This window comes from Acanthopagrus latus, chromosome 22 (assembly GCF_904848185.1).
Source record: "Acanthopagrus latus isolate v.2019 chromosome 22, fAcaLat1.1, whole genome shotgun sequence".
Taxonomy (NCBI): domain Eukaryota; kingdom Metazoa; phylum Chordata; class Actinopteri; order Spariformes; family Sparidae; genus Acanthopagrus; species Acanthopagrus latus.
The window spans coordinates 5,504,870-5,626,306 of NC_051060.1; the positions used below are offsets into that span (position 1 = coordinate 5,504,870).

The 121,437-nt window shown below is 41.7% G+C and overlaps 5 protein-coding genes and 3 long non-coding RNA genes across 11 annotated transcripts; 5 read left to right on the forward strand and 3 right to left on the reverse strand.

Annotated features, from left to right (window-relative positions):
* Positions 1–418: 418 nt before the first annotated feature.
* cd109 (CD109 molecule) lies at positions 419–23,887 on the reverse strand. The gene is made up of 33 exons (XM_037086405.1): positions 23,543–23,887; positions 23,223–23,389; positions 23,096–23,124; positions 21,519–21,755; positions 20,836–20,961; positions 20,328–20,367; positions 19,657–19,738; positions 19,455–19,548; positions 18,631–18,772; positions 18,407–18,516; positions 17,272–17,550; positions 16,223–16,324; positions 16,046–16,108; positions 15,548–15,721; positions 14,752–14,904; positions 13,984–14,073; positions 13,131–13,200; positions 12,914–13,031; positions 12,405–12,522; positions 12,109–12,222; positions 10,924–11,142; positions 10,513–10,648; positions 8,599–8,775; positions 7,386–7,467; positions 7,080–7,308; positions 6,482–6,653; positions 5,718–5,908; positions 4,598–4,753; positions 4,155–4,220; positions 2,748–2,887; positions 1,188–1,344; positions 992–1,094; positions 419–837 (listed from the first exon to the last, which is right to left on the reverse strand). The coding sequence occupies exons 1-33, from the start codon at positions 23,611–23,613 to the stop codon at positions 644–646; spliced, it is 4,401 nt and encodes a 1,466-aa protein (XP_036942300.1). The 5' UTR covers positions 23,614–23,887; the 3' UTR covers positions 419–643.
* Positions 11,782–16,339, forward strand: LOC119012030. 2 transcript variants are annotated; one of them, XR_005072335.1, is made up of 6 exons: positions 11,782–11,974; positions 12,075–12,249; positions 12,413–12,487; positions 14,812–14,921; positions 15,621–15,740; positions 16,231–16,339. It is a non-coding gene; the product is annotated as an uncharacterized LOC119012030 (long non-coding RNA). The 2 variants fall into 2 exon arrangements; XR_005072334.1 differs by lacking the exons at positions 14,812–14,921; positions 15,621–15,740; positions 16,231–16,339 and having other exon boundaries at positions 12,413–12,667.
* A 252-nt stretch (positions 23,888–24,139) lies between the features above and the next one.
* On the forward strand, positions 24,140–28,181 carry naa20 (N-alpha-acetyltransferase 20, NatB catalytic subunit). Its single transcript, XM_037085977.1, has 6 exons — positions 24,140–24,276; positions 24,799–24,823; positions 25,086–25,176; positions 25,758–25,893; positions 26,400–26,545; positions 27,844–28,181. The coding sequence occupies exons 1-6, from the start codon at positions 24,224–24,226 to the stop codon at positions 27,927–27,929; spliced, it is 537 nt and encodes a 178-aa protein (XP_036941872.1). The 5' UTR covers positions 24,140–24,223; the 3' UTR covers positions 27,930–28,181.
* crnkl1 (crooked neck pre-mRNA splicing factor 1) lies at positions 28,061–35,212 on the reverse strand. The gene is made up of 14 exons (XM_037085974.1): positions 35,022–35,212; positions 33,949–34,101; positions 33,562–33,653; positions 33,190–33,348; positions 32,844–33,010; positions 32,025–32,203; positions 31,699–31,869; positions 31,418–31,609; positions 31,145–31,204; positions 30,940–31,020; positions 30,431–30,670; positions 30,049–30,150; positions 29,722–29,970; positions 28,061–28,684 (listed from the first exon to the last, which is right to left on the reverse strand). The coding sequence occupies exons 1-14, from the start codon at positions 35,067–35,069 to the stop codon at positions 28,289–28,291; spliced, it is 2,289 nt and encodes a 762-aa protein (XP_036941869.1). The 5' UTR covers positions 35,070–35,212; the 3' UTR covers positions 28,061–28,288.
* Positions 35,213–35,252: 40 nt separating this feature from the next.
* Positions 35,253–69,417, forward strand: cfap61 (cilia and flagella associated protein 61). The gene is made up of 25 exons (XM_037085973.1): positions 35,253–35,407; positions 35,546–35,694; positions 35,812–35,962; positions 36,218–36,294; positions 36,584–36,651; positions 36,745–36,865; positions 37,066–37,207; positions 37,909–38,073; positions 38,319–38,413; positions 39,374–39,413; positions 39,753–39,889; positions 40,055–40,181; positions 41,543–41,620; positions 43,237–43,443; positions 45,271–45,399; positions 50,662–50,789; positions 55,620–55,712; positions 57,393–57,561; positions 57,672–57,849; positions 61,447–61,742; positions 63,149–63,476; positions 65,446–65,525; positions 65,643–65,854; positions 68,799–68,886; positions 69,139–69,417. The coding sequence occupies exons 2-25, from the start codon at positions 35,552–35,554 to the stop codon at positions 69,289–69,291; spliced, it is 3,405 nt and encodes a 1,134-aa protein (XP_036941868.1). The 5' UTR covers positions 35,253–35,407; positions 35,546–35,551; the 3' UTR covers positions 69,292–69,417.
* A 1,536-nt stretch (positions 69,418–70,953) lies between these two features.
* On the forward strand, positions 70,954–76,638 carry insm1a (insulinoma-associated 1a). 2 transcript variants are annotated; one of them, XM_037085975.1, is made up of 2 exons: positions 70,954–71,180; positions 73,165–76,638. In XM_037085975.1, the coding sequence occupies exon 2, from the start codon at positions 73,830–73,832 to the stop codon at positions 75,192–75,194; it is 1,365 nt and encodes a 454-aa protein (XP_036941870.1). In that variant the 5' UTR covers positions 70,954–71,180; positions 73,165–73,829; the 3' UTR covers positions 75,195–76,638. The 2 variants fall into 2 exon arrangements, with proteins under 2 accessions (XP_036941870.1, XP_036941871.1); XM_037085976.1 differs by having other exon boundaries at positions 71,151–71,180; positions 73,789–76,638.
* Positions 76,639–96,542: 19,904 nt separating this feature from the next.
* LOC119012683 lies at positions 96,543–98,957 on the forward strand. Of its 2 annotated transcripts, none has more exons than XR_005072564.1 (3): positions 96,543–96,756; positions 97,357–97,793; positions 98,052–98,957. It is a non-coding gene; the product is annotated as an uncharacterized LOC119012683 (long non-coding RNA). The 2 variants fall into 2 exon arrangements; XR_005072565.1 differs by having other exon boundaries at positions 97,357–97,609.
* A 10,285-nt stretch (positions 98,958–109,242) lies between these two features.
* On the reverse strand, positions 109,243–110,378 carry LOC119012843. The gene is made up of 4 exons (XR_005072615.1): positions 110,178–110,378; positions 110,012–110,077; positions 109,717–109,879; positions 109,243–109,471 (listed from the first exon to the last, which is right to left on the reverse strand). It is a non-coding gene; the product is annotated as an uncharacterized LOC119012843 (long non-coding RNA).
* Between the last annotated feature and the right edge of the window lie 11,059 nt (positions 110,379–121,437).

Here is a 121,437-nt window from a genome sequence, read left to right on the forward strand (position 1 = left end):
GCGTTCTAGTGCATCTGCTCAGATAAAACACGGACGCTCACTGCAAACAGGTGTTTGAGTGGAAAGTCCTGAAGGCACTTTATAAAGAGACATATAAGACTTCTCTTGAGCACAGATCAACTGAATAAAGTGAGTGAAAATTAAGTACAAAGTTGTATTTTCCTGCACATTTCACGAACAAACACTATATGAAGTAAAATGTAATGACAAGCTGAAAAGTCAAGTGGGAAGTAAGGAAAGTTTCCCGCTGGCTATAAAAGCGCTTGTATATAAACATTTTATTCCTCTTAGATCCAACACGTGGGCTGAGGTCCTTCTTTATAGGTGTTGACTTTATCTATTAAAAACCATACACTCATTTATCACATCGTTTACTGAGTTCACTTTTTGCTGCAAATAGAGAAGAGCCACATACATCAACATCAATTAAAATTTAATTTTTCATTCTAATCAACACCAGGCAGGTGACAGGCACAATAATCAGTAAAACTAGGAGACATGTTTATTAAAACAACATAAAAAAAATTGTGCATTTTCAAAAAATCAATCACATCATACAACTCATGTAAACGACTCGCATCTTCCACAAAGCTTGAGAAATATATGCATCTACAGAGCTGACCTAGAAATAGCTTGACCTCATTTAGATGAGGAGGAGGAAGAGGAGGAGCAGAGCGGGAAGTGAACCGGTTAGCTGGAAGTTGTGGCTGCAGGGTGACGCAGCGCTGATGTGATAAACTGTGCTGTCGGAGCACTGACTGTAGTCATCGCCACAGAAGTAGCTGGCCGACATGTCGCTCCTCCAGTCTGATTTATACATCCTCACCGTCCTCCGTCCTGAAAGGTTGGAGGTCAAAGGTCCAACATGAGTTCACACACTTTAAACGTTTTGAATTCAGGATCATGTAGTAACAGAAATACACCTCTAGCTCCTCAAAAAGAGAGGTGAAAGAGTAAAAAGAGAAATGAAGGTGTTACGGTTCACCCTTACTTGGTTCATAATAATCATAGATGACAACACTCGCTTCCTGCATTTTGGCGACTTTGTACTCCATGACCAGAGGAATCTGTACACACATCTCGTCCGTTGTCACCTGAAACACAATTCAAGCTTCAGTCCTTCGCTTCAGAGACAAAGCATTCAGACAGATCGTGTCTATCTCTCAGCGTGTTTCAGTGAAGCTTACAGAGTCCAGGTACAGGACGACTTTCCCCGGCTGTGTCTCCACCTTCTTTAAGGCATCATCGGTCGGTAAGCCTTCTGGAGGCAGAGTGAAGCCGCTCAGCAGACCCACCTCCACGATGGCCATGCCCGTCGCATTCAGACCCGAACCCTCCGACAGACTGCAGAGGGTGACACGTGACAATGTGCAGATATTAGAAAGCTACAGTATGTTTGTACTGGGACAACAAACCATTTTACTTAATAGGTTCAATGTGTTTATTTTTGTCACCTGTGTGAAAGAACAGATTGTAAATCATCAGAAAATAAAGCAGAACAATGAAAAAATGGAAACTGTATTAAAACAAATGTTATTTGTTCAGAAATTTCTCATAATCATAATTAATTATTATTTAAGTTAATAAAGATGAGAGTAGCACATTATATTGCTACTTACAAACTTTATTTTTATTAAGAAAGAACTTTATTCATATGGTGACTTACATTTCTTTATTGTTTTATAAATATATTTCCAAAATATATTTATATCTATATAGGTTTTGTATTTTAATTTATTTTTCATTTAACCTTGGTTGCTCATAGGGGTGTCACAAATAACCAGTATCACCACTAATGGAGATTTGTTTAAATTGAATATTGATATCATGTTATTGATAAACATATGATACTATCATTTAAATAGTTTCTTAAATAATTCCCATTTCTTTCCATTCTTGGTTTCTCATAGTGGGTGGTGGTAATGAGCCCAAACGCAGGTTGTCACCAGAAGAAAAACGGAAGAAGAAGAAGCCTCAGTAAGTAATATCTCTCTCAACCTCCCTACACACTTGCTTTGAGTGTAATTGCTTGCTGAAGATAAAGATGAAAATTAAAATTTTTACAGATGTAGGAATATTTTTGTTATCCTGAAATCATTTTGCCACTATTGTAGCAGCCATTGTTGTAAATATATGGAAATTATATTTAATTGTTTTTTTTTTCTTTTTTATAGTTCCACTAATTCTCAAAATCTAAATACCCAATGTACATTTTTTTTATTCATTTTTTTAAAATCTAAAATTGTAAAAGTCGAAACAAACACCCCAGGAGACTTTTTTGTCAACATTAAACGCATTACACACCATCAGAAGTTAAAGCATCACTATGTAGAAATTTGCATTTTGTGTGATTTGGCGCCCTCTGTCCCCTCTCACTGAAGTGACACCATTCATACTTTTACAAGACACTGAACCATGAGCATGATTTAAAAGCTGTTATTTTCAGGTAAAAGTTTTACATATGTTGCTTTTAAAGCATTTTATTTAAGTCATTACACCACTACTGTCTTTAAATAGTTTATGTTTTATGTATGTAATCTTGTTATCAAATTCCCATCTGGTGTTCTTGTCGGTTTTCCTCTTGACTTACGCGCTTTACTGATTATGTTTTACTGTTTGGAAACGGCCGCAGCAGTTTGACACATCAAATACAAGCTGTTGATGTTCCGTTGCTGACACAGTTGCATCACGCCGACATCTTGCGAACAACCGGGTGAATGGCCGTCAGAGAGCTCGACCCAACTCACCTGCTGCAGATGTGCAGCTGTGCGGAGTCTGACTCCGCATCGTACAGGTCGACGTACAGATGAAACGCCTCGTGCTCTCCTGTGTGTCGCCTCCTCCTCATCATCGGCTCATCGCTCCTGATGTTGTAAAACACGTTCAGCTGAGGCAGGAGAAGATGAGAGGGAAAATCAGAGTCTACTATCATGTGCTGATTACAAGATTACTCCACTTGAAGAAATCCAGGACCGGTTTAAATTAATGCAACGTTACAAGAAAATCACCTGCTGGCCTCAGATCTGAGGGACCTCCTGCCCCCCCCTGTCTAACTCCATCTGCTCTCCACTACTTTGGATGTTCCTCCGTCTGCTTTTCTGCGTTTCCTATGTGGCTTATAATGTCACTTTATTTCCTTCCCTCCCCACCTCCAGTTTCCTTCGTGATCTCATTGGATGTTCCTCTTCCCTTGCCTGGGTCTTGTTTTACGCATCCGTTTTTATGGGCTGTGAGAAAATCCAGAATGTTTGAAGACGTCTGTAGTGTCGAGGGTGGCTCATGGTGATGCATCTCTGGACTATTTGAACTAAAGGACTTGTTCTTACTCAAGGGTTTTTTTTCGTCTCATATGACAGACATTTTAGGAAATGATGAAATTGTTTTAAAAATCTTAGTTATCTCAATGTTTGCTTAAGTTGCAATTTGTATCACATAGTTTTGATTTCATGTTTTTGTCGTATTATTGGATTTGATATAATCTCTAGACATTTGTCTTTATAAGGTCCCAAAGTGTATAATGCGGTTTATATCCAAGCATTGGTCTAAGTATATTTATAGACCATGGTTGTGAAGTAGAGCTGATTCAGAAACAGTGGGGGCAGTGCCTGCTCAGGCCTTTGACAGCTGACCAATCAGAGCAGTGGTGTTAAGACAGACAGTGGATAGAAGTGATGCGGCAGTGGACTGCATACAGTGGACATTTACATTTTATTAATTGTAATTTTGGGATAATTTTGGCATATTTCATACATTTTGGCAAAAGTTTTTATTATTATTTATTTTTATTTATTTATTTTATATCACGACTGATGTTGGCTGAAAAATGCAACCCAGTGAAAGGTGAAAACAATATTAATATAAGGTATTTTTATGGCAGTTTTTGACATGGAACAGGGATTTTCTTCTGTTATCAGTTGCATGAGGGTCAAAGCGTGGAAACATTTTCTAGTAGACAACCATAATAAAATTATGGACATTAAATTTACCGCAATATGGGGCCTTTAATTTAACTAAAAAATCTGCTCCCATCATCTTTGCTGTTGAAATGCAGTCACCAGTTCATCACACAGACCAGCAGAAAGAGTCCTCGCAGTACATATCATTTACTGCAGCTGACAACGGCTCCAGTGACAGTTTGAGCATTGCTGCTGTACCTGAAACAGAGCGAGTCCTCGGCCCTCTGCGGTAACCTTCAGGTTCAGCGTCTCCTCTGGTTCAATCTGGAACAATTGGACACAAATGTTAGCCCCCAGATTACTGTGTTCTACCTGAACATCAAGGTATCCCAGCGAGGTCAGTCATTTTCATGCTCTCGGAATTTTGAGGTACTAAGTCATAATTTCCAGGTTTCGCATTGTAATGACTGATAGGATCTCTCCATCAGACTGGTGGAAATGGGCTTCCATTGGCTTTGAATTTGTTCCAACTTGACCTTTTGAGAAAGTTCAGAACAAGCCAAAAAAGTCTGGAAAAAAATATCGTCATAGTTATTAAGTCATATGGCCATGACTCCCAGAGGGTGAACTGAGGTGCTGAATCTGCACACAGATAATCTATATGCTTTTGTTTCTTATACAGGTGTTTGGTGTCAGTGTACCTGCTGGCTCTGGTGAAGCAGGTAGTTGTCCTGGCGGATATGGAAGGCGGCGACGGTGGTTGATGGGTCAGTTTCCACTTTGACGGTGAGGTCGATGTCGTGAGACCCACCAAGAGCTGTGAACGTGGACAAGGCCTGCAGAGCCACGACTGTGTCCTGGAACAGGAAACGAGATTTAAATATACACCGCCTATCTGACCATAGCCGATGGACTCCTGCTTTGATATTCGCTTCTGATTTCCTGTTTACGGCTACAGTTGTTTTTCAGCGTGTTCACGTGTGCATGTCTGTGCATCTGTTTCTGTAGACAGATAAGAGTCATTTCTGCCGGACAAGCCCTGAGAAAGGCCTTACTGTATTTAGATCTGCTGGCTCAGTATTTAGATCTTTGTTGTTCGCTTGTAGCATCTGTCATGCATGTTTGTGCATGTGTGCATCCAAGCGTGCTAAGGGGTTAATCCCACTTTAGTCACCGCATGCCCAGACGGCCACAGCCTCCTTCTGATGTGACGCTAACCGCAGTTTCCAGTTTGAAGTGACGCAGACTGGAATTTCTCCTTTTACATGAATCCAGTTTAACCAGTAAACAAAAGCCTAAATCTGTTAAAGGTAAGTGACCATGTTTGATTTTTTTATTTTTTTTTTATTTTTGTGCATTGCAAACAAATCCCATGAAAAGACCAAAACCCACAGTGAGCTAGCCCAACTTTAAATACTTTCCGACTTCTCTGACTGTGGCTTCCAGCTCCAAGCTCATTGCTTCTGTCAAAGGACACAAACCTTTACAAAAATGTCTTACAGATGTATACTTTTATCTCTTCTCTGAGTAATATTATGAAACATGGTGACTGTAGTTTCTATCAAACGTTTCTCAAATGTTTGGAAATTGGGAATTTGTTTGGGACTTTTTTCAGCGGCAGATTAATCCACATTTGGTGCTGTAATGCATATTTGGACCAACAGATGATTTTTTTTTTATTGCTGAAATTTACCAGAATAAATCGAGGAGATAAACTCTGTGGCCTCTCGGGCTGATTACAGACCAAAACCTTTTCCTAACATAGACATCCAGCATCCAGATCATTTTCTTTTTCTCTTTTTTTGAATTTTAGTATCGCACCTGAGTGCTCCCGAATCCCCCCCTGGGGTTCCGCTGCTGGCTGAGCCACTTCATGAGGCTGAGCCCCTCTGCGATGAGGCCCAGTTTGTGTTGAGAGAGCAGCACGTAGGACGCCATCTCGATGTCCGCAGAGCGAGGCTGCCACGAGGACGACAGGCTGCCGTCTGGGGAAGACCACATCGGCACGCCGTCTTCTCACAGAGCAGAGCCGGAGGAGATATATACATGGTTAGAGGACTCTGAATTATTTGGTGTATTGTAAAACAAATGGGCTCATTGTACTGAGGCTTTTACACATTTAAAAGAGGAGGTCATGTCTTCAGTGAATCCATGGCATGTAAAAAGATCCAGAGTCTCTGGAAGAATTAACACCCAGAGACACAGCAGCAGAATAACAGCTCAGTTTATTTTGAAAGGTTCTGGGATTCTGGCTGTTTGAGTTTATGAACCAGCTTATCAATCTACCTCAACATTACTGGAGTCAGATGGAGACAGTGCATTCACCTAGCTCAGTGATCTAACGTCATCTTAAGTGGCTAGTTAGTTATAGCTGATGCGCAGAATCACATGAGTGGCTCGAGAAAGGCAGCCTGCTTTTGTTTATACCTCTTTGTGAAGTCAAGGACTTCTTGTTTTTGAAAAGTAAGAAGTTTGATGGTAAATCTGCCATATTAATATCACTACTATCATTATTAAATACATGTGCAATCCCACTGTATACACACACACACACACACACACACACACACACACACACACTGTACCTCTCATCTCGGCGCGTCCAATCAACTCATTGATTGCTGTCGGTGCGCTGGAACTGCCAGCCAGAACCAGAGCATAAGTGAGCAGGCTGTGGCTGTAGTTAGTGGAGACGCCGAGGGCCAGACGGGTCTCCAGGAACATCAGGGCAGCAGACACCTGGCTCCAGTACTGAGCCTGACAGACAGAGAACAGGGCAGTGGTGTGCAAGCGGTCACTTCAGCTCAAAGGCATTTATGAGATCAGATCATAAAGACGCGGCGTGGTGAGGCAACATCCTTGGACCTGAGAGTGTTTGTCTTGTTAGGATGTGTAGTGTTTGATCCCATCTGCGGTCACATGAGTTTGTCCAGCTTTCACTCTTCATGTTTTTACAGAGGGCTCATTAAAATTAAGACTTAATGGATCCCTGTGGGGGGAAAACAGAGATCCTTCAAAATAAGAGCCAAGATCAGGTCAGGTTGTTCTTGCATGTGGCTGGAGAGAGCAAAAGTATTCTGTTGAGAAAAGCTGTGGTCAGTTCTTACTCAAAAAAAAAAAAAAAATCTGTCCTGTGGCTGCAGTGCATTCTGAGCGAAGTTTGATTCTTTTATTGGCTCTCACCTTGATGTCGTCATCTTCAAGCAGGGCGATGAGGACGTAGGCTGTGAGCGACACAGGGCCGTCCAGGCCCCCTTGGAGCTCCGTGTGGATGACCCGACCGGGCTCTTCGAATCTCCCATCAGCCCCCTGCTGGGCCCCTAACCAGGCCGCTGCTCTGTGCAACACGTGGGCGTCGATGCTGATGAATGGCCGTGCCTGCAGGAAACACCTCAGCACGAAGGCGGAGAGCCTGCAGAGACGGAGTTTCTTTCATCAGTGATTCCGAGGACATCTCTCCGTGCTTTGACCTACTAGTTTGTGACGTACCAGGTGCTTCCAGATGAGTCGCTGTCTCCGAAGGCACTGAAGGAGCCGTCCACTCTCTGATAGGACAGCTCTCGCTCATAACCTGGTGGGAAAGACAAGCAGGGATTGTGCAGCAGTCAGGTCTTTGTCAGGCTTCTTCTGGGAATGTTTACATTGAAATGTTCTATTATAGAGTTATATTATATTAGAGAGAAGGCAAAACTCTGCAACTCACATTAAATCTAGATGGATAAATAACACTACACATAATAGCGTGTTTAGACCAAATGTGAAGAAAATATTCATGTCGCGCAAGTTTTCCCACAGGTTTACACATTTTTAATTGCTTCTACTTGTGCGAGTAAAGCAAATAAAAATCAGTGCGAAACCACGTCAGTACCATCCCCAAACAAAGTGATTTCTCTGTGATCTGACCGCAAGAAATGGATCAGAAAGACGCCGAAATAACAACATCATAATGCCGTCTCGTAAAAAAAGTCTGAATTGATGCCTCGTCAGGTCTGTCGGCCAGATGACAAGAAAACATCTTTTACAATGCTTGCTCCCTGAACGGAGCTGGGATCGATAAGAGCTGCGCTGTGCAGTGCTGAGACGCATTTCCAAAACTTACCAGGTGGCCTGACCGTCTTGGCAGGGCCACAATTAGTGATAATTATTATCATAGTGATTATTATGTTGCTTCAATCACGTGTCGTCATCTGCATCTTATCATTGACTTTGGATGTAATCTTGTTGCACAAAACATTTTCATCACGCTTGGTCTGAACACACCACAAGAGAGAAAATATTTGGATTTGGGGTGAACTGTACCTTTTGACACTCTGAAAGGGGGCATTTTGTATAATGAGTACATTTCCTTTTGATTCACTGAGTCAATTTAACTGACATACTTTCATTCAAGTAGAATTTTGAATGCAGAACAGTTCTGTCTAACAAAGTATTAATACAGTGGGATGCTTCTTCTGCTTGTGTAAAGTAGCTGGATTCTGCGGTAACTATCTTGTGGAGTTAATGCTAGCAAGCTAACTGATTAAATCAGTAGCCAATGATTGTAATCACAGCCAGAATAATCAACAAGTGGCAACAAAGATGCCTCATTTGTGAAATCGATCTCAAAAATGTTCCACAAATTCAGATGGTTGATGTCTATCTGTAAACTCCAATATGTGCAGTTTCAAGGGTTAATGGGACCTGATCCTTGTCCTTGCTCTACCTTTCATCATGTACGTTGTTGCTGTGTCTGTGATGTCCTGGTCAGCCTGTCCTGTAGCGCTCAGATACTGCAGAACGTAGATGTTCGGTGCAAAGTGGATCATGTTCTGCTCCCCGCAGCCGTACGGCATCTGGATCAGAGAGTCCAGGCCGCTGATGGAGGGGCCGAGGATGTCACCTTCATCGCCATGGAGACCAGACAAATCAGACACGATGAGTAACACCAGGGAGAAGAGTCATGTTTACTGATTGTTAGCCAAGCTAAACATGGAGGGAAATGTTGCACTGTCGCGGCAGATTACTGATACAAATATTTTGATTTGGATGAGCTGCTCTGGACGCAGAGTTAACCTCACTGGTTGACTGTAAACCTCAGCGGGTGGAGCGTCGCTGAGGCAGCGATGGAGGATGAGTAATGAGAGCACATCTGTCTGCAAAAGCAAAGCAGGGCGATTCTGAAGATTCACAAACAAAGATGTTCACAATTCAGTTTTAAGAAATGTGTGTCACTATTTTTGTATCGACTTTCAAGAACAAACTGAGGCCTTGTGCGCACTAATATGGATATTTTTCAAAGCAAATATTTTCCAAATAAAAAGAAATGCTGTCCACACAAACTTTCTTTTGTAAAACAACAAGACACACGAGATTGCAAAAACAGTTGCAAGCGTTGAAACTCGTGTGCGGGGCCAGTAGGTGGTGATAGAGTCTATATCGCCAATACGTAACAAAAACAGAGAACATTCAGAACTTTTACCCCCTTTGGCTGCAGTGACTTCAAAAAAGAAACAATAGCAACTAATTATTAATTTACTCACAGTTATTTGACACATAATTGTTTACCTTTGATTCAACACCTTCACACCACCATAGAAAGCAATGTGCAGCACGCATGAATTGAGGTGACACGTCATCATTTCCCAAAAAGGCTCCGTTTTACATGTACACATGAGTACACAGAGCTGGCATTTTTCTAACTAAAACACTGGTAACGTGTGTACAGAAGGCCAACATTCATAGAAAGGGCTTAGTTTTAATAAATACATGTGTACAGGGCCTAAGACAACTGAGAATGGGTCTGGTCAGTCGGGGAAAGACACTTTACTGTCATTCAGAGAGGGCAGAGGAACACATGTTTTCACTCGGGTATCACCTGCAAACTGTAGCAAAAGGCCAAGTTCAGCTCCCAGTTGAGTCTCGGTGAGAAATGTGAAGTCAACTTTCCACCGTCCACATAACAACCAGCTTGCTTCCGCACTGCTGACGCGACATTTAACCTTTAACTCCAGCACTGATTCTCACTGTTGTTATAAATATCTTTTGCGTGTTCAGCACCTGGCCACAGGAAACTATGATCTCAGCACGCTGCATCTTGCGTTTGCACGTGTGTTTCATGTTGAACGTCTGCACCTCGTTTCATGGAAACACTTTAACTTCCTGCCGCGGCCCGCTTTGAACACGTGTGTTCCGACGACCCTAAACCCCGAAGGAACCACCTCTGGTTATTTTTAACGCATGCTGTCGACGCTTGAAACATGCTGGAGTCCGTACGCGTGACAACGTGCCATTAAAAACACAGCACACACATCAGGACGGTAAACTAAATCTGCAACTGCTAACTACAGGCAGACCCGGCGGCAGAAACATCTTAGTGGGTGGGCATTACATTTTCACGGGTGGGCACAATGAACTGATACAAGAGCATTCACCAGTCAATTATTATTACATTAGTCTGGCTCAAGGGTTCAGTCTGGTCCAGACAGCTCAAAGGTGGGGGGTGGGTAAAGGTGACTCATTGGGTGGGCCCCCGGCCCCCTTAATGCCCTATGACTACAAGTGCTTTCATTTTATTTTCATTGTTGTTGTGATCTGCTTGTATCTGCTTTGAATCTGTGCTTTTGGTGTGTTTACATACCGACGGCCGTCACTGAAACCCTCTCGCTGCCCTCCACAACATCTGCCGGGAAGGTGAAAATCACGTCTCTGGAAAGCTGCGAGGCAGAAACCTCAAACAGCAGCGAGGTGGAGAACGACTGCTCGAGTCCTTCGGCCTGAGGAATCAACAGCCGGGAAATGTGGAAACACAACAGGCAAACAAACCGAGTGACTAATATTCGTGGGAAAGGCAGAGCAGTAAAACAAGATCAAGATTTCTTGGGTTTCCTGTCTGGAACACTTGTGTTTGTTTTGGAGCCGCAGCCAGTCAACAGATGCTCTGATTAAAACAAGCCGACAGCTTTGACTCTTACTGTCAATGACCTTTGTTTACCTCTTATCAAGGCCACCTTTACTATATGATCAGTAACATCAAAGGGCACATAAGCACCTTGACGAGCACACCCATGCGGACGAAGTCGGACCCCTCAGACGACATGGCTTTCACAGAGACGGGGATCTCTCCGAGGACCAGCGGCCTGATGGGAATGAGGACGGACGCCCCGCTCTGGCTCCTCACCGACACATGACGAACGTTGGGCGTGGGGAGCTCCTCATTGTCCGGGAAGACGAACTGGAAGGTGTCGCTGTGTGCAACAATCACCATGACCTGACAACAAAGACAGAGAGGATTCACACAGAGGGCTGACAATACCAGCAGCGCAGGAAGACACAAAACGGCATTCTGTTGAAACCGAATATTAAAGTAGAATAGAAATTCTGAGAACGACAGCTCTCTGAGGGTTCGCTGAGCTCTTTGTGTTGGCTTTAAAGAGAACCTGGGTCGGGTAATCCAACACCTGCTGTAGTCTGCTGTAGTCACAGTGACATATTACACTGTCAGACTCAACAGACTGATTTAAAGCAGATATATCATTCAGTCTGAGGCCAGCATCAACAGCATCACGTGACCTAACATCGCAGTTTATTAAGACTCCAGATTAACATCTTTGGCAGTGAGCAAAGTTTTTCATCAGCTCAAATGTGCATTTCATAATCAAAAGTGCAAATATATAATTTGCTAAACTGCTAGCCGAAACTACAGCGAAGGGAGCTGAAAATGTAACATTCAGGAGCTCCCATGAAATTAAGGAAAAAATGTTAAAAAAATGAAGGCTGCAACCAAACCATTTTTTTTTTTTTTTTTTGGTTGTGCTTCAATACATCACCATGGAGCTACAGAAGACAGTCTATGAACCGATAAAGTCATTGTGGATTGTTTTTCAGTTTTAAATGATGCTTACAAGCCGTTGCTTGTCCATATATCTTTGGACTAATTTGCCAAATCTTTGCAGGTTTGATGGTGTGGTGCATAGACGGACAACAACGGGTATAAGGACATTTTTAGTTGCTTGAAAAGTAGTTCCTTCAAATGAAAAAAAAAACAACCTAATTGACCCAAACTGAATAACAAAAGCGACTTGCATCATTCAAGAAAAATGGTAAGTTCACTTTTTTTTTTTAATTAATCATGATTCCATTAATATTTTGCATGCATTAAATCGTGTAAAATCAAGCTTTTCTTGGGACCCTCCACTCCAGTTGAGTCCAGCTGTGTGAGGAGGGTTACACTGACCTCCAGGTCCTGTGGCAGATAGTTGAACAGAATGACCTCCAGCAGCAGCTCCTCTCCTCGGATAACGTAGGCCGGAAGATTCAAAGAAAGGAAGAAATCCTGGAACACTGTGAGCTGCAGGAGGGTATCATGGAAACCTCAGTATGTACTGTCTCATCCGTTAAAAGGCAACACTCGCAGTCATATAGACATCAGCTTATAATCAATTTAAGTGAACAAAAGAAGAGACAAAATAGTGCCAGGGGAATTCTCCTAAAAATGTTTTATACAGGAAGTCATTCAAGTGATGTAAATACCTCTGCAGGACTCTCTACGATGCCCAGGCCCAGGTTCTCAGATAAGACGAAGGCGGTGGCCGTCCAGGTTGTGATGCTGTCAGGTACAGTCAGATGTATCTCTGCTGAGTCGGAATTACTGTGGAAGAAGGACACACAGACGTGATTTTTAATGTAAAACGATGATCAAAATACAATTCTCGCATGCGATTCCCTCGCTAAAGTGTATAATGCTCGTTTTAGAAATCACTGTGGGTGTTTTTGTGTCAATACGCTTGGAGGAAATAATGATTACTGCTGACACTATTCTAAGCAAAATCAAATTGTCTCTTTTTTGTTTCTTGAGTTTTAGAATAAAAATAGGTATCATCTGCACAGAGAAGCAGTTTGCAGTCACACACTTGGTGTAATTGAAATAAAAATATATGATTGTTTGTCTCGATTAGTCATAGCTCCATTCTCTTTAGGGGAAATACATTAACACAGCAACAAGACATTTATTGAGTAATTCAATGTTTATAAAGCCTCACCCAGTGTTAGTGTCCATCCATATCCAGGTCTCTGGAAAGTTCCAGCGCTCGCGTGGCTCCTGTTTTTGCTCCATGTATTGAATTTCTGTGTCAGCCAGGAGATGTATTCCCTCCCCTGCTGTTTAGAGATGGATGTCAATTATATTAGCATCACAAGGTCACAGTACACAAACACTATACAGTAAGCTTTTGATTAATGTTGCTTTTTAAAACTTACGAAATTCAGGATTCATATGATGGTCCATCATGTATAAAGTGGCATCAGTCAACGCTACAAGACCACATGTCTGCACAGAGACACAGAGTACATGAAAAATACTCAGTTTACACCAGATGTGGCAGGAGGGCTAAGAATTAGGGTTAATACACACCAGACACTAGTAACATTAAACGCAAAGAGCATTCTGAAGTTATTCCAGTAAGAAAAGGTGGCCCAGTGGGGAATGCTGGTGGGGAAAAGGGCAGCAAGGAGAATCAAATAATAGGCCTGATAGCTCCACAGCTAACTGAGCTGACTGGCTAACAGCAGCTAAAGTTGGCAGTATAGTTACTTTGGCAAAAATTAATGCTTTCTGACAATCAGGAAACTCTGTAAATGATGCAAAGAACGAGCTGGACATCAGTGGAAAAAACATTTTCTCCAAAAGTGTGATCATGATCAGAGTCGTAGTCAGAGCTGCAGTCAATCACCTTGTTAGGATCATGGAGTTGATGTGAACTGCACTCATAAAATACCAATTCTTGGTTTAAGTGCTTCAGCACCCATATAAACTTTGTAATTGACATCCCTGGACTCAGTTTATCAGATTACACGCAGCCTCCCCTGGAGCCACAAAAACAGCTTGATCTTTTTTTCACATATGCAGTAGTATAATGTATGGCAGAGAATGTTTACGTTACAATAAAAAAATAACTAGTAAAAAGTAAAGCAGGGAAGAAGTTTAAAATGCTTATCTCTAAGAAGACAGAGGCATAATCAACCATTAGAGATTGTTCCTTCTGATTGAACGGGAAGTTAACACAATACTCTAGTGACAGAACAGATGTGATGTGTCTCTGGGGAGGGCAACCTTAAAGATGGAGTCTGGATCTCCCATTCTCAACGTGTCAGAATAGGCGTTGGCTGTGGAAACCTCGTACCCCCCCATCTCCCTCAGCACCTGTGAAAGCAACACCGACATCCTCAGAGCCCACAATGACCAACAAAACAGGTCAGAATACAAAAAGAGCAGTTATTGTTTAGAACCTGCTTGACTGAGGGAGGGACAAAACAGTTCATGGCGCCTCAGTTAACAATGAGCAGATACTTGGGTCAGAGGCGGCAGATTGGGTTTCATAGAAGTGCCTTCAGGGGATGTTAATATACTGGGAAAAAATATGGGTGGACATGTTGCAGGAAAGCTACTGTTGGAAAACATTAAACCGGAGATGACCCTGGTGAGATACAGAGGCATGTGGTGTTTACGGATCACAGGATGGACGGTAATAAATGACAAAGCGAGTTACATGCGAACCAACTATCTGTACAAAACATGTGACTCAAGTTCTTTGACTGAGGAAAAATTATTAGCAACATCAAGAATTAAATAATACACTTGTTTGAGTCATTTTAGCTAGCAATAATAAAAAAATCGCTCACTCAGGATAAAAAATGACCACATAGGTCGACTTTGCAAGCAGCTTTACAAACAACATTTATATTCATTTTAATGTTAGGCAGTGACCCCTAGTGGTCGTAGTAATGATTACAGCAGCAAAGCAGAAAGTCAGGTGACATAGTGTAAAGTCTGCATTAGGAGGAGATTGGGGTGGATTTTTGGATCAAAGAAATATCTCACCGACTCCTTGGAGATGTCATTGTGTGATCCTGCAAACTTCGTCGCCTTGTCCACCACCAGGATCCCTACCAGAGAGGCAGGTTCCGCCACAGCGACCTCTAGAGTCACATTGTTACCTGGTCTCACCATAGCGTTGCTCCAGCTCAGAGAAACCTGCCAATCACAGGCTGGTAAGTCATAAACCTTCATTGCATACACTCCCATCAGAAACACTTTTGACACACACTTTAAAGCCCTTTACACTACCAGACAACATCAGATCAGGCAAACTAGTAATCAGTTTATTTTTCCCCAAAAGAACTGGTTTGCACATTATTTAGTTTTTGGCCTTGGAAGTGCAATGTGAAGAAGTTTAGGTGTAAAACATTAAAAAAATCAATAGAGAAGTATCGTCAGAAGATGGCGTTTGAGGTAATGAAATAGACGTCTATAATGTTAGCATGCTAACATGGTAGCCCCAAGCAAAGAAGTATGCTAAAGCTATAAAAGATGAGTTTTTGTTTATGTTCATGTCAGTAATTAATTAGGGGTTTCCATGGCCACTTTTGGCACTTTTGAGTCAAACCATGCTGCTCTGATTTGCTTTCCCATTACCAGTTTTACCACACTGAGCCAGGCTGATAGACCTTTTCTGAAGCAGGGCCAAACTTCCTCTGCCCGGCCTCCAAGCAGGCTGCAGTGATAAACTTAATTGCTACTGTAAATTTTGACTCTACTTTTCTATGCACTTGACTCTACCATTGTATCATCGTACTAACAATATTAGAATTTAGCAAAAACTGAAACAATGTATTACCTGGTTCTGTAACGTTTGTTTGATGGGTAACTGTATCACATCATTGACGATCTCTCCATTTGGATGCACACAGTAGACGATGATGCAGGCCAGAGGAGCCCAAGTGATGTCTGGGACCAGAGTTAGAACTCCAGAGCCTTTCCCAGCAGAAACCACCTGACCTCTGGACTTCACCTTCACATAGAAAACAGATGTGAGGGTTTCTTTTTCTTTATTCTTCTGTAATAGTTATACGTAAAGCTAATATAGCATTAAAGTTCTATACCGCTAAAAATGTAAGTTCATAAGTGCTGCACAAGACGTAAAATAGACCCATTACAAACAAATATCCAAACTCAAAGATAAAACATTTGCTAATATTGTAACAGGCAATGAAATACAAAACAAAAGAGATATACAAATCAAATCTAGATAATGTAAGTTAACTCTAAAAGAAAGCACTGGAAGATTAATATAAAATAAATCATTTACACATTTGAGTGACATTATGGAACTCACTATGTAGTGAATCTCAGTCATGGGAAAATTCCTTTCAATGTGCAGTGGGAGAGGTTCACCAACCTGAAGGCAGGAAAGATTGTGATAAGTCAGAGTAAACACACTACTGGAATAACTGTACTTCCTGTTTGACCGACAGTATTCTCACAACGAGTTCCTCATGTGTTTCCTACGTACCTCTACAGGTCTGGAGGGTTTCTGAATCTGCAGGTAGGAGTCACTGGGGGATGTGTAGCTTCTATAGAGCTGTAGAGTGCTATAGCTGTCCCGAAAAGAAGCCTGGAAACAAGCAACAAATAAACAAATGAATATGCAAAAGAGTCTTAAGTTTCCTGCTCTGGTGCTGAATAATCAAGCTGAAAATCTTTTTGGCATCTGCAGCTGACTAAAAAGTCCCAGTTTGTCTGTGGACATGACATTTATATTTAAAACATTTTTTCACTTTCCACCTAGATCTGGGTCAAGTTCCTCTCATGCTTCCGCTTCACCATAATGCTCTGACACAATAACAATATTCATTAGAGTTTCTTGATCGTAAATACCTGGTGCTACGTTCATAGTTTCTAACTTGAATGTTCCCTATTGAGTTTTCTTGTGAACAAACAAAAGTTCTATTCATATTTATTGTTATTCACCCAAACACGCTGTGTGCATCCTTGAAGTTAAAAAAAATATGAATGCATTTCCTTTCACAAAAGAGCCATTGTTTTCAAGTATGTGGATGCATGTGAGAAAATAATACAGGGACCACTTACTGGAAAAACATCTCCATTTGCGACGAGATGTCAACAACTCAATAGAGAAGAGTGCACAGAGTAGAGCATGTTTAGTCTGAATTTGATTGGACTTTATAGCTGATCACAGTCAACTGAAAAAGGTTTAACTGGCCCAAACTGGGACAAAAAAACTGACAACAGGGCCTTTTGTTCCCCTATGCAGATAAAACACTGCTTTACATTTTACTTAATCCTGTCTCTGTGTTCAAATTTCACACAAAATGTTCATAGATCCGTAATTCCTAGGTTGTAATGTTCATAGTGAAGTATGGTAGAATACATTTTACATGTAGAAAACAATACAGACAATATAATACAAAAGACAAAGTAATTTATCCTTCATTCTGGCATTTCAAAGTATTTTCTATTCTATAGCAAATGCACCATACCCTCAATAGATTGCAGTCAGGATAAATATCAAGTTTTAAGGGGACATAAATATCATCTTACATCAATTGTGAGTGTTTCGGTTCCGTTCATTATCTGGATGTAGAGGGGTATGACTCCATCTGCTGGGACAGGAAACTCCATGTCTACAGGCGGCATCTCCTCCGGACGGACTTGCATAAAGGGAACATCCAACTTTTTTCCTTGACGAGGCTCCATTATGTCTATTTCTTCCTTATTCCAGCTCCATGGACTTTGAATTCCCTGCATCACTGAAACTTGGATGTTTTTCAGCAGATCTTCCGGTGACAGCGGCTCATCATTGTATGTAGATACTTTCAGCTGCAAGATCACGGAAACTATTGACTATGCTTTTCAGAATTAAATTTATTATGTTGAAATAAAGAGCAGAATCAGATCTATTGTGTCTGGTACAGAATGTGGAATATCAGGGCCTAATCTTCAAATCTCCTTGGAATAATAATAATTGAAAGTGATACTTTGTTGATGACACTTTTTGTGCATTGCATGATAACCTGCCACATTCTCTTTTAAAAAAGATGAGTGTAAACGTGCTTGGGTGAGCAAAAGACTAAATTTTACACGTACTACCAACACAACTGTGTTGTTAAAAGCAATACTCGAATAATGGTATCAGGTTAAAAAATGTACTTTCCTAGAGGTTGGTGTCACCCATACGAATAGTACTTGAGTAAAAGACTTAAAGTGTCTGATATTAAATGTGTTTAAGTACCAAATTTACCAATATGTACAGTATATACTTTATACTGTTCATTAATCAACTCCTGGCCAGACTGATTAACAGATCAGAAGTCAGTAATTTAGTAAAATAATTTAAAAAAATACAATTTGGCTCTTATGCAGCATTTAATATGCAAAGTAAGTTATCAAAAAAAATATAGCAAGAAAAAAACTACAAAATGCAGAGTTGGAAGTACAAAGCAGCAGAAAATGGAAATACTCCAGAACAAGTTCCTGAAAATGGAACAGTACTTGAGTAAATGTACTTAGTTACATTCCGTCACTGACTGAAAATATTTTACTTGACATTTTACTCGGAAAGGTTGATGACTTGAACACAAATAAAGGAATGGAAAAAATATAAAAGTAAGAAAGTAAACAGTTAAAACTTTGGAAACAAATTAGAGTGAAACAACAAAAGATGTAGTTTTCTTACCCTGGCAGTGAAGTTCAGAAAGGGCCTTAATATTTGGGGATAGCAATCAAAGGAAACTTTAAATCTGAACTTTGCCAAAGTCACCTTTGCTGTACTGTTGTATGTGAGACCTGAGAGATGAGAAGCATCCAGAGTGAAGTCAAGAACACAAAACTCTATTTATATTTGTTACATAAAACTCAACTGCAGTGTGGATAACTACAGGCTTCATTCATTCTGTTTACCTGTCAGCTGTTCAGTCACATGAACCACAATCGTCAAAAACTCATAATCCACGGATCCCTCATAGAAGGCACTCTCTACAGCTCTTTTGCTCATGGGGTGGTATTCGGGAACGTCAAACATGAAGTCTGCGGTGCCGTCAATCTGAATCAAAGCAGCAGTGATGTCATTAAGGATACACTGTAAAAACTATTAACTGCAGTATGTAATTGTGCAGTAAATTACTGGCTAATACTTGCAGTAAATTCTCAATAGTACACAGTCAACATTTTACAGTGATGAGGTACCAAACATCACAGTAATAGGTTGTGTTTCTACGGTAACCTCAAACACACTTTTACTGTGAACTTACAGCATTGTGATGAAAAATTGCCTTTTGATTCTGTAATAAGCATCTGTAGTTATTGTAAATATGCAAATGTAGAGTAAATTTGCATTTCCGTCATAACATTTCACATAACATTTTCCTATCAGAATTCCTCTTAAATACTAAAGCATAACTTCAGTAGTTTACTTTGAGAATTTACAGTGAAAACCTGCTGGCTGTTAAGTGTCTTCACTTCTTACCAGATCATCTGTCTGTTATCCTGTAACTATTAATTCATCGATTGTTGTCAGACAAAGCTAAAATAATGACATACGACTATCTCAGTCTAGATGTCAAAGTGATACCTCTAAAGTTTTTATTTCAGGTGACCAATCGTCCAAAAAAGTATTTTATTCATACTGGTGTAAAATGGGCAAAATAGTACATCCTCTAAAGCTTATATATATTTTTGGTGTAAACAGATCATCATTCTGCTTCCTTTAACATGAAAATACACACCTCACTGAATTCATCATAAACGTCTTCAATACCATGAAAGTGGTGCAGGTATGTTATATTCATATCTCCCTGAACAGGCTTCCCGTACGTGTATCTGAGGGTGAAAACACAACATTTTTTTTTTTTAAAATGCGCACTTCATCATTAATACACAAACATGGCAATAAAAGTATTGAAATTGGATTGAAATTCATGTTCTCACTTCGCTGTGACGGAGCCCCACAGAGTGTCCTCATGATGAATTACTTTCGGAACGTTTATCACAACTTCAAATTTTGGCAGAACTGCAACACACAATGCATGGACTTTAGAGCTGGATGAAAGTAGCGATGGAATAAAAAGTATTCAGCTTATTCAGTACCAATATAACAGTGCAGTAAGACTCAGTTACATATAAAAGCCCTGTGTTCAAAATCTTTAGAGGTCTGATAAACAAATCTGTTCATATTTTATTTTTTTCCAACTTTGGGTGGACTTTTGTGTGTCAGAAAGTTATCAAAAAAACATGTGGGAAGTTTAGAGGAAAAATTACTCTAAGGTGAAACTGACAACGCAACAACGAAACACAAGAAACACAACTAAACATTGCTTTTATGTAAGAGGTCACAATCCAAGAGGTTGGTGGTGTAATCTTTAACAATATGTTCTATTACATGACCTATATAACATAATATATTATCTGTATATTATCATAAATGGATTCCCATCCAAATTGTAGAGTAGGAGATATACATGACTGAGTAGCATAAATTGGAAACACTTTGGTATTTTATAGGTAACTACTTCTGCATTCAGAGTATGTTTACATGTAAGAAACAAAAGTCTTCATGTAATCATCCAAGTTTTTATTATACAAAAAACGAAAAAACTTACCATAATGGACCACACTGAAATGCTTCTCAGTTGAAACACTCTGTGAAACAGACAGAATATAAACCCTCTTTATTTCAGTGACAACATGAGGGAGAAATGAAATAAAATGTCTTTTTATTGTTTCTTGTGTGTAGACATCAACCCTTAAGAGGAGTATTTAAAAAAAAAAAAAGAGTGGACTTTCAGTCTTTCCTGGCAAGTTTTGGCTCCTTGAAACTTGAAAAATCACAAGCAAAATCTCAGGTCAGGATGTAAATCTTTCATCACTATCTCAACTGGATGTGTTATATTATGTATAGCATATAAGTTTTGTATCTTGAATGTAAAATTGGTTTCAAGGACACTGAAAACATCATTACCTTGATAAGCAACTTCATCAAATTAGTAAATACTATTTTCCTATCAACATATCAAGTCCATCCATGTTTAACTCCATTTTGATCTAAGAAAGATCTGAAATGAGTTCCTACAGTCCTCAGTCCCAGTAAGGTACCCCGAAGAGACTTACATTGACTGTTGTGACGATGGTCCATCCACCCAGAGGTGGGTTTTCAGACAGCTGAAACTCTTTGGACACAACCCCGAGGACACTATCTGCAGCCAGCCACTGTCTGAGCAGGTTCCCCCTCGGATCCTGGAGGAGGTAGAACAAACAACATGATACTGAATGATGGAGGAGAGGATATTGTATTGTATTGTATTGTATTGTATTGTATTGTATTGTATTGTATTGTATTGTAATGTTGTGTAGGAAGACGCTGTATCAGTGTCCTTGATATTCCCGCAGATCAGTTTTTACTTCACTTCATTTATCTAATCGCTTTGGTTACTAGAGTTACTACAAAATAAGAATGAAAATACACGAGTAGATGAAGCTATTTGTTGATTAACTGATTCACAGAACATACAGTATTTTGCTTTGTTATGTTTATTGAAGCTGATTGCTCTTATTTTGCCTGTGAAATAGTGTAAACCTGCTGTTAACGGAGAATATTGTGTTTTATAAAGAGAAAGCAGTTTCATTTTTTGGGAGAACTGTTGCTTTAAATGAAATGACAGACTGGTTTAAGTTGCATGAAAAAGATGGCTACACCAGACGATTGGTTATGAAGATGTTTGAACACTGATATGTCTAAATAGTGTGTTTGAGCATTTTTACATGTGTGCACTGCACATCAATCTGAGACTCACCCTGATGATGATGTCCACTGGGCTCATGAAGGGTTTCCCGTTGGGGTGAACGGACAGCACCCTGATCTTCACCACCTGCCCCGGCTGATAGTTCAGCTTGTCTGTCTGGATGAAGGTGGAGAGGCATTTGGGGTGGAACTGCAGCTGTGTTGAGTTGGAGAAGACCTGGACGCCGCCCACGTGACCTTTGACCTCCAGGATGTAAGGGTGCCAGTAGCTGGACTCGCTCTCCTGGATCTGCAGGGGAACAACAATTCAGAGGTCCATTAGGGGTTTAACAAATACATGCTTGTGATTCTAAAACCTCCTGAAGCTAATAGACCAAACGACAATGACTGTGGTCGATAATGGAAATCCTAGAACCTCACCGACCTCTGTAGGAATCAGTTTTTGAAGCAGGTCCAGCCTGAGTTAAAAGCTTCTCAGGTGTCCACAAACTAAAGGACGGCAGACTGAGAGCTGGGCTGTGGATCAGTCGAGACGCCTCAGCTTCGGATCTGCTCAACATCTGTCTGAATTTTACTTGATCGTATCTGGTTCTGTTCAGAAGTATCAGCTTACGCTTCAAGGGGAAAAAAAGTGTCTCCTCTGCTTTAAAAACAGAAAAATCCATGTTTGCTCTGGTTTCATTTAGACAAACCGCTGATAGAAGAGAGTTCAACCAGCACTGTTCAGAAAGTTATGTGCAACTTTGCTTTCGTGACTGTGGTCAAGCGAGCTTTCGCAAACAGACGCCACTTGGATTGTCAGTGCCCGTCTACCCCCGCTGTTATGGTATGAGTGCTTGGAGCAGTCAAAAAGGATAAAACATCCACATTGCAGCAACAGTTTCTCAGGTCATTTTGAAGTCTTTTAAGTCCTGGCGAATTTATTTTTCTTTAAGAGGTTTCCCTGCTGTCCGGTTTGGAAAAACAAAATTTGACTTAATTCTGGATGTGATTAAAGGGAGAGTCAGCTCAAATTACACGACAGAATTAAAATCCTATTTCGGCAAATAAAAGATAATTCCCGAAGAGATTTGCTGAAATGTTCACATGACTCTGACAATAAGCATGACCAGTTTGGACTTATTTAACAGTGCAGTTCTTTTAAAAATCAATAAAGGGAAGGTCTGGAGGTATTTAGCTCTAAACTAATGTTTTCTGGACAAAGACTTTGACCAGATGATGGCCCAAGATTAAAAGTAAGTCAAAATTATTTACAATTCGCCTTGAGGGGAATGCGAACGAGTGCAAAAATGTACAAAGTAATTGAAGACAGTATTTTGTCGGTGACACACAAAAGGATTCACCTCCTCAAAGACACCAAACTCCACTGACCAAAAAACAGTCATGTTACCTCGCAGGTCATCATAAAGAACACTTCATCCACCCCTCGACAAAAACAACCAAAGAAATATTAATAAAACTCACTAAAACTCTCTCTGCAGTGTGACCTCATTTAATGTAACATAATTATTGGCTTGCTTGCCATCCTGCTAACACTAATATATCTAAAACATCAAGTAAAACATGCTTCAGGTTGGAGCCACATCATTGGAGCAAAGCTACCGAAAATCTTAAAAATGATGTACTCACAGGTGGCAAAGTCAGCAACTTAGTTGAACCTTTAGAAAGAAGAAATTGACAATAACACTCTTTAATGTCTCTGCAGGTGATCGAAATACATTCTTTTGTTGATGATACACACAAAAAAACGTTTCACCTCCTTCAACTGTGGTAGAGTTTGAGGCCCCGGTCTGGTTGTTGTGAATGATGTGAGCAGATACAGTGACCGGTGAGGCGGTCAGGATGGTGACTGACACCGACGTTGGGACTCCAGGACGGACGTCTTTGGGAGCCAGCAGCAGGTAGGAGGGCTGAGGGTCGGGGCTGAGACACCAGACCAGCAACAACATGTGAGCATGTATCTTGTCAGACACCTACATTATTCACAGGAAAGAGACTACATATACTCACTAGATATATTTCCCTGACTTTACCTTGTACTTGCGAGTTTGCCTGTGTATGTGTGTGTGTGTTTACCTGAGTGTGGTGGTCTGGGCGGTGGTGAGAACGATGAGGCCGAAGAATCTCCACGCCTGGAGTTGCTCCATCTGCACGAGTGACCCTCGCTCCACGGGGCTTCGCTCGGAGCTGGAGGCAGGTGATGTCAGCCGCGGTCTTCATACCTGCAGATACCTGTGACCCCTCCTCCTCCTCCTACAGTATCACCTGATGAACTGAACCAGAGTCAGTTTACCTGACTCCCCCCAGGGAGCCTTTACTTGGGAGCACTTCTTGGGAAACTTGGCGTTTCAACTCTTAGGATGTTTAAACTGTTCACACAGAGGAAAATGTACTTGTTTCATTATTTGTGGTCTGTACCAACACAGATTAATAATATCTGTAAGTCTCTATTCCTGTGAAAACAGTTCACAGTAATGAGCACACTGTATCAGGAAAGAGGCATACAATCAAAATACTCAAGTCAACTCAAACTTAAGTATTGTCTTTCAGTAAAGTTACATTCTGTCTTTGCATAACACGTCACCAAGTATAAATACACATTACACATGAGACTGCGTTTTGCCCTCGACATTGATTTCACATGTGGTACCTCCGCTCCAGCAGGGGGCGCTGCGCTTCTTCTTCTCCTCGCGTTTTAAAGCAAGCGGATGTCTCTTTTCCTCTGTGAGGTTAAAGGACACAGAGCAGCAAGCCAAGATGACAACATTGAGACCGTTCACCTGCGATGATTTATTCAAATTCAACAATATGTGAGTGAGATATCGTCAGTATCACCATACAGACTCTGTTCGCGAGCCAGTCGTCTTGTGTGTACGTGGCAGAGACGTGCGTACAGCCTGTGTTTGGGGTGCAGTAGCGTTAGCAGGCTAACCAGTGTGGCTACAGATGGAGGCTGGCTGGAGAGAATGCTGTGCCAAACTCCCTTTGAAAAAGTTGAGAATTAAGTTGTGCGAGGGTCCTCGGCAAAATGGATACTTATTAATCGTTGACTGGAATAACCTGTGAATCCCTAGTATCTCCTTGAAATTTCGGCACACGTGTAATCAGCCAACTACCTGTCATTTCAGTGAAAGTTAAAATCTGTTTGCCGACTTAACCCGAGCTAGGTGGCTAGCTTACTTAGCATCTGTCTCTCTTTTAGCTAGGTAGCTAATGTTAGCGTTCTTAAATAACGTTGACAAAGGAAACATGAAACTCGTCGATTGAGTTCGGTTTGTCTGTGCCATCATAAAATCCCTGAAACTAACTGATGTCTGTGTTTTGTCCAACAGCAATCTGGACCCATTGACAGAAACAGTATCCTTAAGCTATCAATGTCAACTAATCTGACATTTATTTGCATGTCATAAATTAATTTTACATATATCACATCTCTCTTTCTCTTGGTTTGGAAATGTTTCAATTTGATGGTACTTAATTAAAAACTCATTTCAGTAAGTGCATCTGATGGTCTGTAATTGGTGCTGCTGTTGAACTGTATTTGACACTGCTGTTTCTAATATTAGGGTGTTTCATTACTAAGTGCAGGCTGTAGTTTTCTTTGACCTTTGACCTCCAGTATGGGATCCCATTTTACCTGCAGTACCTGGCTCACTGGCCGGAGTACTTCATTGTTGCTGAGGCTCCTGGTGGTGAACTGATGGGCTACAGTAAGTTCTTCTGCTTTGCCAACTTTAAATGTTTTATTGTTTAATATGGTGGTTACAAGAAAAAATGTCCCTTTGGCACATTTACACAACAGCCACTTATTTTCATTCGATCATTTACAATACAAAAATAGACTCGAACAGACATTTTCATCACACTTGAGTTGCCCAAAAGGGAGAAGCACCGAATTTACAGACAAATGTTTGGAAATATTTCTGTCTCTCAGTTACCGCCTGCTGGTCAGTCGATATGATGACACATTAAAAAAAAAAGTCTGAATGTCAATACATCCTGGTGTGTCCTCATAACAATTACTATTTAACTGAAGTGTAAAACATTTGACATGTGTGAAGCTCTTTCACGGAGGTGAGTTTGACACAGTAGAAAATGTCTAAGTAATCTTAACATAAAACAGAGATTAACAGACGTATAAAGCCTTTGTCATCTCAGCTAAACACCAGATAATGTTGAAAATTAAAGATTATATTCAAATTCAAGCATATCACCATCCCTAAAAAGATTAAAATTCACTACATTACAGCCATATATTTTACTTCATCAACGGTTGACTCTTGTTTTTCAGTCATGGGGAAGGCGGAGGGATCTGTGGCTCGGGAGGAGTGGCACGGTCACGTCACAGCTCTGTCCGTCGCCCCAGAGTTCAGACGACTCGGCCTCGCTGCCAAACTTATGGAGATGCTGGAAGAAATCTCAGAGAGGTGTGTGTGTGTGTGTGTGTGTGTGTGTGTGTGTGTGTGTGTGTGTGTGTGTGTGTGTGTGTGTGTGTGTGTGTGTGTGTGTGAGATATCACAACACATACTGGACTGTAAACCTCTGCAGCACAGGCATGACAATTATGTAGAAATGAGATAAATGGAAAATTGTTAGTGGTTAACAAAACTGTGTCAGATCCTTACAACTGCATCATTTATTTTAGGTGAACATTTGATTTTGAGTCTAAAAGTTGAATTTGCACCTTGGATTCTTTCAATCGCAATCAGACTTAAATGCATTCCCTGGGCATCAAAAGATTCACACAGCAAAGTATATTTAATACATAATTGGTTTTCATAGGTTGTTTGTGGCTTAAAATTTTTATTCTGAAATTCATCTCCAGACCATAGAACTACAGATGTCGTTGTTGTCTGGCTCAGTGAACAGCTGATGACTGAAGTTGTCGCCTCATTAAAATTGTGTTACTGTGACCTTTATTGTTAAACTGCAGGAAGGGCGGATTCTTCGTCGATCTCTTCGTACGCGTCTCCAACCAGGTTGCGGTGAACATGTACAAACGTCTCGGCTACAGCGTCTACAGGACGGTGATCGAGTATTACTCGGCCAGCAACGGAGAACCTGATGAAGACGCTTACGGTGAGAGCAGTATTCAAAAGAGAAACTAGATATTGAGGACAAAAATACAACATTTTTAATATATTCAGGTTTTATGTCAAGGGAGGATTACTCAGCAAATCTAATTTGTTCCTTTTAAGAAAAACCTAAAGGGGCTATGTTTTTAAGTGTTGTAGTCATGAATAAACATCAATTTTTAGGTTATTTCAAACCTTTCAGTGAGTTTTATTTTTCTCAACTGATCTCTGAGTGTTAACGTAGCAAAAAGTACAGATAGTTTTGACAGAGGGTCTGCTGTTGCAGTGTGTTCAGGTTCAGGTGTGAGGCTCTGATACTGATACTCTGATTTTTCTTCCAAACATCCAAAACTTGGCTGTCATTGACTTTAGTTTTCACAGTAAGCCAAGACAGCGAAGAGCTTGATTGTAGCTGTGTCTAACCAGCAGATATTACACAATATGAAAACCACAAACTGTCCCAAAACAGGGAAGCTAGAAGTAGAATTTAATGGAGAATATATCATATGCATACAATTTTGTGGTATTTGTTAGCTAGCACATTTAGCTAGATGTAATGAAAAAAAGTTATGTGGATATAGTCTGTGTATTAGTTTGTTGCATAGAGTAGAAAAAGTTGGGTTTAAATAGTCGCCATTTAAAGGGCCAGTCCACTCAATTTGTGAGACATTTGCTGATTCAGCTTTGGGTATGATCAATCTTGCAGATAGTTTGGTTTTATTTGCAGAGGATAGTCATCAGTCTGAGCTTTCTGCTGAGCTAACACAGTGGCTGCTCATGGAGCTGATATCAAACTACCGACACGCTCCTTAAGAACTGGTATTGAAGAAGGTCTCTTGTCAAAACTCTTGTGGGTTTTAACAGGGATGTGCTTTGCAAAGACAAGCAGCTTTTGAGGTTTATTTTTTTATTTTAAAAGCGTTGAAGTCTTGAAAAAACTGACAAACATAATAGAATCTACCTGCATGAACAGGTATCACTGGAACAAAACAAATCATTACTGTTTTTGATGAAATGACCCCTTAAATGACTTTGAATTACCAATCTAACTCTCGATGTGTTTCATAAGCATCTGTGCTGAGCATTTATTTGTCTTAACACAACGCAGCAGAGGGCGCTGTTACTCCACACAAACTGAATTCAGACTGGAGTTGTAGTCAGTCAATAAATGAAATTCTTGTAGTGCTCAGACAATTCAACTGCATTTACACTATGGTGGCAAGGAATAGACAATTCAAACAGCAAAAGAAACTTAAGCCGAGTTTTTCAAATCTGACAGTTTGTCTTGTATCCTTGTTGCAGATATGAGGAAAGCTTTGTCCAGAGACACAGAGAAGAAGTCAATCATACCGCTGCCACATCCTGTCAGACCAGAAGACATCGAATAACAGTAGACGGTGGCTCTCTGCATCCTCATAGTCATGTTACATTGTACATAAACTGACACCATTTCTCAACACTTTTTTGTCGGAGAGCCACTGATTGTACAAATTTTACTTCCATTAACAGTCGAATTCAGTTTCATTCCTGTACATTATCAATCAACATTTAATTGAGAAATAAGACAACAGACGAGTTTGACTTGATGTTTGTATAATGGCACAAAACATGGTCACACAATAAAGACTGTTCGCTCATGAGCTCATTGTTTTGTTTGTGGTATAAAACAGATCAGTAGAAAAATCGGTCCAGGATGAACGTCGCCCCTTTCGTTTCCCTGAGCGGGGAAATTCTCCCAAACATGAGTCTAATCTTTATCATCTTCATCTCCACTTCGGCTCTCTTTCTCTGCATCTTCATCTCTGCTCCGGCTCTGTTTCTCCTCTTTCTCTCCATCCTCATCACTACTGTCACTCTCGCTGCTGGTGCTGCTGACGTCATCGTCTCGATCATCGTACGTTGCCTCCTGTTCTGTTTCGGTGGCAGTGTTTTTGTCGGAGCCGTTTTCAGGAGGAGCTGCAGGCTTGTCAGAGGGTGATGACGTCCCTTCAGCCGCTGGAGCGTTTTCTGGATCCTCCTGTGTCGTTTCCACTACCTGCTGCTTCTTCCACATCTTCGCCATGGCCAGCAGTTTGAGGTTGGGCTGGTTGGCTGCGTCTTCTGGGAAGATGTAGTCGTAGTACTCCTCCCAGCCTGCGTCCGACTGAGAAAACAACAAGAACAATTTAAAACCTGGGATTGGTTGCAACTAGGGATTATTCTCATTATTTGTTCCTCTCTTTTTTAGATTATTACTCACTGTGTCCAACTAGTAAAGAACAGTCCAGTGTATAAAGATAATTGCTACATAGCTTAGTGTTGAACTGACTGATCAAGCTTGAGTTCAATTTAATATCAAGTTAATTCAAAAACATTTAGTGCAGTTTTCTAAAATCAAATGTGCTTAATTGGCATGGCACTATAGAATAGTGCAAAAATATTCTAGATTCAAGATTAATTTATTTTATCACTTCACAGGGTTGTGAAACTAGATGAATTTTGCTGCTCCAATAATAAATAAATAATTTTTTTATATTTGAGTGTGGAGGATGAGTTAACGAGTCTCAGCCTGGGGAAAAAAAGAGGCCTCTAAAATCTAATTATTCCCCCATCAGATCAATCCAAGATTTTATATTCACACATTCAGTCCTGGAAAAATCTTTCTCTTAGATTAGGAAATCTTATGTTAAATCTTCTTCTTCTACATTCACGATCACTTTAGAGACATTTGGTGCTGTAAAGTCATGAGTAGATCAGAGTCATTTCTACTTTATTTATTTGACTTTTTTCTTAAACAAGTGATTAAGAAGTTAATAAATGAGGAGCAGAGGTATAGATATATCCACTGGAGCTGTGAACTCAGAAACTCATCAACACCTAATTAGTGCTTCAAAATGCAATTATTTTACTTAATCTGTCAATTTATGCACAGAAAAAAGCAAATCTGCCAAAATTTGAGCGGGTTGAACAAGTGAAGACTGGCTTTTTTAATCAAAAACCGTTTATACGTGTCAGGACTGACTGTAACTTATTTCTCTATGCTGTACAAGTATAACAGCTCGAAGTCGAAGATAAAACCAAAATACCAACAGTACAGGAAAAGAACAAGACATCCACTGTAAATGTCTTTCTGCTGTCTGCCATCTTCAGTTTGACATCATAATGCTGTGTTATGAACCAGTTCTTCTGTTGAGATCTTACCCCGTCCTCGGCCGTCAGCTTCCTCCTCTTCTTCACCTTCTCCGGTAGCAGCTTCCTCACTCTCTCCATCGTGCTGTCGGATCCGAACTCCTCCTCGAAGTCGCTCCAGGACTCGAGCAGCATCAGACGCTCCTCCTTCTCCTCGCAGTTCCTCAGGCTCTTGTTGGCCTCCTCAAAGATCTGCCGGCACTTCTGCAGCCTGTCGGGGCTGTCGATGGACAGCTCGAACTTGGCGTAGCTGATCCAAACCTGCACGAGAGGAAGGTTTTAAGCATTTTATCCTGTCATATATTTAAGGAACACAGAAAGCTAAAATGTTGTTCTCACCTTGACATGCTGCGTGCGCTGCAGCAGCCTTTTGTAAAGGTTTCTGGTGTTTCCATACTCCTCCTGCTCAATTTCAAAGTCAATGTAGGACTTCCACAGCACCTGAAAAGATAACAGACACACACATTTTGAAATGATCAACAGATTAATTTATATGTGCAAAACAAACTGCAGCCTTTATATAGAAGCTTTAACTTGTCAGTCTGGGAGAAAGTGAGAGACCCAACAACAGTAATACATATTAATTATGAAGAGATGGTGAAGTGCAGGACTTCCTTCCTTTAACAAAGGAATGGAAATGACAAAGAAAGAAAGGACGCTATGCAGTGGTATTTCCTTAGTCAATAATAAATGGTTATATGAACAAACACGCAATCAGTACCTCTGGCATGTCGAGTCGCGGTTGTCCGATGGCGAGCTCGAAGATACCGCGGGCTCTCTCTGTGTCTCCCAGGATCGTCTCCAGCTCGGCAAACTTGATCCAGGTGGTGCAGTTCTCCGGACTGAACTCCAGGTATTTCTCGTACAGCTTCCTGCAGCGGTCGAACTCACGTAGCTGCAGCTCCAGCTCGATGTAGCCCTTCAGCAGCTTGTTTTTCGGACATTTACCGATTGCTGTACCCTAACAGGAGAAAAAAAAAAAGGGTGGAAACACAGATCAAACTGAGGTTGTTTGCAGTGTTTGTCAAGTTCAAGTTTCTTAGATATTGTGGAAACTTGTACCTGTTTGAGCACCTTTGCAGTAAAATTCACACACTAACTAAAAGTTTCTATCACATCTAAATTTCAACTTTTAAGTTACTTTTTTTATTTTACCTGCTGTTCATTAACTTCAATGATAATAATTTTACTTTTCTTCGTTTAAAACTCATCAGTTCTGTTGAATCTTACCATGACCCTTCTGGCTCCCTGCAGGTTCTTCTGCCGGATCTCAAACTGAGCGTAAAGCAGCCACATCTTAGCAAATGTGAACTGAAATGAAAGACACACATTTATCACAATCTGAGTACCAGTACCATCACTTTTTATGATTATCAGAGAAACAATAGAGTGAGGATTCATTCTAACAAAATGGTAAATCAAACATCTTAATTACCTTTTTATGTGGGATGAGATCCAGGCTTGCCTGATAGACCTGCCTGGTTCTCTCAGGATCCTGAACAAACAATAATAACAACGTATTCAACAAATTTAACAGAGCTTATTGCTGATGTATCTGTTCATTATGATGGCATCTTAATCAATTTGAAATTAAGCTGATTGGTTGCGAGAATGACTGAGCAGGTCAGTGATAAATCGAATAATAATAGCTGGTCTTTAAAATGAGGGTTGTTGTTGGCGATGAAGAAGAAAAGTGAACTGAACTGACCTTGACCTCCAGCTCTTCGTACAGAGCGTAGTTGATCCACAGGTAGATGTATCGTTTCCAGTGTCTCTTCTCCTGGATGGGGGGCATGTTGGCGATGGCTCTCTCATAAACCTCTCTCACTGTGTCTGGGTCTGCGTCATTCTCCACCAAACGAAGGTAATCAAACCAGGCATCATAGTTGTGTGGGTTTGCCTGATAGGAACAAAATAATGGCAATGATGAAAACAGGAAGTAATGTTTAACACCCACTGGTCACAGACTGTTTTGCTCCCCCTAAATACCTTGACTTCCTCCTCATACTGGAACCTTCTCTTGCTAACGATGACGTCTTCTATTCCTCTTCGGTCTCCAAACTTCTTTTCAAACATGGTGTAGTACTTGAAGAGCTCCTGTGCCTGGTGTTTAGGGATTCTGTCCAAAGCATACTTATAGATCACCCGAACACGTTCAAACTGTAAGGGAGGGGAAATCATACAATCATGTCATTCAGCAAGCACAAAGATTATACAGATTTTCAACAACTCTCCAGCAGAATACGATACTAAAGGACTGAGGCTTTAATGTGAATTCATATAGTTTGGTGAGTTTTGTACTGAGCTGCACAAACCTCTTTCTGTGTCTCCTCAAACTTGGCAAAGGCCACAAAGAGGTTTTCGTCCACATGGTCCTCCCCGAAGAACTCCACTGCCCTTTCGTACACCTTCCTGCCATGGGCGATGTATCCGTGCTTCTCTTCAAACCGAGCGTATTTGATCCAGTTCTTCACTTCGGGGTGAACCATGACGAGTGCAAAGGTGTTAAGGAGTTTTTATATGAAAAAATGAATATTATCTCAAGGTCACTAGATATCATCTACTGATGTATCTGATCAGAGCAGACAAAATGAAACATGACTGGTATGAACTGGGGGTGCAAAAAATTATCAGTATGAAAATTGTCATATCATATTGTGTTGGCAACTGCATGATACATTTAACATAATTTGTCCTGCTTTTGCATTTATTATATTCTATTGTATAGCACTGGTCAACGCTGGTTGTTTTAAAAATGTGCTTTACAAATAAGATGGATTTGGTTTGTAAAAGCTGAATATAATTTGCTTTGGCACATTACATAATTTGCTTGTTTAGCTCTTTATTTAGAGAATTATTCATAACTGAATCAGAAAAAAATGTTACTTTGTTACAGTTATGTTTTTTTCTTACTGTTTTTATGTTTTGTTTTGTTATACTAACAAGCAATGTTTAACCAGCAACTGCTTCCCCTAAATGTGTCATTAAAAAAATAACTAGCAGATGAATGCATATATAATTTGTCATTGCAATATAATGCAATGACAAACTTTATGTATTAACTTTCTTATCTTGAAGGATTTATGAACTGTTCAGTCCCAACAAAATGCATTAAAACACAAATAAAAGGATATATCGCTCATAAATGGTGCGGGCTTTGTCCACTTCCTTGTAGCGAAGCTCAAAATTGATGTAGGAGTGCCAGGCCTGCTCCTCAGGCTCCCACTCCATCCAGCGCTCAAACACCTGTCGACAGCCAGCCACGTTTCCCAGCATCTCCTCCATGTACGTGTACTTGTACCTTTAACAGGAGAAGCAATCAAATGTAAATAAAGTAGGTGGTAGATATCTGGATGACCATGTCATTAAGCAATAATAGGCTAAAAACACACACACATCTGCGTATTTCAGCACATAGATCCAAGTGTTCACTTTCCTGTATTTTCTGATGTATGCAGCAAACATGGATTTCATTCATACCAGAACTGGTTGACACGTGGGAGGATGGTTATGGCTCTGTCCCAGATGTTTCGGGCATGGTTCACCTGACGGCTTTTCATCTCCATCTCGGCATATTTCAGCCATAGAGTGATGTTGCGGTGATCGACATCCAGCGCTCGCTCGTAAATGGAACGAGCCCTGAAAAAAGAGGAGGCAGTGATGAGGGAAGATCAGCAGAGAAGATTCTGTTTCAATAGAAACTGTGTAAAACAGGCCAAATTTAGCTGCAATATCAGACCGGATTTCTTCATAAACGTGACAAGAACTAAATGCAGCATGATTCAGTCATTCAACAGCACTGGCAGTCGTAACACTACTGAAATATAATAAAACTGGCTTCAGGAACAGTACCTCTGGATCTCCTTCAGGCTTTCTTCCCATTGTGCGTATTTGATCCAGTTACTGATGACAGTTCGATTCTTTCTGATGTTGTCCTCAAACCCCTGAAAGAAAAGACACAACAATTTAACGAAAACTCATAAAACTATAAAGTTGTTGTTATTATGTTATGTTAAATGTTTGCTCTCATTTCATTCAAGTCATAACATGAGACTTGGAGTGACTATGAGTCTTGGAATATACGTATTCCCTGATCACACAGCTCAGACTTTAAAATATGGTGTATTGGCCAAATTTTTTATTATAATTGAAGAATCTTAGTTGTTTTGGTCAGATTTCAGCCTGCACATTTACATAAAAACAAGCAGTCAGCGGAGATCATGACAAATGAGCACATACCTTTCTCTTCTTCAGTTTATAATCATTCAGCTCCTCTTCATCAGTGATCTTCTGTTTCGGTGGTGGTGGCAGAAGTTCGAGCTCCCTCTCTTTGGCTTCCCTCAGCAGCTGCTCAGCAGTGATCTGAACCTCTGCAGGAGCTTTATTTTTCACCTGAAATGTGAGAAAAAGTAATTTAACGTGATGTTGCTTCAGTCCTGAACATAATTTTTTATGTTCTTTGTTTCTTACAGCTGAATGATTACGTTTTTGTTTTTTTGTATCACTTAATATAATAATCTTGTGCAATATGTTTTCAACACAAAGCTTAGAAAAATATAAATGTTTCACTAAGTAAACTGGATAACCTGGGTGCAGATGACTGTGTGTGTTTCAATATCATAGCAGAAAAACAGGGAAAGATGTATTTAACAGCGGCGTGTGCCTGGTTTAATGTGTATGAATGTTTATGCAGGAGTGTATGAAATTATACTTGATTTGTTAGTGCACAGCTTTATTCAGGTTCAACACCATCATCCATACAGACAGTTAGGTTTATAGTAAATTATCAACTTTTATCAATATTTTCCTGTTCCGATGACTTACGAATAACTTGTGTTATTCGATCTATTCAACTTTTACCACTGTTATGAAGTGTTTAATATGGAACCAGCTGAGCTTATCATGCTTAAATGATAAATCTAAGCCTACCAGTTTGTCGCTTAACCAATGATGTGAATAACTAACGCAATATAGTATTTAAACAAACTCGTTCAGGCAGCCTGAAAAAGCGCAGCCTGGTCGGGAAACACAATGTCCCCGGTTAAGTTAGCTTACGTGTGAAAGTCAGCTAGGTTGGTTTTCAAGCTCATGTGGTTTCCGCCTGGCTAAAATTGGTACCCTAAGATAACAGCTGAAAGTAAAATAATACCCGATGTTTACATATATGAGAACTAACCTTGTTAGAAATCAAACACAAGCGCTATCTGGCGCTACCTCGAGAAGTTTACTCCTTTCAACTTTAGCGCTAACTGTTAGCATTAGCTTAGCCGAAGCCAGCTCGTGGCTCCTGTTATTGTGTTTTGCCTTCTTACCTTAGCCACCTTCGGTATCCGCTGTTTGCCCGCCGCAGTGGACGCCATTTCGCCGGCTGGTCAACTCAAAATTTTACCAAATTTACTCGAAATGTTTCGACAACAACAAAACAGTAAGAGAAACGTTTAATTCACATCCGCCGCCAGCCACCATGACAGTACCCAGCATGCCTTGCGACAGTTCCCATTAACCCCGGTGCAGCGTTCTGTTACCATGGTTACAGAGTTTAGGGGCTCGCTAGCTAGCCCATCCTGCAATGAAAAATTACAGTTTTACGGCAGTTGCGTTAACATTACTTATGAATTAGTTTCTAATTTCTCATTTAAGAGTAGAGTTATAGGACATTAGAATAAAATAAGATTACTGGGAGATACATATTTTACAGGTAAGTAACCGTTGTTCTGGGTTCTGGCCAACAATTAGACATTTAGCTAGATTATAATCATCTTTGTCGTCGATGTTATTGTTGTTGGTATTGTCGTGGCTGAAACTATACCGCCCTGCTCTATTAAAATCTGTCAAGGTGAAGATGAGGACCCTAACTTCACCCAGTGGTCAAGAGGAAGCTGTGACCGTCAGAAGGAGTGAATCAGCGGATGCTCAGGGGATTGACAGCCTCATCACCCCTTCGGCTCAGGCGGTTTTTGGAAGGGTCAACGTAATTCATCTGCTGTAAGACAAAACATTTAAATAGCGATAATTAATAAATTGGCTTGACAAAATTGTGTAGTGTCACCCCAATATGAGTGTCTGCTTCCTGTTTCTTCTCTGCTCTCCGTCACCTTCCAGAGAGAAAGCCAATCTGGCCGTGACTCTGGCCAATGAAAAGGATGACATTGTGGCCCACGCTTCGTTCTTCGATTACCCTGTTGGAGACTTGGTGGATCCGGCTCACTGGGAACGTTTCCTGCAGAAACACTTCAGAGCTGAAAAATGCACAGTCTGTATCAGTTATAAATTCAGACAGCTGCTAATACAGAGTTGTTTATAAGACTAATACTGTTATTGCATGCTCACAATTTTTAATTATAAAGTCAAATATTTGGCCCCTACAGAACTTATCTGTCTGTATGCGCATACTAAGAATTTTTCACCATTTCAAATTGAAGTAAAGTTATTTTCAGGTTAGGTGAGATAAAAGTGAACTGACAGCTGCACTGAAGGAAACTAAAGCTCATTTTTCTTCCCTTGGCAGCCTTTGAACACACTCTACCTCCACCTTTTTGTGGCACAGCCAAATTTTGTCGCAGCAAGTGTAAAGGAAATAATGAGGTATGCAATACAAAGGCAATTTTGTTTTAGTTTTGTTTGTCAGTATTCCTATCTGTAATATTTAATTTCCGAATACAGCCTTACATGTCAATTCATGTGATGCCTGTGTGGTATAGCAGTTAAAGACAGCTGGACTGTAAAAAAAATTAACATGATACAGGGTTCAAATCCTAAATATTGTGATTATTTTAAACGTGAGTTACTCTAAAGTACTTTGGTCGAAGCAGTGACGGGTTAATGCAATGTCTGCCAAATTATAACCCCCTTGCTGCTGTGGTTCTTTTTGCAGGGCTGTCTTTAATGCAGTTGGAGAGCTTGAATACATCTGCCTGATCAGCCCAAACATTGGTGTTTTAGGTGATGATCATTTTAAATTCATTGTTCATTTACCAGTTATTCAAAAACTAACCTTGAATAGAGTTGTGAGTCTCATGATTGTTGTTTGTCCAGAGCCAGCTCTAGAGAAGGTATTTGAGCCATTGAAGCACCTGACTGACCCTGGACCTCAGTGTTCAGCATTCATCTGCCGAAGACAAAAGCTCTGTCCAAGGCTTCATATCCGCCCAGCCAGGTGATTCAAGCTCATTCCTTCCCCACTAACAAGGATTCCACTCAGAAAACAATGACATTCTCAAAGATCTGATGTATTAAAGGGAATTGTTAATAGATTAAGCAGTATCAGGAAGAGAGTCATTTGATTCATTGTAATTTTGAAAATATTTATTTGACAAGCTTTAATGCGTCACCTACTCCTCTTTTTGTTCATTAAAGGGTTGAAGATCACGATGATATCATGCACTTATTTGCAGAGCAGACAAAACTACTACAAACTACAGACATAGTGGATCAGTCGTACTTCCTGGCCGAGCTCATCGAGGCCCAGAATGAGAAGAATTGCACCGCTGTGTGTGAGGTTTGTTCCAACTTCAATTTCTGTTTAAGTAGACAAACCGTTTTACAAACATCCCTCCTGATCGTCTGATCTCGTGTGTGAGATGTGATTCGTTCATGGTCATTTCTGATCCTCTGCTCCAGTCCGAACATAATGTTGGAGCAGCTCAGTGATGATGCTTTGACTGATTGTCAGGGACCCTGCTGGGGTCTGTTCCCTCAGGACCTGGAATACGACAGATCTTCTCTCCCCTCCCCGCCAGTCGGGCTGACATGTGTTCATGGCAGCATATGGCAGATACGAGCTGATACTTGGCCAAGACATGCTCTCACTGAACATATTGTGTCCAGACATCTGAAGCATTTTGGGCTTTTTGTCTGAATATGTTCGGCACTCACAGAACAAACAGTCAAACATTGCCCCAGAGGATTGGGCTGTTCACTCCGCTCACTTCAACTTTTTGTCAAACTACAAAATTTGTCATTTTAGTATTTTGGGTGTTATATTCTATCTTGTTTTATGTGTCTTAATCATTATTTCAGTCCAAATTCAAACCAGCATGGGAATCAATAGCTTTGTGTCAGAGCAGAAGTGAAGATTTCTGTCTCACATTCTGAATAGGGTAAAAAGCTGCTGTGTTATAGACATATTGTATATTACATTCAGAGGAAATATAAGTATGAGTATATGTATTGATGTCTGTGTCTTCCTGTTCTCCACAGAGTGACGGAGTGGTTGTTGGCTTCATCAGCGTCACTTCTGATGTTGATTTGAAACAGCTGCACAGCTTTGAGTTGAGCGAGTTTGATGGTTTGTACAAACGAATAAAACACAATGAAGCCGCTGCTCAGCCTGACTCAAGTAAAGACGAAGAAGATTCACAGCAGGTAACTTAACTGCACCTCTGTAAAATGCACATTACAAAAACTCACATTACAGATAAATACAGACACAATGAAGATTACACTCACAAGCAGGAAGCATCTCAGTGGTGTCTCCCTGCTGGAATTGTTTAATTAATGCAATTAAAGTCATGATTATGATATAAACATTAAAACATAAACATTTAAACTCACTTTTTTTATTGTTATGTCTTTCTTGGTGGCATGTTGTCACTCTAACCTCTATGCAGGAGAAGACACCGTCGAATGGAGCAGGACAATTTTCAGAGAAATCCAACGCTTTCTGTATTCAGTTCTTTGCTATTGACAAGAGCTATGAAACAAGGTAAGCTCAGGATGAGGTCTTGGTGCGAGTAGCGATACGAGGCTAGAAATGTGATCATGCATTATTGGCAGTGCCGAAAATAAAATAAGGCATTGAAGACAAAGTCTAAACTGAAAAGGAAAGCAGTGGCATTGAAATGTTTGTGTTCGAAAAAGTTGTATTGGCACTGAAACAAATCTTTGGTGCTGGAAAAAAAACAATGAAAATGAAACAATTAAACAAAAACATTAAAACATATTTTGTCATATTTTGATATTTCTTTTCTATTTCAATGTGTTTTTTTCCTTATATTTGTCTTTTTTCAGTAAAGCTTTCTCAGTGTCACTGGTTTTCATGTGAAATGTAAAAAAAGGCCAGACAGTAACAGTCTTGCCAATGCACTGAGAGTTCTGTGTGAAATAATGCAAATATTTCAGTGCCACTGTTCCCATTTTCGGTTCAGACTTTGTTTTCAGTGCAAAATTTCCTTCTTCACTTCTCACTAAAATCCACTGAATACAAGTTGGATACCAGAAGAAGGTTTAAAAACCTTGGAAATATATTTTGAAAAGTATTCCATATTTCAAATGTAAATATTCTGTCAGTTAGAAATGGTTTTCTGAGGCGTTGCTGATGGCAGCTGTCCAGAGTTGTATCAGTCATATGCTGTGTTAAAGCAGGGAGAGTGACTGTTAGTTGGCTCCCGCTGAGCTCCTCTCACCACCGCCTTACCTCCCAGCTGTTACTGAATATGAAGTCGAGGCGCTTCCTGCCGAGAGTGAGCATGTTATTAATGAGAGCTGCACCTAAAGTGACAGCGAGGCAGAGCTGAAAGCGAGAAGTTGAGCTGGAAGCGGCGGGCAGATTGGTCGGCCAGTTGTTCCGCCACACTGATCACCAGATTTGATTCTGCAGTTGGCACAGACATTTTTTCACTTAACTTCCCCTCCCTCATCTTCGTCTTCTCTCCTTCTCTTACAGATCAGTGGATTTTATTCCATATGTATTCAAACTCTTTCCTGTGAGTAGCATATTTGCACATGAGATTTAAATCATTTGAGTCATGTTCTCCACCAGAAAAGAAGCATATGTTAATGAGCAGCACAAACAGACAGATTAAATAAGACAAAGATAAGTGTCACTGCTCAAGGGATTGTATAAACTCTCCTTTGTCCCTGGAATGATAATTTGTGCCAGATGTGCGCTAGGTACAGAAATACGTTTCAGTCTGTAATTGTAAATACTGGATTCCTTTACACATCAGGAGGGATAAGATAACAGCAAATGCTTTCAAAAGTTACAATTTTTTTATGATATATTCTGCTCAGTGAAGTGTGTGTGTCTCGCGCCTGCCTGCCAGGACCTGGACTTCTGCATCATCACTGTCCCGATGCTGTCCCCTGAGTTCCTGTTGCTGCAGAACTTCCTCAGGGTGCCACACCGCATCACCACCTTGCTGCCATATGAACTCTACATATTCCCCCGCACCGGGCTCAGGTGGGTCAGCTTAGTTTGTTCATGTCTACTTCTCATAGGTAGCATTGGATTGTTCATTGTTCATGGAGGAGGTCTCTGCACACCTGTGGCGCCACCTGTGAATATAAATGACTTGTACAGGCGAGTGACCCTCTGCTCATGATAACGGTGTGGTTGTCTCAGCAGGAGTGTGAAGGTGAGGCTGGCTGTGGCTGCAGACCGGCCGGCTGTCTATGATCTGGTGACGGGTCTGAGTCTGAAGAATTCCCTGCTGCAGGACCTGGACTGCTTCTATGAGACACGCAGCGACCTGGTCAGTCAGCACAGACACCAACACACCACCTTCAGGCTGCAGTAACAATGCTGATGCAAGCCTGCTTTTCCACAGCGATCAATTGTAACCGTGTATCCAACACAAAGAAACTTTCCCTCTGGCTTTGCTACTTTCTTAATCCTGTATTTGTCCGTGCCACTGTTAGATAGATACCAAAACCCAGGAGAGAGAAACTCTGAGTTTAATAAAATGTTGATTTAATCACCAGTCTGAGCTCACAGCAATTCGGTTAATAAACAGCAGCCAGTGCTGTTGGTAATTTTCCCTTGGGTTGTGCCTCTCAGGCTACAGGCTGCCCTACTGAACACTGCAGACTCTACTCAGGGCTAAAATACTCCCGAAGTAACAAATATTTATTCAACATGCTTATATTTTGAATTACATGGTCTCCTAAATAGACACTAATGTAGAACACTGAGATAAAGAGGACCGAGCTCTTTGTAGTAAACATGCAAATACAATGTTATTATAAATAATTAATTTTATTTATTAAAGTAGGATAACTGCCTAACACCTTAATACAATAGTATTTAAATATTAAACTCAATAATCAATTTAAACATAATGTGTAATATGTTAGATTCACATAAATGTGTCTTAATGCAGGAAGTAACATTCACATAGTTTCTTTCCTATCTTCCTTTATTTTCTCTTTGGTTAAAGAACCTGAGACTTCACTGGGCTCTCCACCTCTGAAACCAAACCAACACCCGTGTTCCGACATTACTCCCTCCCGTCCCATCTTTGACGCCACCATGTATTTACTTTCTCACATTGTTTACTTTTGTGCCCATCTTTATTCTTTATTTATGGCATTGCAGTGTGCCACTACAACCAAGCTACTACCAATTTTCTCCAGCCTGTAATACGGTCCATGTTTGTGGACCCCAGGAAGACAAGCTGCCTGAGGGCACAATTAAAGGGGGGTCCTCACAAATAATTAACTGGAAGTCATTTGAATTAGTATAAACAGTAAATAGACAAAATATCAAGGTTGAAATTCAAACTGTGCCCCCGTTAACTTTTAAAATTAAACGATGATTGTTTTGGACAGTCGAGTGTGACTAGGGCCGGTGATGATGATTGTCTTGGAATAACGAGGAATATCGCACGTATGCCAGGGAACAGATTGGTGAGAATTCAGCTGAACGGATTTTCCTCTCTGACTGACACCCCAGCTGTCACTGCTGCAGCTCCAAAACTGATAATTACTTCTCAAATGAGAATGCAGCCACTTCATGAGTATTCATGGCACCGGACTGATACGAGGAGGTTCAATATTCAGTTCAGTGCACACATGTAAATTCACATGGATTTTGTCCTGTTGTGTTGTTTGTCAGGACGGGGTGCCGCTGCAGGCCTTCGTGGCCCAGGTGGACGGTCAGGTTGTGGGGATTCTGATCATGAGAGACGAGCAGGTAGGTACAGTTTATACTTCGTCTTCCTCAGATGAACCTGACAGGGTTGGAGGATGTTTTTGGTTTGATGTCAATAAGTGCATCATTGAAAATGTTTGACTTTTCAAACATTTCTTCACAGCACAATTACAGACATGACCATGAATGTGGCTTGAATTATAGGAATTGCAGGATCCACAGCCTGTTTTTCAAGTATCCCCCTGTTTCTGCTGAATTGATTTTAACTATCTGTCTCCTCATTCCCCCAAACCTTATGGAGGTGCAACACTAAACTACTAACTGCTTAAAAAGTCCTTGAAGTAGTAAAAGATATATAATAAACATTGTGACAGGACATATGATGTCACATATGATGAGTCCTTACTTGAGGACTGAAATGTCTGACAATTTAAAATATATACAGATAATGATGAAAAGATTTTTATGAAAATTCTTTTCATGAAACACTTCAACAATAAATTCCATTAAGAACATCCTTCTGGTTGTTTGAATATATTGAAATTATCAATCATAAATCATAATTTATCATTAAAGCCAAACATTATGAAGTTTCCTAGATTTTATCTTATTCATATGATTGTAAATTTTGTATAATTTCAACTGCTAAACAGACAAAACAGGCAAAATTAGATTGTGATTTTTTGCCCAAGCCAATCAAAAATACTGCACAATATGGTAAAGCAAAAAAATCATAGTGATTAATTTTTTGTATCTGTAATTTTCATTTTTACTGAAAAAAAGTCACACCTGTGGAGGTATGTACCAAACAAACAGTTCTGCCTTATGATGCAATTTTTCTCACAAATCTTACCTCTATAAGAAAATTGCCGCTTTTGCAACTAAGGTGCACTCATATTGCAATTTTAAGAACATTCTGATTACTTGTGCAGCTCCACATCCCTACAGTCCACCCAGAATAGTTATGTGGTTGTTAAATTGTGTTGAAATCTTCAACAACACATTTTCAGAATTGTGTCTGTTATCAACTTGACATAGCAAACAATATGGTCATTTCAAATTGTACTCTATTTTTAAAAGGATTGTAAGTCATATATATTTGAGTTGTTTTTTTTTTTTTAGGCAAAATAAGCAATTTAAAGATTAAGAGTTTTGAGGTTTTATAGATAGAATGTGGATTTTACTGAATTCAATCAAAAATAATTAAAAGATGACTTGATAATGGAAATATGTATTAGTTCAAACCCTATTTTAACAACAAGAATAAAAGTCGTCAATTAGATAACCCTTTTCCTTTAATTCAGCCTGAAATATTTAGGACATTTGAAAACGATCTTGACTAGAGCTGGAAATAAGGAGAATGAAATGAAATAAATGTTTTGACATGTTTGTCTGCTCAACACAAGAAGAAAAGAGTCCGCTGACGAGGGGAAGTAGATTCCTTCTACTTTCTTCTTTTAATGTTTTTTCAATAAAGAAATGATGTAAAACTTGAACAGGTTCAAAATGTTTCTATGCTACAAGAAGCAGCAGCTTTTCTTTGTTATTATTTGCATGGAACAGAAACAGATTCATTGTGTTAAGCCAAAGAAAATGTCTCTCTGTCTTAGAGTTTATCTACAGACTTCAGACTTGAATATCTAATCTGTCATTGTCAGGATGTCGAGTACATTCGAGCCCACTACAACATCGAGAACTTCATCTACTTCAGCCATCACCGCTACGAGGAGCACGCTCAGATACGCCACTTTGTCCTCAACCCGTCCTTCCAGCACTTCAGCAAACACTTGTTTAAGGAAGTGCTCCGCCTGGCTCACAAATCCTGCCTCTACCACCGAATGTACCCCCCCGACTGCAGCCAGGAGGTGGGTGCACAGGGACCTTCAGGCCCTCACTGGCCCCTCATCATCACTGGGCCCCTTCCAGCCTCTGTGCATGTCTGCTCAGATACACATTGTCATTAGTGTAATGAGCCTCAGTTCATACACTGCAAAAAATATCCTTCAGGACAAGTCATTCAAATGAAGTGGTGGCAGTTTTCTAGTCTGAGAATTTCTTAACAGATTGCAGTTGATTAAAAAGAAACAGGCAGGTGAGTCCTATATAATAGAAACTCATTCAGGGATTGTTGTTTTTTTTTTTTTTTTGATGTGTTGAAAGCAGCAGAATTTGACACTTTGTTTATGATCATTTTGTGTCCAGACATAAACATTGGTGTTCAAGACTAGTCGACAGTATCCTTTAGTATTCTTTACTCTCCTCCAAAAAGTCCCATAGCACTAAATGCACTGATTGCAAAACATATTGGATCCCTTTTTTTGTCTTTCAACCTAGATGGTGATGTTTCCCATCATTTCAGATTATGAGAAAACAATATAAACAGTAACTTTTTACAAAACTCTTTTTTTCTGCTGGAGCTTCTGTTGTCGGTCTGTTACAGTCTACATTAAGTATTATAAACTACATTTTCTGTGCTGCAGGAGAAGCACAGAAAATCAGACATTTAGGAAGCCTATTGTATGTGTTTGAAAATCACAGAACACACTGTTTTTTCTCTTTGCTAAAAATACAGAAAACAAGAAGTTGTATAACATGGTCAGTAACCCTGACTGAAACCATACGTTTACGCTTGGTAAAATTGTAAAGACATATTGAAAAAAAAAGGTGTTTAGTTCTGGCAAACCATGGCATTAAGCCTTGACATTTAAAGGAACAGTTCACGCAAAAATGTAAATTTCCACCAAATATTTCTGGCGCTTCACAGCAAAAGAGTGAACTGGCTGGGGACATGTATTGAAATGTAAAAATGAAATGGCTCCATACAGCCCATCCGGTTTAATCCAAATGTTTGGAAGCCAAACTTTCGGCTTAAAATGTGTGTAAGTAATGTCTTTTTTAGAACAATTTGGGATCTCTGGGGACTAGTATTATGCTGGATGAGCTGTATGGAGTCATGTTTCTATGTGCTCTAATTGTTTAGGAGAATGCTGCAGCGCTGTTTTGCTGTGAAGCTCCAGAGATGTTTTGTGGACTTGGAAACTTCACCCGATTTTTTTTCATCGGCATTTTTTCATTGGGGGAGGAGTGAAGACAGAATTTTTGGGTGAACTGTTCCTGTTAAATTTGCTCCCTTTTCCCTTTCCTATTTATTTAAGAGAAAAAACCTGCAGCATGTCAGATAATAGAAATGATGAAAACGATCTCCTATAGCTGTTGGATGCATTTGTTCATGTAAAAATGTTGTAGCTTCAAACAGGTCATTTTGTGCAGCGTGTGGCCCTCAGTAGGCTGCCGTCCCCAGGGTCGGGGCAGCAGGTGCCGACAGTGCTGCCAGCTTCACCTCTCCACACCATAATAAGACATTTCCTCAACGTGTAGAGGCCTCCACTTCCTCTGCTAATTACCTTCCACAAACAAGCAGCAGATTGGGAGATGATAATGTGCAAATAGAATAATGACAGAAGATAACCAGAGAATTAGCTCTGATCAGGCCGTGGATGAAGCATGGGGTGATGTTTTCCAGGCAGCTCATATCAATGGCGCAAACCTTGCATCATCTAACCTCTTCACTGGGGCTCATTATCTCTCTGTCGCCTCCCAGTCACCTCCTGAGCCCTCACACTGATGCTGTTTAACCTCTGAGGGGATTTTTCTGAGCTCACTGACATCGTGCCCTCTTCTTCTGCACCCAGAATTCCTGCGTCCACCATCTGGATTTTGTCCTCAACTGCGCAGTCCCCGTACGCCTGCGACGCCAGATCATCTACCCGCTGGAGGAGCTTGGCATCAACGCCCCTTCCAGGCGGATCACCGAGGACCAGGTGGGCACAGCAGCAGCTGGCTGACAGCAAGCAGTCTGCCAGGGAATGTAGATTAGCTGAGGGCTGCAGACAGAGGAGGGAGGTCATGTGGCCACTAGACGGCGCTGTTTCAAAAGGGAAAAGTGATACAGAATGGGATTCACATACAGGTATGGAGGGCAAACTCCACCACAGGCACCACAGTATGATGGAATGAGCGCTGACATTTTATTTTCTAATACAGCATTTAAAAACAGACATTTGAAACATATAAACCAAAAGATTGCAAACAAACTGACATAAAATCATTGAAATTGTTTAGTTGGCTCATTTAATTTAAAAATACACCCATATCTCATTTAATGTGACATATCACAGATCAGATCAGATCAGAGTTCAGAAACACCTGAGAGTTCAACCTCATTTATATTTCATATCTGTGAAACTTTCAGCTAGAATTTGAAATAATGTTGTGGTGTTTTTAACAAACCTCATCTACGCAAGGATTTGTAAGGTAAAAAGGAACTATTTTTGCGGGAAACTGCAGTGGAAACATTTTAAAAGTATTCAACTTAAAGCTAAATCTTTTGAGCCGTAGAAATCCTCTTCATGTGGGGGTAAAACTATTAAGTTATAACAGGGAGGTTGAAGTGACAAATAAAATTCAAGCACTGAGAGAAGTGAAATATTAAAAAGGTCTCAAAAGCTCAAAAGCTCTCGCTGAAGTATAAACATTCAAATATACTGAAACCTACGAAGAAAGGATGAAAGAAGAGTTTTGATTTTTTGGGGGAACTTTCCCTTTAAGAGCAACAGGATTACCAAATTCTTTTTTAAACCGATGAAAGAATATAAGGGACTGATGAATAGTGAGTAATGATGATCTCAGCTCTCTCTTGTTTAAACTCTACCCTGAGTCTTGTTTTCTGGTCGTGAATCCTCCGAGCCGGGCGGATTTTAACGTGGCTGTGATTTCTTTAAACACCCCGTACTTCAAATATTTACCACATGTGCAGCAGCACTCTGTGTACACACACAAGCTCATTTCACTCCATCAAACCCGGCCTGCCCCCCCCACCTTCACCTCTATAACACAGCAGTCATGATTTCTAGGCTTCCGTGCAGATAAGAGCTTCGCCTCCGAGCTTCGCCCCTGCCTCCTGATGTCGGCCTCGGGATGATTAATCAAATTTAAAGCACCTGTTCCCTCTCTGTCAATACTGGATCGTATTACACAGAGGCGCGGCCATTGTGTTCAGGGAAGGTGAGGCGTCTCCAGCGTGATAAGAGCTGCTGCACCTGCTCCACCGCACATGCAGATGAGACAGGAGCTTTGTTCATATGAATACCTCATCTGGTTAATTCCTGCAGTATTCAGATGGATGCATGTAGGCATTTAATTTGACTACATGCAGTAACAAATGCCGTGTTTTTACATATAAAGTAATACTCAGTTTCAATAAATGTCACTACAGCGTCTGCATGAGACACACTTAGAAATCATTGTTTATCTGGCACAGTTTTGAAATGTTATCCCGATAAAAGTGCCTTTAATCCATGACTTTTATAGAAAATAATAACAGTAATGTTTTATTAACATCTCCAGTCCAGCCTTTTTACTCCACAAGCAAATTCAGATTGCTTCATTGTTGCATTTGGGAATGAAAAACAAGCCCCAGTTGTTAAAATCATCGAAAATTGACAGACTGAAAATCTTAACTGCTGAAAGTTTTAAGTTTACTACAAGGTTTAATCTTTAACCTCAGCTTAATGTTGCACACAAAACAGAATGGTCTGTGAAAGGTCTTTATGTTTTGTACCAAAATGCTTTCCTGTTCACGTTTCTCTTTTTGCTTTTCATTCAACCTTTTATCAAAAATACAGAATTTCCCAACACATTTGTATGAGCGAGATGAATACTTCAGTAACCCTGTTTCCAAACATCTCCAGTGTTGCAATTCTAATCAAGCTAATCAAGCTAAAATAAGTATCTGGAACTCTCTTATTGACTTGCTTTTGGAAGGCACCTTTGAATTGATAACGACTTTAAAAAAATGAGTCCAAAAGTTTTTAAAAGACATTTTTTTGTTTTTGCACTTTTCAGTTTACATTGGACAGCCCAGTTGCTGGACTGCTTAATTTCTGCAACGTGTCTCCCCACTGTTTAAACCCGAGTCAGCACATTGATATTTAGCGTTTCAACATTCCCACAATGTTCAATTTACATGAATATGAGCTGACTTTTATGTTGGGATGTAGAGGGAATGGACAGTGGTCGTGTTGCAGCTCCTTGAGATGGCTGCCAAGCCAGAGACCACTGTTCTAGACAGTGTTTAAACATTTGTAACAAGCAAACACAGGTTTGCTTGACAAAATCAGGGATTTATATCCAAAACATGATGTTTTCCTAACCCCTAACCAAGTAAACACAGCGTTGTCATAACATAAGATCGAACACTGATGTTTCAACATATCAGTAGTTTTCAGAAATATGTCACCAACATATGGTATAGCCTGGCAATTGAGTTTCTAAGGAATAGGCTGCTTTTGTTTTGTTGTTACAATTGAAAACATTTATTAGATCACTTTTGCTTTTCTGATGCACACATACATTTATCCTGTAGATCAACCACATGCTCTTTTATCTTCCTGCTAATCAAACCCAGAGCCACACCGTCTTTCCGTATGTGACAGATGTCGGGCACACAGGCCCTCACGGAAATTATTTGAATATTACACAAAGGTTAATTTCACCCTCGGGTTTCCCTCTTTTCACTCGATGCTGTTTTCATCCAACAAGGTGCATTGTGGGGCCAATCTGCCTAATTATAGATGATGAAGGAGCCATTAGCTGCCTCAGATCGCAGGGCGAGGACCAGAGACGCTTGGCGGTGGAGGAATTGGAAAATGAGAGCGTAGCGTTCAGCTAATTCCTGCGGGACTCTTTTGTAATTATTGTGGAAAAGTGTTCCTTAACTGTAAGGTCGCACATTTGATCCCTGTGTTTCCATCTCATTAGAATCCAAGGCTGCACTGAATGAAATCCTCATATTTTCCTGACGGTGTTTATTGAGTTTTGAATGTATAAATATAAAGCAAACACTCGATTAACACACAAACAGGGGAAGATAGCGGGATGACGGTACACCGAGCATAAAATGGGGGAAAAAAAACAATAAAAGAAAATAATAATCACAAATGGAGCATTTCAAAAGGATTATCCCAGTGTGAAGGGTCTACAGATGACAGTGATGACAGTGACAATTAGCGTTCACCTGAGCCTCTTTAGTCTAAGGCTCTGCATCACCTGCCTCAACCTCCGAGTAGGACTAGGAGGTTAATCCAGGTCAGCAAAATGATTCCCAGTGAATGAAATTTTTGTTGCTTACCAAAACAAAGCGCCAAGGACACTGGAGAACAGACAGCAACAACAGGGTTTTGCTACACGTTCCCCTCCCCATTATGTTAATTAAAAAAATCTAATTCAAGTGGCACAAGGGTTATTTAAAACTAATTTAGTATAGCTAATTAGATGAATGAAAGCATAATTTCTAGAAGACAGTTAAAAGACATCATCATACATCTATCTCATGTATATGGCCATTTTCTGTTGAAAAAAACAAATATATGTAGTCATTGGATCTGGTTTCAATGGCTGTCCGAAGGTTGGAGGTTTTGATTGGCAGTTGAATGTATTTAACACAGTGTTATTTGGTGGAATTGATATTACAACATACTGTATCTTAAAAGTTGCTCATAAAAGTTTAGTTTCATCCAGCGGTGAGGTTATAGATTGCACCCAACTGAACACCACCGGGGGGGTTTAGAGTGATGTGGAAAAAGGTTTGGGAACCCCTGGTGAGTGTGCACTAATGAAAAGTAACTGATGAATTTTGTATTTAATTTCTGCCAATAGGTCCTGTTAAATTCTACACACTAGACCTTTGAGAGTTATACAATTATTGAGTAAATATATTTAAATGATAACTAACATCCTTGAAAATCTTGTTCTTGCTGACCTCCAGTGGTAAAACCTACTCAGCTGTTGCAGTGATGTGCAGGTGTACTCCTGGCCTCGTGACATCACAGTTAGGTGTGGTCACAGGTGTAAGAGTCTTTTCAGTGTAAGGGAGCACATTTCTGACCACATACAGCAGATTGACTTGGAATTGTCCGCTTACGGCAGTAAAGCACTGTTCTTCAGTTTTTTGTTGAGATACTCTAAAGATAAAGATGAACTCTGTAAGGACATGTTTACAAGTCGCACATTTTATGGAAAAACTGTCACCAACACAGAGTTTTATTGGTTTTACCAAATGAGTTTGTTGCTATATTGGAAGCGGAGCTGTGCACAGAAGAAAATGATCGGCTCGACTTGAGGTTCATTCCTGTTGCATTAAAAATATACAGTTCATTTTGGGCAGAAAATCATTTTCTGGCTCTTCCTGATGGCCTGTGTTTAGGTGTCGACTGTGAACTGCAACATCCCGGCTTTATGTCTGTCTGGGGACCTTTGTGGGATGTCATTTCCTGTCATCACTCTACATCTATCTAAATTTCCCACAATATAGAAAAAGAAAAGGAAAAAATCGACAAGATTTTTCCCGGTATACAAATAACCAGAACCAGAAACAGATTTATTACCAAGAAGGTTTTAACACCAATGAGGAATGTGTCTTGGTGGATAAGGTGCCAAATGCCATTTTCAAGAAAAAGCAAGACTTTTGGGTTTGGGTTTGAAGATACAGAACATTTCTCCTTAGTCAACTGAATGCTTCAGCTTATAAAATAGCTTATACATATATATATATATATATATGAATCTTTCCCTTCTGTTGTGGAATATCTTAGCCTCTATGTCTACCTGGTTTAGCTTCTCTAATGTCCGTTGGTCTTTTGAAAATCTGAATTAGCCAACCACCTGTAAAAAGAAGGTGCATCACTCTGCAAAGATTTCAAACACACAAACGTTGCTCTAACTTTATAGACTTTAAAGGTTTTTTATTCCTGAAAGCTGGACTGTCTCTTCAGCAGGCAGATTAAGTGCTTTAATGAAAGCTCGTTCCTGTTTCATCCTGTGATGCTCAAATGGAAGAAAATTGGGCACATCATTTTTTAATGCTTTTAGTGTATTAATAATTAAGGCCACACGCATTTGATGGATTATTTAATTTTCAGGAAATGGCACCAGTCATTTAGAGAGTGACGAATTCCCTCCGGATTTCTTCACTCGAGCAAAGCCAGTGAATCTGTCCGACTGTCTTCTCTCTCTGTTTCTCTCAGGCACCGTTTGCTCTCAGCCTCATCAGCAGGAAGTTAACCATGGAGCCGAAGGTCACGGTTAATGCCAGGATTGTGGTGGTGGGGGCATCGGACACAGGTTTATCTTTCCTTGAGGTGCTTTGTTTCTGGTGAGTCAGCCTCAGAACAAACTCTGTGTTTTGATTGTTATCAAAGAAAGTGTCTCTGTAATGGTCTTTTCTGGTTTAGTAGAGAAATAATCTCATAGTTCTTCCTCTGTAACCACCACCATCACTGGATTCACAACTTAAGGGGCCCTGGGGCAAAAATTTTGTATCAGGCCTGATTAACCCCTCGCCCCCCCCCAGCACACACACACACACACACACACAAACACACCCCTCTCACCATCTGTGTATTGTTTTTGCACCCTGTCAACGCCGAGTTACCATCAAGAACAGTGAATAACAGTCTGCTGATAGAAATACCACCAAATCCGCATTAATCCGCCACTGAAAATAGTCCCCATCAGATGTGCTGTTTCTTTCCGTTTGAGGAGCATTTGGTCAAAAACTAGATCGAGCAACAGTTTTGGGGAATTACTGCACTATTATTTGAAATGAAACTGTAAACTTGTGACCTTTATTTGAAGATTTACTGTACATCTCTACTATGAACCTTTGGGAAGCATTGTAATTGGTCCAGGTCTTTTTTATGAGTACTGTGAACAATAACAGTACATTATGCACTGTGTTTGGACAAGAAATTCAAACTCAGAATTTCAATATTTACAATGTTAGTGAAGTAATAATACAAACCAATATTTTCTTGTTTTCTCAAGTGAATGAACAAGCTGTTGTCAGAGAAAAATAAGGTCCAGAGAACACTGTTTGAAGCTCAAAGGGTGGCAGGGTCCGCCACATATAAACAAAGTAAAACAGTAGTCATGATAAACAAAGAGAGTTTGTTTAGGCATATTATTTTTTTAATCAGTTAATGAAGATCTTTCCCTTCTGATGAAAAATGGTTCCCCAAAACTACCCTGTGCACCTTTAAAGCGGTGTCGAAGAAGGCAACTCCCATGATCCCACGCTACTACACATCTTCATCAAACTACGCCTTTTGTTGTCATCGCTTTGACCCATTGCTGAACAAGACTACAGACTGTGCTCAGGCAGGACTTTTACAAGCACATGAAACAGTCTGAGTTTAAATCTTTCAGTTAGTGTCTGTATGTCTTCAGCAGACAAACAGGAAGACAATCACTTTTATCTCTACGTGCCAATAAACCCTTACGTGTAGTGGAGTATACAGAGACAGTGTGGGTTTAACAGACAGCTGTTAAAATGAAAAGTGTTCTCATGATCCTGTTTGTCACAGATTCTGATGCGTCTGAGAGAAATACTGTGAACCAAAAGCCTCGACAATGAAGCTTCTTTATTTCTTTATCGCCTTTTATTCCAGGAATCCAATCTCTGGAAATGTCACTTGACTCCGGGTCGGACGTCTTACATGTTTGCGTTCATCCTGCCTTTGTGAGATTAACTGCTCCGGCAGATAATAAGGAGCGCAGGGCTGCTGATTCAGAACCAGGCGATAGCTGCCAGGCAACTGGGCTCACTGTTTTGTGCGAATGAGTTCTCGCAGCTCTCAGAGCTGGTGAGGCTGGCACGACGTGGCTGCCGGGGCGGGCGCATGCAGCTGTCTGAGGCCTGGCATTCAGCGGGGCCAGCGCTGGCCCCCTTAATTAGCCACTCCACTGTTTCCCCCCGTCAGGGATCTGCTGCAGCGATCTGTGTTTGCTGTCACTAATGAGTTGACTAATGAGGCAGTTAGTGTCCGCTGAACTAATGGTGAGGCGGCGACGCATTGAGAGGGTGAATGATGGGTCAGTTTCGGCCTGCTGGGGGCCCCCCCTTATCAGCCCTGCCCAAATGTCCATCGCCCCCTCCCCGACACAGCTTTCTATGCGCTCATTGAATCAAGCCCAGCAGCACCAGCACCACCACCCCCCCCAACTCCATTACTGGCTGGGATGGGGTCAGACAGATAAAGAGCTCTGCGGCGGCGAGGCCCTCTGCTCGCCGCGGTCAGGCTGCAGGGTCACCACGGCCGTCTGTCACCGGCTGATAACAGAGCAAATCCACAGCTTCTGATTCAGTCACTTCCAGACACCAATAATGGGCCTTAATGCCTCAGTGCTGCGGCATAAATCCACCTTCTGGCACAGATTAACAAGGAAAGTTTGACGGCAGTCTTTGTCTGATGCACGACGATGTCAAAATCAGGGATCAAACCACTGACTACACAAGGCTTTATAATGACAGTTGAGGATTCTTTACTTGATCCTTCTGCAAAGTCTCGTTCAATCATTAAATCTGGGAATTTTGCTGGATAAAGATCCTCAGCATTTTTATTTTTGCTCTCTGTAACAATGTGTTATAATTTCCAAAGAAACAGTTTGTCAGATAACCCATTAGTCAATCAACAGATAAACAATTTTGATAAAGTTATTTAACAGATTTCAGATATAAGAGTTTGATGCTAGATGATTTTGAGGATGACGCCCTAGGCTCTGGCTTTGGCAGATGGGCATTTTTCACTATTTCTGACATTTTAATGACTAAAAGATTATTGAATCAGTAAAAAAAAACAAACTTGGCTTCATTAAATGTATTTTTTGCTTTAACTTCCTTGAGAGTCCGAGAGTGAGGAAGGTTGGCAAACAAAACTAAACGTCAACCTGAATAAAACTTAAAAACCTTCACCTTGTGAACATGTGTACCTGTGTCACATCAAATCATTTTGATCAGCAAAGGTTGTTTAAGAGTTTTTGTTCACCCCAAAACAGCCAGATTACCTTACCGTATATTAGCTTTAAAATAGCAAGTGGTGGCAGGGACCAAGGGTGTTTGTGTCTGTTTGTTTGAATTCAGGTCAACCTCTGACCAAATTCAGCACTCAGCAGAGTTCTATATTCTTTTCCCCCTCTCTTCTCTGTAACGGTACTGAAATGAAGCAAAATATTTTTCCCCTCCAGCTCCAGTCAGGAGTCAACATTACAGAACACAAACACATGACAATGGAGGTCACCTCTGCAAAGTGCAGAGTTAAGACACAAATGCAGTGCACAGGAAACCTGGAATAGTTGATTGAGGATTTAATGACATGACTAGCAAGGTGAACACAATTCCAGAAATGTCTCTCAACAAAGTCTCTGATGGATCCGCAGATATGACAGGCAGAATCAGACAGGATATTTGCTGGGTGGAGTTGGCTGATTAGGTGCGAATGGATGGTGACAGGGCATGCAGAAACTAGCATTGTGAGCAGCTATGCCAAACTTTGACAACATCTGTGGGTCACTGTTAAGTGATCGGAATCCCCAAAGTGAAAAACAAATCTCTGAGCTCTCCTTCCATTGGTAGACAGCTCCAGATCAGAGCAGAATCTGATGTGACTTGGTGTGTTTATTCCTCCAGAAGGTCTGGATCTGCACCCAGCTGGATTTGCAACGACTTCTCAGGACATGGCTTTTCGCCTTCCATTCTCACTTCATGAAATTTTTCACTGTGGTTTTATGTTGAGAAACTTACAGTGTTTAGTTTTCAGTGTTTATCCCCATATTGTCCAGTCATACTGCTGGTGATACAACACAACAGTCAGCCTATAATAACCAGCCGGTTTACCAGCGTTTCGGTGTCTGGTGCTGTAGATCTGTTGCCGGTGGGCGTTAATTTAGCAGGAAGCAGAGATAAGAACAGCACAGGAGGCGATCAGAGGCGTCAGGGTGATAAGGCCGAACACTGCGAAGTACACAGTCTGCTATTCACTGGACGGAGGAGCTGGAGCTGCTGTTATCAGCTGTGTAATGTCCTGTGGGCCATCACAAAGGAGGTGATTAGCATCACAAGGGACGTTGTGTATTGTGGGCAGTAAACACACAACAGGAGGGAGGGCAGTTCAGGATTCTTCATGCACAGGAAGCACAAATGAAACACTGGGCTGGAAGATTTCAACCAGCTAATTCTCATGTTGCACATTTTGATATCTACTGAAGCAGATTTTCTTTCAGTTGAACCTCACAGTCCTCCATCCACTGATGAACCCAGGTTGATGCTCAGAGAAATCTGCTATTTTTATTCGAGGTAACAGTGCATTTCATTTGGTTTCCTGTCACTGTAAGGAGGAGTGAACATTTCTGCCCGAGTCACATCAAATGAAACTTTTGCATCCAGCGGTGAAGCAGATTTACATCTTGCCTGAAAATGGAGTTCAACATAAAGTGGACATAAAGCCGGACAATGTTGCACCACAACCAATAGCGCAGATGTGTGTGGTTGATTCCTGTACCTGACTACTGAAGAAAAAGTACGCTATACCAGATTCTTTAAACGAACTCCTTGAAAGATTTAGATGTGATTTGTTCCATCATAACAGGTGCAACAAGGACACTGAGGGAGATGTTAATCAGACAGTCTATTCACACCGACAGAGAACTGGGAAGAGCTCTAGGCAGCTAGGAGAAGTGAAATCACTTGTAGGTGTGCAGTGCAAGTTCTGTCATTCACCTCACCCAGGCTACAAACACTATTTAAGCTATTCCTTTCTCTGACCTAGGAAGAGACAAACTTTCTTGTGACCCAATCCTTGATCTTGTAACTCATCATTTAAAATGTTTATATAAGCACTTATGATATAAGCAGCGGCAGCTAAGGGCCACGCATCTCTGCAGACGCATCGCTGTGCCCCTGTCTCGTTCAGACCTTCCTGTTACATAAAGCAACGCTGAGAGTTTTATTCCATAGTCTTTATTTTCCTCTTGACATGGCTGACATTACTCAGACTTTCTGAATGCTGTTGAACTGGATGACGAAGGGGCTGTGGATGTTGCAGAAACTAAACTTGTCCTTCCGCAGAGAACATTCCTCTCACACCGTTTCCAGCATGCATTCAGTGGATCTGCAGAAAAGCACTCATGCTTGTTTGTTCCCTCGCAGCCCTCACCTGAGGTTCAACAACCTGACCCTCATCTCAACACACGGTTTCCCCAGCGACTGTAACCACGAGGACGTTGGGTTTCTGTCCACAAGGTGAGCGAGTGAGTGTAACAGCAGACGGGGAAATGGAAAATTATATTCTGCCGTCTCACATTAAATAACTCAGATATGAGAATGTTAAACCTGTGTGACTATTTCACGTTATTAGAATCCAGTCAGTAATCACACCTACGTTAATTTACTTCAGGGTTTAACAAGTTGTCCAGTAGTTTTGAATTCCCAAGTGCACAAATATAATATGCAAAATGATATAAATTTAGCCTGAATGATTTCCAGATTGTGATGAAAGAAACACCACAAGACAATGTCAGTGTTTCCCCTGCATTTACTGTGAAAATGAGAGGAAATCACAAATTCATCATTTAATTGTTTGTTTTATAGTACGGTACAGTAAGTCTGCAACCATGCTAGCAACTCATTTGTGAGCTAACACCAGTATGCTAACACACTTGCAATGACAATGCTAACATGATGATGTTTAGCATGTTCTCCATTTCAGTTAAAGGTCTTTTATGTAAGAAAAGTTGATTTTTGAGTCTCACTCCTGACTTGTCAAATACTGATGCTTTAGAGCAGCGACCGACCTGACCTTCAATCCAAAAGCGTCATCATTATTTGAGGAGCTGGGGTGAGCTGAGGTCTGAAGGAAATTAATCATAAGCCATAACAGCAGGAAAAGTGAATGTCATACATGAAAAACATAAGAACCACCTACAATTTTACAGTTCATTCTGAACCTAATTCAAATCTTGTCCAAATATCTCCAAAGTCAGCTGGGTTCGTCATCTGGTAACTGCAAATGTCTGTTAAAAAATTGTGTCAATTGTGTCAGTGTAGCAGATATTGATACTGTTTTATTGTAGATGTTGTTGACATGTTGCTGAGATATGTCACTGGACAACTAAAAATGTCGGCCTGTTGGTGGCACTAAAGGAAACGTCAAGGGAATTAACAAAGTAGGAGTTTTCTCTGGAAACATTTAGCCATACTAGCAGCATGTGAGCATTTAAATTATACTCAAAAAGTGAACTTACATTTTGTACAGAAGGTGAAGAAACAACAAGGTTGACAAAGATGTCTATGTACTATGTTGCAGAGATAGCCATTGAAGTTAGCAGCTAGCCCCGGTCTGCCCTTTCCTGTAATACCACTCTGTACCTCAAGATAGTGATAGTCTGATAACCCCCATAATTTCAGCTGGGAAATAAATACAAGCAGCAATTTTGATACATTTCAGAAGCTCTATTAGCTTTTGGTTGGATAATAAACTCACAAAATGTCAATGTTTGTCTTCACCAAATTACAACCGTACACCGTCTCGTCTAAATTTAAGTATTACTCTTTTAGTGAACTAAAACAAGCTTGAATGCATCATTCACTCATCATATAATCCCCTCCGTACTGTATTCCTTGTCTTCAAACTGACTCGGTCTCAGAAGCCGTGTTCAGTCCCAGTTCTGACTCTAACCATGTTCCTTCGTACAATGCTAAACCCGGTGCACCTTAGCCCTGTTGCCCATGATGACTCCCCCTGCGATCCTCCATCTCAGTCCAGCCACACACTCTAGGGCCACTGGCTCCATGGCTAGCTGAGCTGTGAGCTAATTAGTAAATAAATGGTAGCGAGCTACAACCTAGAATAACTAGCAAAAAAATGTTCATGGTCAGCAATGATAAAGCCATTACAACAGTAGTTTTCTTCACTTCATACAGTCATGCATACAGCAGCAGAGACTTGGCCCGGCTTCCTCTGCATTCCTACGTCAACGTGGTGACTGGGAAGATGGTGGGCATCAACAGGAAGTCCAAATATGTCCGTGTGTCTGGTGGTGAGAAGGTGCCCTACGATCACCTCATCCTCTGTACCGGCCTGCAGTACCGGGTGAGCGCATGAGACCGTCAGAGTTTCTGAACTGTTCATAAAGCACTTTTGGTGACACTGTAGTCTGAAATGTTAATTCTGAATTATATCTGTGTCGCGTGACACTGTAGGTCCCCTGTCCTACTGGTGTTGACGTGAGCCAGCCCGTCACAAACAGCCAGCTGCCGACTCAGTCCACCCATCGCAGGTACACCGGGCCCGTCCCATCCAACCTCTTCACCCTCAACGACCTCCACGACTGCATGGCTGCTCACCGCTGGCTGTGTGCCAACTTTGTGGAGCTGGAGGGTAAGTGATCACACACGCACACGCACACACACTTGGCACACACACACACACACACACACAGAGCCTGAAATTAATCTGTAGTAGTGTGTCATTACTCAGCCAGTCAGCGCTGAAGTGTCCTGGTATAATTAGCAGCTAATTAGCTGCTGAGAAATCTTTCATCTCTGTGAATCAGGTCGGCCTCTTCCATCCATTTTCCATTATCATATCACTTTCTGAGAGCCGGGCTGCTCAGAGCAGGAGAAAATACACAGTGCCATTAGGCAAAATTAATCTGCTCTCTGAAGGAATTGTGCAGTGATCTAGAATGAGGCTTTTATACATACTAATTAGTTGATCCCAGTCATAAAGGAAAACCATTAATAAATGCAAATTGACTCCCGCTGATACCTTGTTTATTACCATATTTTGAGTGCAGTCACTTCTGTTCTATCTCAACACAGTCTTTAAAGGACATTTTTCTTTTTGACAACAAATCCCATAAAAAATATAAAACCTAGCAATGTGTCATCTCTTGATCCAACCAACTTCCTGTCTGTGGCTCCGAGCACACTGACTCCTACTGAATATGTAAATATTTATAAACGAATCTTCAGTGTTCTGTTTAGTTCCTTTTTTTTAAAAGGGCTCAGTAATTTCCTAAAACAGCTGCTGACAGTAGTTTTTTACAAACAGAAGGAAAGAGCACATTTTTTGGGAACTATTTTCAGCGGTGGATTAGTCCATATTTGGTTTGTGGCAGCAGGATGGTGCGTGTGGAATCAAGTGCGATTGTCCACTTTGGTCATGAGAACATGTAAAAAATGAGCATGTGTAATATGTATAAAGTATTGATTTTTATTTTTATTTAAAGTGGTATTTCATTTCTATATTTCTATTATTCTGTTGCGTATTCCGTCTTCGCTTTTGCTTTTGTTGTATAAAGCCTTTTGTGGTTCCAGTGGAAGCTGCGTGTAATCTGAAAATGAACTAAGGTGATGTCACTCAGTGGCTAAATTGCATTGTGGGTAGGTGGAAAATTTTGAAGAAACTGTATGGAATCTCTGGTTCTGCTGTATCCATTTTGATCATTTGTTTTTAAACGGTCCAAAATTAGTCTGAAGATGTTATAGGAAGGCCTGCATTACCCACAATGCAACTGAGTGACATCACTGGAGGCAGTGTATCAAATGACATGTAGCTTACTCTGGAGCCACAAAAGCTTCATACTACTTTCTAATGCTAATATTCCCCCAGACCTGTAAACACACTTTAAATGAAAAAATGATGGAGATAGCCTTTAATAGTTTTTTTGACAACAATGGAGCCGAACGGATCAGAAGAAGAAGATAAATCAGGCTGTGATGTACACTTTGTTAGTCAACACATAGATACATTTAGATTTTTTTTTGATTTAGTGCAATCTGAATATGCATCGAAAAACAGAAACAAAACCGTCAAAACATTTGCTAAAAAAATGGAGGAGGAGGGAAGCTTCTTGGATCTGACAGTGATGTCAAGTACAAGCACAAGTGGGCAGTCAATGTCCCCAGAAACAGGGAACAAATTCCAGAAATTATCAAGGCTCACTCCTTCATTACAAAGCTTTTATATCAGCCGCTACTTGATTAGAAAGAAGACTAGTTTATACTGACCACGTCTCAGGAATCTGAGGCTTTTTAACATCTGTGCCTTAACAATGCGATGTGCCTTCACTTTCTGGGGAATTCATTGACCGTTTTTTTGTAATCATAAAAACACGTTTTCTTGGATTATTCTAGCAGTGGTAGAAGGAGGAAGCAGATGAAGCGAGCAGTGAAATATAGATCTGTAGATGAAAAGTTGTGTTCTGCTGGCCTTGATGCTCAGGAGCAGCAGCGCTCCTCTCCTTCAGCACCATGGACAGAGACTCCCAACAGCAGCCAGTTCAAGCAAACACCAATTCTGGTCTACTCTGTTACATCGACTCCTAAACATAATGTAATGTAACAGTGTTTAATCACAAATACAAATCCTGCATTGATTTCTCTCTCTTCCATCTCTCTTTTTGTGATATACTTGGTAATATATTTGGGCCTTGAAGGGGAAATGTCTCTGTCAGGTGGAACTGCTAGAAACTCAAAAACACGACAAGGAGCACCACTTACATGCTGCCAAAAGAGGTCAAGGCTGCTGTTACCGTTCCGTCTTGAAGAAATTTCAGCATTGAGTTGTGAGATGTCAGAAAAAACAAATCCACAACCCCTAATCCAAGATAACCCAGTTAGCGCAAACGTTTGTGATTGCCATTTTGCTTGTGTTTATATGACTGTGAGGACTGTTGTAAGCCTTTTGGAATAATGAAAGCACACCACTCAACAAAGTTCAGAACAAAAGTCTGGTCGTTTCCAGACATTTTCATGGAGAAATCTTATATATTCTATAGCTATATTTAGCTAACAATATACAGAGGAATGATAGGAAATGAATGCAATCTCTGCACCCTGTGTTTCACTGTCAACCTCTGCACGGGATTAACAACCTACTTGCCAATGAATCTCTGCCGTTGGAGTTCCACCCATTCCACAATGTTTTCACATACTGGAGAGGGGTTCTTTTAGCAGCCCATCTGACAAGCTGAAAAAATACCGCCCACATTCTGAGCTAAATGGAAAACATCTATATTAAATAATGATAACATCTTGTTGTTATGTGTTTCTATTGGTTAAGTGATCTGCTTTATAACCAACACTAAATGACCTCAAGCATTAACAAAAACATGTAGAAGTACTCATGCAGGAAATGTATGCACATATGAAATCTCAGTTCATGGTGACGCGACTGGCATGATGACCCTGCAGCTCCAGGCATTGTGTTTTAACTGAAATATAATCAGTGAGAAACGAGGGGCACATACTCTCAGACAAAAGACAGGATGTTTTTCCTAACCAAGTGGTTGTTGTGCCTAAATCCAGCCAGAACATGCAGAAATGTACATTGCCAACATACACTCTAGCATTGAAATAACCACGAGAGCACTTTAAATAAGAAAAAATAATCCAAAATAGAATAGAATATGGCTTTATTGTCACTGTATATATATGTACAATGTATCTCTTAGTGCATAAGAAAGTCCTGTTAAAAGCATGATGTATCACTCAGGGTTGATTGATTCAGGGTCGGGCTGAAGGACTGTTTTCATTGTTGATTAACCATTATTTTGTCTATAAAATGTAAGAAAAAACGTTGATCAAAGCCCAAGATGACGTCCTGAAATGTTTTGTTAGGTCCACAACCAAAGGATATTCAGTAGTGTCACGGAGGAGGAAATAAACCAGAAACTTATTCACATTTAAGAAGCTGGAATCAGAGATTTTTATTGTTCCCTCAAATTTACTCAAACCAATTAATTGATTATCAAAATAGTAGCTGATTAATGTAATAGTTGAAAGCCAATTGAATTGTTGCAGTTCTGATTTGAGGAAGATATCTACCACTTTGGTCCAAAATAGTTCTGGAAGAGTGAACAGTAGTAGATTGATTGTTATTAAGTTACATTAGTGTCTTTGCCTGCACTCACTCAGTTTAGAAATAAGATAAAAACACTCTCCTAAAGGTTTCTTCCTTGTGTTACTCCAGATAATGCCGTTGTCTATGGAAACAGCATCGATGTCTTCACCACTGTGGAGACTTTGCTGAGCCTCGGTGTCCAGGGAAATCGTATCCACCTGGTCCTCACACCTCCTGAGCCCGCCGCCTCCTGCTTTAGCGACCCTAATGTCGAGAAGGCTGTGGTGACAGCCATGTCGAAGGCCGAGGTCCAGGTCCACCATGACTGCATGCTGGCCCAGATGAACCACGGAGACGAACATCCCGATCCTCTCACATCTGTGTCATTCAGCACCGACGCAGAGCCTCTTCATCTGCAGTGTGGAGTGAGTCAAAGTTCCTTTTTAAAATCCACTGGATGATTTCACTGCTTACCCAGTCAGTTATTACTTTCAACAAAAGGAAATATGCTCCAAACAATGGTGGGTGAGTGGCCAGAGGGTCTGGTGGAGCTGAAAAGCTCACAAACAACCGGCTGAATTCAGCAGCTTGAGGCTGTTGGTTTGATGTTAATTTCCCTCCTGGAAGCAGACTGTTTGTCAAACACAAAATGATTTTTGGTGTGTTTCCCGTTTTCATTGTTTCAGACAGTAAGACAGGATCCTACAGATTTTTTTTATCTTGTATTTTAGATTAGAACAGAAGCGCTGTATAATCTGCATGTATGTAGTATCATACCAAGCAGGTTCCAAAACATTCAAAATGTTGGCTGAGCAAATATCTTCTGAAGAGGAGAAATAAGTCCAAGATTTCACACAATGTGTTCTGCTGAGAATTCCTGCGAGTGGGGTGCAGGGTGTTCAATCCAAATTAGCAGCGAGGCTGAGTGGTGGCGCTGTATCCAGATTTCTTAACGCCATCCATGGCTGAAATATTTTTCTTGGCCAGGAATAGTCATCGTCACGGTAAGGCTCGCTGGCAACCAGCAGAAACTCCAGGAAGTCTGGCAATTGTTGAGCACAAATCTCATTTCACATAACAAAACCAAGAGCCCAACCAACATATCTCTGAGCCACTATTATTGGCTTTTATCAGCCTATCACAGATATATTTTTATTGGTGTGTATGTTGTCTAATATGCCCTGATGTGAAAAAATTGCAGGAAAGTGTATTGTTTGAGTGCAATGATATCATTATGGACAATGACAAGTCCAATCCATAATTGTAAAATCTACATCATTGTGTTTGCACAAATTAGATAATCAAGGATTTAAAGGAGATGTATTACACTCATTTTCAGGTTCATAATTTTATTTTGGGTTACTACTAGAATAGGTAGGTTACTACACATCGGTTTTCTCATACTGTCTAGTGCCCCTGTGTCTGAAACGCTCTGACTAGCTCCTGTCTCTTTAAGGCGCCCCTCCTGAATACTGATTGGTCAGCTCACACATGCCTGAGCCAGCACTGCTCAACATGTCTCTGGGCTGCTCTTGTGTTTTCAGCTTCCAGTTAGTTTCACTTCTACTGCGAAAATAGATTTATGCAAATGTGTGACATGGTGATGAAGTGAGATGTCAAGAAGTTACCAAATTGATAAATATTCAACTGACAGAAAATTAGTACGGTATCAATTTTCTCATGTAACATTAATTGTCAATTCAGTACATTAATAAGTGCTATTAAACTATTGCTTAAGCACATGCTTTGATGTAATGAAAAACAGCGACGTTAAGACTTTGATCCTGTAATCACGAGAAAGCATTCCCTTTTTTTCATTCCCTCCTCTCAGGTGTTCATCAACCTCTCCAATAAAGGAGTCGACTACGACGCCTTCGAGAGCATCAACAACTCCTTCCTTGTCTTCGACAGCAGACTCGTCATAAACGCATCTTTCCACACCAGCGATGAAGCCATTTGTGGTGCCGGTCCGCTCACCAAATACTCCCGCAGCTACTACACAGACGAGTGGTCGCAGGCCAACTTCAACTCGAAGGAAGTGGGTCAAGAGCTGGCAGCCATGTTGCTGCCGCTCTTCGACCCGACGCAGGAGCCTGCGGACGAGCCTCCACCTGGAGCGGATCGTCTTGTTCCACTCTACAAACAAGCCAAGATTCAAGGTCTGAACTGTTATCATCAGTAGACATTCATCCGAATGCCTGAGCAGATATCTCCAGTGTGCATTAGACCAAAGGAAGTGAACACGCTTTGTTGTTTGTTTGTTGTGATGATTCATCCAGAGAATGAATGAGGAAAAAAATGCTACCTCTCGAGCCCTGGACCCAAACCAACTCATCCCCCTTGATTATTTAATTTTAAATGTTGAGAAGTCTCATCACAATTACAGAATTCCTCCATGTTCATCAGCAGATGTCAGCAGAGGTTTCCATGCTCTCGGAGGCTGTCAGTTTGCCTCGACACTCTCCTCTTCCCTTCCCTCCGTGTTTTCCTCTGCTTTTTTATCTGAGAGAATTTGCACTGCCAATATTTTCTCATTATGTTTTTTTTGTGGAACATTTTCCAATCTTTCACCCACCCACCCACAGCCGATGTTATTGTGGCGGACACTCAAACCATAGCGGAGCATAACAATGGCGCATTGTGCTGCTGCGCATTCACGCAGTAACCAAGGCCACTCCACGGGTTACATAAACACAACAGCCACTCTGCTTCGCCCATCTCGCAGGGATGAAACACACGTGAACTTTTCAGTGTTCAGGGAGAACACGGATGCCACATCACCGCCTGCAATCTGAGTTCATTGCTTCACATCTCTTCTCCTCCGTGGGTGGACGCTAACAGTGAAATGCACATTATGATCTGTTGTTGTCACAGTTCTTGGTTCAGCACTGGAACAGAAAAACTATTTGAATATTCTTCCTCTGATAAAAGCTCCTTCATGATATTTTTACAAACGTCAGGACATGAGGATGTTTAGTTTTATTATTTTAATGGATGTACTCTGATGTTTAAGACTTCCATGTGATTTTTTCCTTAATTTCTTAATCAAGTAACAGCCATTTATTATTATCCTGGACCTTTTTCAGGTGTAATCGTTTATTTTATGTACTATAGCTGTGTCCAGAAAAGTTCAGAGAGTAAATAGAGAGATTATTAGGGACACTGAAGCAAAATGTACTTTTTTTTTTGTAAAGAACTAAATCATCCATTAAACAGGAACAAATAAGATAGCAAACATTCAAACATTCCTTGTTAGCCCAGAGAAACACTCTGGATTTCCTTGACAAATCAATGCTGCAGAGCATGATGGTGTAATGCGTTCATTACAGAGTCCCTTGGCGCCCAACAAGATAACCGCTGAAGATGATACCGCTAAAAAGCAGAGAAACTCCACTTTACATGAGTTTACCATTTGGAACCATAGCTATTTTTAAGCCCCACCATCTGTCTGGGTCTTTGATGGTTAAAGATATCGATCACCAAGTCTTTGTAAATATAGTATAAGAAGTGGCTTCTTCAAATTCTTGTCTGGTCTGACAAACACTTCCTGTCCTAAGATATTCCACCCCATGAAAAGCAGCAAACTCTTACATTTCAGAAGCTGGAACCAGCGAATCTTTGACATTCCTTCCATAGATCATAAATTGTTCTTCACATTTTTCGACCAGTTGCTTTCAGACAGCAAAGTAGCTGCTGCTTTCACTGTATTTTTAAAATTGTTAAGACACAGTTCACCCCAAAATCGAAATCCTTTGCTTTTCCTCTTTGCTGTGTTGCTATGTACCCATCTAGATTGTTTTGGTGTGATTTGCCAAGTTTTGGAGGAATTGGATTTAGAGGGGTCTGCCCTCTCTCCAGTGTAATGGAACTAGATGGCATGTGGCTTGTGGTGCTTGTGGAGCTACATACACACACGTTTTTAAACTCATCAGCAATGTCACTTTCCAGAAATCATGACCCAGTTACTCAAGATACTCCACAGACTTTGTGGTGAGCGGTATCTTGTAGGAACTACTTTTTGTCCCATCCTTCTTACTCATTCATTGATTGATGTTTGTTTTCTGTTACAACATGAATGTTATGGACCACATTACTCCTTAACCGTCATCATGTGTTTCCTCTCCTAAGGGGGGAAGCTGCCCGGAGGTTTCAACTACCTACACGTTTCCAAACCGTCTGCGAACCTGACAGAACCTCCTGCCAAACATGTAAGGTTTTTCCTCGAATGTGCCAGTGGTAGTTCAGAGCAAATTTAATCCATCTGCGATCAGGTGTGCAAGTCAGAACAAGTTCTCTTGCCAACCGGTGTGTTCATCCATGTACAGTTACAGGACAGAGGCATTGTCACCGGACGAGTGGAGACAGGAAACTACTTCTGTTTACACCTCGACTGTTACGAGCTGGTGGAGACACTCACCTGTCTGTCCCTGAAGCCCCTCCCCGTCTACAATTACCTGAGTCTGTACGGGAAACACCAGCAGCTGCTGGGCCAGCTGCTAACACGCTACAACCAGGGCCTGATCCATGACCTGTACAGGTGGGAGACGGAGGGATTGTTAGTTTTCAAATGTTTGAACGGTATTTTGAGGGAAGAATACCTACATTTATATTTTTGTATTTGTAGAAAGAAAAGGATCTGGCCAGGGTTTCAGATTCAGTCAATAAAATATCCAGCTAGTAAGACAGGATATATAATTCTGATTTATTAAAGAAAGACATGGCAGACTGACCTGTGGTTGTAGACCAGTCTTAGATTTCTTAAGTACAAACACTGTGTTACTGTACTATGTTTTTTCCGCTATCTGTACTTGAGTATTTATTTTTATGTCAACTTTTGACTTCCTGACATATGAAGGCAAATATCTGAACTTTCTCCTCCTCACATTTTCAAAACAGGCTTGTTACTATAATTTGATGCTTTTGAGGGCAATTATGGATTACACTTAGTTTCGCATCATTGCACGTCGCCTTCCCGACATCACAACACTGATTTCAACCACTGATCAGTGCACATCACACATGGCAGGCGTAGTGAGAAGACTGATGTTAAGAAGACGGGAACAGACAGAGGGGGAGACTGGATTGGGGAGAAAAAGCGTGTTAGTGGAACAGCTGGGACAGATCCGACTGATGCTACCTTTAAGTTTAACAGCCTTTGAATTATATTAATATGACGTATGCTTCAGTTAGTTTGGCACATAAATGGCTGCTAGAAATGACCCTCAGAACACCTCAGGACATTTTCAAGCTGTGTTTGACTCACTTTAAACACTTCCAGTCATTGTACCAGAATACAGTACATGTTGCTATTTTCAGTTGTGGATCTTGGTTCTAAATATAGCAGATGGCATGCGGTGTTAAATATAGCTGTTTTCATAACCAAGTTCTGTATCAAAACAAGATGCTCTGATTGTTTGCGAGACTGACAGAGGATTTATTTTCAGAAAAGCTGCCGTTCATCAGATTTCCCATCATTCATCTGCTGACTGATGACCTCACGCGTCAGAATAACACATAAGTGGTGCGAACAGGCGAGAGAGATTTAGGCCTTCACTGTCTTTTGTCCTCGTGCTGTCTGTGTGTTTGCTGCTGTGACTTTGCGTGTGTGTGTTTGTCAAACAGCGGGTGACCTGCTTCTGAGGTTTCAACACAAATGACCCTCAGATATGGACGTCTATTGTCCCCCGCCTCCTAATCTGTTTATGCAGCCCCCCAATCTGTCTTTGTGGCCCGTTCAGGACGAGACAAAGCCGGAGCCTCCCCGCCGCAAAGGCTCATTCGCCGTCACGCCGCTCACTCAGCTGACTCGTAAAGTCATTGTGGAGGCTGACGGAGCATCGGGAGCCGTTAAAATAATTGATTGACCGTGTGGCGGCTGGAGGTTATTCAGTCAACACACTTAGTGTAGCCGCTGGTGTGTTTGTGTGTGTGTGTGTGTGTGTGTGTGTGTGTGTGTGTGTGTGTGTGTGTGTATTTTGATCCTTCAAGTGTTCGCTGAGGGTCAGTTCACCCAAATTCCGAAGAAAGACAGTCACACACTTATATCTCGTGTCTAGCTATGCAGACAGCCAGCCGTGGAAGAAGTGCTCAGCGCTTTTACTCAAGTAAAAGTGCCTATACCACAAAGCTACTCTACAAGGAAAAGTAATGCACTTAAAATCTTACTGGAGATCAGCTGATGTACTAAAAGTGGGCGTCGACTGACGTATACTATTTCATAGATTGTTTGAATTTCTTTTCATACAGTCATCCATTTCAGTCCAGAGATTCCAAACCATGGGGTCAGATCCATCCGAGGGTTCACCGGATAAATCTGCCGGGTCGTGATGTGATAAATGAGAGAGGAAAGGAGACAAAGGAAACAATTTTCAACATCAGTTTTTTTTTTTTCCTCTTATCGTTACTTTTTGTTTGTAATATTGTATATACTTTCCTCTTTGAGCCTAAAACAGTTATTTAAAAAGTTTAGAGGGGAATGTTGTTCTGTAAGGGAGTCATGTGCTAAAACATTTGTATTTTACCTTTAACAATGCATATTAAGCAAAATTGTAATCCTGATCTGAAAAGTTACTAGTAATTGGAGCTGTAAAAACTAATGTATTGGTGTTAAAAGCAAATATTTTGCAACAGTAACTTTTCCCCCTAATGTTTCCGAGTGGTATTGTTGGCATCACTCTTGCGAAGACAACTGGATCGTTTCTGTTTCACTTTTCAAGAACTCAGAACAAAACATCTTTTTATGCAATCATTTAGTCTATAATACAAATGGATCACAAGCTGCCTTCCCTTTTGACTGGCTGGCTGTCTGCGCACTGGCAGACATAATTGTATAGTGATGGCGAGGTTTATAGGGAGCCAGTGTAAAACGCTGATGGTTTTATTACATTGTGCAATCAACATTTACTTCATAATGACATGTTGAAGCAGAAAACGTGTCTATTACCAGTTTAGGTTCTTTCCAACAAGGCTTTAGAATCTCATTTGTGACACCTGATGAATGTCAGTTCAGTATTCACTCTCTTTAAGCTCTGTTTTTGGTCTCCACCAACTCTTCAGAGGCATATCTGAGTCTATAGCTGCTAAATGCTCCATTTTGTTCACTACATACATTTTGTTCATCACATAATAGTCATTTCAACATCTTTAGGCCTCAACAAACCATTAAAACTAAACAATCTGAGAGGTGAACTTCATTCATTAGTTCACAGTCCACAGCTGTGACGTGGGGCAGAGACAATGCCTTATGTTAAGTGTTCATCAGCTAAACGGGTCAGTGTGTAGAGTGTGTTTTGGTTTTTTTTTCTTTTTAATTATAAGATGGAAACTCAACAGGGTAAAAACTAAATTGCTGTCAGCAGTCATTCTCCTGTGAAGCAGCTTGTTATATAGATGTGATGCCCAGAACCGCTGAAGACATACAAGTTGTTGACAGCAGGGATTGTTGGGATTCAAACAATAAAAATTGAGTGTATCTCCTGCAGTTTCTTCAGACAAAGCTGGTGTTTGGCCGTTTGTCACGACAGATTCTCCGACTTTGAGCAGGAGCTTCAACAGATCACCTCGACGACAGTTAGTGCCTTTATTTTTCACTTTAAAAATGTTTTTGTTTGTTTCTTTGTTTGCAACAGTGAGTGGCTAAAAAAGAACAGAAAAATATATATTGTGTAATATAATAAGTAACAAATTTAAAGTGCCACGACCAACTTCACAGTCTTAGAGGGTAGAAACAGGTCTGCAGGTCGCTTATGTTTAACCCACAGAAATATGTACCTGTTATAATGAAACAGTGGATTGCAGCAGACTGTCTTTGCGTATCTGCAGGACGACGAGTCGAGGCAGCAGCTGACAGAGGACGCTAACAACTCCAACGTCCTCACTCCGGAGAGGCGAGCGGCTCTGAGGAGCAGCGCTGTGAAATATCTGACCTACAACCGCAACCTGCTGCCCATGTTCGCATACCCGGGACAGCTGTGACATCATCAGTGCCATCACCAGGTTAACGATGTCTTTTAAGTCTGACAAATGTCTTCAAACTACAGAATAAACTGTTAAACTGAACAAATGCACTTTATTTATAAAGTTAAGCTGACGTTCACTGTTGCTGGCTTGCTTGTCTCGTCTTCTCCTTCCTTGATTTGTTGGCACTTGAAGCCTGATAAATGTCCTTAAGCGATGTCACTTGAGTCAGTGTCGGTTGCAGACGACAAGTTTGAAACTGAAAGAAATCTGTTGTTGTGGAGATAGAAAGGAGTGAGCTGACCAGTCCTCTGTAGTTACTCCTTATCCCTGCCGCTGGACACATTAGTTGTGACACAGTTGCGGCATGAAACTCTTTAAACCTCTGACTGAACTGTCTGTAGTTGAGTTGCGTTGTGGATAATGTAGGGAGCAGGGTTTTTTTTAATTAGTGTAAGAATTATTTGGGTGCATTGATTCCAATTTCAAGAAAGTGCTCTCACCTGGGCTGCACAACACTTGTAATAAAGTCACACTGATATATTTTGGGATTTTCTGTGAATAAAAAACTAAAGGAACTTTCACCAGATAACTCAAATGGCTCGCTACTTAAACGTTATGTTTTGGCTTATAATACCTGCTTTTGCTCCGATGTCTCTTTAAAAATATCCAGTTTATTTGCGCGTACAAGCTTTGAAACGTCGTCTCCAACAGTCTCTGGTTTGGCAGCTTTCTAATCTTAATCTTTCTCATGTAAACATCAAATTAATTAACTTTTTTACCTCTCGCCTAGCTCTGACTCCGCTACCATGACATGAAAGTCAGCTCATATACTGTACATGTAATGGTGACAACAACATAAGTGTTACAGAAATGCTGGTTTGATACACATGGAACCTACATTGCATTTAATGTATCTGTGGTTTGCAGAAATGTCTACATTTTATTTTGGCAAGCTGTCTGAGATGAGAAGATGGTGTTTATAAAAAATATCAAGGTTAAAACAGTGGACTACCTTTTCAGTGCAGACAGCTGATGACCACCTTTTTGTCTAACTCAAGCGAAAGCAAACAAGCAAACTTTCCAAGCATGTTGAGTTATTTCTTGAAAAAAAGGAAAGTCTCTTTAATTTGTCTGCAGAAAAGTCCCTTAACTTGATCCAATAAGTATCAGATTTAAGGGAATTTTCACTAACTTGTAGAGATGTAAATATGAGCAACATTAGTTCAGTAAACATTACAAATGAATGTCAGTTCCTCACATTAGAAACATGGGATTTTACAACCCTGCTAGCTGGAAACCCTTGATGTTGCAGTAACTTCAAATGAAGATACTTTTTAATGAATAAAGTCACTGAAAGGTTCTTTGAAATTTGACATCATTTTGATTTGTTCCCAAATTCGATTAAATTAAGAGACTTTTCGAGGATTTGAGCCCCTCCTTCTTTCCAACAACACGTTTATCTCATGTAAACATCTAATTAATTGTCACTTTATGTCTCTAATCTGACGTTTATCTGAGTGTAGAAACTCCTGGCTCGCTCCAACGTGGACGCGACACTCGGTAAACAGTTCAACAATTAGTAAATTGTAAGATTTAGGATTATAGAGGTTTCTGCCTACCTCCTCCACAATGTGCCAACTGTAACTGTGAGTATGAACTCTGCCCTCAGTGACTCTGCAGCCAGCGTGACCAATCACACGGCCCGTATAGCGGCTGGAGATGAAAGCCTTTGGGAGGAGGAGGAGGAGGGGGAGGTGGAGAAGGAGGAGGAGGAGGGTGTCACTCTACAGCTGTATGATAATGAGGCTGAGCTGAAGCCTGTCGGGAAAATAACCGCACACACCACGACATATGTCCACACCTACAAACAAACCCGCAAGCCCCAAACACTGCTGGCAGATCAGGTCAGTTATTACAGGACTTATATACGATCAACAAGGGTTAAAATGCTATGATGCAATGACACAAATCATGAGATTATCCTCAGTTCCGGTGACGGAGAGAGACTTTTTAATACAATATGAAGATATTTAAGAGACAAATGTCTTGATTGTCTTGAAGTCTGATATTTCTATGATACTTATCAAGGGTGGGCCGGGGTCTTGTTGTACTCAGTAATATAGAAAGTAACTTTAACTTCTAACTTTAACTTTACTTCACCAACTGATGTTCTTGTTACTTTGCTATAGTGTCCTTATTTTCTTCTGGCGAGTCAAAAACAATTTTTTAAAAATTGTTCTTAAATTGTATAATTAGTCACCAGATGGTTTCCTTTAATGTGGAGTTCTTGCATTTCAATAAGAACTATAGAATATGACACATTATATTCTATATATCACTACATGTATTTCATATTAAACAAACTCATCAGGTTGCTGAGTTAAATCAAGAAAAAAAAGTTATTACTTTGATTTTGTTCCCTTTTAGCTTCCAGTTTTCTTTTGTGTGTTTGCATTTATAGCTGTGACATGTGATTTTCTGCAGGTGGATTTCTTGTTGTTTTTTTTTTTTTAAATAAACTATATATTTAGGATTAGATATATTATTGTATGTTTTGTCGAACTACGTTATCACAAACTACACACAATGAAAAAGGAAAACTCATCCAGTTCAGAAAAAAACAAAAGCAAAACTCAAACATCTATTTCGAGTCCTTAAAGTTTTGTTTTGCCAGCGTGGTGAGATCATTTCAGAACTTTTCAGTTAAACTTAGACTTTTTCAGGAATATTCCGTGTATGTGTGTTAATATCTTGGAAAAACAAGACAGAAGGTTCAGGCTGCTGCTGTAAATCAAGAAAGAATTACGCGTATTTCGATGATTTTTCTTTTGGATTATAAGGGGACAAAATGTACAAACTGACTCTGCTTCAGATTAAACTGTTTGTTTTTTTTTTAACCACCATTATATTTAGAAGGTTAAGGACAATGTTAATTCTAGGCAGTTATAACGAGGAAATGACTTGAATTAGTATTTCAATGGTGATTGTTTGGAAACACCAACAGTCTAAAATGTGACCTGATCAATCATCTGCCTGATCCTGAGACACAAACTGAAACCTGCTGCTCTCCAAACACCTTTAACACCCGCACAATAATATCACATTTCTCTGTGACATCCCGTCATCCCTCACGGCGCAGGACAGACTCATATCCGGCTGACCGGGTCAGATTTGACCTGCAGGAATTGAGGTTTGCTGTGTTTTTTAACTCGCTGATAATCTCGGTTTGCCCCATTTGGAGGCACAGAAAAAAAAAGCGCACTGATTACGCACAGCACGCGCCGACAGTATCTGGGGGCCAGATTGCTTTTTTGGGGGCCCCCACTTCTTCTTCTTCTCCTTTTTTTTTTTCAACTGTGCAATTTCCTTTTCAATCACGACGGGTCTACAGCTTGCACAAGCGCAGCCATTGTGATGCAAAGCAGGAAACCCTCCTCTCGCTATTAATTATGTATGCGTAAAATGACGGATTCATATGTCCGGAGTTAACTGTCACGCCAGCGCACATGCTGCAGGGCCACTGAGGGTTTTGAAATGTTTGTTTGCTTGTTTGCTGTTTGGTTATTTGTCTCGTGTGGGAAACTGAATTTAGCCCAATCGCTCGGTGCGTAAAAGCGCGTTTTAAATGTGGTTCTAGGAGCTGTGGTTGTCCTGGAAAGTTTTTGGGTGTCTTAGATTAAAAAAAATAATGAAACCAAGTTCCTGAAAACAGTTCAGTCGGGTATCAGAACTCAGGCTTGGGGCTGTTCTAGCGCTGTCTGTCTGTCTGTCTGTCTGTCCCTCACTTTTATTCGATTTCCAAAATTGGTCGTAAATTTCCCTTTAAATTCTGCCCCGCTTCCCCTCCCTGGATTTTAATTTCCCACCTTGTACTTATACATTTTCCAGGTTTCCCTTGTTGTCACTTTGTCCGCTCTCTTCTTCTTGACGCCGTTATGTGGACGGATGTCTCCTTTTTGGACGAATCGGAGCCCCCACCACCCAAAAGAGACACATAAAGCCGAGGCACGTGTAGATTTCTATACAAACTCATCAGACCGTAAAAGCAGGAGGCTCCTGGCGTGTGCCCGGGTCGAGACGAGGAGGAGGAGGAGGAGGCGGAGGAGAGAGAGAGTGTGTGTGGAGTGTGTGTGTGTGTAAAGGGGGGTGGATGGGGGGGCGAAATACAATAAAACCCTCAGGTACATCTGCTTTGCAATCTGCAAATCCTCCCTCCATCACCCCCCTCCTCCTCCTCCTCCTCCCCTCCACCAGCCTCTCCATCCTCCCACACCCACTCTCCAAATCCACGGGGGACCTCGGCTCCTTCTGATTGGTCGGGGATGAGGCAACAAGGGGGGGACGGGAACAATGTCATCATGTCGCCTTAAAAAGAGTGCAGCTATGTTGTGGTGAAAGCACCTCGGGAGGAGAACAGAGGATCAGTAGCAGGAGGACGCGACAACAAAAAGACGCATCAGATGTTCCTGTCAGCGAGCGGCTGAAAGTGGATTTTCCCTCTTCTTTCTCCAGCGGCGTCCAAAAGTGCCTTCAGCTCTCCGTCCAGCGCCAACATGCCGAGGGGATTTTTGGTGAAAAGGAACAAGAAACCCAACCCGGTCTCCTACCGGGTCCGCTCCGACGAGGAGGAAGCGGAACAAGCAGCGGCTGATGCGCCGCCGCTGCCGCCGCCGCCGCCGCCGTGCTCCTCTGCGCCTCTCGCCTCCGTCCCGGTGCGCGCACAGACGCCGACGCCCACCTGCGGGGCGGCGGCCACGGCCCCGGAGCATGAAGCCAAACCGGTGCAGTTTGGAAACCCGGAGGCGGTGTACCAGGCGCTCTACAGCCCCACCCGCCCCGTCAGCCAGGACCACGACCGCTCCTACTTCGAGAGGCGCTTCAACCTCGGCTCCCCGGTGTCTGCAGAGTCCTTCCCCACGCCAGCAGCGCTCACAGCTTTGGATCATCTGTTCGCCCCGGTGGACCTGAAAATCGGCTCCAGCAAGAGCAACCGCAACGAGGCCACCGGCGCCCCATCCACCGCGACGCTCCCCACCGCCGCCGGGACCAAGCGACCCTCCGGCGACGCGGAGCGCAAGAGCAAGCCGCCCTCCAAGAAAACCAAAGCTATCCGGAAACTGCACTTTGAGGATGATGTCACCACATCTCCGGTCCTCGGGCTCAAGATTAAAGAGGCGCCGGTGGACCAGAAGCCTCCCAGACCGCACTCGTCCGGGGGGGACAACAACCCGCTGGGCGAGTTCGTGTGCCAGCTGTGCCGGGAGGCGTACGCAGACCCGTTCGCTCTGGCGCAGCACAAGTGCTCCAGGATAGTCCGGGTCGAGTACAGGTGTCCCGAGTGTGACAAGGTGTTCAGCTGCCCGGCTAACCTCGCCTCTCACCGGCGGTGGCACAAGCCGAAGCCTCAGAGCGCAGCTGCCGGGGCGCAAAACTTGGAGAGCGACAAGGCGACCGCGTCCGGGAAGAGCGCGCCGGATGAAGCGAAGGACTCTAGTGACAGGGACACACCCAGCCCCGGGCCGTCCGAGTCCGGCTCCGAGGAGGGGCTGTACGATTGTAACCACTGTGGGAAAAAGTTTAAGCGCCAGGCGTACCTGCGGAAGCACCTGGCGTCCCAGCACGGCTCCCCAAAAGCGGCGGAGGACGAGGACGCGCCGGCGTGCGAGCAGAGCGCGGCGCCGCTGAACCTGAGCGCCTCCACCTGCCACCCGTGTCCAGTCTGCGGGGAGAACTTTTCCAACAGGGGCGGCCAGGAGCGGCACATCCGCCTGCTGCACTCCTCGCAGGTGTACCCGTGCAAGTACTGCCCCGCCATCTTTTACAGCTCCCCGGGACTCACCAGACACATCAACAAATGCCACCCGTCCGAGAACCGGCAGGTGATCCTGCTACAGATGCCGCTGCGCCCCGCCTGCTGATCCTGACTCCAGGCTTTCACGCTGATCACACAGTCCAGCCTCGTTTCTGGGTGGAATTTTAGGGGACTGCAAACATATCCAACTTATTTAGATTTTTTAAAAAGTTTGGCATCCTAAAAAAATAAAAAATAAAAAATCAAGTGAAACATAGATGGCACTTTGGTGACAAGCTGTAACTTTTGGCTGATAAGAGTGATTTAGTTTTGCTCTTGGCTCAGTTATTTGGATAAGAAATCACCAAATACTGACATTTTCCTCTCATTTGAAGAATTCTGAGACCCTGAACTGCTGAAATTTGTCTCAATTTTAAATGTTAATTTATGATAAATGCACAAATCATTAAAGAATAAAGAGGAATCATCATATTCCCCCCGGCTACCGCCTTTTCTAGACAAATCCAGAGGGAAAAGGAGATTTTTGCAGCATAACCTAATCTGACTCACACCTGCACCAGTTTGTAGAGGTCAGAGGTCAGCCGCTCACCTGCAGCTGGCAGGGATTCAGTGCCTTGCTCAAGGACACTTCAGCAAGTTCTGGGTGTGTGTTTGAACCCTCCCCCGGCCTACAGCCCCCTCCCTCCCCCTCCAACCCCCCCCCCAAACTTCTTAAAGGATCTCTGACGTCATACTCCACACACTTAAAGCGTTAGACTGTTAATTTATTTTTCTAGCATCTCTGCACAAGTGCTATTAGCTTCTAGACCTAAGAGAGGGGACGACCTGTAGCTAATAAAAAGCAGAAAAATCACAGGCCTGTAAGGAACCTTATCTCATCACTCTGATTAGCTTTAACATAGCTTGTGGATCCGTGGATCAGTAGCTGTCGCCTGAAAACAACAAAAAAAAAAGAGTAAAAAACTAGTGTAGCCGGTACTGCCTTTGGATTAGAAACTCCTGCTGTAAAACTGCCTTAAACTGAACTGATCTGATTGTTTTTTGTTTTGTTTTTTTTGTTTTTTTTTTACATTTTTTTTAAATCACTTATTTATCACTGGCTGGGTTAAATATGATTATTGTTTTGTTTTTGTTTTTTTACAAAGCCTTCTGTATTATCACTATACAGTATATCTGACTCTCTGTTTTTTCTCTTCTATTTATTTATGTATTTATTAAATTATTTGTGTAAATTATTGCTCTGTGTGCTCTCTGATGTGATCTGTTGCTGTGTTTTTTTTATCATGATGTAGCCAAATTTATTTTTCTTTAACTTATATCAGAAGTGAGCACGGTGTGTTCAAGCGACATTATAGCAATCGATGGGTTTCATCTGCCCATCTGCTCTTGAATAAAAACTTAATAATGCAATCATGATTTTATTTCTTTATTTGTATTTTTTTTTTCTTTCTTTTTTTTTTGTTCAGGTTTCTTTGTAACCGTTAGCTCTTATACTGCTTTTGGATGTTTCTGCAGTATTTTGCTAAATGTCCAAAAATAATAAAAACCAAACTGAGAAACAGTTTCTCTTCTGTCTCCTGTGTCTTCTGGAACGTTTTAACATAGAAGTATATTTCCAGATGCTGTTTATCATCTGGATTTAAACCCCAAATCAACATAAAAAATGCTTAAAATCATACATATTTCATCTGTCAATAACAAATTCCTTAATTGTATCTTTATCAATGTATTTATCAGCTAAGAACAGTCACAATTGCGGTATGTGTAGCATGTGGTGGAATGCAACCAGGCTTGGGGAGTAATGGACTGTATGTAATGGGATTACACAATTAGGATGCAAAAGAAAGGGTAACTATTCCGGTAAAATGACAGAAGAAAAGATGTAATCTGATTACAGATACATTCAGCAAGAAGGGGATTACTAGCAGGATTATAATTTTAAAACAAAGAGTGACATACGAGTGTGTAACCATGCAGTCTTTTCTCTCAACTTTATTTGCAAGTTTGGTTACGAGGTGATCCAAATGTCACGGAATGTAATCAAGTAACATTAATTTAATATTGTGACACTTTACTGACTACATACTTTAACACGTGATTTGTAAATGTATCGGAATACCTTGTTAAATGAACCCTCCCAACCCTAAATGTAACTAAGTAGATTTAGTCAAGTGCTGCACTTCAGTACAAATTCAAGCTATCAGCGTATTCTCCATTTTATACCTCTTTATCTACTTCAATAGAGCTAAGATATACTTCCAACACTCACTGAAATAATTTATTACATGTTATTGAATGACTTAAAGGTGCAATATGTAGAGTTTTCCCACCTGCTAAATTCACTCATTAAAAATTAGTAGGGGTAAGCAGATGACCAGCGTAAGAGCTGCTAACTATAGTTGACATTAGCTACTTAGCTCATTATCTATGCAGCTAGTGGTCCAAACTGGGAGTGTTGGCACAGGGCTGGTTCATAATTTTGGTTCATTTTTAATGTTTTTTAACTAAAATTCAAAGATTTGCACCTTTAAAGTCAACGGTGTAAGCAAATAATATACTAGTTAATATAGATAGTTATACATAGTACATATAAAACATTTAATGAATTTAAAACATTTAATCATACTGCCCAGATTTATGTATAAATAATTAGATTAGCTCTCTCATGGTGCAAAAGTAATCAGTTTTGTCTTATAATGCTCATGGAAATTTCCGATGCAGGACTTGAACATGTAGTTGAGTGTGGTCTGAATACCTCCTCCACCACTGTGTGTAGCGTGAGAGCTCCGTGTTATTAAACCACCAGATTCGCAGGAGCATCACTGAAGATGCGCCCTTGGTTTCCTGAACAGCACGGCGACCCTGAACGCAGCCCCACATGAAGGTATTTGTGGTGGTGAGGCCAGCGGCTTCTATTTACTCTGACGAACCAGCAGAAGAAAACGAATGCAACAAATGTGGGTTTTTTTTTTTTTATTAAATGATGACGAAGACATGATAAAACCTGTTCGTATACGATGTGTAGGCACATTTGATTACGGTAAACAACAAAGAGCATTATGTTACAGTGACAAGGACAACCAGAAAGTACAACTAACTGTTGACATTATCGATATATTTCGATTTTTTAAAATTTCATATCTGTTCATCGAAATTGTTTCAAGTCTCGACCAACACTTATCACTGAATTTGTTAAGAACATGTGCTGTACAAAGCGTTGGACGTATTTATATCTATTACTGAAGTAAAAACAGTAACATCACATCCTAACAGCCCGATACTAAATAGATAATGTAAATAACTGACTTGAAATAATTGAATTCAATTAAGTCTCATTGAACTGGTTTGGGTTTTTTTTTTCCTCTTCTATTTATGTGCGTGTATAACAGGATGAAAATGCAGAGAGAACAGTTAGCGCACACTGTAACAGAGAGCTTTGTGTACCATGTGTTCAGCGGAGGTCAGAGGTCAGGGGTCAGGGGTCAGCTGCAGGTCGACACACACAAAACATTTCCGCATCTGAAAGACATTCCTGCAGCTCCTCTCTGATTCCCTCTCCTCTCTTTCAGCCTCTCTGAAACACTGGCACGTGGCTGCCATCTTGTTCCTCTCTTCAATTTTTCTTCCACCAGTTAAAGAAAAGACCAGTCATAGTTATTGAATTCAGTCATTGTCCAGGATGCACTGAGCGAGACACTGACAGAACAAATGGTGACAAAAACAAACTCATTTTCACTGCTTCTGGATGGAAACCTTTCGTCCGACCCCAGCATTAACCCCTCCATCACACCCTGGCACTTTCTCCCTGTCTCCAGCTTTTACCACACCGACACACACACGCGCACTTTCACAACAAATACACACACTTTCAGTCCACACACACCCAGAGGCAGGCCATCAGTCTGTGTCTCCCTCCTTGTGTGGCTCTGACAGGTGTAAGCCAGCTGGGGAGCAGACTGCAGATAAGAGCTACAGATAACACACACACATATTAACACACACACATATTAACACACACACACACACACTCACACACACACACACACACACTCTCTCTATAATGGACCAGAGTAGCATTTCCACAGAAATAAAGAGCGTCTGAAACAGCAGCTGTCAGAGCTGCAGGACTCAAACTGTACATCTGACCGTGTTTCACCACTAACCTGCAGCATTAAAGTGTTTTTCTCATTCAAGAATACAAGAATACAAGTTTCTTTTGTCTTAATCACCATTTACAGTGCATAGAGGGTGATTCCTAATGACTTTGGTGAACTTTTCCTTTTGCATCTTAACAAGGTTTATATTTCTGTTTTTTTCAGTGAGGAAGTTCAACAACTCCAAAGGCTCCTTAAGTTTTCATGTAGCTCCGTCATCCCCTCAGTTTTTTATTTGTTCAGTATTTTGATTTGTGATCAAAACCATGTTTTGTGCATTAGTAAATGTTAGCATCCTAACACGCTAAACTAAGATGGAGCATCTGGCATGGATGTGGACTCTCATTTTGAATCCATCTTTAAAGTTTTTCCACATTGGGTCCATCCATCCATCCATCCATCCATCCATCCATCCATCCATCCATCCATCCATCCATCCATTAATCCAAGTGACCATTAATTCAAGCAACCATTGATAAGTCCAACCAATTGACCAACCAAATCAACAGTTCTTCAAATAAAACACAAACAAATCCCATCAGTTCCTCTGGTTCCAGTCTTTTCACCATATGTTGAACCTGCTGCAACCTGCTTTTTCACCAGGTCCAACACGGATGTTGGGTGATCGGGTCTGACTCACAGTCGGGGATCCAGTTCATCCCCGAAGCTGTTGATGGGGCTGAAGTCAGGGTTCCGTGACAGCCAGTTAAGTTCTTCCACACCAGCCTTAGAGGATGTGTTGCTCATTTGTGGAATCCGTGCAGGTTCAGCCTCAGCTCCTCTCGTGGAAAACCCTTCTTGCCTGTCAAAGCAGGCCGTGATAGGACTGATAGCTTGTGATAGGACTTTAAAAAAAGGACATAATAGGTTGGATCAGTGCTGGGATAGAGAGAAGAAAGACACATTTATTTTATGCAAAACTGTTAGAGGATTGTTCCTCTAACTGTTTGCGTTTGGTGTCTCCTCACATCACAGCTGCTCTGTGGTCAGTCAGTGTTAATGTGCCATCATCAGATCTGCTGTTGGCGGTTTTGTTTCTTTCTGCGGCCGCTGTGTGTTTTCTTCACGTCACACGACTTGTTATCAGACACGAAAGCGACACGATGTGATTCAATTTGTCTGGTTTAATCGGACATCTACTGCTCTCTAATGATGTTAGCCCGGGACAGGGAGTAATGTTACAGCACACCGTGTGTGTCTGTGTGTGTATGAATGTGTTTTTGTTACCTCCGCTGTTTGGAAGAACATATACATGATAAACAGCATAATTTGTAGCCATTAAAGCTTCTATTTTTGTATTTTATTGGTATTGTGGTGAAAAGGAGCCATTACACATGCAGCTTAAGTGTCCATGTTTCTCAGCATTAAGACTATATTTCCCAATAACCCACTTTGGTTCCATATGTTACACATCCATCCATACAGTCAACATCCAATCAACCATCAGCCTATCAATCCATCATCTCATTATGTCCACCAAGCCATTAACGCATCCATCCACCATTTCTTCCATTCAGCCATCCAATCCTCCATCAACCAACCAACCAACCACCTTTCTATTTGTCTGTACATCCATCCAATGAAAACACATACTCAGTCCACTCATATAACCATCCATTAATCCACTCTTCCAACCAACAAAACAACTATTCATTACTCCAACCAGCCAACCAACCATTCTTTACTCCAACCAACCAACTTACTACTAGTCCACTCATCCAGCCAACCAGCCATCCATTAATCCACTCTTCCAACCAACCAACCAACCAACCAACCAACCAATCAACCAACCAGCCATTCATTACTCCAACCAACCAACCAATCATTCTTTACTCCAACCAACCAACATACTACTAGTCAGCTCATCCAGCCAACCAGTCATCCATTAATCCACTCCTCCAACCAACTAACCAACCATTCATTATTCCTCCCAACCAACTAACAAATCAAATAACCAACCAACCAAACCATTGGATAATCTATCCATCCATGGTTTAATCTAAACATCAAACTAACAGCAAACTAACCATCTGTCAATCCATTCCTTGAACCCTCCATTTTTATTTCCATTCCATGTCATGGAGCACCATCCAAAATATAAAAACATCCAAGATTTAGACCAGTCATTCAAGTTGATATCTGTCCAGCTGTGATGATAAAATTGTCTTACAGGCTGATTATCCAAACATTTAGGTAAATAGAACTGAAGGGCCTTCAGCTGGTTGTTTTCTGAACACTTCCTTTCTATTGGCAGTTTTTGTTTGTGGGCTATAAATTCCTGACGAGCAGGTGTGGAGTTGCATCGAATCGGCTCGTTTCAGATTTTCCAGTCTTCTTTCACGTCAGCTTGCATCTTTTTCACCTCCTCCCCCCGCGTTTTCCCTGCTCTCCATCATGGCTGCCCTCTCTCAGCTGCTGCCGCCCCGCACGCGCCTCCTCTTATCTCCAACACACTCAAACAAAGGGACAAAAAAAAAAAAAAAACAGAAAGAAAAAAAGGCAGGAGCAGACAGAGTAAACACGGCCCTCGCTGCCTCTCTGCGTAGGCCGTGGTAAGTCAAACAAACCTCGGGGGCATTTTCCAGGCCGGCAGGTGTTGGTGTCAGGGGCAGGCGAGCGTGGCATCGAGTCAACAAGTGGAGAAGAACGAGCAGTGAGGGGCGGACGCAAACACAGGAACGCTGTGTTATGAGTGCGCGTTGAGCTTTTAGTTGTCGCTGCTTGTGGAGTGTTTGCTGCCTGCGCGGACTTCTGCTCACTCGACACGTGGGTGCTAACGCTAAAGTGGTAAATACTCATGCTCGTCTTTTGTTAAACCCTCTGTAGTGTTTCTGCACCGCGCAGCCAACAGGCCTCCTCTCTCAGTCACAACAGAGTAGCCGGGACTTTTGGGAATCTCATTTAGCTCACTTGGATGCGTTCTGGCTGTTATACTTCCTCCAGCCTGCGGTGACGATCAAGTTCAGCCATCACTGACGATGCTGAAAATCCCATGTTGCGCTCATTGTCAGGTTGCGAATTGAAGTAATCGCACATTTTTTAAAATCTGTTCCCAATGTGCATTGAAGGTATATTTTTCAGGTTTTTATAAACATAGGAGTGGACGAATACGCTTGCTTTATGCCACTGTATGTTTATTATTATTGCAACAATCCCGGACGATGACAAATACTGTCCAGAATAATTCTCCAGAACAACCTAAAAGCTACTGCATGCTCAAAAAAATAAGATGAAAGCGTCAGCCTTTGGATGCATAATACATCATTTTATGCAAAGTAGGCACCGTCAATCTTTTTTCTTTTTGATAACGAGAGAGAGCCTGTGCTTTTTGAACGAGCTGCAGTCAGATCCATTAAAGTGTGTGACAGTTTTTATTTGATTTCGAGCAAATCTTGAAAATTCTGCCCCCTCTGATTAATCAACATGAGTCCAGTCTGCCAGCGGGGGTTATTACAAGGAGGTCTCTGTTCATCTGAGTGGCTGTTTTGCCGTTGTCACATTTTCACTCCTCCTAATTGCCACGTCCTGCTCCGCTCCCTCACTTGTTGTGTTTTTTCGCGTCTCACTCATTCGTTCAGTGTTGACAGCTTTACTCAGTCACTTGCCTCTCTTTTGATTGCGGATTACTTCCTGCCTTTGATTTTCCCGCCTCTCTGATTGTCTGCCACGCCCTGATTAGTTTCACCCGTCCCTCGTTTAGCTCCCTCCGTGTATTTAGCTTGCGCACCCAGTTTGTCTTTGAACCTTGCGCAGCATCCCAGCTTCTCCCCACTGCGACTTTAGATCTGCATTTTGTTTTTTCACGTTGGTCCTCTCAAACAGCTGCCGCAAGATGTTTGTATGTTAATTTCATTGGCAGGGACTGTAGAATGATTCCTTGCGCTCCTTGTGGAAACGCGGGCGGTTTGGTTTTCTCCGCCGCTCGGTAATCGAGCAGGGCAGATTTTTCTTCCTCTCCTACCATCATTTTTGTTGTTTTTTTTTTTCCAAACCAAAGCTCAAGAACTTAATCAATAAAGACGGTGGACTGTGTCATGTAAATCCAGCCTCTTAGGATCTGTTACATCATTTCCAAGGTCAGGATCTGCAGATGATCAGCTTTACAGAGCAGGATACAGCTGGCTGTGATACCCATCTCCCCTCTGATTAGCAGGGCTCAAGTAAAACCTTAATCGCCTTGTTGACTTGAAAGGCTCTCAAAGTGGGAAAGCTAATTAACTCTCCCCAGCAGCTCAGAGACACAGATGAGTTTCAGTGGTAGAGCTGTATAACTGTACTGGATTTGGTTCCTGGTATACAAAAAACTAAATGAATTGAAATTCCGCAAGACTTTGTGTAAAATATTACTGGAGGCCTGAAAGTTGAGGACAAATTGATTCCGTCTCTAACTTACATCGTGCCGACACATTTCCCTCTTTGCTTTTGGTTAAAGGTTCTCTGTGGATCTTCTGTATTGTGCTGGAAGTCAGTCGTTAGTTTCCAACCTCTGGTTTGGTTTAGACACAAAAACCGCTCGGTCAGGGTTGGGGAAACATCACGGTTTTGGCTTGAAATATCTGTTTTGGCCTCCACAATCACGGAGAGAAGTGGTTGAACTCCTCTTAAAAAAATAGCTGGTTTTGTTAACACTTGAAACATCCACAGGTCTTTTTGCAAGATCACCTGCTTTTGACGCCACAAAAATGGGGGGAAAGGTCAGCAGAAATGTCCACGCAGGTCTCCAAATCGATACAAATCTGTGGGCAGTGAGATTGTGCATACTGGTTTGCATGGTGATAATTATAATGATAATGATCCTTATGATGAATAAATTAGAACATAAATAAATACAGATAACTTCCCTGTATTGTTGAGAAATAAGAATACCTCCAGGTTTAACCGACACTATATAAGGGCTGTAGTCCATTGCTAGAGGACATTGCCAGTGCAAAATTTAGGCTAGAGCGAGTTTTCAAGGGCCACACTGATGTTCTGGCCTGTGATGATGACCACTCATCAGGCGGAGGGAGCGCGGGGATCCCCTCTTCTCCTACAGTGGCTAGCACTCACATAGACCTTTTTTTATTCTCCCTCCAAAGTCCCAGGTTCTGTCACTTTTTCATTTTGTTGCTAAAACCAGGACTGAAGCCTCCAAATAATACTCTTTTTTTTTTTTGTCTGTCAGCTTGATCATTCATTACTTCAAGTTCACGGTACGTAAAAATTCTGCTCCCTGTTCTTCAACCGCTTCTTTGCTTCTGTTATTTCTCCTCAATCCCAAACTAAATTCTGGCCCTTTATATTCAGGTCACTGGGGGTGTGTTGTGGGAATGGTCAGACTTGCTCGCGCACATGCTCTTGCTCGTATGTAAAATTTAAGGCTGATTGAGTCGGATGAGGAAAATTCATGTTGGAACAGATGTAAGTGAGGTTTTATAAATCTGATGAAAAGACTGAGTATGCATGTATACCTCCGTTCCCTTCAACTTCTGATGTGCCAGTCAACTAATACACATGTATTATGAACACAATATGCCACATTTCCTAAACATGCCTTGGACGTATCTGTGGTTTGCGGAGACGTTAATTGCCAACATATCCACGATACTAGACTGGTTTGAGGACTAAACAACCGATGCAAGAACCAGACAGAAACTGTACTTTAAGAGTTTCACGCCAAGAGAGAGGAACACTGGGCGCTGTGTACGCTGCAGGCTGCATGGCAGAGTACAGGCCGAACTAACTCAGCCCCTTATAGAATTGTCTGAAGCATGGTCATCTCTGCAAACCTTTGACTCGGTTTTGGGGCGACTGTATCTTTTATTTCTGGGTCATATACTGGATCTGTATTGACATGTTTCAAATACTGGAGATGTGTGCACTGTGTAGACAAGCTTGTGGCGTCGACTGGGGAACAGCTTTTTGCATCTGCCGGGGTCTAAAGCACACGTCTGTTCTGTAATTCCTAAAATCCTGCAAAACATCAGTGTTCTGTAAGCTTTTGTTCCGAGGGTTGAGGTAATGGGTGGGGCAGGCGGGTTGGGGTGGGGGCAATCTGAGTGTGTGTGTGTGTGTGTGTGTGTGTGTGTTTGGAGGGGGGGGCAGCTGATTTGAGGACCCTGACGAACACAAAGGGGCCAGGACCTCCTCCACACATGCCCCACACAATGCCCCGGCCCTAATGCTTGTAAATCTATTCACACATCCAGAGGCCAAAGATAATAACAAGCTGTTCAGAATGAATTTCTAATGAGCAAACTGAAGCCTGTCTCTCCACTGGAAACCTGATTCTGCCGCGGCAGAAGCCCCGCTTCACAGAACACCGCCATATAACAAACGTGCCTGTTTAGCATTGATGCAGAGAGGAGTTCTTCAATAGCGCTGGATAAACAACAGAGCAGCGGGACGCAGGCGGGCCGGACGACCTGCCTACGAAGGAATCCCACCGACGAACGTGAACAGTTTTGAGCGTTTGGCTGACCCTCCAAACAAAGAGAATTGCTCCAGGAGTGCAGAATGGTTTTAAATCGTTCATTTTAAATCTTAAAATTTAGAATTTGTTCATTTGGCAGCACCTATGGCTACCATGGTTGTGTCAGTGTTGCACCCAAAAGTCACCCTTAAGCAAAAGTATCTGATATCAAATGAAATTATTTACATATATATGCTGTATGCTATACTGTACACTCTTGGTTGACAGATTATAAGATGAAATATTCAGCATTTTTCAGATCATCAGAATATTTGTTGTTTTTATCCAGTTGCCGATGAAATAAACTAATTTAATGGGAAATTGGAAAAAATGGCTATGATGCGACATGCAATCTGCAAAGCGAGCGGTTGAGATGAAAACACTCGTGCATGTACATGCACTCCAAACAATATACCTGAGTAACATACCGTTGTTGTTTAACACCACAGAGGCTGAGCAGCTGGAACATCTGGTGTATCTGTTTGCATTGCGGCCGAACAAATGATCTTTGTTCTAATAAATGATGAGCTGCGACACGTACACTGGTTGTTTTTGTGACTTTCAGCACAACTGTATTAATTTCAAATGTGTGCCCATGTACACAAATGTAGATTATGATAAGTGACAATTTTGCAAACGCCCATAGTATTATGTGCACAGTCACCGAGCTCAACTGGAAGGTGCTATTTGTAAGAAAAGTAGATTTTTGAGTCTCATTCCCATCTAGTCTTTAAATCACACCTAATTGATCTGACAGAAATGCTCTCTGTAATTTCCTCTCTCTGTCGCAGTTTTCAGAGTTGGTGTTGGGGGATGTTGGGGAGATTCACAGGAAACGAAGCAGCAGGTGCTCTTGTGTTTTCTGTGTCCGGGGACAGTCTCGGCGCTCCGGCTGATTTTGGCTGTGAAGGTGTTTGAGTCGCGGAGCAGCTGAAGAAAAAGGTCACCAGAGGTCACAGCAGCTCCTCCCCTCGTCACTGCAGGAAGCAGGAGCATCACTATGTTAATGAGCCTAATGGTGCTGGAGACGCACACACACACACACACACACACACACACACACACACACACACACACACACACACACACACACACACACACACACACACACTTTCGCATACAATTAAGAATAATACAAGTAACGTTAGAATATATTTCGTCCCCAGCCATTTTATGATCCCGGTTTTGTATATTTTGTTGCTTTACATTAAATTAAACTGTAAGAAGGTATAAAAGTCAATAGAGTGTTTCATAAAATAGTGTATTTGCAGCCCAACATAATATTTAGTTCATCGGCAATTAGGTAAAAAATAGAGTTGAGTACATACTGAGTTAATGCTCCCAAACAAAACATCAAGAACAATTATGATGTCTTTTTTTTTTTTGAGCACCTGTTTTGTGTGTGGGCGCCTTTTTCTCTTGGGTATGCGCCGGCCGGTCTGCAAAAATGTCTCTGGTCATAAACCTGATTAACTGTGGAATGTTATACGCGCTCGAGGTGTGATTTGGTTTGTTTGGAAGGCATTTCAAACATCATTCTGTCATTTTTAACCACGTTCATAACATCTCACATAGTAAAGGCACATTTAGAATGAGTGGAATTAGTCTTTACAGGTGCAGCTCAGTCAAATCTTGCAACTGCAAACAGTAGAGATACATGCTGATTAACTATAGAGACTGTATGCAATGATAGAGTCATTAAAAACACAACAGAGATGAAATTATGACATAAGAATCCAGTCTGAAGTCAAACAGCGAGTATGTGTGGATCTGTGTCCCTGTCGATGACCTTCACAACACATCTTCACTTTAATCACTGGTCAATACAGTTAAACACTCGCTGTGACACAGCTGAGTGTGTGTGTGAGTGCGTGTGTGTGTATGGTGTGTGTGTCCACTTGTCTCATTCAGTCCTAACCTCCTGATGACTGCAGCTAATGAAAAGCCTGCAGAGAGGAGGAAGGAGGCGGAGGCGGAGGCGGCGGCGGCGGTGGTGGTGGGGAAGGGGTTCGCTGCCTATTCTTGTCCCTGGATGGGGGCGGGGCCGGGGGGGACCGGTTGCCAGGCCCGATGGTGACTCCCGGGCCCCTGGCTGACAGCGGCAGGCTGTCGGGCCTAGCGTCCGTCTGGCGAGCGGGCCGGGCCCTCCTCGGCGAGCTGGCACGTGCCGGCGCAGCAGCCCGGCCGAGGCATGACGAATCACTGAAAGGAAGCTCCGCGAGGCCGCGCAGACGAACACCTGAGCCACCGAGCAGGAGGGAGGGGTCAGGGCTGGAAGGAGGAGGGGTCCAACGGTCTGGTGGCACAGACGCCGGGACACACTGATGACAGCAAGATGGACAAAAGGCAGAAAGGAGGGACTTAAATGATCCCTTTAAAAGATTAATTAGATTTGTCAGAATTTTGTTTTTTCTGGTTTTGGGCAGCTGAGATCTGGAGACACGTCAGCAGCATCACTGTCTGTTAAGATCCTTGTAGTTGGGGTGAAAAAAGGTAATAAGGGCCCTCCTAAGATGATATTAACATTAATTAGACTATGGAAGTGTTAGTAATAGCATCATAAACGTGTAAGACTTTCATTCTTAAGTGGTCTATTGACTGTGAACAAGTTTCCTTTAAGTGCTTACAAATGTCTTAAGTCTTATTGATGTTAATAAGCATCTTAAAATGCTTATTATCCGTTAACTAGCGCTTATTTTCAACGATAAGTTTCTGTTTGCCCTATTTCTCTTTTCCAATAAAATATGACTCACTGTGTCTCTTTGTCCACACTGGTCTTGTTGCCATATGCTTTGGTGATTACATCCATCCAGTTCCCACCACTCATCCTGGTGCAGAACACGGTGACAGCAGGCTAAGCAGGTAGTCCAGATGTCCCTCCTCCTGACCTCATACAGTAACGTCCTCCAGCACTTTCAGGGGAATCCTGATACGTTCCCAGGCCAGATGGGATCTGTAATCCCTCCAGCGTGTTCTGGGGTCTCCCACCAGTTATATGTGCCTGGAATACCTCCACAGTGAGATGTGTCCACAAGGCATCTGAATCACAATCACATTTTTCAGCTAAAGGGAGCAGAGCAGCCACTCCGGATGGACAGACGTGCAATAGAAGTCGCATGTACAGAACAGAACAAAAAATAAAATCACAATGTACAAGTTGCACTGACAGAATATCTGGTACAAATCATAACATATGTAAAGTGTTTGGATCCGGGAGGAAGACTGGCCGAGGCATCGCCAAGTGGTGCCCGAGCCATACGACCTCCTCTCCACCGTGGTGACCTGTAAGAAGATAATTAGCATTAACAAGGAAATCTCAGAGTGAGGAGGCATCACATTTTAAAAGAATACAGATGTAAGGAGATAGTAAAACAAAGTAGAGCACTGATCCAGCTGAGTCAGGATCTCTGCATCAGCCCTAGACAAGACGGACTTAATTTTAGCTTGTGCAGGTGGTAAAAAGCGATCTCGGAAATTTAGTTTATGTGCTGATTGAAAATGAGGGTAGAATCAAATGTAACACTAAGATGACGGTTGAACTTAATAGCACAGTTTGTTAAGACTTACCACCACATGACCAAAGTATTGTCTCTGCTGAGCAGTGCCAGTGACCAACATCTCAGCTCTGTCTAAAATCAAAAGCAGGAAGTTTTCTGACATCCATTTCTTCACCGCATACAAGCAGGTCTCTCATTGCGTGATTTGAGAGTCATCATCAGCTTTTATGGGCACATACAGCTGAATATCGACTGCATAGTGGGAAAATGTATTCCATTACTCTGAATATTTTTGCTTATATAATGAGGTGAAATATAAAAAGAGAAGAGGAAATGGCAAAGAACAGAGCCCTGGAGAACTCCATACTTCACATCAGTAAATACTAAGTAGGTAGTATGATTATAAGAAACACATCGGGTTCTTCCCTATGGGTAAGACTTTAGCCAAGCGAGAGCCAAGAGATGGCAAATTGGCTTTTAATTCTGTCCAACAGTATGCTGTGATGTATGGTATCAAATGGAGCACCGAGATCCAGTAACAGAATCACTGAGGTAGAGTCCAAAGAAAGTAGAATGTCTTTTAATACTTTTGGAAGAACTACACTAAATGTTGATCTGAAGCAACAAATCCAAGCCTTTACTTTAGCATTTCTTATTTGGTGATTTATCATCATTCTTTAATAATTTAGAAACAAGTATTGTACTTTTCTCTCCAATTTATACATTTTTGGATGTTAGTCACAGGTTACTTAGAAAATATAAAAATATAATCGAAAACAATCAGATAAAACTTTATGGACCCAAGTTGAAATTCACCTAATTCTACCCAGCAGATAACCAGTCAAAGTAGTTCAAACACCTGACGCAGCTTCAACATTCAATACTATGCAAGAGAATAATTATTATCATCTCCTCCTGATTAAAGAAATAAATTATGACAGGCATTATAACAAAAATGATAAATGTGTCCATTGATAAAATGCAGACTTCCTGGACTATGATTATTAGAGTTAACCCAGAAACTATGCAAGCTTGTGATAAATTACAGGTTGTTTCTACATTTAAAATTCAGTCAGGCTGCTTTATTTTAGGGGTTTAGCAAAGGTGGGTCATTTTTGACTTCACGAGGCTTTAGTAAAAGTTTAAATGCTTGACTTTTACTTGAAACGGGTCATTTCCCACACTGTGGTTTTACTACTTTTCCAGACATACCAGATCTGAATTCTACTTCCACTTCTGCTAAACATGCAGGAACTGATGTGAGGAAACGCTTCAGAAAAGTGCTCCATCTCACCATGTCATCTGACTGTGTCTATGAGATTTACACCTGCCACAAATGAATCTTTTGCATGTCTTCACATTTACAGACACTTTCCCTGGTGTTCAAGCTGCGCCCGAATCATAAACATCTCATGTGATGTTGAACACTCAGCGCTGTCTGTTCGGCAGCTGTCTGTTTTATTGTATTGGATGCTTCAGGATAAATTGCAGGTCATTTAGCAGTTCAGCTGCTATAGCAACCAAACCTCATCACAAAATCACACGTTTTTACATCTCACTGTATCACAACATTTTATCACAATTATATAAAAAGCCTAAATGAGACTTCACAAGCTGCCATTTTCAGAAAATTGACACCCACTCCAAACAAAATGATTACTGGCATTAGACTGAAATGCATTATGGGATCGCTTTTTATGTTCTGAGTCATCCTCGGAGCTGTGTTAATAAATGCTCATTTTCAGTGTGGAGCCATTTAAAAAAAAAAAAAATTAAAAATAACAACAGACAAACTTCCGTTAGAGAAACAATTTGCCTGCATGCCTTCATAGATCTGCAGATTGATTTAGTATGAACCCGGGCCCTTGATCGCCATAGGAACGGAGCTGTTCAGGTTCGGTTTCACAGAGATGAGTCACTGATGGACGAGCAGCCGGTGAGTTTCATGGACTCAGGAGGAGCGAGGAGACATGCCGCGCTCCCTCGAGCCAGTATTGATCCCAGACAGAGGCACTCGAGTCACGCACATCTGTTTGAGAGTCTTGTTGTTGGAAGAGAGGTTGAAAGAATGAAGGAATGGCCAGACTATAGCTAACTTAATATAGTAATGGACATATCTGAGACTACGTTTGTCCACGATGTAGTGCCCTTGAGCAAGCTGCTGAGCCTCCTCCTGCTCAGATGGTGGTCCATGACCTGTGCAGAAATGAGGGGAAGCATGTTTGTCTCAGACGGACAGGCAGTACAGCAGAATGCATGAGAAGTTAAGTTTCCCATGTGGAACAAATCTAACAAAGACAAGCTGCTAATACAACAAATCAAAGAGTCAAATGACCCAAAAGTTTCTGCAAAAATGTAACTTTTTCAATTTTTTTGGAAATAAACCACTTTTTCTCCAGTTCTATCGTTAAATGTTGAGTTTCTGCTGTTTTTCTATGTTTTATTTTTATCTATTACTGGTCCAAAACACAAACAGGGAATCCAACTGAGTCTCTTTGGGCTTGAGGGAAGTGTGGTTGGCGGATTTTGTCTGCTTTTCCGGCACCAATTGACTGAAAAAACGGCAGAGTTAATCATTATATAGATATTTTTTGACTCAATATCACATTAGCTTACTGCATTTATAGATGTTAGACTTTAGGAATCCTTATATGTCTGGCCAAGTTAGTACAGTTCAAATCCACATAAGAATCACACATTGATGCTCAGGACCCAGATTTTTGTCAAGGTCCAGTGTGTAATATATTTAGCAGCGTCTAGCGGTGAGGTTCTAGATTGAAACACTCCTGGAAAGCAGCAGGGGGAAGTATTTATTATGGCCGTCTGTAATCATTTATGTTGCTCTGACCTGTCCAGCAGAAAGCGGGACACCTCGGCGTCAGATTGCAAACATTTCTGTCGTCAGAGATTTCCATCTGTGAAAGGAAGCTGGAATAATTATCCTTGCTTTGTGCCGTCGCTTGTTTGGCATCTTCGTCACCCTCCTGTGATTTTTCCTGTACAAAATAAGTATGATTTGCCTCACCCTCTATCAGTTTGTGGTTTCAAACTCCTCACAATACAAAGCCGCCACTGGCTCTTCCTCTTTTTCATCTTCTAACCAGTGCATTTAAAAAAACAAAACAAAAAAACAAGACAGCCTTCACTTGCGCTAGGTTTGTCCGTTCTGGGCTACTGTGGAAACATGGCGGTGCAACACTGTGAAAAAAGAGCTGGAAACATGAGCCTCTAATAGAACTCTCATGTTAGCAAATACCTGCCGGTTTAGACATCCAGCAGATGTGAAGTAACCCAGTCATTACAATTCACTCTCCTTTCAGCTCTGTTTTGGTCTCCACCAATTCCAGAGGAAGATATCCGTCCCCTCAGCTGCTAAATGTTCCACTTTTTTTCACCAGCTATACTCATATTAATTTTCTGTGGTCATATCACATTTAGATTACAAGTATATGAGCTGACTTTCATCTCATGTGGTGTTAGAATGACAGCTAGTTGGCTGCCAAGCCAGGGACCACTGTTTGAGACGCCATTTCATTGTTGAAGTATGAATCCACTGTTTTTTGTTTTTTTTTCAAGTGAATTATTGGGACATTCTTTAGCCGTGTTTGTGGTGACAGAATCAGGTATTTTAAGCTAAAACATGATGGTTTCGTGACCCTAACCAAGTGGTTTTTTTTTGTGCCTAAACCTAACCAAAGCCTAAGCACAGCACTGTTTCAGCATATCCAAGGTTTGCAGAGATGTACACTGCCAGTACTGAATCTGGCAACTGTGGAAGTCAAGCCGATAGTTAAAAGCGGGTTTTTCAGAGCTTGTTGGTTTAAAAAAGTTGCCAGATGTTGGAAAGAAATTTGATGAGAGCACAACCATAATATTAAATGTGATGTAAAATGACTCCATATTATCAACAGAAACGCTGTATATTGACGACAAAACATTTTTGAACACTCTTTGTTCACATTATATTTCTAAAACGTAGACTCGTGAGGCCCGACTGTTCGAATGGATTTTTCCTGTCACGCCCGAACAATGACAGGCATCAGTAATTGAAACATTACGGCACCCCAGTGCTGTAGCTCGAGGGCCTGAGCTCTTTGGAGACAGCGTGTGTGTGTGTGTGTGTGTGTGTAGTGTTGAAAAGGGTGCGGTGCAGACCTGAATCAATAAGGGTCAGGGAGAAAGGTTCGTCTGAAGTCCCCCATAAACTGACAGAGGTTTCAAAAGGTTTGAGGAGGGTGGCAGCTGAGGCCTTTTACTGAGGAGCTGCAGGAGGATTAACCCCCTCCATCCACACAGTTGGACAACTTGTTTCATTGCCTAATGGAGCTGCAGGCAAGGGGATTACTGCAATGGCAGACCATGACGAGAAGTCTCTCACCTCAAAGATGATGTGAGGACACAGAGTCTTCTGGCCTCTGACAGGTCATTATCCTTCAGCTGCTGAGACAGTCACTGAATGGAGGGGCAATGCTTCTCTCTCTCTCCTCTAACCTTGAATACACTTTTTCTACTATTAAATGTAAACGCGAGTTTAAAAAAACAAAAAAAAGTGATCCCAACAGAGAAGACTCCACCAAGGGCATCTTTAAGTGTTTGCTTAACCGGTCAAGCACGCTCGAGGAAACCTTTGAGAGGCAGATCCGTCCTTGAATCCCAGAAAACAGAACATTCCTCCGATGGGTAAAGTGCTGGGTGACTCACACTCGCGCTGCCTCTTGAGCGACAGTTGCTTAATTAGCCCCCATCGATGATGCTGACCTTCATGTAACGTGCCGGAGAGGCCCGCGGTCACGCTGACCCTCCCTCAGAGAGATAATTGGCTGTAAATATGAAGCCGTTCACAGGGGGCTCAGTGTGGCGCAACTATAGAGGCACGCGGCCTCACACAGGAACAGCACATGTCACATCCTGCCCCCGTCAACACGTCCTGATGTCAGTGATCACTGTAAAAGACTGCTGTAATATAGTCACACATGTTCAAAATGCCTTTGTGCTGCCCTCCTATAAGTGAGAAGAGGAGATCGGTATTAGTCTCATTAGGTACGGCGGTAGAGTCGGGAAACGTTAGCCTGTAGCTTAGCTTAAAGATTGTATTCGGGGGAAAGCCTCTCGTCTGGCTCTATCCAGTTTAAAAAAAATACAATGACCAACATTTCCAGAACTGATTTTTTTTAAACATGTTGTATCATATAAGGGAATTAGGAAACAATTGACGGCATCGAAAAATGTGCAAACTAAGTTATTTGTCAGGTTTGTAAGGTTATGGAGCAGCACTGGCTCATGGGGCATTCAGACCAAACGAACGCAAAAGCCTCTAGATTACATACAAATTCAATGAAAATACACCAAATTCTCATGAGTTGAAAAATACCAATCTCAAGCGTGGATTTTGACATTCACACTGATGTCATGTCATGTTAGTGCAGCTGATGTCAAGGTATTCATGAACAGCAAAGGAGGGACAGGATAAAAAACACTAACATGGCCGACGGATCAGCTCCAGTGGCCGTCTAGAAGCTGTTCTAGACAGTGCTTGTGTTTCCAACGGCTGAGCCACGCCATGTTCCAGCAGCATCCCGGAAGCAGCCCCGCACTCTGCTCCGGGGAATAATATGCACCTAGTCTATTTTTGACCCAAATGGACCGCAGCCATTGTGAATCCGGTCAATTATATATAATATTAACAACAAACCAGATTGAAACGGACAATTAACTGAACGATCTAACCAGGCAGCCTACTCAGCCACAGCAGAAGCGACAAAATTGAAGGAGAAATGATGAAACAAACGCAGTCTGAGCAAGTCAACAACGTCAGGCGGGCACGACGCTCTGCCACTGAAACGCTCTCAGTGGGATATGACCAGCGCTGCACACACCAGGTAACACAGACATGACCAGTGGAATCAAAGGGTGATCATGGCTGTTTGCGGGCACCCAGAGCTGTACGGTAATAAGTTTACTGGCACTGAGACAGGACGCAAAAAAAAAGAGCTGACGTGGAGGAAAGTGAGCAAGGAAGTCGGACTACCTGGTAAGTCATGACAATATGTATTAGCAAAGCTGAACTCCATCCACCCCTTTGCACCCGAAAACAGGATGTCATTGGAAAAGACAGGTGAAAGGCCAGGAAAAACCAGTAGGTCATATGGTCGGATAAAATTTAACCCCCCCCCCCCCTCACAGACTACATCACGGCAAAAAAATTACCATTAAAACCCGTTTCATGCCAGCTCTCTCACTCTCACTTTCTCCCGAAGACTGCACGCCGCCGAAAGTTACGAGCATCAGTCTCGTCCCAGATGGCTCGGAACTGAGCTGCGGCATAATCTAATTTCCATCTCCATTACCCAAATAAGTGAGCAGATTAAATTTTCATCTGCATCTAGGGTTTAGGAAATTAAGACGCTGCTGTAACAGAGATGAGGCGTGATTGCTGCTAAATGTGATTGTCAGCGCTGCGTTTGTCATGGACGATATTCAGTGACGGTGAAAATAAGGATTTTTTTTCTTACAGAGTGCTTCATTATAAAATATACGGGGGGAAAACTGAGATAGGTTAAAAATAATCAATGGCAGATTTAGATGAGACAGTAAGATTCAATTTTCAGGTGGTGGGAGTGTTATTTTATCACATTTAAGTAAGATCATCAGGCGTACTGATGATCCTCCCTGGTGATATCTGCCCTTTTCTTCATGTTATTCTGAAGTCGGTTGTCGCACATTCTTTATTTTGTTGTCAATTTAAAGGACAATTAAAAAGGACATCCACAGAGGCAGAACGGACTGGAAACGGTATAAAAGTCGACTGATTTGTGCGTCATCTCAATGTAGTAATGGCGTCGGTTTTGAGATGACCTCCAGTCGGGTGAATCTCGGCATATTCACTTGTGGAGCCGAGACTTTTGCTTAGCTGGAGCTCGGAGCTGGAGTCGGCGCGACCGTCTCCCTCCCGCCGAGCACTGATCAGCCTCCGCCCTGTCTGGGCATGCCAACACCCGTGCGTCTAGTTAACCGATCTGGTGGGAGCAGCAGGAACGGTTCGTGCCGAGGCGGCAGGAAGACGCAGAGGTGGCTGACTAGCTCCTCCCCGCTGTATTAACAAACCACATAACAGCACACAGCAGCTCCTCCGAGTTCTGAGAAAGCTTTCTGTGTGATCATTAGCGAGGGGAGAGGAGGGAAAGGCATCTCCCCGAAGGTTCGGGCACAATACAACAACCACACCGGGTGTGTGGAAGGAGTGTCTGCTCCAGCAGGCAGCTAATGAAGGCTGAGAGGACCTGTGGCGGCTCGGTAATTGAACCTCGGGGACATTCTCTCACTCTACATCAGCATTCTGCTCTCCTGAAGTTACTGCTGCTGCTCAGGGTGTGTTTCATGCGCGGGGACAAAGGCTTCTGTTGTTTTGGGAGGGGATCGTCTCCATTTTGTCGACATTGTTTTCAAGCCAGGTGACACGAGTCTAAGCCCAATCACCGGAACAAACGTTAGCGAAGTGCGGTCCTGCAGAACCACGGATAAGACTGAACCTTTGTTGTGTTACGCTGCAAGTTTACATTTGTTGAGGTAATTTTTTTTTTGTCTTGTTACTACACTGTGTTTATGCTCTTGTTAGGTTTAAGCGCAAAACACACTTGGTGAGGGTTAGGAAAACATCATGGGTTGGCTTAAAATAACTGTTTTGGTCACCACGACCGCTGATGGAGATGGTGTAATTCCCTGCAAAAAATGTTTGTGGTCGCCACAGAAGCGCTTGAAATGTCTCCAGGTGTCTTTGTCCACTGATTTGGCAGCGTTGGTGGCTGTAATAACACCCCCACCATCCACCTCCTGAGGTGAAAGGTGGCTAAGAAGCATAATAGAAAAAATCCACACAGAGAAGATGAACAAGACAAACAAACAAAGTTAGGAACAGCAGGTCTGCGATCATGCTTATAAATTTGCTTTACGTTTTAATGTACAATGTTGAGTTAGTATTTATTACATTTAGTGAAGCAACTAAACGACATTTGCTCCACATCCCAGATTGTCATTTCACTCTACAGAAGTATTGATCCCAACAATCTCTCATCCTGTTGAACCCGCAGAGTAGTATTAGTAATGGTGCAGTTCCTCTCAGCTCTACAGTGCGTTTTGGTGTTTTTCAGCTCTTTGCTTTTGTTTCAGCTTTGGTTCCACTTTTCGCACTGTACGCCAGCCACACAGTACGAAGACTGATGATGTCCACTCTCTGTGGAGGTCTGCACTCAGAGCCCCTGTGGAGTGGATGAATTGGGAGTTTGGGCAGCCCTCACGTCTTGCAAACATTTGGATGCAGCCTGCTCAACCTCAGGACCCCTGGCTGTCCAAAAGAGTGCCTGACCAAAATTAGAACCATAAAACCCACTATTCACCGAAAATAATACAGCATTTACAACAGGTGGGTTTAAAGGACAAAACTTCTAACATAGGTTTAGCTTTAAAAAGTTTCCTTTTAGTCTCCTAGGTGGAAGTCTTCCTCCCAGTCCTCCTCCCCATGTGGACTTTCTCGCTCTCCTACTTCACCTTTCTTCCTCCTTTGCCCCCATCATATGAGCACGAGAGGGTGCTGCTCAACATTAAAGGTAAAAACAGGTCGTAATAAACTGTAAATACACATCAGTTAGGCTACAGATAGAACACTTAAGGTAAAGAAATACTCAAGGATTTCTAAAAGTACTCCAAAAAGCAAACAATATGTTTTCGCACAGTAACAAGAGTAGATCCTTCCACCTCAGATCAGATCGCTGTGACTAAATGCGGATCTGCTCAAGATCAGATCAGCCTCAGCGCCATCAGCTCCTGGCACCACTTGACACTCGTCTACCATGTCTGTCCCACAGATGGCCCGGCCCCGCTCTCCCTCTGTCCTCTGGCTGGACCGGCTCTCCGCTGCACGCCACGCCGCTGCCAGATCGCCACAAAAAAAGAAAAAAAACCAAAACCCTCCTCTCCCCCCAACGACTCCCGACCGCTCCTGGCACCCGAGGCAAAGCTCGCCCTCATCGTCTCATCTGACTGCTTCTGTAAATAAATAACAACAACAAAATAGCAACAAGAGGGTGACACCCGGCGGAACCCAGTCGGCCACATGGGACCTGCTGGTTGTCGGCGTTTGGCGAGGAGCGGCGGGGTCACAGATGGCTGCACAACCCCCGCGCCGGCCCACATTTTTCCGGGCTGCTGTGCTTTTTAGGTCGTCCTCGCTCGCTAAACCGCCCCGTTTCCAACTAATTTTTTTAATGTCGACACGGGCTCAGATGGGTCAAACACAATGGCAAATAATTAACCAAAGGGGGCTGAATTAAAGGGGGACTTAATATGAGACGGGCGGCGGATGACTCACTTTGCATTAGGCTTTGAAGCCGGTCCCCGGCGGCCGGCGTCGGGGGCGCTCCAGCTTTAAAAGCGAGTGCATCTTGGCACCTTGCTCAGGAGAAAAGCAGGCGGTTGATCCGTGCTGCATTAGTGCTGAGCCTTTGTTCTCCCGAAGGGCTGTCAAATGGAGAGACGGCTCCCTGAGACATTTTATAGATACATTCCCCTCAAAGGCAGCTGAGCACCGGCAGGATGAAGCGGGCTCAGAGTATTAAAGCTGCAAGTATTCCATTCATCCATTTGTCAACATGGACGGATGGGACTGACAGACAGCCCGGAGGTTGTGTGAGAGGATCTGTAGTTCAATTTCATTCTTGTTCATCGTCCCTTTGTTTGTTATTTCTTTATTTCCCTGCACTCTCTGATTAAATTCTTTCATGTGTTGCATACCAGGCGAGGAGATGAATCCCTTATTACATCTTGCACAACATGAGCGGAGTGCTTCGGAGAGCACTTAAAATATCCCCCTGCAAGTGCTTCATATAAACAAAGAAACTCTGAAATCTTTGTACATTAGTATATTTCAAATAGCGTTTCTGAGTGGAAATGTAGCTCCATGTGAAGTCTTCAGGTCGAGCCTCTGTCGCTCCATCGAAGTTCACCAAACATTTTTTAAGCTTAAATGTGTTATTTAACAATATTTCCCTTCATATTTAGATGTTAACAGATGCGGGAGTTGAAATCAGCAACCCGATCGCCAGAATAAATGTTGGCAAAGTACGTGAAGCTTTACATTTCCTCAAGTTCATTGTTTGATTTTTGAGGCTGTGCTCAAATCCCATTTTTGGTGCAAAGGCATTTGGTTATGATCAGGAAATGATCGTGCTTTAGCTCAAAATATCTGGTTCTGTCACCACAAACGCGGCTCGAAACTGTCCTGAGGTCAGGTTAAGTACTTTCGGGCTTACAAAACTAGACAGACAATCCTCAACATTGGTTTCCAGCTCGGCAGCCATCCCGCCTCGCTGTGACGACACCACCATCTCCTCCTTCTCCTGACATGTAATATGAATGCGATATGACTTGCATTGTATGAATTCCAAATGACTTGTACAAATCTGACCCAACATGTGGTTTGAAGAAACATGAACTGGCAACATTTTATTACGCACAAGTAATAAGGTGTTAAATTGATCCTGATTGACTTAAACTGTAAAACTGTTTCAATAGACCACAGGTGGACGTGCTCTGGCTCTACTGGCTGCTCTTTCCACCGCTGGGTCCACACTGAAGATGTCAACAGGCATCAGGTGGACCACTGTGATATTTCATACCTATGTTCATGGTCCCAAGATGATGAATCTTAATGACTTTGATGATTCTCTGAGCACTCCTCTTTTGCCACCCATGGTGATGACATTTGGGGTTCTGAGTGGATTGTATTGAAATTTGATTCACAGATTCAAGTTCCCCTGAGGATGAATTTTATTTTTTAATGAATTTCAATTCAAAAATGTATTTTTTTTGCAGACACATAATGACTTTTCCATCAACTCTGTACTTGGTGCTATAGGACTGACCAACTCTCTCCTTTCACATGACTGCAGTTGTCAGTATGAACAGATTTAGTACCATTTCTGTGCCAAGTTGGTGACGGTGAGTTGAACAAGCCACAAATGATCTTTTAAGCTGAAAAACATCTAACAACATTATTTGGGGCGTGACTTCGGCTCACCATATCCCTTCTTGGAATGGATGTATCTAACCAGAAGTTGTTCATTTAAACTGACATGACAAAACTTTTCACAGCCTCAGAACTGAGCTTCAGATCACTGTTCTATGGGTAACAAAAGCAAAACCACACAAGTTTTTATGAATTTGAATGGACCAATGAGGATTTTCCTTCCACACGAGTACCAAAACTGACACATTTTACTCAAAATACTAAATATCTCAGCCAAGTATTCACTCACAAAAACAATATATTAAAAGAAAAAACAGAACTGTATGAAATTTTAAAAATCATACCTGGCACTGTGAAATAAAAAGCATGAAATAATAAAAATAATAAAATTGTTACAGGGGAAAAGGATTTTGAAATGAAATTAAGGTCCCTTAAAACTATTATATTAAAATTAAAAATGAAGATTTCCCATTGATGATGTTTGTTTGAATAATAACTCAAATCGTCACATAAATTATGGGGGACGGGGATGGATGGACAACTGAACTGCTAACTCTACTCTGGACTCAACTGAGTGAAAGCAATTTTAAAAAGCCTGCTCATTTAAAATAAAATTAAAAAAAAACATTTCAAAAGACTTACTTTCCTTATTTTCCCTACAAACTACTCTGATTCAGGCATCATTACTCTGTTCTCTTGCAGTATAAAGGTAATCCTCCCTTCTGATCCTCCACTGTGTTCTCTTGTCTGTAAGCAGAATAATCCCGTCGCTGCTCCCTCAGTCCCACCCCGGCTCCTCCCGGCCCCGGGTCCCGCAGGAGATCAGGCGGCCCTGGCCCTGTGGACGGGTTACCTGGCAGCCGGTGCAGCGGAGAGGCCGAAGGTCCCTGAACGCAGCAGCACTCAGCCTCCTCCACCCACTGATCCTCCTCACTGCATCAGCTCCATCTGTGGCCTCAGTCACACTCAGGGAGATTATGTTACAGCTACAGTCTGTCTGAGCACAAAGCACTTTATACTGAAGCAAAAGAAAACCACCGCTGCTGAAAAATACAACCAGTTTACATCATACAGGATCACCTGAGAGTTAGAGATCTGCAAAATTAGACCAAGTTTTTGGTCTTGGCTTTAATTGTTCATTGACCGTTGTTAGATATTGAAGTGGTTTGGGTTTTTGGTTTGCAAATTCCAGTTTCATTTTCAAGGTTACATCCATGCGTCCTGCTTTACCTTCAACTTCCTGTCTTTGTCTGTTCTCCCGCCAATTTCTTCTGCTCACCTGTGTCTTCTGTGTCTAATACTTAATCACTCCCTGTGTATTTAACATGTGTTTCACCCTCACTCATGGTGGATTTGTCCTGTGTGTCACACCAGTTCCTTGTATCTCCCTGATTGGTTTAATTTTTCACTCATGATTTTGCATTTTGATTGCTGTCTTTTTGTGTTTATGGCCTTTCTGCTGCCTCCTTCTTGTTTGTGACTTCAATATAAGCTCAGCATTAAAGCTGGTCTGTTCTCATTCAACATGTCTGCATTTGGGTCCATGTTTTGTTTATTCTACATTCTACGTTCAACACGTTGGATGCAACCTTTGTTCCTTTGTTTTTGTTGCTGCGGTTCTCTTTACTCAAAAGCCTGAATGGATAGATAGGACTGAATCAACACGTTCACTTTATATTTTCAGCGTCAATCAAAAGAAATAAAAATTCAGATGAACTTGAAGCCATCGAGGAAAACCGAGGTAAAAAGAAAAAACTGGAATGTTGAAGGGTAAAAAAACCCAAAAACAAACTCAAGTTCCTTTTTGAGTCTTTACCATTGATATCCCTTTAACAAACTTCTACACAAACCTTATTTTTCTGGTTTTCAAATCAAACAAACAAAGCAGCTAAAACAACTTTCTTTTTCCTATACCTTCATTAATCCATTATTTGTGAACAAACAAAAGCATCTTCCTCGAGTAAGTGAAGACTAAAGGTTAAAAGGATAAAACTTTCCCCCAAAAGTAAGAAAATCGACAACAAACACCAAGCAACAGGAGGTAAGAATTGAGAAACGCACCATTAACATCCCACTGAAAGGAGGCCGCTGCATTAAATGTCACTGCATACATCTGCTTTCTGTGCTTACAAATGACTATTGATTGTGAGCCTGACACACTCGGCCCCGACTCCTTTATTTACAGGTTTTGGTTTTCAAGCTGTTTTTAGTGCGATAACGCTCCGGCGAACAAAAGCCGAGCGGGGCCGCCGCCGCTCGCTGCGGCTGCTGGCTCGCCACTTGTTTTTGTGAATCCCTCCACATCGCCAGTATCCGGGCAGATATGTACAGTCTCCCTGCCTGTCTCATTTCAATTGGCCTCCATCTGTTTTGTCTATCCATGAAAAGGTCTATTATGATCCTCTGCTCTTTGTACAAATGGACTACTAAGCGGATAGGGACCCCCGCGCCACCCCCCCACCCCCTTCCTCGCTGACACCCCCTCCCCGAAACATTAGATTCCAAGGAGCTCGTCCTGCACTGCTTTAATTATCCAGCGCCGGCGGAGGGATCTTAATTTTAACGAGTTTTAAAATGCTCTGTCTTCAGATTCACTGCAGAAAAGAAGCGGCGAGGGCGGAGGGAGGGTGAGTGGGCTCTTTATTAACCCTACAGTGACTAGCTAATGTGATTGAAGTGGAACCACCTGGCGTGGGGAACTGTATAGTCAGCTGCCACTGAAGGCCAGCGAATGGGGAGGACCAGGTGCTGCGCTCCAGCCTCTTAATTGTTGCCATGTAATAGCTTGCTTCAGTGCACAGTATGGCTTGGGGCTAGGATTAAAAAAAGCTGTTGCTGCTAGCTAGCACACAGAAGTCCATTTTCTTTCACTATGCAGCCCCCCCCCCCACCCCCTTAACCCCCACTGACTGCAACACACACAGACAGAATGACAGACACACACTCCTTCAGTCGTAATGAAAGAAAAAGCGAAGGGACTCAGGGAGGAGGGGATGAAAGGAGGCCAGGAGTGCTGTTTTTATTTTGGCTCGAGGAGGCTATCTGAGGTGTACAGCCACCGCGTCCGGGGCCTCGGATGCGTCTCTATCTGCTCCTGGGTGACAACAAGGCTCGAAAGCTGCTGGAAAGAGCAGAAGATTTTCCTTCAGGCAATCTGACCACCGAAGTCCCGAGGTCGCACAGGTCCGGACCTCAGCCACGAGAGAGCACAAGTCATTCTCTGTGCCCCTTCATCCAGAAAAAGGGGATGTGACTCTCTGCCAACGCTGCACAGCCATCTGAATGGTTTTATTAATCATAAATCCATAATGAGTTTGTGATTTAAAAAAAAAAAAATGTTTTAATCTACATCTGGATCCAAATCTGCATTAGTATACCCAATAAACAATTCAAAAAAACAATTCCAGTGCATGCAGCAAGTAAAGAAAGAAGGAAATCTTTTTTAGAATGTATTGGATCAGCACTGAAAAATAATTACTGTGTTTTCTGAGCAAGACCCAAAACAAGCAGATTTTTTTGATATCAGAAAAATGTTTCTGGTGGTCATAAATCTATTTTGTGCCAAACCATGATGTTTTCTTTACCCTAACCAACAGGTTTTTGTTCCCAAACCTAACCAGAGTGTTAGTGTCGCAATGAGAGAATTAGAACATTGTATTGAAAGAAGTACAGTTTTAAATTATGTCATTTCCTGTTTTATTTTATATTTCCTACCTTTGTCTGTTTCCCTGCAGTTCCTGTTCCTCGTGTCCTCATTGCTTCTGTGGTTTGTTCACTTTTTATTCATTTGATTTCTAGGTGTCTTGCATTTTGGATTTTTATGGTTTGAGTTTGGGTTAGCATATCATTGAAGTTCACTTTTTGTTTTTCGACTTCCTGTCTTTCTTTCTGTCTTGCATTTGGCACTCCTTTTGTTTAAACTACAACATTATCTGTGGTTCAGAGTTGTAATTTCTACTATGTCTCAAAAATGCATGTAATGTGAATGTCATATGAAATGTTTTGTACAAATGTCAATAACTGGCAACAGTGTATCCTGGTGCCTGAGCTAAAAAATAAACAAATGAGAAGGCTTGATAGCTCAAAGTTGAGCCCTGAAGCTTCACAGACAGAAGGTCCTGGATTTAAACCAATCAGGGCCCTGATAGTCATGAGGAAATTCTGAGGTTGTGGTCTTGACTCTCATATTCTGCATGACATAAATGCTCTGCTCATGTCCACAAGTGCCAAAAACCTGATGCTTGTTTAAATTCCTACATTAGCGGAGCAATTCCTAACAGGGTGTCCATTATCAGGAATCAATGGATGATGCAGAGTCCATTAATTCCTGATAATAGACGCCTCGAACGGATTTATTGCGCTAATAACAGGGCAGCCCAGTCACCAGGATATAATGATAGCAGTTAATATTTCTGCAAACCACAAATACGTCCAAGGTTGACAGTTGTACCAAACTTTGCATGTCACGTTCACATTATATGATTATTAGCTGACTTTCACATCAGGAGGTGTAGGGGAGGGAGATGTTGTTATCACAGCCAACAACAAGCCGACTGCAGCTCAAATCACACCACTGGATATTTTTACGACCCCTGGTGACATTTCCAGCTTGTGTTTCTGTTTTACTAACGCTAACCAAGTAGTTTTGTGCCCAAACCTAAACCGGAGAATAAGCACACCATTGTGACAAGAGAAAAACAGAAAATTCCACATAAACACAGAATATTCTCCAGAATAACCTCATATGTACTGCATTTAAAAAAAATGTGTTGAAAGCATAACATGGCTCAAGCCCAACAAGCAACAACAGCTGGACACATTGACCTGAATGTAACATTCCTTAGTAATACTAACACAATATAGTGTCCAACTTTATACTTCTAAAGTTTAACTAAACAGTGCTAATCAGCTTTCGAGCTGAAGCCACCCATTTAGCTATCGCCATTGAAAGTTTGTCTAGTGTAGAGTTATCCAGGCATCGTTGTTGCAGACTATGAGTGTTTGGCGAGGGGTATTTGAGACTCAACGTACCCCGTGGTAACCCGGTTCACATCGACAGTAAATGCAAATAACATTTTTGTCCGGAAAACCATCTGTCGGGGCTTTGAAGCTGAACTTCAAAAGACCCTTTTCTTTATCAATTTCTGCTCAAGGAGGTTTGATTCTGATTGCCATCAACAAAGTTTGTGCTGCATCGCTTCCTGATGACTCAAACTGCGGAGCTGGCCGAGCGCCACAAGGTACAAATCGCGCATCCAAAAAATTCCCACAGTTAAGACGAATTTGCATTAACGTGTTAAGAAATAAAAGAAATAAAAGATCAACGTACAAAGTTTTTACACTTAAGAGTTGGCCTTACTTTTGATGAGGTTCTTTCAATGAAGAGTGTTCACCGTGCCGTTTTTTTTTTTTTTTTCTAATGTTGAGGGGTCTCTACTGTGACTCTACCTCATGTGACCTTCCACCTCTTGCTCCCTGGTCCTGTCTTCCCATTGACTTTTACCTTCATTTCCTGCCTTTCTTCTCATGTTAAACTCGTTCAGACTTTAGTCATTTTTACTCTTAAATTACTCCGGTTTTGTCGGCAGCCTTTTTGTCGCATAAAATTTGTATTTTGGACTCAGAAAATCGGCTATTTACACTCGCTTTTGGTTTTTTAACGTGCCCTCCTCATTGTTCTGCATTTGGGTCCTCTCCTGATGACCCCGCCATTGAGTCCGTGCCACTCATTTTAGATACAGGGCATTCATTTGGAACCGTGAACAGACAATAGAGATGTTGTTTATCCGAAGTTAATTGAAACCCCGTGGCCAGTCGCAATCAAGTATTCACCCAGGTTATGGTTTAAAAAAAGATGAGTAAAACCATCTGTTAACGTCTCCCGTGGTTCTGCATCATCCCTTTTGTTGCTTTCTTTTTCATCGGCAGAGTAAAAAAAAAAAACCCTCTTTACAAAACCCTGATTCTACGTGTCGAGTCCTCTCTCTGGATGTAACTCCACTGTATTTCATGTCTGCCTTCCTCAGAATTATCACGAGACACATCAAAGCCCGAGGCCGAGCTGGAGATGGAAGGAGGAGGAGGAGGCGGAGGAGGAGGAGGAGAGGGGAGGAGGAGGGAGGGAATGCAGGATGCCCGCACTTTAATCTTCTTTATCCGCTGATGTGAGGACAGACCGTCCCAAATTCCATTTATGAGAGAAATACTGATGCAAAAAGGCTGAGCGTGTCTTTATACCAGAGTGAACAAATTGGGATGCAAATGCGCAGCCTTTGAACTGTGTAAAGTGGCATAATGGGATGATCCATAAATTATTAATCAGTGTTGGTTTAGAGCTGAACCCAGAGGACGGCTGACATCACCACTGCACAAGAAAACCGACGAAGAAAGAAAATATTTTCCTCTGATCTGGAGCTGAGCAGCACAACATACTGAGAATAGGAATGTTTAATACGACTGAAGGATTAACGAGACACATTTGTATCTTTTTGCATCCTTTAAAACAGGATTTAGTGAAATAATAGCTGGAACAACCATCCCATATGGTTCTTGTGCAAGAGAAACATTCACTCCTCCAGTAAATAGGAGGAACTGTAAATACCACTTTATAGTAAATATATGTCAAATGACGGTTTTTTCAAAAGTAATTTGATTCAGTGCAACTTCCATTTCTTTGCTGGAGTTACTGGCATTTGTTAGGTTTGGTGTCAGAGGCTGGTGGAACACATATTAAGGAGTTTCCAAAGAAAGACACTATAACTGATATTTTCTGTTTAAAGGCATTTAGTTGCATAAAAATAAAAGGAAATTGGTAATTTTGTTATAAAATCAACCCATGATGAGAGAAGGCCATGACATGGAACATTTGAAATGTACACATTTAAACATATCAGTGGTTAACAAAAACAATAAAGCCCCAAAAATGCAAGAGAACTATCCTTACTCTTCTATGACTGATTATCTAGTTTGTTGTATTTTATTTCACATCCTTATCTTTGGATCAAAACTTAAAAGAGCTGTAGTCATTTTCTTTTTCAGGAGGTGGTGGCGACCAAAGACAGAGCAAAAAGAGAGAAAATATTAAACTTATGGTCATATATTGTGCAGATAAATAATACATTTTTGGTTGACGGTTGGAAACCTTTTATTAATTCATGCAGTGCATATCAATGTTTGCTGACATATAAATAGTAATATGAGGTTAAGTTGCAACCGTCCCCGTAGAATTTTGTGAAGATTAGTAAGAAAAGTTACTTATTCACATGACTTAAAAGCTCATGAACAGACCAAAGATGGAAGAATGACTACCCAGCTTGGGAAACAGGAACAACATGTGAATGCAGGGTTACACTCATAAGGTGTCTTGTCTGCTGGATGTATAAATAAGCAACTGAATATGAGTTTCCTGGCAAAACCTACGGCAAGTCAGGGTAGCCAAACATCCCCATAGTATTAGCTGTTGCTTGTGTAGCTTTGCTTTCTTACCTCTCCAGCAGACATGGACAGGTGCTGTCTTGAGAGATTGTCCTGAGTACATTAACTAAAAGGTTTTTTTAAAAAGCGTCTCCCAACCCTCAAATTCTGTCACAACCAAACAGTGCAACAAAAAAAAATCATTGGAATGTGTAAATTGTACAAATGTAGCCTACTTTATGTTAAACAATGTATGCAATCGTAAAATGAAAAAATAACTTTTGTCACAGCGTTCATTTGCAGCCTGTCAGAAGATTAAAAGAGCAAATTTAAGTTTAAGCAAATGTTCAAATGAAAACTCTCTACATGGAACTGTCAGCTCCTCACACTCATCCTCAGAGTGAAACGCCCTTTCAGCTCGTTTGCCACAAACGTCTCCAGGTCGCTCTAATCTTCCTCTACCTGCCTTCGGACTCGGCGGGGGGCCTCTCGCATTGTTTGGGAAGCTGGATTAGCGTCGCTCCGAGTGACTCGGCATTATTGTGTTGCGTAGTGGAACTCCAACGCCGCCTTTCCTCGGGGATCCACGCCACATGCTGTCCGGGCTAGCGCGCTAGCTAGCGAGCAGGAGAGCCAGTGTCGTGGCTGATAGGCTGGCAGGCTGCTGGCCCTCCGAGCCAGGGCACACTGCAAAAAGTGACCTGCTGGGAAGGTCTCAGGATTCGCTTTTGAGTGAGAAAGCAGCAAATATGTGGACCTGTGATACACAGAGCTCAGATCAGAGGCTATGTACATTGAAGTGTAAATGGATTTTCAACATGAATACTTTTTATCCAGGGGGCCTGAACGTCTGTGTTTTTAATAATGCATCACTGTCATCTCGGGGGGGGAAGTCTCATCCTGTGGTGTCCAGGTCCATTGAAAATGATGTTAACATAAAACTAAATCATTTTACCAAACACATTTTGCAGAACATGTATGCAGATGCCATGTTCTTGTATTGCAGAGTTAAGGCCACTTGTGGGTCCTTGACCCAACCGGCCTTCAGCAACTCAGAGCTCACATGTCCCGAGCGACTCTGTAAGGACACTCCCACACACAGTGTAAAGGCCTGCAAACTCCCCTCCAGTAAGATAGAGCTGAAGAAGCCTCTTGGATGAGAGGTGAAATGCCTTCAAGAAACTGGAGCAAGTCCAGCTGCCCACGATACACCACTTAGAATTACCATGACCTCATTGACTGCGAAACCTTCATCAACATATTCAAAAAGGGCTGCATCTTCATAAGGTTTCCAATTGATTAAAAAAGATTGAGACCTTTTTGTTTTTACCACCCTCCTACTGTAACCCTGTGGTATAACTGTTGTTGGCATTAGCAACATGGCTACCACTAGCAGCCTGGCTACTGTCCAAAACAAAACAAAAAATGTAGGAATCCCAGTTTGATGCAGAAACCCTGTTGTGAATAGGCAGCGTTAAACAGCTTGTTGTTTTAATAAGTGGGCTGGTTTTGTTACTTGATCATGTAGAAAGAATACTGGTTTTGAAGCATCTCAAGTCCCGGTGGTAAGAGGAAAACGCACGTCAACGAGGGAACAGACTTTGACACAACACCGAAGCTCCATTTTATCTTGTTTTACTTGGTCTCTGTAACCCTCCATCTGGAATTCCACTGGATGCATGAGCTCCGTCGTACAGCAAACCCCAACCGCTGCTGTTGACAGAGCTGAACTGGACCGAACGTGGATTTGGTGGAATTTAAGGGTCCCTCTTCACCTCCTTTACCTGCTCCATCATTATGTTTTGCAGTGTAGCGTCTCCACACATACTCCAGTTGTTCCACCCTTACCTGGGGATAGTGACCCGGGAAATCAGTGCCTCTTCCTGTCTTGGTTGAACAGTTACCAATGTGAAGACTGCAGATTTTGCTGATGATTCTTTTATGTTTCGTCACTTTTTACTCTCATTTAATTGGAATTAAATTAAATTATTTTGTATCTGGAATAGCCTTTTCTAGATGTCCACCAGTGTTTGCACTTTTTTTTCTCTACGTGAGGAGATTAAACAGAAAAAGAGTTCAAGCGAGAGACATACCTGCATCGTGTCCTCCTCCTTTTGAGCTGAGAATTCACCAGAGCTCTGCCCGTTCTCAAATGATATTGTGATGACTTTACCAGGTTTTTGGGTTTTTTTTGTTTTTTTTTATGTTCTTGTTTTGCATTCAAATGTTTCCATCTGTGGATCGTCTGACCTTTTCCTGCTGGGAGAAGACAATGTGATTATGAAGGAAAGAACTTCCCGATCACATGAAGACAGCTTGCACAGCTTGTTCTCTCGCACTGAATAATTCAACGTGACGAGAGCAAAATCACGAAAATACAAAACAGACCTGTTTTATTTTTTTTATCATTCACCAGGCCTGTTATTGGCCGTGTGCGCACACCTCGGGGTACATCTGCAAACATAACGGGGTTAAAGCAAAGTCAGGTCAGGTTGAATCAGTGAAATTTAACTCATAATGTCACCAGATGAAATAAAGCCGTCGCCATAGTTACCTGCTGATTCAGAGATTGCGTGAACCGTCCAAACTGTTGTGTCATCATCACGATCCAACATTCGTCACAAGCGCACAAAACATTTGCGTTTGTTTTCTCTCTTCGACCGGCGAATCAACTGCTCTGATCCGATTCAATCGTCGCTCTGCTTCTCCTGTTCCTGGAGACATGATTTTAGCTTTCTTGCCCCCCGACCGACTCTTTTTGCAGCGTGTGTGTGGTGGCCAGACTCGGAGCAGCTGGTCAGTTAGCAGGCCACATCAGCGTCAGGCCGCCTCACTGATAATGGGATTAGCTTAAGCCAGGCAGCAGGGAAAGCAAGAGCGGGGGGGAGGAAGGGGAGGGAGGCAGAGGATGAGTGGGCAGAGGGAGGGAGGGAGGAGGAGGAGGAGAAGGGGGGGGCCATCGCCACAATACACACAGCACTCGATTCCCCTCAACCCCAAAACCCATAACTGTACACTGCAGGTATGTCGTCAGGTTCTCTTGGAGTTTAGTGGGTGAGTGAAGGAATCAGTCACGCTTCGATCAGATTCAAGGAAGGAGGTCGTCTTCAAAAAAAAAAAAACAGCATTTTTGGAGAGGGTGGACGTAGTTGGAGGGTGAAAGTCAGTCTTTTTTTATTGATAGGTTTTTGTTTTACATGTAGGAACAAAAAGCTATTAATCCAACATCATGACAGAGAAACGTACGTTTTGACATGTTTAGGAACAGTTTTCTTTCCTTTCTGCACAGCAGCATGACTGAAGTGGTCGGGGACTTGTATTTAAACTTAATGCACACACAAGCTCAACTGTTTTTCCCAGCAGTCCTGTGTCTCTGGTGTTCCTCATGTTCCTTGTGTTCCTGCCTGTTATCCCAGCACTTCCTTGGTTTGTACTTTTTTTCTCATTTTCCCCCTGACTGCTCCTCCCATTTATTGCCTTTAGTTGCCAGTTTTTGTGCTTGGAATTTCATATTTTGTATTTATGGTACTTTACGGCTTTATCTTACTAAAGCTCACTTTTTGTTTCCTGGCTCCTGAGTGACTTGACCTTGGGTCGTCCTATTTTTGCTATACGTAACACATCGATCCAGCATGGCAATCGTTTGAGATCAAGGTTAAACTATAGATGGATAGATAGATAGATAGATAGATAGATAGATAGATAGATAGATAGATAGATAGATAGATAGATAGATAGATAGATAGATAGATAGATACTTTATTGATCCCGGAGGAAATTCAAGAACACAGAGAATTTTTTCCGAGAACTCTCAGGCTTTACAGAAGCTCACAGTTTAAGAAAAACATCCAAAGAATTTCAATTCTGTTCTTGCCCAATGTATAATTCAAGCAACGACCATAAACTCTGTTTTGCTGTGAAGCTCCACGAATGTTTTGTGGACTATCGACATGAAGATGAGTCGATGGGTGAACTGCTCCTCTAAGGCACTCACCATGAACCGCAAACTCTTGCATCTCTCGCTTCCTGTTTCCTGCCGTCTCTCCACTCTCAGCAAATAGCACAAATTGCTCCATAAACATAAACCCCGTCAGCTGAAGCCGACGTGAACTTTTCTCGGACATTTTTTGCAGCGCGGGCTCTCCGCCCCTCAGCTCACCTGCAGTGGAGGCGGTTGAACCACACTGAGCTCTAATAGGCTCACAGCAGCCCTATTATGACAGCCAATCTCACTTGCTCGCAGCCTCATCTTGAGCTGTGCCGACCGCAGGCTTTAATGGCTGAAGTCTTTGCCGAGGGGAGCGCTAATAGTGGCATCAATACGAACAGCAATTTTGGCGTGATGAGAAAGCCCTGAAGTCGACATATTACATCCTCTAAACCACCAGCGGCAGAGCTCCAGAAGCACTACCACATAATTTCACCCTAAAAGCCCCCGGCGCTCCCGCTGAGGGCTGGAGAGGATTGTAGGGGGATTGATCTGTGAGAGTAGATGGATGTGTGAAAGCCTACAGAGCTGCCTATTGATTTCAGACGGTGTGGAGGATGAATCCATGATAACAAAAGGTCAGCGCTCCTTAATCCTGGTCTTTAATCAGAGCAGAGATCCGTCCTGCAGGCCTCCGGCCCTCCACACAAGGAGGTGAGGACAGCGGAAATGTCGAAACAAGGGAAGTTTTGGAGGTGTGGGAGCGATTAATTCACAAAGATCTGACAGGGGATGTTGGAGAAATAGCTGCACTCTTAAAAAAAACAAAAAAAACAGGTGTTGATATAATGTGGCAGAGAGGACAGAAAATGGTTTCTCAACAAATGAAAATGTAGTTTTTCAAGCTTTCGATGTGGATTAAAAGCTTGAGAAAAGTCTGAAAGCTGCTTTTGGTTCGTGCTGCTTCCAAAATGCCGTCGTTTTCCAAAAATGTTCTCTAAAAATGTATCATCTCAAAGTGGTGTCCGGACTCTCCACAAACTCCTTACCCTAACCTCCCTCAGTCACCACAAAATGTGTTCAAAGCCCAATTTTCATTCTAAGTTATTCTGCTGATTTATTTTACGATTAACTGATTAATCATTTAGTCTATTGAATGTCAAAAAACTGGGGAAAATGCTCTTGAAATAGCCCAAAGTGACGTCTTCAAATCGCTTCAGCATATTGTCATTTAAGAAGCTGGAGGCAGAACATGTTTCACACTTTCTTGAAAAATGACTGAAACATTCTATTGTTACAAAACAGTGACAATCTCAGACAATTTACAATAATGTTTTGATCAACTAATCGATAAAGTGACCAGAGTGTCTCCAAAAATTGGCACTCGGTGGAGCACATACCGTCACCAAGGGCAACCAGCCTCCTTTAATTCCACCAGTCACCTAAATGTGCCTAAACATGCATTATTTCTATAGAGATGAATGAAAATCTTGCATTCTTTAAGGAAGTTTGGTGAGAGGTAGTTTTTGTGTTTGTCGCTTGGTGTAAGCCAGCCGAGCAACAAACACATCCTCTTGGTGGAGAATAAAACGTCCATGAGTACCAAAAAAATGTTTCTTTACAGTCAGAGCTCTCCCTTCTCCTTCCAATAAGCCTTCATTTCAATGCTCCCTTTTAATGTCCTCGCCTGCAATTTTTCTCGCTTCTACTTTCACTGTAAAAAATGTAAAAAAATAAAATAAAAAATCCCCTATTTCACTGAAATGGTCCTCACTCTCCTTGGTGTCTTCACTTTCGAGAAATGTCCCCGCTTATAACATCCTACAATGATCCTTTCTCAGACTACCATCATATTCAAAAGTCAGTTTCCAGTTTCCAAAAAACGCCCTCATGCAAACACGGGCAAACACAGTTGCTTCCAAAATGTAATGCATTAAATAGTATTGGAGATATATGGTGGGGACCTCATATCATCAGACAAAATGGCAGATGCTTCAGCTGTGGAATAGACTTGTGAAGATGTGTGATCACAGATGAGAAGATATTTAATTGGGACATTTTGCGCAGTCATTCCTGGGCAAAGAGGTTCAAATCCTGATTTTGTTTGAACAGCCTGTCATTGATTTTTTTTTCAGAACAGGTTATGATTATGATATTCAGGAAATTAGGAGCAAGATGTTCTCATGTACAAAGCAAAATTGTCTCTCGATATACAGTCTGAGAAAAACTCGCGAGCCTTCTGTCTCGTAAAGGGCTGCTCTACTGTAGAACCTTGCGTGAAGTGTAATTCAAACAAAAGGTCCCTATGTGGCCGGCGGGGTTTGGTGCCACTCCAGAGGAGGACAGATGTGTCGGTTGTGTGAGCGAGGTGAAGCCGAGAATGAGGTACATTTCTTGTTTTGTTGTCCCGTCTTTTTTACTGAAATGTCCTCCATTCGCCATCCGTTCACCTGCGTTCACTATCGCCTCACTGGGCAGCTCCTTCAGCGATAGACTGTTACACAAAAGTGCGTGAAGGAGCGGTATCGCAGGTCGTTTCCCCCAGCTGCTGTCAGGCTGTACAACCAGCAATGCTCCCAGTCGACCTCGCTGTGCAATACAAACTCTATACACGACTCATTTCTCATTTTTTGTCCCCATCTGATTCTGATTCTCATTAATGCTGATTCTTATGGCTGGATGACCGTGAAAAAAACTGAGCTGAGAAAGAACTGAGCTTCAAGAAGAAGGGGGAAACAGCAGATTTTCTTTTCTCAAGCATGGCAGGAGAAGAAAATCATTTGTAATTTTGTAATAAAAGGCAAAATGTGATGAACTGTTTGACCGCTGCGACTTGTTCTCTTTTGTCTCGTAAACCCACGAGGGCTGGGCGCTCTGTGTGCATGACACGGAAAAAAATGAAATCATCATCATTTACTTTAATTTGAAAATAATTACTTTTACAGACAGACAAATCCAACTCACAGCCCGTTAAACAACCTCATTCCGACCCTTTTGTCATTGTTAGTGGGCTAATTGGCCCATTCATCCATTATTTCTGTTGCTAGTCACAAAAATACTTCATTTAAAAAGTTTTAAATGAAGGGAAGCTACTTTTAAGATGGCAAAATGTGCATTTTTTTCCCCCTGATCTTTGGTATGTGTGTTTACAGGTCAGACGGGGTACATAAAAGTTCAGCCCCTTGGCACTTTTGCTCACATCTGCATTACTTTCACCAAAATAACAGCAGATACACAACTAGGCATTAGAGGATGAAAGTGAATGTGATGTATGGAATGTGTGTTTTACAGAGGCTTATCAAAGTACAGTCGCTTATAAGTTTATTCCATTGGGGGGGGCGATGTTGTACAGCCTCAAATGGTAAATTGAGGCTCCAAAAGCGAGTCAATACACACAAGGGTCCATGTTCATATGCCATTTTACAAGCTGCAAGGTATTTTTTCATCATTACACAACACAGGGTTGCAACATGAAATGAAAGGTCATAAATTCCTTCATGCTACAAAAATTCCAGAACATTAATACAGTTATTAATGTACAAATATATAGAAACATGTAGCGCAACTTCTGAATCTGCGTCAGGGTGAATATAAGCAGCAGGAACACGATGGTGATGATCTGCACGCTCCTAATTAGTTTACACACAGTAACACACGCACACACACACACACAATTCCCATGAGGCACCTGACACATGCAGCTGCCTGTAGCTCTGACATGTTCATACATGTCATTCCAGTATGCTGCCGAGTGGCATTTCGGACAAAACATCCACATACATGCACGCACGAGCGTGCACGCACACACACACACACGCATGTGGAAACAACAGACTGAAATCAGCTTTTAGATTCGTAAGGTTTCCACCTTCGTGTTTGTCATCAGCTGAAGATGAAGCAAGAAATTCTCCGACATGATCTCATGTCTTCACACATTCAGCATCGTCACACCTGAGAGGGCGACCTCTCCAACAGCAGAGCAGCGCTTGTCGATGTGTGGCTGACCTTGAAGTGATGGATTGTTTCTTTTAATTAGATCAGTTAGATTTAATCCACATCATGATAAAAAGTTAACAACTGAGGACAAACTGTGCCAGTACGAGTTGAATTAACAAGAAGCAGCAGGGGGACAAATTCTGGCCGAAAACACTAATGAGCTTGTTGAACACACTCCAGTCTAATTAAGGATGTGTGTGTGTGTGTGTGTGTGTGTGTGTGAAATGGGTATGTATTTGGTTTAATCTTTCATTCCTCATTTTAGAGGAGAAACAATGGCCTTTGATGCTCACACATGTTCAGATTCTTTATTTTAGATCATTTCTACATGAGAAGATGATATCACATGAGCAAAAAGGGTCATGTAAGCCATGTAGCGTTCACCAGAATGAAATGTTGAAATTTTACGTTTCGGCAAACCACGGATACATTGATTTGTTTGTTTGTTTATTTTTCACACGTGTCTCTGGCGACAGAACCAAGTACTTTAAGACAAACCATAAACTTTTCCTAAACCTAACCAAGTGTTTTTGTTTTGTTTTTTTCCTAAACCTAACCTAACCATGTAAAGTAGCAATATTAAAAAAAATGCAAAAGTTCAACACATCTGTGGTTTGCAGAAACATACATTGCTAAAATGTATTGTTGCATTTTGGTCGATTTATCCTCATGTGTTTTGTTCTGACTTCCCACTTCTTGTCCTCGTCCTTTCCTGCCCTTATCATGTGTATACCTATGTTTTAGCCCTCATGAATTTAAGTCCTCATCAAAGCTCACCTTTTGGTTTTTAACCGGGCCGGCCTACATCGTGTCAGCATTTGGGTCCCCACCTTTGTTTGCCATCCGACATATTGTTGTTTGTCCTGGAGACACTGCTGTGTGTAAAGATGGAGGTGTGATGACGTGATGAGTGAACGTTGTTTTTTTGTTATCTATGTATGTTAACGTACTTGTGTAACGTGGCTTCAAAACAAAAGAAAGGTTTGCACACAGGGCTCTGCAACCAACATGACAATATACTAAATAAATGATATCCAGTTTGACTTTCAAAATAGAACAAAATAAATCAAAATAAAACTGAAAAGTCACATATCAGTTATAATTTGGTTGGATTTAGGCACAAAATATTCTTGCTTATGTTTGGGAAAGGATCATGGTCTAAGTTAAAATTAGTAGCCTAAGTAACTCACAGAACTTCATCTTGACTTGTGGTACACAATCTGTACTTTCCTGAGTGAAAGGCTTGCTTTTGACCCATCCAGTCACCATGACCTCTTCCTGACATGCACTTTCCTGATTCTTAACACTACTGCAGAGAGTAGGAGGATGTCTGTCTAATTGGCATACAATGATGTCCACCGTTGTTGGGCCTCTGTTGCCCTGAAGGCAACCTCCAGCCACTTCACCCAGCTGAAAATACATAACCATCCTTAAAGTGTCTTCGTCTCTGCACCACATTTCCCTAACTCGACTATGTTCAGCCACAGAAGCTTGGAACAAAGTCATCTGGCTAGCTATACTGCGGAAGCTAAGTGAGGAAAACTAAAAAAGTATGCAAATCCGGCGTCTGGACTTCAACAATGATAATAAACTGGACATGGAGGTGCAACATTAGTGCAGTGAGCAGCAACAGACTTCTCACGACACATTCCTGTTTTTGTGCTCTCTGGTTCGGTGCCTTTGAAATCCTGGTGCTTCGTTACAGGGGTCAGAAGTCAATGATTGTCAGCCACCGGCTATGGCTGATGGTGTTGCCTATCGGCCTACCCCCTTGCTACTGCACTCAAGGGCCGTCTCTAGACGTGAGGCTACATGGGTACCCACTGTGTCACAGTTTGAAGGCCACTGACCAAGCTGCTGCACTGAGAGTGAGACCAGGCCGACCATATGGACGGCTGTTACAGTGTTGCAGTGGTGTGATGTTATTGTTGGTTGAAAGGTGCAGCAGATCACAGCCTCATTATGCAGATGATGTTATAATGAACTAAGTCGTCCCTCCATTAGCAGGTTGGACCGAAGGCGCTGCAGCAGGGGCTGCTGGGAGTTTGACAGCTCTGCGGTGGTGGTTATGGCTGAGGCAGCAGGGGCTGCTGGGAGCTGCTGGTGCCGTGGAACGATGCCTGAGCCGCCAGCAGCGCTCCTCCACTTCTTCAGCATCGGACACAAGCTGACCCCCCCCACCAACCCAACCCAACACTCACACCCTCCACACACACACACACACACACACACACACACGCTCGGCCAGCCGTGCCTTTGTCTGGCATGTCCACATACATCTGTCATGCATGGCAGCGTTGGCACTGACAGGCTGCTATTGTTGCCTGTTCAGCCGGCCCTTCAGTAGAGACGCAGCCACAGTTTGGGGTAATTGCTGGTCCTAATTAGTTCACACACACATCCACACACACACACACTCATGTAAACACACACATATAAGCCAAAAATACTGATTAAATGTCCAAATCCTATTAAAGGGAAGCTTCACTAAAAACAATGTGTATTCTCTCCAGCGTCATTGTTCATTTCTAAATCGATACAGAAGGTTTATCTCTTTATTGTGTGTTTAACTGTTGTGTTGATGAGTTGTTGGACACACACTTTACCTCATGGTATTAAGTTTGCATACTCTGCACAGTTCGGTGGATTATAGAGGAAAACATATCAGCAGTTTAAAGGAATTTAACTTCAGTTATTATGAAAACATGAACGCTTTTTCTTACAGAAAGTGGAGGGGAAACACATGTATTTGAATCATGAGAGTCCCAACTGTTGTGAAATTACAGCAGTTTGATTTTGTTAGTGTTAAGTAGTGATATGGTTTGACAAAAATAACAATTTTGTATTTATATTGACTATCGATTATCTTGAAAAACAACTGTTGAAACTTAGAAACTCCCTTCCTGTGAAAAGTCATGTTTGGGTATTTCTGTTAAACCCCGTCTGAGATCTGTGTCAAAATTCAAACCGATCATACCATCACAGATTTCTGGTCCCACCCAGCCCCCCTCAGCTGTCCCTGCATCACATCCTCCCCCACAATCCAGTTCAAAAGCATCAAGTTAAGGAGGAAAGATTCACCCACATTAGACTTCAGGGATCCATAATGATATCAAGGCAGCATCTCAATGAATGCTTTAAACTTGAAATGTTGATATCTGCCCAGAATGAAATTTCTGCTACATATATAACTTTAGCTTTAGTTATGCACATTTTGTAACATACTACATTGTTTTTTGTTTTTTTTTTAAAAGAATTGTACATGTGCATCTGCCAGTGTGCCGTCATGATAAGAGAAATAATAACAGCGAGTTAATTCCACCGCGGGAGAGACTTGATGTTCTCTGCAACCAGGTGGATTAGAAATATGGGAGCTGGTAATCGGCAGGCTGCCAAAGTGAGGTGGAAAATACTGGCAAAAATCCAGTAAAGTGCGTCTCTAGTAAACTTTGCTGATGGAGAGCGAATGCATAATTCCTGATCTGAAGTCAGTTGCACTTGATCACAGGCGCATCACTGTCAGGAAGAAAGAAAGAAAGAAAGAAAGAAAGAAAGAAAGAAAGAAAGAAAGAAAGAAAGAAAGAAAGAAAGAAAGAAAGAAAATGTTTTATGAGGAGAGAGACGCATTCAGCACATAATGACATCACATCAAAATTTTAATCCAATGGACATGTAATTTTATATAAAATAATAATAATAATAATAATAATAATAATAATAATAATAATAATAATAATAATAATAATAATAACAATAATAATAATAATAATAAATGTATAAACAAACTGTCATACATAACAGGCCGCACAACTGGCAACAGCTGTGAGAGAGGTAACTTCAACTTTTCTTTGAGAAAATCTGCTAGTGTGCAACTGGTTCATCTCCTGCTTGCCTATTGGGGCACGCATGCCAAAGGTTACCTACCGCCCGCCCTAAATCAGACCTTGCTTTATCATCCATTTACCCATAACTGTGACCATCATTTACTAAGTGAACATCATGCTGTGTAGAATTAGACTTCGAAACTGCAGACTGAGACTATAAACTCATCAGGAAACTTTTAACTGAGGTGATAAATAAGTGAGAAGTAGGGTCATCAGGGTCAGTCAGCTTACATAGAATCAGACTAATTTATTAAACCGATGGAGTTTTTTAAATTATTTATCTTATTACGACACATAATACCAAATGCAGTTGTTTGAGGGTCTCTAATCAGAAAATGGACAAAACAAAAACAGAAATGTTTCCCCTGTCACTGCAGCGTTTGCTCTGATCCGTCTGCTGTCTCTGCTCGATGAAGCCCTGTTGCTTTAAGCTGCAGGGCTGTCGTCCTGGACGCTGTAACCTGATAGCAATCAGGCCTTCGCAGGGGGAATACGTGGGAGCGCCTCCATTCGAAATAATCGCCAGAGCGTGGCCCCGTTGGTTCCCAGGAGCCCCGACACCGCCACAACCCTGATTTAATCTGCTCATTATTACACGGAAAAATACTGACTAAATACATTAGCAGTGCTGGGATTCATCTGCGCGGCTGCACGAGCTGCATTCTGCCTCGTAAACACCCCCCTTTGGATAATCCACGGTTCAGCTGTCGGCACATCGAAACATCACAACAACTCTGGTGTTTGAGTGAAATCAAGAGGCAAATAATTCAGAAGCTAAACTCTTTATAATGAAACTATTCATACTCTCAAAGAAAATGATGGTAAAGATTTATCAAACTCATTTTTTGTTATCTTTTTGTGGCATTTTTCTAAGATATCCTCTCTGCAGCCGTATGATTACAAGCCTGCTGTGACCTCTGATCTCAGCATCATCTGCAGTGTGTTGTGGTCTGTTTTGATGGAAACATCACCTTGGTCACATAGTGTGGGAAACAAAGGCCCTGTGACAATTCAGTGGACCATAACTATGACCTTGAAACTGTTATTTTAAGGTAAAAATGTTTGTTTTTTTAACATTCATTTGCCTCTTTTTATCGCATTTTTCTGATACAATCACTCCGGAGACAGACTGGAGGACTACAGGACTAATGTGACCTCTGACCTCCTCATCCACGCTAGTAGTTTGTTGCACTATTTTACTCAAACTCATCTTCGTCACCAGTTGCGTTACTGTGATGGTACGTTTTGTCTGCTGCTGGTTTTCAAATGAAAAGAAATCAGAATGCTACGACATTCTTTAATATTTCAAACAGCAAGGGTGATTCCAGCAGTTTGGGTCTGGCTGTGTCCTGCTTCCACATTATACTGTCCCTGAGCACAAAACTCCGTAAAGCTCCATAAAGAAAAAATGGTTTTCTTGTTTTGGTGAGCCCTGACCTCATCCCCGTCCGTTTTTCCATCACATCTGCCAGCCTGGCTCTACTCGGTTTGACTCTGGCGACTGGAAAAGCAAATCGATGCAACCCGGGTTGACGCGGTGCAGCCAAAACCGTGCCGGTGGAAAAACAGCACATGAGCCAGACCCAGGATCAGTGTTGGACCTCACTCAAGCTCTTGTGTCTGAATGGGAACAAATCCCTGCAGCAGGTTCAACATGTGGTGGAAAGACTCATACCAGAAAAACAGAGGCTGACACGTTAACACCAATGGCTGTGGTGATGTTTGCTGTCCACATACTTTTGGCCAGGTGTTCTTGTAGTGATCATGGGAGGCAAAAAGATTTTCCTTGTCTTTTTAGTTAGTCTATAAGGTGCAGGAGGTTTAATTAAACCAACGGATTTGCCACCATTTCGAATCTTTAGCACAATATTTTTTTTTTTTTTCCATCCAGTAGATTTTAGATGAATATTTTTTAAATAAATGTCTATTTGATCTTAATCTACAGCTAAATTAGTCACTTGTAAGTTGTAACTCGCTGTAAAGTATCTGGCAAATCCAGTCTGACA

Bases quoted from the DNA above. Each gene is read 5' to 3' on its own strand.
- crnkl1 (XM_037085974.1), bottom strand. From the start codon at position 35,069: ATGGCGTCCACTGCGGCGGGCAAACAGCGGATACCGAAGGTGGCTAAG. The intron at 33,011-33,189 runs GTATGAATGAAA...CTCCTGTTAAAG, and splicing joins CCACGTGTCAACCAGTTCTG to GTACAAGTACACGTACATGG. The intron at 29,971-30,048 runs GTGAGAACAACA...CCTCTCGTGCAG, and splicing joins AGCGCACGCAGCATGTCAAG to GTTTGGATCAGCTACGCCAA.
- insm1a (XM_037085975.1), top strand. From the start codon at position 73,830: ATGCCGAGGGGATTTTTGGTGAAAAGGAACAAGAAACCCAACCCGGTC.
- cd109 (XM_037086405.1), bottom strand. From the start codon at position 23,613: ATGGAGCAACTCCAGGCGTGGAGATTCTTCGGCCTCATCGTTCTCACC. The intron at 8,776-10,512 runs GTATGTAAACAC...ATGGCGATGAAG, and splicing joins GGTTTCAGTGACGGCCGTCG to GTGACATCCTCGGCCCCTCC. The intron at 838-991 runs GTAAGGGTGAAC...CCAACCTTTCAG, and splicing joins CTATGATTATTATGAACCAA to GACGGAGGACGGTGAGGATG.
- naa20 (XM_037085977.1), top strand. From the start codon at position 24,224: ATGACAACATTGAGACCGTTCACCTGCGATGATTTATTCAAATTCAAC. The intron at 24,277-24,798 runs GTGAGTGAGATA...TTTGTCCAACAG, and splicing joins TTATTCAAATTCAACAATAT to CAATCTGGACCCATTGACAG. The intron at 25,177-25,757 runs GTAAGTTCTTCT...CTTGTTTTTCAG, and splicing joins TGGTGAACTGATGGGCTACA to TCATGGGGAAGGCGGAGGGA.
- cfap61 (XM_037085973.1), top strand. From the start codon at position 35,552: ATGAGGACCCTAACTTCACCCAGTGGTCAAGAGGAAGCTGTGACCGTC. The intron at 36,866-37,065 runs GTGATTCAAGCT...TGTTCATTAAAG, and splicing joins CTTCATATCCGCCCAGCCAG to GGTTGAAGATCACGATGATA. The intron at 50,790-55,619 runs GTGAGTCAGCCT...GTTCCCTCGCAG, and splicing joins CTTGAGGTGCTTTGTTTCTG to CCCTCACCTGAGGTTCAACA.